The sequence below is a fragment of the Peromyscus californicus genome, unplaced genomic scaffold, assembly GCF_007827085.1.
Source record: "Peromyscus californicus insignis strain IS unplaced genomic scaffold, ASM782708v3 Scaffold_4__1_contigs__length_199733344, whole genome shotgun sequence".
Classification (NCBI taxonomy): Eukaryota; Metazoa; Chordata; class Mammalia; order Rodentia; family Cricetidae; genus Peromyscus; species Peromyscus californicus.
In genome coordinates, this window is record NW_026294562.1 from 36,715,049 (window position 1) to 36,859,227 (window position 144,179).

The 144,179-nt window shown below is 46.2% G+C and overlaps 2 protein-coding genes across 2 annotated transcripts in view; both read right to left on the reverse strand.

The window, feature by feature from the left end:
* The window catches only part of Dmrt3 (doublesex and mab-3 related transcription factor 3), a 12,464-nt gene extending 11,717 nt beyond the window's left edge, over window positions 1-747 (reverse strand). Inside the window, 1 exon segment of the mRNA XM_052760921.1 lies at window positions 279-747. Within this exon segment, the coding sequence (XP_052616881.1) occupies window positions 279-747 (469 nt within the window).
* A 7,066-nt stretch (window positions 748-7,813) lies between these two features.
* Dmrt1 (doublesex and mab-3 related transcription factor 1) lies at window positions 7,814-121,643 on the reverse strand. Its single transcript, XM_052714096.1, has 5 exons — window positions 121,293-121,643; window positions 116,965-117,148; window positions 79,145-79,428; window positions 55,800-55,944; window positions 7,814-8,365 (listed from the first exon to the last, which is right to left on the reverse strand). The coding sequence occupies exons 1-5, from the start codon at window positions 121,641-121,643 to the stop codon at window positions 8,202-8,204; spliced, it is 1,128 nt and encodes a 375-aa protein (XP_052570056.1). The 3' UTR covers window positions 7,814-8,201.
* Between the last annotated feature and the right edge of the window lie 22,536 nt (window positions 121,644-144,179).

The window sequence follows — 144,179 nt, forward strand, 5'->3', positions numbered from 1 at the left end:
CGGTCCTCCCAGACATGGTTTACATCGTTTGCAGAGCACAGAAGGCACCAGGAGCCAGGGACGCACAGCTAGGCTATTTGGCCGGCCTCTCTGGCGGGCTTCTGGGTTCCACCTGCATCGGGTTCAGACTCTCAAGACTCAGAGTGTCTGGTGGGGAGGTAGGCCCAACCGGGTCAACCTCCCTCACACTTGCCCCTCGGCCTTCCACGCGGATCCCCGAGGACACTCGAAGTTTCCTCGCTGGAGGAGGCCGACCCCCGCCCGGCAGACGCTCTCACCTGGCTTGGCGAGCTGCGCCGGCAGCGTCCCGGGCTGGGGCTCCGCGGTCCAGCGCAGCGCGGCGGTTGCAGCCAACTCGGCGGCCGGACGAGGCGGCGCGGGCGGCTGGGACTGCTGGGAGGCTGGCGACGACTGCGAGGCGGCGGCGGCGGTGGCGGCGGCGTCCCCCGGCGGAGGGGGCCCCGGCAGAGCCCGCAGCGAGTCCGGGATCAGGCTCTCCAGGCTCTCGTTGGCCTGCTGCCGGCGCAGCGCCACCTGAGCCGCCATGACCCGCTGCCGCTCGATGATCAGGATGCATTTCTCGCAGGTGCAGTCCTTGAAGCGACAGTAGCGCTTGTGGCCCTTGAGCCAGGACAGCACCCCGTGGTTCCGGCAGCGCGCGCACTTGGGCGTGCGCTGCAGGGGCGCCCGCGGCGGTTGCGACACCGGGCCGCCCATGTACAGGTAGGGGGAGCCGTAGCCGTTCATGCCCAGGGGCTCCCCCCGGCCGGCGGCGGGAGCAGGGCGGCAGGAGCTGGACCGCGGAGCTGGGAGGCCTGCTCCCAGAGGTCTCGGATGGTCTGCAGCGGCCGGAGGTACCGCAGCAAGTCTCGCTGGCTCCGGAGATGCTCGCAGCCTGAACCGCTTGGCTCGTGGCCTGCCTGTCCCCCCACGCGGGCCGAGTCTCCGTCGGCTGCTCTGGAGGACGCAAGCTCCACCCCGCTGGTCCTCCCACGCCGCCGAGACTCTCGGGCCGCTGCAAGGAGCCGTTGAGAGCTCTGATTAAGGTCTGAGCCAACTCCTCGGCTGTTGCCTTCCTCTCTGGTTGGACCCAGCACCTCCTCCGCTGCCCTCCCCCCTGCCAGTCCCTCCTCCCTCCCTCCCACCGCCACCCCCACCCCCAGGGTCCCTGCTTCCTTGCACTCCTCTCGCACACTTTTCTCCTCCCTGGCACCCCTCGGGTTCCTGCACCTCACCTTCTTCACCACCTGCAGCCAGCCGGGCCTCTCTGGCGGGGGCGCTCACAGCCCCCCTCTTCCAAGCTCTCCACTACCCCTTCCCGAGGCGGGAGGGACTGTGCCGCTGCGGTACACCGGGCGCGCTGGGCGGATGGGGGGGGGGCGCGCGCGCGGGGGGCGATGGGGGGGATCCGGAGGGGGTGAGTGCTTGTAAGCGAGCGGGCAGGCCTCTCCCCTACCCTCTCAGGATGCTCCAGGCCTGGTCTAGAAGCAATGAGCCCTAGACCCACACTTGGCCTCAGCAATTCGGAGCTGCCAAGGGAATTAAGGGTGCGCGGCAGCTCGGCCCTGGGAGGACCAGGTTTCAAGTACAAGATCTTGGAGTCAGGAGTGAGAGGGCTGGTTGTGATACGGCAATTTGGGGACTCTTTTCTTCATTTCATTTTGCAATCCAGTTTCTTTTTCGTTGCTGCAGAAGAAAATGAGTATTTTTTTTTTTTAATCTGTCAGGCTTCAGTAAGACAACCCGTTTTGTTGGGTAATTTTAATTTTCTACCTACCTCCTTCTGTCTTTAAAATAAACAACCTCTGCCTTGAAAGACCTCTCTCTGCTTTGGAAGGCCGGGAAGTGCACACTTGGATGTTTTCCTTAAGCATGGTTTGAACTTTCAGAGAGCGGAGCTAGAAGACACATTAGTGGCCCCCAAGTTACCCAGTATGATCTACTTGTTCGCGCAACGGTCACTGAATCAGCAACCAAGCTCCGGAGTTGCCCAGTTCAAATCCTCACAGGCGTCGTGATTTACTTGCGGAGAAGGGATGAACCCTACTCATAAAAATCTTTGAGTGAGAGTGGGAAGAGGCTCGTGTATAAGATGACCGCAAAACCCTTTTTTTGTTTGTTTGTTTCTAGACTGCATAAACTGTGTTTATTATTCTTTGCTTGTTTACAGTCCTGGTTTGTCCAACGCCGGCTACCACTACACACGCACAGAGAAAACTGCCTTCTCCCATCCCACCAAGAAAACAACCAAACAAAAGTCAAGATACAACGTAGACTCGGGACCGGTTAACAGCTCCATTGGAAGGAGACGATGGAAGTCTTGGACGATCTGCTAGCTGCTCCGAGTCCTGCTTTAAGCTCCGCACTTTGCGGTGTGGCTGAAAGTTAACGTAAACGGGTCTGTTGCGGTCCCTGAGCCCTGGACTGCACAGAGGCCACAGTCGTTTTCTGGAAGTCGCTTTCCAGGGCTGACCCGACAACCGGCCAAGGAGGAGAGCGCCGCTGGCCGTTTGAGTTTACTATGAATTCTAGGGCTGCACCGCCCCGAGTTCAAGCAGCAAGCTCTCGGCCTGGGAGAGTGGTTTGGAAAGGGGAGAGAACTTGGAACGGGGTTATATATAGTGGCATACCTTTCTTCCCTCGACGCCTTTAGCCACCCGGGGTTTCAGACGCGTGGAGGAGTTGGTGGTTGTTGGGGGCTGACCTGGTGAGGCCCGGGGAGGAAGCCCTTGCACAGGAATGCTACCTCCCAGAGACTACCCCAAAAGCTGCACGGGACCCATACCCCTGTCTCTTGCCCTTTCCTAATCTGGCCCCTTGCCATCCTTCGCCAGGAAAAACAAGTTCCTAACGCTACAACCGGAAGGAATTTCGTAAACCGGGGGGACGGGAGACAGAGGTCACCCGTGGGTCGTAGGGCGTGAAACAGAAAAGTGGGTGGGTGCCTACGGGAGCCATTTCTCATGAACTGTGAAGGACAGGAACCTGGGAATTTGCACTGTTTCGCTCTGAATCTGTGTCTCTGAGAAACACAAGGACCACGGACTTTTCTCAAAGCCGAATTTCTCCTAAATGGTCAGCAAAAATGGATCCGGAAAATAAAGAGTAACGAGTTTCTCTCAGGAAGGAAAGCAGAGGCGCTCTGCACCAGGTTTTGGGGGGACATTTTCATTCTCAAGGCAGTCCCCTTTCCTTCCTGGGTCATCTAGCCACCCTATCCTGGTGCCACTCACACATTCTGGTATTATTTGGTACTGGGCCCTGTTTCACTCCAGTGAACATGGAGAGTTGAGATCTAAATACTCATTTGATATAGCGCGGTAATCCTTTTCTCATATTTGATGGGAATGTTTTCCATATCCCAGTATTTGACAACATCTCCCTATAGGGACAGGTTTGTATTTATGTTGGTAAAATGTCCCCTGCCTCAAAGTCTATTGTAACCCAACACCTGACAACCCCGAGTCCCATTTCTGTTTGCAGAAAGGGTTTATTCAAGCACATAATGGGATCCCAGCAGAAAGCCTTTCAGAACAAGGGGCTATGGTAAACTTCACCACATGAACTCCGTTTCCAGGGCTATTAAGCTTTTAATTGGAAAATAGCAGAGGAAATTTCAAGGTGACTATAACGTGTTAGCAGTTAGTTCAGAGAAGAAAGCCCATGCGGGAATGAATGTGGAAAGCATATGGTCCGAATCACGTTTAGGAGGAGCGGCCTGCTTCTACTAAGTCCCTGCAGCTTACGCGCTTATGGGAAAAATCATCAAAGAAATTGGAAAGGGAGGGGGAGGATTACAAGCGAAAGTAACCTCACTAGACTACACCCACTCCCGGTTCCTCTGGGTGGTGTGCTAGTGTTTTCAAACCACAATTAACTGGGTAAGATATGGCAGGTATTAATACTGAAGCGGGTGAAGAAAAAAAAAAAAAAACCACGATGGGCGCTTGCTCCTTCTGGCGCACACTCAGCGGCTTGATGCGGGAATATCAGAAGCTCCGAAGGCCAGTGTTCTTGTTGAGAAAGTGCTGGTGTCTGATTCCCAGTCTGGGGGTCCTGAAAGGTGTCGTCCACCCCCCACCCAGCAACATTTAATCAAAGGACAGTTGCATAGTGTGCTGGATGTAAGACACATGGAGACATCTGTTCTACTTTGTTGGTTGTGTTGCGAACAAGGTTACTTGGGTGTTGACAGGTGCGGGGTGGCGGGGCTTGTAAAAACTCCTCTGCCTACTCAGGAACCTAACCGGAGCTATCCTGCCCTCACCCAATCAGTGTCTCTGGGCATCTCTCTTTAGCCAGCTTCAAGTTAAAAGAAGGTGGGGGTGACTGGGGTTTGGGGGCGGTGGTAATGTCCTTGTTCGCCTCCAACTGGTTGGGGAGAGCCTCAAGCTCAGTTCTTACGATATCCCTGAAGCTCCTCTCCAGCGACCCCGCATCCAGTAGGCCTGAGGGATGCCTTGAGCAACCGGAGAACGGTTCTGGACTGTCACCTACCCATACAATCTCAGTGGGGAAGAAGGCGTGTCGAAGTAGGAGCGGGCTGCCTTCGGATTAAAAGACGCGCTCCGCGCCTGGAAAGAGGGCTGTGTGCAAGTGCTGCCCTGCCCTCGGGGGTTCTAGAACTCTCCCGGCCAGCAGCGGCTCGGGCCTGGGGGCACATTTCTCACACTCAGCCTGGACGACACTGCCTGGCTCCAACTTTTGGGGAGAGTGTGTCTCTCCTGCATCACCTCACCCAGAGGTTTCTAAGGGTCTTCAGATGGATGGCCACACCCTCGCTGACCGCCCCCCACCCAGACCGTCCTGGGCGGGGGACAAGCCCTCGAACGGTTTTGGAAGGGAGACAACCCCCTTTTGCTTAAGTGTGCGTCTAGGGGGCGAACCGGGTCTCCTGGGTAAAGTGATCGACAGCTCAAATACACAGCCTTTCTGTAGTTTTAAAAGCCAAAGATTGAAAAAACAAAACAAAACAAAAAAACCGGGCCAGGTAATTTGAGTAACGTTCAAGGGACAAAGTAAACGTTTCCCTTCCCTAGGTCGTTAGCTCGAAGCGCTAGGTGGACTTCTCCATGACTTTTTTTTCCCCCAGAAAACTCCCCCACCCGCTCCTGCTTTCTACCGGAGAACACAGAATCGAGTAAAGGCTGGGAGGTGCAGAGGGAAACTTCCCCCCGCAGGAAGAGCGGGTGCGAGCTCGACTCCGGGAGTTCGAAACTCAGAACCACCAGGACCTGGGGTAGCGGCGCTTCACACAGGACCTAGATCGCACCTCCTTCCCCCGCTGCAGCGCCGCCTGAAGGGGCGACTTCCGGTGAGAGTCCCCGCCCCCGCCCACCTTGGCCCCGCCCACCCCCTTCGCCCCGCCCCGATCCGTGGCGAGGCTCCACGGAGGCGCTGGTGGGTGGAAGTTTGTGCTTCTGTTCCGAGCGTGGGCGGGAAGGAACTTCACAGTGGCTGAGTGGAAGACTGGAGGCCGCTCGTCTTCGTCCACTCCCTTCTTGTCCTAAACTGAGCCCAGTGGGACTCCAAACGCCGCGTGGGAAAGTGCTGGCCGGGCACTGCCGAGTCAGCAAAGCAGAGGCGCTCGGCTTCCCGCGTGGGCAAGCATCTTCTAGCCGACCCGCACACTTGCAATGTGGGAGACCCCACGCTCTGCCGGCGAGCCTGGCCCACTGGGTCCACTCTACGTTCTGAGTGTGTGGACAGCAGGCAAGGGTCTGCTGCTGGGGTGCCCGTGGCCCGGGTTCCGCTGCGCAGTCTACACGCTCGTGGCCTCTGCGCGGTGGGTCGCGTTGAAACGACCGGTTAGGTGGTACCCTGCGACCTCCAGCCTCAGGGACAGCTCTCCCATAACCCTCAATACTAGTAGGAGCTTGTCTGGCACCTCTGTAGGAATGCCAGCCTGCCTCGGTTTCCCACGCGTGGTTTGCAGACTCATTAAGGCAACAACTCCCCGGGAGCTACCCCGCACTCCCATTTGCACGCACGTGTTCACACTCGCTTCCCACACATACTACGGAACCACAGGAGAAAGTGGCCTTGCTGTTAGAATCTGGGCGCCTCTAGATCCCGCTGCTTGTGGCCGGCTAGATTTATTCTGAACTGGTCCTGCCCTGTTTTGAACCGGCCTCCTCCTCCTCCTCCTTAGCAATCACGAATAAATGCAAAGGTCGTGTCAATGCCTCTTTACGAACAAGGCCCAGGTCTTTTCCTTACACAGATATTCCACAGACTTGCCAGCCTGTAGCCTGGCATGGCCTGCCGCCATCACCCCGCTGGTACCCCTGGGAGTAGCCCAGTCTGTGACTAGTCCCCACCGGTGTCCCGAGTCCTGGATGCCGCGCGCACTGAGTTTGGGGCGAGCAGGTGGACGTCGAGGCATTTTCCCGCGGGACCAGCGCTGACGACCTCGGGACGGACACACAGATACAGCTTATGGGGGGTCGGTGAGGGGTCAGACCCCCTGCCTAGTCTCTCTACAGAACCTTCAAAGGGCGCACCCAAGCCGCGAAGCCTGATAAGGGAGGGGACCCCAACCGTGGACACCGCCTCGGGCCAGCGACAGCCCACAGGCGAGGAACGGGAAAGCCACCAGGAACCGCTCCCCTTCCTCCCGCCGGCAGTCTCCGATGTCGTCGCCACAGTAGCTACAGCTGCAGAAGGGCACGGGCTGCAGTAGCAGCGGCCTGACAAGTGTGATAAAATGATCTTCCTTAACTAAACTCGTAAAGCACTGGGCAATAAAACTCAATCTTCTGTAAAATCCAATTAAGTCATTATCTGACTGATTGTATCTTTAATTGAAAACAGAAGTGACAGTAAATTTCTGTGATATATCAGGATCAATCGATACCGCTATACGATTCAGCCCCAAGAAGTGATTTATAATGTCAAACCTATATAGGTAACTCCACATTATTCTCTCTAAAACCACTGGTGGATGAAATTAAGAGTAAGTGCATTTAATAAAAAACAAGATGGTCAGGTTATTGATTACAACAGATGGGGGTGAAATCAAATAGATGTTTTCAAGGCACAGAGCGAAAAAAATACAAGTAATTTCTTTTTTTCCCTGTTTAATGCGGCTCCCCAAATATACACACAAGAAAATGCAGTCATCAATAACGTTTTTATTTCAGGTACAGCTGCAACCACACACCACAATTAATTTTTTAGACTAGTTTCATTTCAGGATGGCTTCTGTAACATGAGGAAGTATTCCAAAAGCAATTTTTTAACAAAATAATGAACTCAAATTTCAGTGGTAACTTTTAAAGATGTACTTGTTTTCAACTCAGATTACAACCTAAGGTTACAAAATCGTCTGGATTGCCTCCATTTTTTCCCCTGTAAAGAAAAGTAAAGAAAATGTATATGTTAAACTCATTCTAGGACCACCACCCAGGAAATGCCTCACCAGGTTACTTCACATTGTATTCTCTTAAGTTATCCTTTATTGGAAAAGTAGTACTCGGAGGCTTTGAACAGTTTTCTCTCACTGTATTTCAGTTATGTTTGGATTTGGAGTGTGTGATACAACTATTGCCAACAGCAACACAGCAACAGTGTCTCCATTTACTTTCTGCATAGTTCTAAAGTCATTTTGCCTGCTCTTTTCTCTGGTCAAGTACTTGGCTAAATTTATATTTTCTTGGTTTTATTAAAATCCTGCCGGGCGGTGGTGGCGCACGCCTTTAATCCCAGCACTCGGGAGGCAGAGCCAGGCGGATCTCTGTGAGTTCGAGGCCAGCCTGGTCTCCAAAGCGAGTACCAGGAAAGGCACAAAGCTACACAGAGAAACCCTGTCTCGAAAAACCAAAAAAAAAAATCCTGAAAACTTGATAACAATCTAAGGCACCTAAGATTTCATTTTAACTCCCAAAATAGCCTGTAATTTCGATTACTTGGTCGGAGGACAGTCAATTAGTTTCTCAGGAAGGGGGTTGGGGGGTGGGGGACAGGCGTGGGGAGGGAGAGAGACTCAACTACTGTTTAAACTTGGTGAGCCAGGCACTTTGATCTTTTGCAGTTGGTAGTCAGGAACCCTGCACTGTTACAAGTGTTTTAACCTAATTCTAAGGAATATGAACCAAAATTTGTGAACGGGAACAGTCAAATCAAACAACAAACCCTGCGGAGAACAGAACAAGCCCTCTGCTAACTACCCTGTGGACACCGGGAGTCGACCGACCAGCGGCTCACTCGTCCTCGTCCTCTTCCAGGACCTGGCTGACAGGGTAACTGCTAGCCTCAGAGGGTGCAGTTTCGCATTCCAGAACTCCCTTGGTGCTCTCGTTGCTCATCGGAGAGCTGCTGGAGAGGGAAACCAAGCCGGAATCTTGACTGCTGGGCGGTGAGAACACTGGGAAGTGAGGGAAGAGATAGTATGTTAAAAATGGCTAGTCTTTCTTCAGTATTCCAGTAAGTTCCAACAAAGAGGCACTCTGTCGTTTCTATTGCCCCTCAGGACCCCTCCTTCACTTCCTCAGAATAAAAGCCAGTCATGTCCACAGCACATCTGCTTAGCTGAGGGCAAAGTGAGGTAGGTAGCAGGATCCCAGACTTCAGGTTCATTGAGAAGCAACCACCAAAACACCACTCCACCCACTTTGGAAGATTTCCTCCCCTCACCTTTAGGTAAAAGATGCTAATGAAACTCCTCTCCTAGAGATCCACACCTGAGGAGTGATCCCTGAGCAGGACTCCACCCCCTTCACTTCCACCCAAGGAAAGGCAACATGAACTGGGCAGGTGAATTGGGCAGCCTGTCAACTTATTTCTCTTGGCTACCACTGGGCAACAAGAGTGGGGGAAGGGTGGTCAGCAGGCATAATTATAAAGAAGTAAAAGGCAGGAAGCCTAAGGGATTTTTTTAATAGAAAAGGATAAATTGAATTACATCACACTAAAACATGAAATTTAACAAACTATTCTATGAACATGCAAAGTCCACTGGGAAACTGACCTTTAAATATAAAGGATACAAAAATAATAATGGGCCCAACAACTTTTTTTTTTGCAACCTTAGAAGTCACAGTAGATACAAAATTTAAGCAAAAGGGTCTCTGACCTTCTTAACCTTAGCAGAATTTAGATCCACCCCCAGAACTCCCTTCATGCCTAGTGTGAATGTAATTAAGGGGAAGCTGCCTCGGTAATTTCTCTCCTCATTAACTTCCTGATTGGTTTCGGCCTCAGGATTCTGCCGGGCAGTAGTTTGTCACCAATTCCAAATGGCCAATCGTTAATACTAATGTTTGTGTAACTAACTGCCAGCATCTGCCACGGCTTCTTGTACGACAATAATGGTGAAAGGGTACATTAGTGCTCCTGTGTTAATTCAGCTTGTGTTCATCAATAGGGAAATCTATGATGTAATTAGCACAATGCACTGGGAGCTGAGTGCCGAAGTCATTTGTAGAGAACTAAATCATAGTGGAAGCTGAACTGGGTCCTGATGTGTTTGCCATCAATACTTATTATGTTTGGAATTTAATAAGGTATATTACCATGCTGAAGAGAGACCTTTTTACAAGAGAACACTATTTACACTTGTTATGGGTTTGGAAATGCATGGTGCCACTTGGGTGCCCCACAGAAATAACAGAAATGAGATCAAGAAATGGACTTTTAACCACTCTGGCCAACCACATTATACTCCAAAGCTCCAAATGTGACCGACACAGACACCTCACCATCCAACAGGGAAAGAGATCATCTGAAAACTTAGTTGTATAAATTTGAGAAGCAATTTAGGCAAATTTCTGACAATTCTTTTTTTTTTTTTTTTGTATTGAAGGTATTTGTTGAATTTTCCTTAAGAGGTGTGAGTTTGTAAACTTAAAAAATTATTAAATAATATTTTATAGGTGTCTAAAGAGCAGGTGTGCACATATATAAATACAGCAAAACAACACACACACACACACACACACACACACACACACACACACACACACACACACACACACACACACACGGGGCCCAAAGAGCTCTTACGTGATTGCAGAACACAATGGCTTCTTACTAAATTTGGGTTGTTCCTTGAATTTCAAATTCTTTGCAAGTCACATCCGTATGCCCCTCATCAAATATATACATATACAAAGAGATGCTGTCCAAACACTAGACTTTTGCTCAGAAATCATCTTAGCAGGCAGATCTAAAGAGCAGATCAGAGTCTACCTGTTCATCTGCATAGTCTCACACCAACACCAAACCAGGGAGTTTTCTGTCACCAAGCCACAGGGAAGGGAGTGAATGTTTATTGACTATGCTCCAGAGGTCATATACTGCAGTGAGGTGTTTCACCTAGAAGCCATTCACTAGGAGAATTACCCTCCCTGTTGTATACAGAGGACCCCAAGTCTCTGGCATGCTCTTGCTCCTACACCAGCTTATTTTTGATGATCACAACCTGGAAACCGGCTACTCGACCTTCTGGGTCCCTGTTTGAGATTAAGGGACCAAACTATCTGTCCTTCTCAGACTGATGCAGAGGCTTCTGGCAGTAGACAAGGGCCTCCCAGTGAACTGTCACTGGCACTCAGTGAGAAGCTGAAGGAGGTGCCCTTGTGCCCTCTCATTCAGCCAAGAACTAAGAAAGGGAAGAGTGAGAATTTTACACGAGAAGAATTTGGGACAGTCTCTTTTGCTCCCAGCTGCCCTTTATTTCCGTCAACTGGGACCATAAATATGCTACTACTGAGGCTCTAGTCACATGGAGCTGAGTTCCAGAGAGGAGGGAAAGAAAGAAACTCAGTTTGGAAAAGCACCTGTATTTTTTTAAGTGTTTCTCCAGTTTGAACTTAAAAGCACATTATTTCTACATTTGTTCAAGGATTAGTATTGTCTCTGAATAAGAGGATGTTGAAGTTAATGTCAGTCACAATCTGCTTAACTCATTTTGGATAGCACCTCATGAAAGTCCGGTGTGCCCATGAAGACTTAGGTGGTGTTAGTGACAATGTATAGTCTATTTTAACAGCATCCTTAAATATCGTCCTTTGGGGTACCCAGACATTTAAACAAACTGTATTTAACGTTCCTGGAGGCAAATGCAGCAATTGTGGTCGTAAATGATTTAGTATCAAACTCGACAGGATCCTTTTTAGCCTTTTAAGATGACTCTCCTGGGCCCTGCAGAGGGCTGGTTTCAACTCAAAAAGCTTGTCTGTGTCACTTGGTAAGCGTGCTGCTAACTCCTGGTGTCCTCGGCACTGAGGGGATACACCAGAGAAATTGGCTCCATCTTTCTGGACGGCCGTCTAGTGACATGTGATAAGAACCGTAAAACGGCTCATCCCCTCTGACCTGGTAATTCTACTCTGGGGACTAACCTAAAGAAAGAGTAATCGGCCCAGAGATACTCCCCTCTCATCATCTTCACGGATGATGTTCCGGCTTCGCTCTCGTGCGTGGGGGAGAGGGCAACTGCACAGGAAGGGGCAGGAAGCATTAGCAGCAAACGTCAATTAAAGGTTCTACTTCCCTGTGAGCACTGGGCCTTCCCAGAAACACAAGATGGGAATTAAAGCGCAGACTGCAGAGGGAAAAGGAAAGCCTGTCCTGCTCATCTGTCCTTCTGTCACAGTCAGGGGTCCTAAGCCCAGGAGGCTGGCCCTTGTGTGAACCAGCAGGTCTAGGACATGCTTCCTCTCAGGCCACCAATTAGGCTTACAGCATCTAAGGGCTAAAAACAAACCCATCTTACACATCCCAGCTCTCACCAACAGGGAGAAAACACTTAACGATGGTTTCAATGGTGCTATCTAAACAAAGTATTCTTTTTGAGACATAATACACACTGCAAAAAAGGTTAAGTAAGAAAAAAAAACTAAAAATAATAAAGCAAAACCCACTCAAAACCACTCTGTCTTTTGACATTGCAAAGACCCCTGACTTTTAACTTGAATGATCTGTTGGAATGAAGTTGATGGTCTGGAACGAATAATTCTCTTTCGGTGATGTGAGAAAACACACGATATTCATGCCTGAAGAAAAAAAAAAAACACATCTTTCTTCTGTAGGTTAAACACTATCAAAGCCTTACTTAGAAACCCTTGGAAAATAAAATGCAAATGGCATTCCCTGGGGCTACGGGCTCTTTACCTGGGTGCCCCTGCCAAGGGTACCAAAGTGCTGGCCTCTTGCTGGTCTGTAGGCTTAAAGGAATCTGATGAAAAGCTGTGAAAATGTCTTCAACAACAAATTCTTCTGCTTCACGATAGGCAGAGTGTTTGGAAATAAAATCGTGTCCAATCAATACCACTTAGCAGATATTTAATGTTTCACAATAGAACGTTCTTCCAGAGTGGGACTGCGGCCCTTCTCACTAACACTGAAAATAATTAGGATTATCTCAGCTGCCGGAGCTTGGCAGGATCAGTATGTACTTTCAAACAGCATTAATTCTTGGCACTCAGAACAAGGGATGAAAGGTAAAGACCTGAATGGAGGGCTTTCTTCCACCTGATCTATCGGGATTAGCTCATTCTTTTCCAGTTCATGCCTGCGCTCCAGTTAAGAGGAAGGCTGAGCTGTAACTGATGTAATTAGAAACCACAAGCTGAGAAAAAATAGCCCATTATTAATCTCCCCATTTACTAGAAATTTACTAAAAAAAAAAAAAAAAAAAAGTAATAATCTTTGAAACAATTAAGTGTGTTTTCCCCCTAAGTGGAATTAAAGGCTAGCGACAAGAGCTGGAAGGGATGTATTGGGTAACTCGTTCCTTAAAACTACATCTCACTTGTCAGGTCTCAAATCTGGGGCCAGCTCTACGTTCAGTGTGTTGACGTGCAGCTGCCCCACCGTGGTAAGAGGATGGGTCCAGAACTTGCCGCACTTCCTCCTCCTCAAGGGATTATTCCAACCCTTTCAAGCACTGGGGAATATGGGTTAAAAACGAGGAGAGCTGACACCAGGAAACTCATGTCTACGGAACAGTGACGTATTTCTTTCCTTGTACTCACGTTACTCAAACATTCGCACGCAATTCACAAAATGATAGAATGTTTTAATTCCCCAAAACCCACAGGCCTATCAAATGCCCTCTGCTACATGCCAGGAGAGCACTGTTCTGGGAGTCTGCCCATCTGTGCTCACAGCCCTCTTTGCTCTGCTGGGACTGGCCCCTTTGCTGCTCCATGTTTGTCCCTTTTAGTGTTAATTGTCAACTTGATAGAATCTAGAATCACCTGCAAGACAGGCCTGTGGGCACACCTGTGAGGGATTGTCTGGGTTGGGTTAGTCTCTGAGCATGCCTGTGGGGGATTATTTTGGTTGCATTCATTGCGGTGGGAAGGCCCGCCCACTGTGGGTGGCTGCTTTTCCCAGCTGGGATCGTGGACTGTGTAAGTGAAGGAAGGGAACTGCTTTCCTGGCTTTCTGCTTCTGGACTACAGATGCGGAAATGACGTGACCCAGCTGTCTTAAGCGCCTCCTGCTGTGACGGTCCCCCCAACAGGATGGACTGTAACCTGAACAACGGTGAGCCAGAATAAACCCCTTCTCTCTCTCCAAAATTATTTTCGTCAAGGTGTTTTATCACAGCCATCAGAGACAAAACTCACAGCTGCTCACCTGGATTTAACACACAAAGGGAAGAATCCTTTTTGTTTGTTTCAACATAGAACACAAAAAGGGAAAAGAAGCGCTGCAAGATGGCGAGAATGCTCAGCCAGTCAAAGCTTCTTGCCCATGTGTGGCCAGCCTGAACTCACACGGAAAGCAGGAGAGAACTAACCCCACAAAGCTGTCCTCTGAACTCCATATGTGCATCTTGGCACTGCCCCGCCCCCAACATACATCGCATACACACAATTATGGTATTATTTAAAAAGGGGAAATGGTGACAGGTTGTCTGAGGTTCACCTGGGACCCAGGAAGGACCACAGCATGGCATCACTTGCTTGTGGCTCACCATGGTCCGCTTCAGTCTCAAAGCCTGTGAGTAAACTGCAGCTCTGCCCTCAGGACGGCTCACCATCTTCCACTGTCTGCCCCCACACCACCTTGGCACTGGGCACTGAACCATAAGCTCTGCCATCAGATGGAGACACCACAGTAGCACCTTCTGACTCAGTTTCCTCAATCGTAAAAGGAAGGCAAGATAGATAAGGCTCAATATCCAAAAGTCTGCCTGTGCAGATCCAACCAACCTGATCGACAATGACAGAGTCAAAAACATTCCTTTGTACTGGAGAACAAAATAAAACAAAAATTGCACAGGTTTTTTGTTGTTGTTTTTTTTTTTTGTTTTACATTTTTTTCTTTTTTTTTTCTTTTTTTTTTTTTTTTTTGGTTTTTCGAGACAGGGTTTCTCCGTGTAGCTTTGCGCCTTTTCCTGGAACTCACTTGGTAGCCCAGGCTGGCCTCGAACTCACAGAGATCCGCCTGGCTCTGCCTCCCGAGTGCTGGGATTAAAGGCGTGCGCCACCACCGCCCGCCTTTTTTTGTTTTAATAACATCTGTTTAAACAGTATTTACAGATTAGAAATTGTATAGGTTTTGTTTGTTCTTTGAGATGGGTTTCTCTGTGTAGCCCTGGCTGTCCTAGAACTCACTCTGTAGACTAGGCTAGCCTCAAACTCTGAGATCCTCTTGCCTCTGCCTCCTGAGTGCTGGGGTTAAATGTGTTCGCCAGCACTCCCAAGCTCATGGTAAATATTAAAAGTAACCAAAATATTTAAAGTATATGGAACATTTGTCTACATTATAGACAATAATTTTGTTTTTGTTTTTTTTTTTTAAGAGAGTTTCACTGTGTAGCTCCGGCTGTCCTGGAACTCATTCTGTAGACCAGGCTGGCCTCGAACTCAGAGATCTGCTTGTCTCTGGTCAGAGCTACCTGCTGGGACTAAAGGCATGTACCACTACCTGCCCCACCCGCCCCATTGATTTTATTCATTTTTAAAACTGTGTGAGACAGCTTCACATAGCTCGTGCCGACCTTGCTCCGATGACCCTGAGCTCACCTGGGATTCCAGGAGTGCATCGTCACACCTGGCTCAGGACACCATTTTATGGAAGAGACCTCTGAACGTCTGATTTCATAACCCACAAGCAGACCCCGAGAACACAGAGATTTCTGTAGCCATTCATCTGATAGTGCGGCACCGAGAAGCAAGGAGGCAGATCTCCTGTCAACTTTGAGGTCCTAAAGGTGCATCATTACTTCTCTCCTGAGGCACAAGACTGCTTGGAGTCCATGTCTGAGGCAGAACCAAGAAATTAATAATTCCTATTCAGCAGTGGTTTGGAAAGACAACTAAGTCTCACCGACACCATAGCTCAAATATCCCCCAAACGTCTCAGGTAAGTCTTCAACATAACAGAAAGACCGGGAGTTACCGTGAATTCCAAACTGAAACCAGAGCCTACTATTTGAGCTTTTTACAGCATTGTGTGTTGGACTTCAATGACATATAACAGTTTCTGAAGCTGGGCCAACCTGCAGGAAGACTTAATTGAAGCGGTGAGGGCAGAGAGCCACGACAGCACCTCATTGGCAGAACGAGAAAGGCGGTTTACGGGGGAAGAGACAAACCCTGGCGTGACCGAACTAAGACTATCTGAGTGAGCAGAGCAGTCTAACCATTGACACACACATATGTAAGAAGGACAGTTTGTGGCACAACACAACCACGAAACAGGGCCAAGTCACACACGGGCAAAAACAACCTCAAGTCTAACCCCAGATTGAGACTTTTAACTGCAAGTATTTTCTATTTATTTCTGTCTGTATTTGCTGTAGCATTGAGTCTCTATGCAAAGACTTTTCAGTGAGACTCAATGTGGACGGCAGGGCTCGTGAGTGGCACTCCTTGGGAACTCTGCGCTACAAACAAGGGCTCAAGTCCACATCAAGATGCCACGACAGCAGTGGTCATGTATGTGCCGTTTCATTTGAAAACAGTTAGACCTATGACTATCACAGCAACTATGGTCAACTGAACAAAAGAGAAGCAAGCTCCATGGGCCACTCGCCTAACATGGTGGTGATTGATGCCTTTAGCACTCGGGAGGCAGAAACCGGTGGTTCTCCGTGAGTTAGGCCAGCCTGGTTTTCATAGTGAATCCTCAGCCAGCCAGGGCTAGTGAGAGCCTGTCTGGGGCACCATGCCCTCAAGGCTCATCCATGTTAGAGCATGTGCCCCAACTTGCTTCCCACTTGCTTAGTGTGCAGAATGTTTTGTTTATGCAATCATCCAATGGCCATTTGGGTTGTGTCTACAGTTGGGCTGTTGTGAATAATGCTGTAAACAGGGGTTCACAAACAGCTCAAGGCTCTGATTTGCATTCTTTAGGGCAGAAGTGGAAATACTGGATCATACAATAATTTATTTAATTTAAAAAGCACTGTCGTACGGTTTTACACACAGTCTGTGCCATTTGACACATATTCCATATACAGAAATAGGTTTTATGGTACCACTTTACACCCATGTGCCTTTTACACCCACATGCCTCGTGTACTTCTCAGATTCACACCCATACTGCCCTGGCTTCTTCTGCCTCCCTCTTCCTGCTGGTCCCTCCATTTCCACACAGTATCACTTCTGACTCAGTGTCATCCTGACACCTGCATGTAGGTAAGGACTGGGTTTCAATCTTCTGATATCCCTCCTTTCCTCCACTTCTTCCCATCTCCCCAGCCCAGACTGGACCCCCTTCTTTTTTCATTTTCCTCCCAATTCAAGTGAAGAGTCACCTTCACTTCACAGTCCCTCCCCAAGGCATGTGAAACCAGAATACAGTTAGATTAACTAAAGACTCCTGGAACCCACTCATGACCTGCTGTTCATCGAAACTCCATCTCCTTCTTCTCCCCATGCAGGAGAAGGGCACCATGTCCTGTCCCCTGTCCTTAGGCCACAAGGTTATCATGTCTCCAGAAGTTCTTCCCTCTTCTCTCACCCAGCCCTGAGCACAGATCTCCTCCACACTGCTGGACTTGCCCCCTCTTGCCGCAGAAGGCTTTAATAGCATTTCCACGAAGGTGGTTTCATGTCTTAACTTCCCACAGAAAACTACATCTGTTCCTGATTCAACCCAAATGGGCTTCCTCCTAGCATACTCAGAGTAAGAGAACCTTCCATTTCCTCCAACATCCACCCAGGTCCTTGATGGTCTGTTACCAGCATGCTCAGGCTCTCGATTGGTGTTCTCTGCTCTCACCCTTCTCCCTCCCATACCCAAGTAGCTACTAAGTCCTGCTCTCCCAATAACTCCATTGGAATTCTGGCCCATGGTACCTGACACTTAAGCTAATGGCATCTGGTCACCCTCCCTGACCTCCCCAGATACAAACATGTTTTCTTCTCTCTCCAAGATAAAGGAGGTCTATTGGGGAAATAGGTTCTATGGCCATCAGACTACGTTTTATGTAGATTACTTTTATTACGGATGGACTGCTGAAAGCTATGAGCAATTTGAAAAATGAGCTCGATTCAACAGACACACCTCGAGCACTGTGTCCAATGATGGAGCAAACACACATCCTTCATATACACACACAAAATGACTGTGTAAAATGGCAGTGTATCAGCCCACAAAATAATTTCACACAAATGACAAGGACGTTTCTCTTTCCAAACGTTTAAATCCTGGAGAGTTAAGTCTCCACTCTTACTATCAGAATATCCTCTAAAACGGGGAGGAAAAATTTCACACAAATGACAAGGACGTTTCTCTTTCCAAACGTTTAAATCCTGGAGAGTTAAGTCTCCACTCTTACTATCAGAATATCCTCTAAAACGGGGAGGAAGTTCCACTTTAAAAAAAAGATCAACACTGCAAATATAAATTCCACTGCCTCTGTCTAATTAACAGGCTGGCACTTGGTCACGATATAATTAATTTCACCCTTAATGCTACTGTTGAAAACTATTTAAATGCTCAGGCATTGACTGCAACCCCCACACGCCTTCCCGGTCCCACATTCTGAGAAGAGCAGGTATTTTCACACTTGGCTCATCTTCTGTGAAGACTAATTAAATCTGTAATTTGAAAACAAGAGTGAAAGTTCAGCCCTCAGAAGGGCTATGGCTTGCCCCCAAAGCAAAAGGCAGAGAGTGAGCACTTCACAAACAGCCTCCTCAGCTCCTTCAAGACAGAGTCCTCTGTTCACTCTGGAAAGTACCAGCTCATCCCCAAAGAGACAGACTGACATAAAGAAATGCTGCAAGCTTCCAGAAACATCAAATGGCACCATCTGTTAGGTCTACACACTGGCTTTTGATGACACCATAGTTCACAGAAGATACAGCTGAGGCAGTTTTCCGGCCACATCTGAGATGCTGGACACAGAGTGTTCCATTAGGGAGCAGAATGCCCGGCCGTACAGTGTGGGCTGAGTTCCTCTGTTTTCTAACATGCCTCCAGAAGCTAAAACTCTCCCAAAGAATGTGCAAGCTGGTCACTTAATTCAGAGAGTATTTCCTGAGCCACTGCTCTGGGTACAAAAGAAATAGCTGTGACTAAAATGTCTCTGCTGTAGTAGAGTATTATTTTAAGGTGTGCTACTTTTGTATATGTTGCATTTGTTTAGCTCTGTGAAGCTGTGTTACTGTGTCTGTGTAAAAACGCCTGATGGTCTAATAAAGAACTGAATGGCCAACAGCAAGGCAGGAGAAAAGATAGATGGGGCTGGCAGGCAGAGAGAATATATAGAGGGAGAAATCTGGGAGGAGAGAAGGAAAGAGAGGGAGGGGTGAAAGAAGGAGCAGCTAGAGAAAGAGAAATAGCCAGAGAAGGAGGAGGACTCCAGGGGCCAGCCACCCAGCTACACAGCAAGCTGTGGAGTAAGAGTAAGATTTACAGAAGTAAGCGGGGGGGGGGGGGGGGGGGGGGGGGGGCGTGGGAGAGGGAAGCCCAGAGGCAAAAGTTAAAAAAAGTTTAAAGTTAAGGAAAGCTGGCTAGAAACAAGCAAAGGCCAGACATTCATAACTAAGAATAAGCCTCTGTGTGTGATTTATTCGGAAGCTGGGTGGTGGGCCTCCAAAAGAAAAAAGACCCGAAACAACGAACAACACTCCACTCCTAAGGAAATGTCTACGATCAAACACACTTGGGGTCAAAAGCCAGCCTGGTGACTTAGCAGTGACATGTCCCCAGACAATCACAGGGCAGCTCTGAGCAACTCCTCATCCCTAAGGAAAACAGGAGTTATGTGACACCGGTTTGCTCAAGTCATGAATCCCAGGAACAGAAGTCCTGGCCTCTTACTTGTTCTCTGAAGAATGAACAGCATCAGAAAGCCTTCCAGACACACGACCCCGGAAGCAGACTCAGGAACAAGACGAAGCTTGTTAGGATGGCCTGATTTTTGTATCTCCCTTACCTAGTCCCTTGTGTTCTGATCTCAGTTGTCCCCAGTCTCCTGGTCCTCTCCTGCTGTTCCCCCTTTGCCAAATTACAGGCCTGCCTCCTGTCAGTCCGCTCCAGAAACTGTTCTGAGTACTTGACATGGAGCTCTTTGCGAAAAGCATTCAGCTAAACTAACTCACCAAGGCATGAGCTCCATGCTGCTCAATTCCTTGTTGACAAGTTACAGAGGGAGTTTTTAGACACGCAGAGATGTCAGCTCTGTGGCAGGGTAAACTTCTAAAGTGTCCTCTGCATCTCTCACCACACAGAACACACTGCTATCAGAGGGCAAATCATTGCCTTTCAGTTTTCCTATGTAAGCCTTGGCTGGTCTGGAATTCATGACATGAACCTGGATGCCCTCAAAAATCACAGCAATCCTCCTGCCTCTGCCTCCCCAGGGCTGGGACTGCAAGTGTGCACCAGGACACCCAGCCATCAGATTGCCATACTCTAATGACACTTTCTAGCAGCGCAAGTTCATGGCCAGTGTTCAGTCTGTCTGCATGCTGGGACAGCATCAGCTTGCTCATGTGACTTGCCCCTGAGATCACGCCAGCTGACACATGACAACCAGATTCCCCTCACTCTACTTTCCAGATTAGTTAGACGCAGCCCTCATGGCCACACAGCAGTGGACCAGTACTTAAAAAGCAGACACTGAAATACTTTTATTTTTCTGCTTACAGGGAACTCTCCTGTTGCCCAGTCCTGTACTGAGGCTTTGGAGTTCTAATTAGGTACTTGTTAGAGAAATGACTACAGTGAGTATTCCATTATTTCCACTCTGAAATAGTACTAGTTCTAACACTGAGCCGGATAAAATTAAGAAGGAAAGAAACACAGGTATTAGTAGTATCTAACTAATGCTCTTGGAAGACAAGGGGAGAATTTTTTTAATGCTAAACCTATTTAAAATAATCATTTCTGAATGTGAAGAGGAAAGCGGATTGCAAAAGATTTGAGACAAAATAGACAGGTATCACTAAAACCAACAGATGTACCTAAATAAAATCACTTTTAAAACAAAAAAGTATCTAAGTAATGATTCTATGTAAATACAATTTATTTAAAAAGCACCTAGAACCTTTTATGCCAAAACAAGTAACCAAATAACAAAGGATGGGGGTTATTATTTTAGTAATAAAAGGCAACATTCCAAAAGATGGCAAGCAAAGGAACCTGCCGGCCCTGCAGGCGCCATGCTCCTGGAGGCAGCAAGCACCTCACTGGAATTGTAGGAGTGAACCACTTCTGTAATGAGCGCAGCTGGTGAGCACCGGGGACCTGAAACGGGAGCCTTGGGAAGGCTGGAGCCCAGCAAGGCAGGGGCAGCAAGTGCTGACTTAGGTGAGCTGGCCTGCAGAGGAGGTGCAGCCCACATTATTTATTAGCATAATTATCAAACATAATGGCTCCTATTGTGTTCAGGGCATTGTGTTTTAAGTGTCTCTCATCTTTACCAAAACCTTCCCTGGAGGTGCTCATTAACACCCCCCTGGCCCAAGGACACAGCAGCTGAGCATCAGCACTCGGATCTGGACAGCCTAGAAAAAGCCGGAGTACCCTGAAGCAGGGTTGCTGGCTTTACCCCCACCTTCCTACTCAGGACTCCAGTTCTCCTCAATTAGAATTCTTCTCCTTCAGTTCCAAAAGTCAGGGGCTGAGTACCTGTCCAGGCAGCCACAGGGGTGCTGAAAAGGTGGCTTTGAGAGGAGTCGCATGGTTCTCACCACCCCCTTTTTGAAACATGGTTTCTCTATGTAGTCTTAGCTGCCCTGGAACCTGCTCTGTAGACCAGGCTGGCCTCAAACTCACAGAGATCCACCTGCCTCTGCCCCCCCCCCCCCCCCAGTGCTGGGGTTAAAGGCGTGCGCCACCTCTGTCTGGCTGCATGTTTCCCTTCTAAAAGTGAAACCAGGAGACAGGTATGCAGGGCTCCCAATTCCCCCGCTCTCTAGAACTTACTTTCTAACAGACTTCAGTGCTATCTGATCCAGCAAATGCCATCCTGGGTATGGAGCCAAGGAAGGGAAATCAGGGTCCATGAAGAAATCTGCACAGTCGTGTTCACGTTCCCTGCCGCACAACTCACAAAGGCCATTATCACGAAGCAACTTAATGTCCGCTGACAGAGCAGTAGAGAAGGCATGCTACACACATCCACATACTATTCAGCCTTCAGAAAGGGACTCTTGCTATTAACGGTAACACCAGCGAACCTGCAGCTCATGCCAACCAAAATAAGCCAGGCACAGCAGGCCAAGTGTTGCCGATCCCAGACTCACAGAGTACCCAGGAAAAACCTCACTCACAGAAACAGAGACATGCAGATGGGTTCACAGGGTTCCAAGTTTCATTTACGCACGTGAGTAAGTCCTAGAGATCTGTCGTATGGCACCTACAGTTAACTTTCACGTAAAGGAGCAAGAAATACAGCAAATACAAATAATACGAAAGATGGCAAAGATGGGCTTGTGCCTAACTGTGGCAATTTTCTCCAAACACATCAAGTTGTTTGCTACACAGCTGATACTAACTGTGCATCCGTTGGCTGTTTCTTAAGAGACTTCGGGGATCCATCCTATGACAGGTGGTGTGAAGCAAGATGTGGACAAGGTACAGCCGGACTGATTCCAGTGTTTGAGAAAATGGACTAGAAGTTGTTGCCACCATTGCCTAATAAAGAAGCTGCTTTGGCCTACGGCAGGACAGCTTAGAGCCAGGCGGGAAATCCAAGCAGAGATACAGGGAGAAGAAAGGCGGTCGGGAAGACGCTGTGCGTCGCTGGGGGAGCATGGGTAAAGCCATGAAACACATGGCGATACAAAGAATAATAGAAACGGATTAATTTAAGATAAAAGAGCTAGTTAGCAATAAGCCTGAGCCAGAGACCAAATAGTGTGTAATTAAATATAAGCCTCCGTGTGTTTATTTGGGACCAGGCGACTGTGGAACACAGGAAAACTTCGGGCTACAAGAAGTTACAGCAAGCTCTGGATTTTCTTTTTATGACCACTTTCTCTTTTGAGCCATATCTGAAGCGCAGGGACTTCAAAGTCCTAAACGGTAGGGCACAGAGGAAGCCTGGTGCTATTGTCCTGGGAAGAAGGGACACCGCCGTAGGCTCTGGAGAAGCCCAGGACATCCATGGAAATGCCAACAATGGAGACAGCAAGCACCTGATGCCAGAGGCTTCAGTGGAACTCTAAGATGTGGGAATTTCAGGGCCACAGAGACAACAGTAAAGTGAGTTCAAGGAATGGTGTGTTTCCTGGCAGAAGGCTTCAGTGGAACTCTAAGATGTGGGAATTTCAGAGCCACAGAGACGACAGTAAAATGAGTTCAAAGAATGGTGTTTTTCCTGGCAGAAGGGGGGGGCAAAACAACCATCCATTCCCCCCCCCCCCCACCTTGTGTGTGTGTCTCCTGTCGTATAACTGCTTCCTTCCAGGTTGAAACATTGTGTCCTGCAGAAAGCTCTGTAAGCAGGAAGGCAGAGTACTCTAAATAGCTTCAGGAAGTCCCTGAAACTGACCAGATTCACTAGGCCCCTCCCTGACACAGTAAGCAATAAACGCTGGGAGTCCCTCTCGGACAGGCCAAGCTGCAAAGAAGACAGACCAGATCAGCTGCTTGGGAGAAGCAGAGACCTGTAAAGCCTGGTAGAGGTTCAGACCAGAGTTACTTGGAAAGGACACTCTCCAACCTGTTGATCTGCCTGCAAGCTGTGCAGTGTGTCCAGGTTCCCAGCTTTTGTGAGCTGTCACCCACGCTGGGGTGGGCCTGGGTGATGCAGCTAGCTGCCTCTGGGTCATTTCTGCTCCTGTAATAACCACTCACCCACATTCCTGTAAGTAACCCCAATAAAACTCACTGGCTCGCCAAGTTGAACTCTGGTGGTGTGTGTGACTTTGGTCTATCATGGGCTCCCTATCAGGGGTGAGTAGATATGTATGCATTTGTCACATAACAGCTCCCTTCAGCACACTCCTGCTGAGTGGAAGAAAGCACACAGGTAGATTGGAGAGTGCTGTGGGATGGTCTGTATGTCAAGTGTGTTGCTCTGATTGGTCAATGAATAAATCACTGATTGGCCAGTGGCCAGGCAGGAAGTATAGGCGGGACAAGGAGGAGAATAAAGCTGGGAAGTGGAAAGCTGAGTCAGAGAGACACTGCCAGCCGCCATGATGAGAAACAGCATGTGAAGATGCCGGTAAGCCACGAGCCACGTGACAAGGTATAGATTTATAGAAATAGATTAATTTAAGCTGTAAGAACAGTTAGCAAGAAGCCTGCCACGGCCATACAGTTTGTAAGCAATATAAGTCTCTGTGTTTACTTGGTCGGGTCTGAGCGGCTGTGGGACTGGCAGGTGAGAGAGATTTGTCCTGACTGTGGGCCAGGCAGGAAAACTCTAGCTACAGGAGAGAGTCAGTCAGAAGGTAGAAGCTGGGTGGGCCCTGGCAGGACGTTCCCACAGGTCTTGCACCACACCAAGTTCCCAAAGCACAGAGCGGCAGGATAGGCCCGGTTGCACAGAGGTAGGTAAGTAATTACCCAACTCCACCTCCTGTGACCTGCCATGAAGTCAGGGTGGAGACAATGAAAAATGAACCAATTCACCCCAGCAGGCTTCAGCACCCCCGGTCAGCAGTATCGGCTCCTGCTACATCTAACAGAAACGTTTACTGGCTGGCAGGTCCACCGTGGGGACGGATCTATCAATCAAGGAAGCTAACACAGGGTCCGACTCAGGCTTAAAAAAAACTTGAGTGAAAGGAAATGGTTAACAGCACAGTAAAAAACTCTTGGATTCAGACTGTCTCCAAGAACGATATTGACCCCCTGAGACACCTTCATGGGGACCTGAGTTTTCAGATCTGTAAAGAGGTGTTGAGTTCGATGACCTTGTCTTCTCCCTCTTCTAGAGTTTAGATCCCATCCTTGTGCTATGATTTCTCGGGTCTCCATTTCTGCTCGGCTCTAATGGTTTAAGCACCTGCTCCAAGTCAGAATTAATGGAGTACAAAACAAGAGTTGGGTAATTTAGCATCAAGTGATTACTTCCGGAGCAAGAAATGAAGACCTTTCCATTCCCAACAGACATTAACGTTTGCTGTCAATAACAGACGGAGCTCTTTCCAATCACTGGGAACGTGGCTGCTAAACGGGATGAGGCTCAATCCCTCCACCGTTGGGCTGGAGTTCTTAGAAGACTTACACCAGTGACCCAATGAGGGCCTCTGCTGTCACAACCGAGTGCCACTCATGTAACAGGTTGATTGAAATCCAATCAGTGGCGGCCTGGACCATGAATTTTCTAACATGATTGATTCTTTGGGACCTTGATGCTCCAGTCTGAGTCCAGTCCCTGCAAGAACATCAGTGGCTGCTCTTTTGTGAGTCTCAGTGGTTGTCCAGCGTAGCCTTAACAGACACAGCAAACACACACTCCCGTCAGCACAGAAAGGACCTGTCTTCCATCTTTCCTACAAAGGAGGTACCATGTATTTAGACACAGAGTAATTCTCTTTCGTGTGTACGAGTGTGTGAGCGCATGCATGTGAAGGCCAGGGGGCAACCTCTGGTGATATCCCTCAGGTACTGGCCACTTCAATTTTTTCCTAAAACGGGTTGTGTCTCTGGCCTGAAGCTTCCACACAGGCTAATAAGTTAGTCGGTCAGTGAGTCTCAAGGAACCACCAGTCTCTGCCTCTCCAGTGCTGGGAGTACAAGCACAGGCTACCAAGTTGGCTTTCCCCCTGGGGTTCTGGGGATTCAACTCTGGTCCTCCCTCCAGCTTGCACAGAAAACATTTCAGTGACGGAGCTATCTCCACAGTGCTCAGAGCTGGTGGTTTAAAGCAGAGATCGATTGGGATTCAGGACAAGGTGGCTGTCAGGTAGAGATGGACTACGCTGGAGGGGCTTGGCTTGTAACCTGTGACCCACTCTTACACTTTTCTTGCAGGGCGAGGCGGAAGCAGTGGTGGAGAAAATGGTCCAGTTATCCAACACCCCCGGCACTGCCCACCGCTGGGGGAGCCCCCTCACCACGCCTGACTGATGGTGATGAAAATCACCAGACTCTACATTTCACCAGGACAGAAATGTAGATGTTGGGAAACACACCCTTGCTAGGAGCGTGTTGCTGCTAGAAACACAAGTTGGTCTTGAGGCTGATGTAGCAGCATTCAATCCAGTCCGAAATGCAGGCTTGCTCTGGAATGCCCCCTTTTCAGAAAGCACCAGCACAAGAACGTGGACAAGAACAAGTTCAGCATCTGTTTGCAATATCAATCAAACAAACAAAGGAAGCCAGAGGGCAGACTCAAAATGAGGACATCAACCAACAATGATTCATCCAAACTGAACTATTTATTAGTAATTCATATTACCAGCTTAAAAGAAGAAGAAGAAAAAAAAAGACATCCTATTTGTGCTTACATGAAGGATCTCCAAGATTAACTTTGGACTGAAAAAAAAAAAGTGAAGAAACAATATGCTACCTACAACACCAGTTGTGTTAAAAATTCCAAACTTTTGCAGAAATACAAGCCTGTGTGCAGCTTCACAGCAGAGAGTCTGGAAGTCTGGGATGGGATAAGTCGAGAGCTCACCTTCAATAAAGTGAGGGAGCAGAGGCTGGAGAGATGGCTCAGCAGTTAAGAGCACTGGCTGTTCTTCCAGAGGACCCGAGTTCAATTCCCAGCAACCACATGGTGGCTCACAACCATCTGCAATGAGATCTGGCGCCCTCTTCTGGCGTGCAGGCATATACGCAGAGAGAACACTGCATACATACTAAGTAAGTAGATTTTTAAAAAAAGTGGGGAGAAAGAGAACACAATTTATTATTACACCAAGATTATAGCTGGCAAAAGTGGTGTGGTTTTCTTTTGAAAAACAAACTGCGGGGAACTAGAGAGTAATTTTTTTTTTAAAAAAGGAAAAACTGTACATTTAAGAAAAAATAGATTTATGCATTCAGAAATATGTTCCTAACAGCCAGCTTCCAAAAATTAATTTTAAAAATTTTAATTACATTTATTTATTTACCTGTGTATGCCTGCACCATGGTTTCTGCATAAAAGTCAGAGGACAACTTGAAGAGGAAGTTTATCCCACATGTGTTCCAGGGATCAGTTCGGCTGTCAGCCTGGTGGCAAGTGTCCTTACCCACGAAGCCATTACCAGCCCAAGAATTACTTCAGATTATTCTCTTTTAAATTCGATTTTTAAAACACTTTTTAAAAAAGATTTATTTTTTAATTAGACATTCATTTTATTTTATGTGTATTTTTCCTGCATGTATGTACGCATGCTCGTCACATGCTTGTTCCATGCCTGAGGAGGTCAATAGAGGGTATCAGATCCTCTGGAAATGGAGTTACAGAGGATTGTGAACTACCGTTCCGGTGCTGGAAACTTAACTCCAGTCCTCTGCAAGAACAAGTGCTCTTAACCGCTGAGCCATCTTTCCAGCCCCTAAAGGGTCCTTTTAAAATGAGTGAATTATGAAAGCTACGCAGGAAGCTTCACCTTGAGCTGAAATGGCTGGTGTGAACTATTACGCCAAGAAAAAGACCGCAGGCTAGCACTGAGTTATCCTGTTCAGATGAATCACCAGGAACCTTCAAGAGGTGGAAAATGCTACTTTGACAAAGTTCTAACTCAAAATTTGAAGTGAGTTTCTTTTAATACAGCCTCTCTTTATAGAACAGAGACCCAGACAATTAATTAGTAGTTGCCCTTTGGGGAACGATGTTTTAGGCGACAATTTCAATTCGCTAGGCCATCGTGTGAACCTAGTAAGTGGTCACAAACCTTCCAAAGCAAGCGAATGGCAACCAGAATCTGAACACATCACACACAATGTGCTCAGAACACCAAGGAAGAGGAAGGCTACTTCAGAACATGTTGCCTCATATCAAGCACCTGAGATTATTACAGAGCACAGAACAGAAGGAGAAACAAAGCAGAATTAAAAGGATTTCTAAAACCAAGAATCAGGATTTCTTCCATGTATACCAAAGAGGTGGGAACTTATGAAAGGGTAATTTGAGGTTAGAGGCAAGATTCGATCCTCAGAACATGCCACCTAAGAACCAAAATATCAGAAATACCATCTTTAAATACTCAATTCTTCAGAATAAACATCAGCCTCCTGTTAAAATGTAAATCATCAAGAAGACTAAGACACAAAATCAATGTTACTTCACTAGTTATTTATCAAATTGTTTTCCCTCAAAGGCAGAAGAGGAGTGGGGCTGCTGGAAGGCAGAGAGCGAGAGAGAGAGACAGAGAGAGAGACAGAGAGACAGAGAGAGCGCGCACACACACACACACACACACACCCCTGTATAATACATGCAAATGTGTACTGATCATGTGAGCACCCTGGACAGAAAACCACAGTAGGCTGACTTCACTAATCACCCGCTTTCTTTCCCAGCATCGGTCTTGACCGGAGCACTTTCAACTGTAATCTTTTAAAGAATTTGGCAGCTCAAACTCGGTCAGGGTCCTCTAGGGGGACCGTAGATTCTTGCAACCAATGAAAGGAACTAAAATGAGCCGAGCACTAAGAAAAGCCCTCTGCATGCATGATCTACTTAACCACAGTGACGAAATGAAGGCATAGTGTCAGCTTGAACCTGTAGTCAGGAAAACCAGGGCTCGGTGAGGGCAAGTAATCGCCAAGGCCATGAGGCCGCTGACAGCCAGGTCTGAGGAGACCCTAACTCAGTGCTCTCAATCAGGACGCAAGGCTACCTCCCACAAAGAACATGAAGTAAGCTGGTCACCACAAAACAGTGCTTATGTCTATGAGGCATCCACATTCCCCAAAGGGTCACCAATGCCTTTAAATTCATCCTTCCCCAAGTATAGAGATTTGGTCAAGCAAGGTAAAAGTAACTCCTTTCTCCTGGTGCCCACTCTGCCTTCCTTACCAGAATGGATCCTCTTAAAATATGGTACTTGGTCATCACATTGGGATCTGCTGGTGGACCTTTCCAAACAGACCTCCTCACCTCTAACTGATGGTCACAGTGGCAAAGGAAGTCCACTTGACAATGGACTGTATAGTGGCAAAGGAAGTCCACTTGACAATGGACTGTATCATTCACATCTCAGTCACTTTGGAGAAATAAAAACTCATGCCACACAAAATCCAGGAAGACGAGTCTCAGAAGACAAGTGTGCAACTGTCTGTGAGGTGTGAGTTCGGATACTCTCATAAACACACTTACTAGATGCCAAGCTTTATCCTTGTGACATCTCTGAGCAAGTGGGGACCTGCCTGGCCGTCACAGTATCCTGATCAATGGCAGGCCGCCGTGAGTGGCTTATTTCTTGCCCTGCAGCTTCTTTTCTTCGAGCACACAGAGACACCTCAAAAGTGAGGGGTTTACCACCTCAGCACTGAGAGACAGGAGCCCCTGGGTCAGTGAACAGTTCAGGGATGAGTCTGGGAGGGTTGTTGAGGACTCTGCAGAAGTCTCCACACACCCCCGCCCCCACGGCTGCCCTCACACCTTCAAGCCTTCAGCTTCAGGCCGGCATGCTTCCCTTCCCCGATCCTTGCTCTTGCTCCTGAGGCTCACCATCCTACACATCAAACACAGGACTAGCTTGCAGGTGCTTGGCTTTGGCTCTGTGTCTATGTGAAGCCCAGGCTAACACACAGCTATTCGGTATCCCCGCCTAAGAAACAAACACAGGAATGAATGAAGTTGCCCAATGGTGCTATGAAATATAAGACGATAGCTAATCGTTATTGCCGACTTGACAGATCACCCAGGAAAGAAATCTCCGGGTGCCTGTCTATGACGGGGTTTAGCTGAGGAGGGCGGGCTCATCGTGGAAACGGTACTATCACACAGCCTGGGGTTCGGATCCCACGCCCTGAAAAGGAGAAAGCAAACGCAGCATCGGCACTCGGCTGTTACTGACGACAGCCGCAGTATGACAAGCCACCTGGCTCTCCTGCTGGCACACCTCTGCCGCCATGAGGGACCGGCTGCTCAAACCGGGGGCCAAAACGAACCTCTCCCTCCTCGGGTCTTCTGCCACAGCAACGAGAAAGTAACCAATACATAGGACTATGAGCACAAGAAAGAAAATGTAAGGGAAGAAAACAAATTAACCTCGGAAATGTGCACTTCCATAACCTAGGGTGTATTGTTTCCAAAAAGGTATGAGACCAAAGGGCTTGAGGGGTGGCTCAGTGGTGAAGATGGCTGCTCTTCCAGAGGACTGGGGTTCTATTCTCGGCACCCAGATGGTGGCTCACAACCATCTGTACCTCCAACTCTAGGAGATCTGAGACCATCTTCTGGCCTCCACGACTGGCACTGCACACACATGGTACATAGACATAAATGCCGGCAAAACACCCAGCACATAAAATCAAAGTAAATTTTTTAAAAATTTAAGAACGTTATTGCAATGGCGCTGTTTTAAAAATAACTATGAAAGAAACAGTTCTCCTTCCCCAGCCCCCCCAAGACAGGGTTTTGCTGTGCAGCCCTGGCTATCCTGGAACTCAGGCTGTAGACCAGGCTGGCCTCAAATTCAGAGATCCGCCTGCCTCTGCCTCTCCAGTGCTGGGATGAAAGGCGTGCACCACCACTGCCAGGCCAGGTTTTTTCTCTTGAGAGGAAGGCAAACTACTAAAACTAAGTTATAAAGAAACTCATTTTAAAAAGATTATCACAGAGGAACTAGAAAAGTAAAGAAAAAGATTACTCTCTACTTCCAAAAAGGCCCAGCCTGGATGGCTTCGTAGGTCATTCTATTCCAACAAAAGATGCAATCAGTCCTGTGTCATGTGAAAAGGAAGGAGAATAGCTTCAATTTTATCCTATGAGTAAGCTGTTACTATATAAAGACGGAACGAGGATACCACAAATCAGAATGAAAAATCAAGTTCAAGGTCCCTTACGGATATAAGGTACCAAATAAAGAAACGCAAGCACACTGAACTCAGAGACGCATTAAAAGGACAGTGCTTCCAGATGAGGCACGATTTGTCACGGGATTCTAAAAGCGATTCCACATTAGGAAACCCATTAGTGTCACTGCATTGAGGAGAAAACAATACTGTCGTTTTGATAATACAGTACTGCTGTTTAACATCTTCCTCCAGAGTGAAACACTCAATCCTATGGGAACTTCCTTAAGCGGAAAGGTCGACAACTCAAAATAGTTCCAGGAGGTCACTGAAAGTGACCAGATTCACTAGTGTCCTCCCTCACACAGGAAACAATGAAAGCCGAGTCTCCCCGAAGTCGACTCACATACCAGTCACGTTGAACAGAAGACCAGACCCGCTGCCTGCAAGGGGCAGAGACCAGTCTAGTTACCCCAAGAGGCTCAGGCCCACTGAGTCATGGAAAGGACACTCTCCAGCCTGGTGTGCTGCCTACAGTCTGTGCTGCGTGCTCCAGGTTCCCAGCTCTGTGAGCTGTCGTGCATGCTGGGATGGACTTTGGTGACGTAGGTGTCTCCGAGTCATTTCTGTTTCTGTAGGGAACCCCTCACCCATATTCCTGTCAGTAACCCCCATAAAACTCACTGACTCACCAAACTGGACTTTGGTGGTAGCTCTACTCCGGTCTACTGTGGGTTCCCTAACTGGGGTGAGTGTGTGCGCTGCATCTCCCCAGGAAAAGTTCTGTCACACAACAATTACAATGTCCACATCTCCCCCAATTTCTCATGGTGGAAAAATGCAGATGAAATTTACTGTCTTCACTGTTTTTGAGGGCTGGGCATCCAAACCAATTTTACGATGCCACCACCTTCTTCCAGGTCCCGGACCCTCTCATCTTCCCATCCTGAAACCACAGTCACTGAGTGACTCTCCATTCTCCTCTCTCCTTGGTCTCTGGTGACCATTTTACATTTAGTGACTATGGTCTCTGACTAAGGACCCCATCTAACTGGAATGGAGCAGTGTTTGTCTTCTCGGATTAGCTTTTTCACTTAGCATAATGCCCTGGAGGTTCCTCCGTATTGTCCTATGTATGAGACTGTCCTTCCTTTAAGGTTGATTAATAGTTACTATTTGTATGTCACTCATTTTATTTATTCCCTTGTTTCTAGGCTGACACTTGGGCTGTTTCCCACTTCAGCTTAAAAAAATTACTCTTTATTTCATGTATGTGGGTGGCATGCCTGCGTGTTATGTCTACTCACTACATGCACGCAGTTACCAAGGAGGCCAGAAGAGGGCATCAGGGCGCCCCGCCCCCAGACTGAAGTTACACACAGTGAGTGGCTCTTTGGGTCCTCTGGAAGAACAGTGGGTGCTCTTAACTGCTAAGCCATCCTTTCAGCCACTTCAGCTTCTGGAAACAATGCTGTTATGGACATGGCGTTACAAGTATCCTTTTAAGTTGCTGCTTTTAATCCCCTTTAGGTCAGGTAAAGGTTGGCTGGTTTTTGTCAACTTGATACAAAGCTACACATATTTGGGAAGAGGGACTCTTTTTTTTTTTTTTTCAGTTTTTCGAGACAGGGTTTCTCTGTGTAGCTTTGCGCCTTTTCTGGGACTCACTTGGTAGCCCAGGCTGGCCTCAAACTCACAGAGATCCGCCTGGCTCTGCCTCCCGAGTGCTGGGATTAAAGGCGTGCGCCACCACCACCCGGCGGGAAGAGGGACTCTTAACTGAGAAAACGCCTCTATAAGACTGGCCTGTAGGCAAGTCTGTAGGACACTGTGGGGAGGGGTGTGTGTGTGTGTGTGTGTGTGTGTGTGTGTGTGTGTGTGTGTGTGATATGGGAGGGCCCAACTCACTGTGGGCAGTGTCACCCTGGGCAGATGGGTCCTGGAATGTGGAAGAAAGCAGACTGCTGTTTCTTTGGGAATGCTGGGTGGGGAGTTCATTTACAATTCCCCATTAGTGGTACTGAGTGTCTTTTCACTTGTTCACTGACATTTGCATGTCTACTCTGAGCAATACCCATTCAAATCCTTTGCCCATTTTTACACTTGTTTGTTTGGTTGTGGAGTTTTGGCAGTCAGCTCTCTGTGCACTCTGTACATTGCCTTTTACTGACACACAACTTGCAAATATGTCCCCACTGCAGGGCTGCCTCTGGACAGTAGTTAATATGCAGATTTAATTTTTTTTCACGAAATTAAATTTTATGTCAACATACCTTTGTGTTATATGCAAGAAGTCACTGTCAAATCCTATGTCATGAAACTTTTGCCTTACATTTTCTTCTAAGATTTCTATAATTGTGCTACACACTTGGTTTCTGACCCATCCAGAGTTGTATAGGGTTAGGTGAAAGCCTAACATTTTTTATGTATCTGTTGTTTTTTCTCGGAACCGCCTCCTCAACATTCTCCGCAGCTCTCCAACCCTCTTGCCAAAGTTGACCTGACTGTATATGCAAGGGCGGGAGTTTCTGTGTTCTCTGTTGTACTCCAGTTTGGTTCTATGTCTATTTTTAGGCCAGTACAATGTTCTTTCTTGTGGATATAACGGGGATTATAACACACATAGTAGAAGAAAAGAAACAAGAGGTGTAACAGCCCCATGAGAGAAACTGTAAAACCACCAAACCTAGCAGCATGTATTCATTGTATTTTTACATCACAATGAGCCGTAGAGACTTTTGTTTAAAATAACTGTAAGAGTCATGCATAAAACACAGAAATGGGAGGGACAGCGAATAACACAAAGTCCTCCTCATACAATCTCCATGAGCTTCCAACAAAGAAACCAAGTCAAGGGACTCAGACTAACTACTGTCAGCACATGGAGGGAAGCTTCTGCACCACAAAGCTGTAAGGCCGATCATGGAAACTTACCCCAACCTTTTCATGAGTTTTTGAGGTTTTTTGTGTTTTTGTTTTGTTGTTGTTGAGTTTTTTTGGGGGGGCCTTTTTCAAGACAGGGTTTCTCTGTAGAGTCCTAGCTGTTCTGGAACTCCCTTTGTTGCCTTGAACTCAGAGATCTGCCTGCCTCTGGCTCCTAACTGCTGAGATTACAGCTGGCACGACCACATCTGGCTTTAAAAAAATCTTAAATAAATCACACACACAGACACACACACACACACACACACAGACACACAGACACACACACAGACACACACACACACAGACACACACACACAGACACACACAGACACAGACACACACACACAGACACACACAGACACACACACAGACACACACACAGATAAACACACAGACACACACACAGACACACACACACAGAGACACACACACAGATAAACACAGACACACACACAGACACAGACACACACACACACACAGACACACACACACAGACACACACAGACAGACTTACATACAGACACACACACAGACACAGACACACACAGAGACACACACACACAGACAGACACACACACAGACACACACACACAGACACACATACTGACATACACAGAGACACACATACAGACACACAGACACACACACACAGACACACACATTAGCGCTAATGAATTCTGTAAGGTTGCAGGATACAAAATCAACACACAAAAATCAGCTGCATGTGTACCCACCAGCAATAAACTATCTGAAAAGGAAATTAAGAAAACAGTTATACTTATGATGGCATTAAAAAGAATAAAATATTTAGCAATAAGTTTAATTGTAATTGTGTGTTTACAGGGCTCACAGTGATGTTCACCGTAAAATTCATATAAAACAGTCGACGAAATCTTAAACGTCTGCAAAACCATCCAGTCCACAGCAGATAACAAAAATTAGACAGTTCCACAAAAAGATAGAAATGGAATTCCCATATTAACACAACAATTTTATTTCTGGATATATTTCCAAGAACTGAAAGCGGCGCCCTGACCAGGCATCTGCATACTAACGTGCACAGTAGCTACGTTACTCCACAAGAGCCCAAATGCAGGCAAAGAGCACGTGCTGGCGAGAACTGAGCCTTAAAAGGGTGATAGATCCATGAAGTGGGCTGTGATACAGCATGAAAGTGAGTCAAACTCTGATGCATTCTATGTCATGGATGAGCCCTGAAAGCATGCTGGATAAAGCAGACCAAGAGGCCAAGGTGCAGATTCTATCAGACTCCACCCATATGAGGTTTCTAGACGCTGGTAAACCCACCAGGAGAGAAAGTGGAATAAAGAGGATGGGGAGGGAGTGCAGTCACAGAGATCTTGCCTCGCATGCATGAGGCCCTGGGTTCAGTCTGCAGCGCTGGAAAAAAAAAATGCAGAACAGACTGTCCAGGGACTGAAAGAAGTGGAAAATGGGGAGTTGGTACTTTAAAGGTAGTTTCCTGTTTTTGGTTGTTACCAGAGAAACTTGCCTTTTGGGTCCTTCCTCTCATTAACAAAAGAATTTTAAAATGTATCCAACAGGATGATGAAAAACATCCTGCCAAAACATAGTGTGACGATTCCTCAACGCTTTGTATTCAACATCGCCAAACTGCACATGCTTAAACATGGCAAGTGTCCCGTGTACTCAGCACATCTGAAAAAGCATCATTAAAAAAAAAAAAGCTTATTGGGGGCTGGGGATACGGCTCAGTGGTAGAGTGCTTGTCTGATATGCATAAGGCCTTGGGTTCAAACCACAGACAGACAGACAGACAGACACACACACACACACACACAATTAGTGTTGTACTGGAAGAGGCACTAATACATCAGAGCAAGCCTTAGAAAAATATCAGCAGAGGACAACTGTCCAGCTCACAGAAAGAGAGAGGCACAAAAGCAAAGAAAGCCACGAGCGAGCTCTTCTAGAATGTTAAATGTCAAACGGCTATTTCATACCAGGGCCACCACATCCAACTCTGTCTTGCCATCAAGAATAAGATGCCTGGTTAGTCAAATATGCAAAATGAATGCAGTTATTTCCAGAAATCTCTAAATACACATCAGGCAGCACCCACCCTTCCCAAAACTGTGATACAGCCAAACAATCCGAACAGAAACACTTCCAAAACGTGGTTTCTCTGCCCCAGTTCTAGCGGCACTCAGAAGTATGACATTCTATCGTTAGAGCTCAGTTCATTGGCCGACACACAATTAAGTAGTACTTGGCAGACAGAAGTTCTATCGTTAGAGCCCAGTTCATCGGCCGACACACAATTAAGTAGTACTTTGCAGACAGGCTTGCACCTAGATGTAGTATGATTATGACTGTATCTCTAGCCTTGAAAAGTACTTTGGGATAACTTCAGCGGGGAACAACTTTTCCAGCTCAGAGTCAATTGCACAGACTTCCCTCTCTAGCTTAACATCAGCAATGTACTATTAACAGGATTTAAAAAAAAAAAACATTTGCCTCCATTCCCTGGAGACAAGCTTTTGGTTTGGTAAACAAAACAAGTAGCTTATACTCCAAAGCTCACTTGAATGGCTATAACAGTCCTGATTTACTCCAATAGGTCTGGAGAGGGTGTAATTTATTAGGGACCAGTTAATGCTGTAGCAACTGCTCTTCCAAACCGGACACTGATTCATGAAAATGAGCACTCAGGACTCTCGGCAGCAGAAACCCTCACAGCCTCAGGCAAGTGCTGATAGAAATGTCGTACAAGGCGCAGTGACAGTGGTATGCGGAAGGCGCAATTAGAGCAGTATTTAACCTAATCTATTGCTCATCAGAAAATGCTTAGTGTGGAATCAGACACGGGGCTGACAAGAAGCACAGGCAGCTTAACTGTCCCCTCCGGCGATCACTCTCTCAGCCCTGAGTGTGGCAAATTAAAACAACTGCGCATTGACTTTTTGCTTCTGTAAACATTAAAGGGTGATTGACGACGACACCAGCCTGCAACCAGACTGCCTTTAACACGGCCCCTCTTGGCTTATCTGCTCTATTTCCTCAGCAGCATTCCTGAGGGACAGCCAGGAGAGCAGGCTCTGCCATTGGAGCTCACCTAGAGGGGCGGCACCCTACCTTCCACACAAGTGGCTTCAGAGCACTCTTTAAAATGGAGTTTTAAACAAATTACTATCTGTAACTTTCAAACAGAAAAATATACTTCCAACTAGAAAACTTGGAAACCAGTATTTTACTGGTCTGCCATACATTCCAAGGGGAAAGATTCACCTGTTTCCTTTACCTCAAAACGCTAAGGAGTGGGAAAAAAAGACAGCTTGGGTAGCTGGCAAGGACCAGCAGACAAAAGAACAGACTAGCAAGAAGATACCCAGCAAGGATGGTTCTCTGAAGGCCACAGGAGGAGGATCAGGCATGCACCTTGCTCTAAAGCAGGCTACTTTCATCTTCTGGTGCAGAGAAGGAGGACAGTCCTGTCCACAGTGATGCTGGGAACGCTGGGTATCTACCCAGTAAAGAATGGAGGTGGCCGGTTACCTGGATACCAAAAGCCAATATTAACTCAGAGTGGGTCAAATACCTGCGGTAAACCGAAGGACTAAAACTAGAAAACTCCCGGGGGAAGAACAGGGAGAGTTTCATGCCGCTGGACTGTGCAACTCTCAGTGGCGACATCAAAATCACGGGCAGCAGACGAAAGGCGACCAAACTGGACCTTATCAAAGTGTAAAAACCTTTTTTTTTTTTCACACCAAGACACAAACAACAGAGTGCAGCAGCAACCCACAGAACAGGAGAACACACGTCAATCACGTATCAGATAGTGACAAATGCCACTTTAGCAACCTTGGCTTTAATGGCGGCAATCCTTGCCAAGTCCCCAAGGCTAATGTGTTGCCTCAAGGCTACAAAGGCAAGTTTTCTACTGTGGGCAAGCACTCACTCTTGGACTGAGATCAACCACATTTTACGTTCGTCACTCCCCTCCACCTTTAAAAAAAAAAGAAAAAAGAAAAAGAAGTGTGCATCGCAGCTGAGGACGAAGGATCAGTCAGTGTTTGTCAGCACCCACTCAACGCATCTGTCAGTAACACCCGCTCAGCCTGACGGGCTATTTGAATAAGGACTGCTGTTCCCAGAAAAGCTGTAGACTTTTTAGATGGTATTTGTTCAATGTATGGTACTTGTGTTCACGCCTTTGTCTCTGCTTTAAACTCCGAGTTATTCTGTCAATATAAAAGTCCCAAAGTGCTATTTAAGGGGACACTCTACAATGATAGACAAATTCTACCTCTCCTCAGTATCGTCGTCTCAAGCCAAGTGCGGCGACTGAGCAGTTGAAAGGCGGCTGGCATGACGGAGAAACTGGATCTGTAATTAAAAGTTCAGTGCCCTGTGTGGCTGGGCAGCTACTGTCCTAAATGTAACAGGCCAAGAAGGACAAGTGGAGGCAGGGGCGTTTCAGTGCTGGAGTCTGAGGTCGAAGGAGTCACACTACGGACAGAAGTCAGGAGCACTCAGCTCACTGCACTCCGCTCTCTGCAGAATGGGGACAGGTTCCTTCTCTTGTCTGAAGCCCACTCCAGAGATAACTAACCCACTCCCACGATGAGAGCCCTGATCCATTAAGAAGTGGCCTAGTCATGTCTTAATTCCGTTATCGTGGAATGAAGTGCCAAGCTGAGTTTTCTAGGCGAGTTCCAACCGTGGCATCTCCCCACACTAGCTGTCACATGGTCTCTCTTCAGCAGTCTGCTCACAGGGGTCACTAACTGTTACTCTCCCTATCTGGAGTGTTACACAAAGATATTTGTATCCAGTTTCTGACACAGAACTGCTCAAATCCTTGGAATATCCTGAGAGAAAATTGTGGCAGGAGTCTTTTTCATTCTGATGAGGTGACTCTTAGTGGGCTCCCACCTTCAGGGGAGCGACTACTCACTACCAGAAAGAGCAAGCCCCCATTACAAGCTTGGAACTCAGAGGCTTGGAGATGAAGTTTTGTTCCCAATCCCCACCCCACTGCCAGAACTCCTCTCCGATGCAGCACTCCTGGGTAGAATCCTTTCTAGAAAAATAAGAGGAGACAGAGTAGCTTCCAAGTTGTGTGAGTTCTATAGAAAACTGCTGAGCCTAACATGAGGGTATAGGAAGCCCCAAATTCGTAGTCAACCAGAGGGAAATGTTGACTCACAGCTGGAGTCTGAAATGAAGCATGTTTGGGGGACTGAGTCCTTAGCCTATGGAGTCTGGGTGACTAGATAGTCAATCTGTGCCTGCATTTTATTGGATTGTAGTACATCCTACTCACGTCAGAAGAAAAGAAAGTATCTCTTGTAACTGTGAGATCGTTGTTAGGATTAGACAAAATGAGCTGCATCACGTGCTTCAGAGTGGAAGAGATTATCTCCCATGATTGTCTCTGAAGCCGACATCAGCTAATTCACGAACGAACGCCAGTCCTAAGTTCATTGGGACGCTTCTGTGCCGACTCCTAACTCCAAGAAGCAATTTCCCACTTTCTCATTCGCATGCTGGTGTAGAGGCCCGACTTCCCACCGTCCTTGCCAGGAAAACTGGCACACACTCACTCGCACCTGCAGCCACACACAGGAAGCTGTTAGAGCCGAGGACCAGAACTTCTTTCCTGAATTCAGGTATTTGAAAAAGAATCCAAATTATAGGGAGGGAAACTCAGAAACAAGGAAACAACCTGGAAAACATAATGTCCCCAGGACTGAGCGTGACTGTTAAAGACCTGGGTCCTGAGAAACTCCCTTGGTCCTGGGGACCTGGCCACAGGCAAGGGGCTGACACGGGTCAGTGTGAGAGACAGCAACACCTGGGGGGGGGGCAGTAAGAGCAGGGCACAGACTCTACCCATGAACACACTAAATCTTAGTGTCTATTTCCCGAGAACCTTGTCAGAAGGAGGAGACATACAACTCTCTAACGGTGCTGTGAACTGACTGTGTTCTTCCCTCCGTGGCTGCTGAAGCCCTAGACCCCAATGGAACTGGGCAGAGAAAGGACTTCAGGGACGCAGGCAGTGTTAAATGAAGTCATAGTATGATGGAACTCCCTGTAAGAAGTCAAACTGTACCTCAGTCTGTCTGTCTGCCCCCCCCTTCCCTCCCTCTCTCCCTCCCTCCCCTCCCTCCCCCCTCCCCTCTCTACACACACACACACACACACACACACACACACACACACACACACACACACACACACACACAGACTGTCCCAGAAACCAACCCCAACATCAAGTTATTTTGGACTTCTGGCCTCCAAAGAGGAAAAAAGTTCTGGGCCAAAAGCCATCCATCTGTGGTGTTTAGTTATGGCATCCTGAGCTGAAGACAGAAACAATATAACCTAGATCACCTACACAGTCTGTACACACCACATTCCTGTTTCATGTAGCTGACTCCGGTCACTGCACATACTCAGATGTTCGGCAGAAGGGGCTTCTCCAAGCTTCCTGGAGATAAAGCACACCAGGGAAAGCTTTCTGTGACGGGAAAGGCTCCTGCTGCAATTGTACTGCAGGGTCCTGCCATAGGTTTCGATCTCAGACTTCATCAAACCCCTTCACAGATTAGTGTGTTACCTGCCCATATAAAGGGATGAAGCTTCAATAAATGCTACATTATAGATGAACTCTAAAAACATGCTTAAGCAAGCAGATCCATAAGACCAAATATTATTAGATTCCATACATACAAAATGCCCGGGCTAGGGATTTAGCTTAGAAATAGTGCATTTGCTCAACATGCCAAATATCCCTAAGTTTCTTCCCCAGAAATTCAGAAAAAAGAAAAAAGTCCACAATGGGCAAATGATTACGGACGGGGTGGGAGGGAGACAGAAATGGAGCGTGGCTGCTAATGGCTGTAGGGACTCTCTGGAATGGTGGGAATGTTCTGGAACTAGACAGTGGCGATGGTTGCACAACTTCGCCAATATATTAAAAACCACTGAATTGAACAGCTTAAGAGGGTGAACTTTATGGAATGTGAAATATATCTCAGTAAAGCTCTTACAAACAAACTAATAAATCAAGCCCCAGCCCCCTCTGTAGCCACATAAGTAACAGAAAGGAAGCATGCCTGGGCAAGGCTGCACATTGGCACACTGCAGTGTGGCAGTACCCTGGCTTTTCTGTCTAAAGAAAACCCACCCTGGGGCTCATGGAGACCACAGTCAAGCCCGGAGTCAGAGCAGGACCACAGAGCACAGGCTGTGCTCAGTCCCACATCCTACCAAGGCAATGCTGTCGGGCACACGTGAAGAGACATGTCCTTAGACTCGATTAGCATTCAGAGAACACTGTGGCCCTCTTCCAGGGTACATGCTAGGCATAAAGATATGCAGTCGGTGCTCACTGAATTTATTTTTCTTTTCTTTTTTTCTTTTTGTTTTGTTTTGTTTTTCAAGACAGGGTTTCTCTGAGTAGCCCTGGATATCCTGGAACTCACTCTGTAGACCAGGCTGGCCTCAAACAGAGATCTGCTGCCTCTGCCTCCTGAGTGTTGAGATTAAAGGTGAACGTCACCACCACCCAACCTGAATTTTCTTTTTTCTTTCTTTTTTTTAAATGAGCATTGGTGTTTTGCCTGCATGTATGTCTGTGTGAGGGTGTCAAATCCCCTGGACCTGGAGTTACAGACAGTTGTGAGCTGCCATGTGGGTGCTGGGAATTGAACCCGGGTCCTCTGGAAGAGCAGTCAGTGTTCTTAACCACTGAGCCATCTCTTTAAGTCCCTGAATTTACTTTTCGAATCACTGAGGTAAGGCAGTGTCTTCCGAGGATTGCAGAGAGAAAATGAGGAACTGGCTCGACTTCAAGAGCCACCTTTATGACCCACAAATGCAGAAGCACAGGCTTCCATTTTAATTCCCAGTGAGAACGGGCAAGGTTTCAGTTATTGCTGCACTTACTACGTGTCTAACCTACAAAAGATGAAGGAAGAAACGTGATTCCCTTGGCCCTCCTGTGCCTTTGAATTACCTAAGCAGCAGCAGCAGAAACTACAGTTAAATGTTCAAGGCTGAACTACCATCTGGAAATATATAGAAAGCCCCTCCCCCCCCAATGACTTCAGCCCAATAAGGAAATTGGCCCAAGAGGCACCAGCGCCACCTCCTGGCCTAACCTTACAGGGACAAAACTAATTTGAAACTCAAAGGTCATCTTAATTTGCCTCTCCCCGCCCCCCGCCCCAGGGTGGTTCAGACAAGAGTGATCACAGAAGGCACCAGCGGCCAGCGGCCGGAGGGGGCAAATAAAAGCACAAGGCAGCAGGTTAGCTTAACTTTTACAGACCACAAATGACTTTTAGTCCAATAAAATATTTAGAAAATGATTACCATCAACACTTCTTATTGTTTGAAAACTAAAACTAACTGGGTGTTCATTTTCTCTCAAAGTAGATGGGAACCATTCCACCTGCTGGCCCGATCACCTCGGCAAGAGGTGATGCTGGAGAATTTAAGGCCACTCTCCCCTCCACTGGACACTGAGGGCTTGCTCCTCTGTGTCCCCAGAAGCCATATGCCGCAGTTTCTCCTTGAGGCCTCTTCCAGAAAGATGGACAGTTAGTCAGTCTTGGCGAAGACTTTACAAATAAGAGAAATCAACCTCAAAAGGCAGTGGGTGTAGCCCGGAGAGCTTTGCTTAGCTCTTCATTTAAAGAGTTGTGGGGTCGACCTAGACTCCCGGCAGGCTTAAGTGGGTGCAGACCACAAATCGTTCTCACAGCCTCCTGTGCAAAACAGAGAATTTGAAAATATATGTGTTAAGTAGATGATCAGGGGACTTCAGGGGAAGCTGTTATCTCTGAATATTATTTTTATGGAGCCCATTTTTAATATTGGCGCTTTTAGGGTGAATGTAAATAAACCTGATCATTCAATAAATTCAGTCTATCTTTTATTTCGCAGATTTAAGCTAAAACGGCATAAATCTCTTATTTGGAAGCAGCATCTCTCAAGATAGCAGAGGCAGCACCAGGATTTTGATACCCACTTAAAAAAATAATAAATAAGGGAGTGACTTCAGAGACTTCCCCAGGAGTATGTAAGAGGAGTGCAGTGCTCAACTACAGTGGAATGTAGGATCTTCTACCAAAGTGGACATTACAGAGGACAGTAATAGACCCAAGAGAAAAGGGTCCCTGTTTGTGTATGAGAAGATGGGAAACACGATCACTTTACACACAGATCAAACTGACTTTCTCAATGAATTGACCCTAGCTCCCCGGCAAAGTTTCCATCTATGCCAAGTTCAATGAACAACAGCTTGGAAAGTACATAAAATCTGGTCACCATTCTTTACACCTGAAACCCGTTTGGAAGCTGACCTCGGCACATAGTGTATATCCCGTGTATATGTGCAGGATGGGAAGTATATGCCTATATATAAATACAAATACATATAAAGCTAACTTTCAGTGTTCAGAAAACAAAAGCTATCCCCATATAACAGCCAAATTCTAACATAACTCACTCTGGACACCTCATCTGGTGTGCACTGCACTCATTCCCAGTGTAAACCCCACAGCGCCGGGCAATGATATACTGTAATGTCACATCGCAATCTGGATTTACTATAAAGGGCCGCTGACGGGCTTCAGAGCAGTAAACATTGCAGCGAGGTGTATTTCACACTGAGCTGGTTTTTATGAAGAACACTTCACCGCCCAGGCACGGCACCCGGGTGATGAATGGTGAAAGATGCATGACAAGCTTCATCATTGTTTGTAAATCTTAACTGTTCCTGCTCACTAACCCTGCAGGCAATTTTCAAAGACAGCAGCCAACAGAAGGACAGCGCAGCTCTCCTGAAGGTTATTCAAGTTGTACTTGGCCTGGGGCCGTGCCTCCCAAGAGCTGGGCAGGGAAAAGAAACTCCAAAGTTACTCCTCACTATGCCAGAGGCCCGGCAGACTCAAGTCGGAGTCAAATGAAGTCTTCGCAGTCATGATCTGGCAGCTCTAACTTCAGTGGCTACAGCCACAAGCAAGGCCCGCCGTGCCGAGGCTGGAGCTTCCCGGCTTTAAACACAATAGTCACTGGATGAGCTGAGGGTACAGGCAAAGTTGGTGTGTGCCCGGCCCTAGATGGAAAGCTTCCAAGAGGAACTTGAAGACACAGAAAGCTATTCCATTCGAGCCACCAAAGGCCACTAAGAGAGTCAAAAAATGGTATCTTTCTAAAAGATGATCTGGGAGGGCCAGTGAGATGGCTCATTGGTTGAAAGCACTTGATGAGTTCCGTTTTGGGGACCCTCATGATGTAAGTCCCATAAGTTATCCTCCAACCCCTCCCCCGACACAGTGAATGCACATGCGCACACACATACGTGCGCGCGCGCGCACACACACACACACACACACACACACACACACACGAAGTACACATGCAAAAATAAATACATATAATAAAAACTTTTAACTATCTGGGAAAAACTGGACTACTCTTGCTCATGTTAACAAGTAGTATATCATATAGAATCATAAACTGACTTAGCTTAGGATCAAAAGAAAAAGTGACTGTGTAAGAAGCAGCTGGTGGTGTTTCTATTTCTAACTACTTATAGTTTCTAAGATAATAACTAGCTACCTAACCTTCCAATACCTGCCCCTCATCAAATATGAACTGTGCTCAACTCTCGCCTGTTAAATAAGAAGGAAATTCAAATATAACCGTAAAACTAAGTGGCTTTCCCGTATTTGTCAAGAAACCATCTCAGTTGACCCGCTGGCGGGTTTCAGGCTGTTCCTAAGCTTTGTGCTGTGAGGGAAGAGAAAAGCATCTCTGGGTGGGGGGCTTCTGAAGGAGGCCTGTGCTACAGGACCGTATTCTGACATTTCACAACAGCAACAGAAACACTGTTGTAGCCACGTCGAAGTAAGTAGCCTCCCATCACAGTCGTTGTCTCTTTGAACATATTTCAGACACAGACGTATCAGACCATTTGGCCAGGGAGGCTTCAGAAAGACTATGCCCTCCCTATGCCTCAGCTCCCACACCTGGCATGTGGAAACCAGGGCCCCTCTTTCTCCCTGGCTCTCAGCCGCTGTCTCCACGCCTCAGCGTTCTCATCTGTCACACGGCGGTGATAATACTACTGTAAGTTATACCAGTAAGGTGCACAGGGCGCTGTCTTAAAGACACTGTGGAAGCGACGTGTGTTTGTAAGAGTAACACAAGGACCAGAAGTGAAGGAAAGGAAAACAAAGGAGAGAGACCAGCCAGGCAAAGCGGTTCCAAGGTGGGAGTGGACCCTAGTGAACCTTACTGCAAGCACCACGGACAAGGCTTGGAGGAAGCATCCTGCCAGCCCCCCTCTGTAAGTGGGAATACGGGTAAAGCCTCATCTGAGCCTCTTGCAAGGCTACATTCTTCATCAAAAGCCAGACTCATGCAAAGAATTAAGTCTGTGAAACTGAGAGCTTCCCCCAGGGCAAGATTCTCTGCAATACAGTCCAGGATGCATACAGCCTAGGGGCTGCACTCCATACCCACATGGAGATAACATTTCACCAAGCACTGGTGAGACCAGAGTGGAAATAATCGGAGAGTGGTCCTCTTATTCATTCAGCAGAACACGAAGCATCCTGGGGAGGGCCCCCTCTGCCCGTGTGCATACATGAGAACACACCCTGGTCATTCCTCCTCAGTGCCGAGATGACTGATCCCATGCCTTACATGGCCGAGTCTGACCTCCCCAAGGCAGGTCCCTGAGAAGCACCTCCATTATTAGATGACAGCCTGGTGACTGACTTTGTTAAACATTGGCATTTTACACTTACATAGCTATGCTGGGGCCACCAGCTCTCAATCTTGTCCAGACTGCCTCTGCAGGGCCTGTGTTTCATAGAGAAAGAAAAAGACCCAAATAAAAACAGCTCTGCTTGTCATCCAGAGCACATCAACTAGTCTATACTGTTCTTTATGTTCTTTAGGAGTTGCTGGTCCAACAGTCTCTCTCCCTCTCTGTTGCCTTTCCATCCATTGAGAAACACCAACATACTTCATTCCCAAATTCAAAATGGCTACCATTCGTAAATGCTTAAAAACGTGGATATTCTATATTCCTCATTCAGCAGACCACGATGTCTAACTAATTTTGAAATTCTCAATACACAATACACATACACTCAGGTCCATTAGAACCCCTGTTGGGCTAAAACTAAGCCCTTCTTTATGAAAGCAATACTTTTAATTTACACAGTCCACTGCTCAACACCTGCTGATACAGAGAGGTGAAGAGGCAGGGTGATGGCCTTTGAGCCAACAGGAAATGTGACAAGGGAACATCAGTGTGGACAGCAGTGTTCCATGATTTTGCACAGCTCTTTATGGATCCACATATGAAAACAGGTAAACTGTTGTTACTGCGTTCAGCTTCCCAGTTGAGTGAACCGGAGCTCTAAGATACCATCTGAGCACAGCACTTTTGGGCCAGAGCTGGGGACCCTAAGGGCTGTTCCCACTGCAGGGCTCTGGTCTCTTCCAGGTACCAGCTTCTGTCACATGAGCCACTGAATGCTCCACTCACCTCTCTCTTCAAAGCGAGAGCTGACAATAAAAGATCACATACAAAAAACTAAGGTTATCAGTCCAGCACTCTTTTCTTTGAAATGTGGCAAACAAGCTATTTCCTATGGCACCAAGTTTAAAATAAGGGTAACATCCTCTAAACACTACATGAGACACGGTCACCTTCTCTTAAGGGAGGGGGGTAACAAGAGCCAATGTTCTCTCCTATAGACTGGGTCACACAGCTCGGGGCAGAGCACACAGGACAAAAGCAGCCCTTGGAGTCTTGGGCTCACTTTCCACAGGACTAAGCCAGACCGACACATTTCTAGAACATTCTTCTCCACAACAAGGCCTGCCAGCAACACCAGCACCATCCTTGAAGGGAGGAACTGGGTGTGATGACATCTGCTACCTTTTATTGTGTTTGCACTTCTCCACACTGGACCCCATCAGAACCCCACAACAGCCACGTGACCTCACAGTGCCCACCCTCACCCTCCAAAGCAAGAAATGAAACCAGCCTTTGAGAAAGGCCTGCTGTGGCTAAGGCCATGCAGCTGCTGATTCATAGGCCCATTTTTACTAACCAGACCGTCCTATCCCTCCACATAGCCACTTACCACAGAAGGTTGCTCACCTCACATTGAAGGGACCCATGACAAAGAGATCTCAGGGTGCTTCCAAATGGCAGCATGGCCTCCGCGCTCCCACCTGCGGAGTCTGGAGGTGATGCCAGGAGACCTTTCCCACAAAGCACAATTCCACCACACAACACTGAACGTGTCTCAGGTGACTGCACAACCACTCTGCCTACTGCCTGGCAGTGCGGAGGAGCGGCATCCACTGTCAGTGGCTGCTCAGGAGTCCGAGGCAACCACTTCTCCCGTCTGCGCTCAGATCATCACAGAAGCTGACCAAATCTTTTAAGTGTGTCTGTCTTCCCCAGGTGATCCAATGTGGTGATATATTGTGTACCCTAATAAACTTGCCTGAGGATCAGAGGACAGAGCCAGCCACTAAATTAGATATAGAGGTCAGTCAATGGTGGCACACACCTTTAATCCTATGACTCGGGAGGCAGATATCTGTCTGGATCTCTGTGAGTTCAAGGCCACACTGGGCTACATGAGATTGATCCAGTATAGGAGAGAAACAGAGCCAGGCAGTGGTGGCACACACCTTTAATCCAGCACTTGAGATCTCATGCCTTTGCTTGGGAAGCACACCCGCCTTTAATCCCAGGAAGTAATATGGCAGGGCAGAGAAAGGTATATAAGGCATGAGGAAACAGGAACTCTCTCTCTTTACACTGAGGATTTTGTAGAGGTAAGAACTAGGGGCTGGCTGTTCTGCTTCTTTGATCTTTCAGCTTTCACCCTGATATCTGGCTTTGAGTTTTTTTATTAAAAGACCATCAAAGAGTCAAACAACAATCCAAACCTCACTGCAGGTGTTAACTGCCTGCTAAGAACTTTTGCTAAAGAGAACAACATGTAGAAAAGGTGCCTCTTTACAGATGCTACCTGTATGCGACGGGGCACAGTGAAGAAAATGTCAACATGAACGCTCCATGATGTGGTTAAGGTTTTTATTGTAGATTTGAGAGCAGGGAGACAAAGAGGCAGACTGGACGTGGCCAGGGTTAGGGAAGTAGGAAAGGACAGGGGAGATAGTGAGATAGCAAGAAACAGAACAGAGCATAACAAGAGAGTCAGCAGGAGTAAGGAGAGAGAGAATGAGTATGAGAGTAATGAGAACAACTGGGTTCTAAGAGGAAGGGTAGCTGGAGCGGGGACGTCCACGAGCTGGAGGGAGCTTAGGGCAGGGGAGCTGGAAAGAAGGGCTGGGGTGCTAGCCCAGACTCTGAAATGTATAATGTGCACTTGTGATACTAACGGAGCCTGGAGGCCAGCACGGGCTTTGCTATGCTGACAGAAGTCACTGGCAGCCGTATGCCCCTTCTGCCCGGTGAGGGAAATGGCTCCTATTGGCAGACAACCGGCTTCACAAGTTCCTGAGGAATGCTGACTTTTATCTAACTGCCAGAAATCCCCCTATGGTTCGTGTGGAGTCCATTTCTCAATACACATACAGACTGCCTGAGACCTAACACTACCCACCTACAGCCACATGTGCATTTAGTGAAACAGAGGCATTGCTGTGGTACCCCCATGTCACCCCTTCCGGAGTGAGCCTCATTTCCTGGATGTGCCCACAGCCACTTCCCAAACACCCTCCATGTGTTGCTATGAACTGGCCACACATTCTCCCACACCAGTCTTCTACTTGGGCAAATCAGTGATTTCCAAACTATATGGAGGGAAGGACCTACGCTTTATTTACTTTGAGTTTCTAATCTACTTTGATTAGATACTTTTATAGTACAATAAAGATGAATTATGAGAGCCATAATTGAGAAAATTGGAAAACAAGTTAGTGTTGGTTAGGATATGGGGAAGTGGGAGCCTCTCAGAGACTGATGGGAATGTAAGACAGGGCAGCTGCTGGGAGAAGAGGTTAATGTGCCTCAAAAAATTAAATATAAAACTCCCTCAGACCTAGCAATTCCACTCCGGAGGGTTTGGCTAGACATACACGAAAAGGCCCCGTCTCCAGGGCAGCACTATTGGGAGGTGGCGGAACCCGGAGTTGGCCACAGGACCGTCATCCTAAGGAGGCAAGATGACGGCATGTTCAAAGCCTGGCTGGACTACTGAGTGAGTTCGAGGCCAGCCTGGGCTGCCTGTCAAAGCCCTGAAGCAAAAGGGATAAAAGAGGGATAGGGTTACATCTCAGTGGTACAGTGCTTGCCTGGCACGTGCCTGACCTTAAAGTCAATCCCCAGTGGGAGGTGCTGGGTCACGGGAACATACCCCTGAAAGAAGGCGCGGGACCCTAACCTCTTCCTGTTCCTTTTTTCCACCTGGCTGGCAAGGTCAGTGGTTTTATTCCACTGTGTCCCTTTGCCATGTGGCTCCCCCACCAGAAACCCAAAGCAATGGGCCCACTCAGTAACAGGTGGGGACCTCCAAAGCTGTGAGTCGAAACTAACCTTTACTCTTTGAAAGCTACTAAAGCCAGTCTTTTTATTATAGTGGCAAAAGGTGACTAATACATACTTCTAGGGAGAAGTTCAGAGGATCTAAGAACAGGTAATCAAATGGGCATGTATGTGTGTCCTGCCGGCATGATCAAGTCACAGCAGTCAGAGAACGGCAATAATCCAAATGTCCATCAAAGGATGAATGAACAAAACATGATACATTCAAACTACAGACTATCATTCAGCCATAAAAATGAATGGAGTGCTAATTCACACTAAAGTGTGGATGAACCATGAAAACTTGAGGTTAAGAGAAGGAGGACAGACAAAGGGCCGTGTGTCACCTATTCCATTTGCATGAGACATCAAGAATAGGGGAATCTGGAGGCAGAAAGCAGGTTAGTGCTTTCCAGGGGCTTAGGAAGGGAAGAGTGGACCTAACGGCTTCATGGATATAAGTTTCCTCTTCAGTGCATACACATGACTTGGAACCACACAGAAGGGACAGTTGCCCTAACTGTGACATACACAACACCCCAGGTACAGTTTCAGATGTTTCATGATTATCTTATGTGAGATACAACTGAACTACTACAACAATGAAAGACAAAGCTACAAGCCCCTGGAGACGAATCTTAAATAGTCTTAATAATAATAATAATAATAAAACCTCAGTGCCAGCTATCAGGGTAAATTCTGGAAGATCAGAGAAACAGAACAAGACACAGCTAACCTCACCTCGCCAACTCCTCATCAGATTCTGTTTCCTCAAACCGGGAGCCTCTGAGTCCGCATCCGAATGGATCTCAGCTGAACTGCTACTCAAAGCCTAAAAGCTTAAAAAGCCTCTAGTTCCTGGTCCTCACGCCTTAAATACCTTTCTGCTTCCTGCCATCACTTCCTGGGATTAAAGGTGTGTGTCACCATATCTGGCTGTTTCCAGTGTGGCTTTGAACTCAGAGATCCAGATGGATCTCTGCTCTGGAATGCTAGGATTAAGGGTGTGTGCTACCACTGCCTAACCTCTATGTCTAATATAGTGGCTGTTCTGTTCTGTGACCCCCAGATAAGTTTATTGGGGTGCACAATATATCAACCACAAGCCCCATGTCTGACATCAAGCTCACTGGACATCTAGTTGCCCTGTCAAGTAGCTACAGTCTCCCCTTATTCTTGACTCCTTTATGTATCACTCTTCTTCAACCAGTAGGAAAAATATCTGCAGACCCACCCGAGCTGCCACTCTGGAGCGCACTGGCCTGGCTCCCTGGGTCCCACTGTGATGGTTAATCTTAGCTGGATCTGGAACTAACTAACAGACACACCTTTAGGTAGGTCTGTAAGAGTATTTCCCAGAAGGACAGACTTCTGGAGAGGAAAGTCTCCCCAGAGATAAGGAAGTCGGAGAGAAAAGCTGTTGCATTTTGCCTGCCAGGCTTCACCTCTTGTTAGTGTGTGCATCTATCCTACAGTGGTCACTGCCGCTGCTGCCACCACCCTTTGCTAACACAGAAACCCATTTCCTTTGGACTTCCAGCGTGGACTGAACACCAATGGCTGGCTCTCCAGAATTCCTCCAGTGTATAGCACCAGACTAGAACTGCTGAGTCACGCAGCCTCATAGACCAAAGAGCAACTAGTTCCCAGGCTCTCCAAGCATGAAGACGGCCCAAGCTCCCCACCAGAGCAGCAAGGTCATCCATCATTTTTAGCTGGGACCAGGCAGTGGGCAAGCCCGGCTTTCCTGTCCTATGGTCAACCCTGCTTGGCTTGGTTCACTGAAGTACTTCCTTCACTCGACTTCTGAAACACCGGTGACCCACCGGCAGTTTTCATCCACCTCACTGGCTGCTTATCTCCTTCACTCATCCCATCGACCAATGCTCAACACACTGAGGTCCCCAGGCTCGGGGCCTCAGTCCTCTCTGCCCCCTCTGCATTCCTGGACATTCACTTCTCAGGCGATTCTCGTCAGACTGGCTTACCCAGCGTCTGTCTACTGAACCCTCAACTTTTTATTTCTAGTAGGGGTGGTTCCCCTCCACTCAGACTTCACACATCCAAGTTCTACTCAGAGCCCACGTGCATGTGTCACGGACTTCTCAAACCTGGTGGAAAAGTCATCTCGCAGAGGCTGAGAATGTACCTCAGTGGTACAGCACTTGCCTAGGAGGTGGGACCCTGGGTTTAATGCCCAGCTCCTCACACTCAGAGACAAATAGTCAAGCTTGGGCGGTGCACAGAGAACCTCAGCTCCCACCGACACACATCCCAGCCATCACTTCTGGATGGGACAGGGTCTGCTCAGACCTCCTCCACAGAGAACCACCACCGAAGCAAGCTGCCAGGGGAAACCTTTGACACTTTTTTTTTCCCCCCACAACAGAGTTCTCCTGCTGCCATCCACTGAAGGTCCAGAGGACAGCATTCAGCTCACACCCATTTCTCTAGAGACCAAGGTTAGCTGGGCAAGATGGTACACACCTGTAATTAGAGGCAGGAGGCTCACAAATTTGAAGCTGCCTTGATTTACACAGTGAGTTTAAGTCCAGCCTGACCAACTGTCTCACAGTAAAACTTTTTTAAAGGCCTGGGGCTGTAGCTCAGTGGTACAGCATTTCCCTAGCATCCATGGGTTCGATAAGTTACGTTTATCCATTAAAGAAATTGAAAAATATATTAATGGACAAATACATACTCAAATAAAAATATTAAAAAACACCAAGTCCACTTACAAGACCATTTTTCAAATCACTTAGAAGACCATATCTGAAACATGTGGAAACCTGTGGAAACACGCTGGCCTGTTGAAAGGAACTCAACTCAACCATGACTATGGCTAGGCAGAACTGTGACCAGGGCCAGTTTCTCAGTGACTACAATGATGTCCCCAGCCCCACGCACCACATCCTGCCACTGTCTCAGACCCTCAGACCCACTATCCAAAGGGGCCTAGCCTACTCCAAAGCACCAAAGTGGGGGGCCCCACATGCCAAAAAGATGACCTGTGGACATCCTGGCTCCCCAATGATTTTCCCGACCTTCATCGGCTTTGTAAAGCTTCATACATGGCACTCCAGGCAGCCAGACATCAGTAAACCACGTTCCTTTCTCCCGTTAGCTGGGTTTCGGGTTTTCCACTAATTCGTTTTTCTTTTTCCATAATTCCAAGTTAACAATCCTGAGATTTATCTATGGTTCTTCAGGGCCATCTCCCTCTTGCCCACAGCTTGAGCTCCTGACTAATTATCAGTGGATGAGAAGGTCCCAGGAAGTGAGGCCAGAGGCCTCAGGAAAAGTAAGCAATTCTTGATGTCTCATGCTATGGTCACAATGCGGCAAACACTGCTTTCGTGGACCGTTACCTCTTTCCTTCTGAGTTTTACGGCCGCCTCTGCCGTAACTTCAGACAAATCTAGTGTTCCTCTTCACATTCGCTCCTCTCTGCTCCAGTAAAAGGCCTCTTACATTTTTCTGTCTTACTGCCCTGCTCTCAATTGACACCTTTATCTCAAGAAGGCCAGTGCTTCTAAAGCTAGTCCCTTATTGCTGGAGTAAGAAGCACAGGCGGTTTCCTCCTGTAAGGGGAACTTTCTAATTATCTACATGACAACAAGTCTCTTTAACCACTTCATCTCCAAACTGGACACAGCAGAGTTGGGATCCTGACTGTTCAGGCTTTCGTTCCCTGATGGGGCATGCTCACTTAAAAACAGACAGACTTCTTCATTCCTTCCTTCCTTCCCTCCCTCCCTCCCTCACTCACTCACTCACTCACTCACTCACTCACTCACTCAACAAAGAGCAAAGAGAGGCTGTCCGAGCAGACTGAAAAGGAACGTGGCTTGTGTGCTTTCTCTTGAGGAGCGCGCTGGCCCAAAGGCGGCACCACGGAGAATATGGATGTTACGAAACAGGGAGGGCACAATCTGCTCTAAACACAGCGATCGAGTATCAATAAAAATGAAAGCACAGCCATCACTGTGCACTTCCGTTTCTTCATGTCCGACAACCTAGTTTCCATGACCTAAACGTCCTATATCCACGGAAGCTATTATTGGATTTTAGGGGAGTAAATAAAGCAGCATTTGCTCGGCTTTTTTGTTTTGCTTTTGCTTCTGTGGACAGGGGTTCTTGCCCAGCTTTTAAAGATTTAATACCAAACGTGAAGATGAGGTCATAGTTCTGATTCTCATTTTCTTTAGCTTTAGCAAAGAAACCCTTGGCCTGGAAGATAGCTCAGGAGGTACAGGCACCCTATCCTACTCTAGGCTGCTGAGTTGAGCTCAATCCCTAGAATCCATGACAAGGTTAAAGGAGAGAAGCAGCTCTGCAGCTCTACGAAGTCCTCTGACCTTCACACCCACATCGTGGCCTTCCCCTCCCCGTGCAACAAACATAATAGAATTTTAAAAGTCTTCCTCCATAGTCACACTATTTAGGAAAGGAACATCTCCTTCCATTTAGTACAAGGGACTCCATAGTCACACTATTTAGGAAAGGAACGTCTCCTTCCATTTATTACAAGGTAATCACGAAAATGTCTGGGCCAGTCCCTTCCGTGTCACTCAGGACTGCCCTGATTGCCCCTTCCGGGCTCCACTGTTTTCGTCTAGCTTTCCTAAACTAAAAGAGGATGCTTAAGTATAATTCACTTATAAATGGGCTCTGGAAATGCAGCCAGGGAAGACCTACCCATCAACTCGGCATAACTGTTGGGGAGAAGGTTAAAACTGAAGTTGAGGAATTGTGTATTTCAAAGTGCTTTGGTTCATTAAACACTTTGGTTTGGTTTTTTTTGTTTGTTTGTTTGTTTGTTTGTTTTATTTCAGCCGTATCAGAATTATTTGCATTGCTACTACAGAAGCCCAGATCTACTGTATTAAAAAATGTTTTACTGTGCTACTTTTCCCCCAAAAGATGAATGTACTTTGATTTTTAAAGCAAGACTCTTTGTGAAACAACTATTTATTGTACAGAACTTCACTTCATTAAGAAAAAAAAAAACATGTGGACTTGAAACACATTTAAAGCATCCCTGGGCACTGGGGTATCTTCTCAAAGCCCTTGCTCAGCATCAGCAACGATCCCTGGGGTTTCAGCCTTGCATGTCACGCTGTTCCTCAACAACATAACATCTGGAGACTGGAGAGATGGCTTATCCGTTAAGAGCACTGCCTGCTCTTCCAGAGGACCCAGGATTGACTTCCAGAATCTACATGTTAGCTCAAAACCACGCACAACTCCAGTTCCAGGGGATCTAATACCCTCTTCCTGCCTTTGGGCATCAGGCACACATGTGGTACACATACATGCATGCACGCAAAACACACACATGAATTCTTCTTAATTAAAAAAGATAAAAAGAAAATAACATTTGAGGACAGAAGTCTACTGTTACCACAAGTATTCAGAAAGGGGGAAAATTGTGTTAAGAATAAACCAACTCAAAAGAGGTTTTTGATATCTGGTATGGGAATTTTTGTTAGGTGGTCTTTGGCTCTTGGAGGAGTGCATCAGCTCACATGAGGTAAGTTCATGAAAGCTATGTATGTCTTTATACACAGAATGACATGCAGTTTTTGTTTTAGGAAACAGTTTATAGTATGAGTCCGTGTGGCTTTTCCAGTCATCCATGCTGCTATTTTACCTCCCTCCCCCCCCCCCCCACTTCTGTAAGGATCCCTCCATTTCCCCTGTACAAATACACAAATGCACACAGTACACCTGATGACGAAGTAGCCATGAAACTGAAGCAGAGTAGGGAGGGGTATGTGAAGGAGGGATTGGAGGGGGGAAGGGGAAGGGAGAACTGTTGTAACTAAAATACAATCTGAAAAGTAAACAAACAAAAAGATACTTAAAAGAAAATGAAGCTATAAAAAAAGAACAAAGTAAAACCAATTTGTAGCTGAATTCTTTAAGAATGTTCATCTGGAGAAAAGTAATCACCAATCTCATCTGGCTGTAGACCCTGGGAGTTTCATTAATGACCTGCCTGGTAAGGTAGTTCCAGTTAGTCCAATAGCAGTACAAGTGTTAAGGGAGAAACCAATCCCTTTCCGCTTGGCTTTAGGGCCCATACCACAAAAATAGGACCCACACTTAACACTGTCAACAAGACCAAGAACTTACGGCTAGACAGCTCATGGGCCCTAGAGAAAGCCTACTATTACTCTACAATGGACATAGTATTAAAACAACTCCTAACGACTTACCGCTACACTGTCAATCAACACATCTCTCCACCCTCAGCAGAGAAGCTTCTTCTTGCAGTAGACGTTAATTACTACAGAGGCCCACAACTGGTCACCATGCAGAGATTAGGAGATTTTAGAGTGTTCAACCCTAAATGGGACATCTATATCACATCCTTTCTCCTCAAGGATCAGGGGTCTAAGTGGAAGAGTTTAAGAGCCAGAAGTGGAGGGTGACTTGAGGAAACACTGCTTTCCAGATGTAAGAGGGCAATTCCACGTATGAACACACAGCAACTGTGATGCACAAGACCTGTGCAAGCTCCAGCCAGCAAAATCCCGCATGGAGGAAGTGTGCATGCGCGCAGGGGATACACACACACACACACACACACACACACACACACACACACACACACGGACACGGACACACGGACACACGGACACACACGGACACACAGCCCCACCCCAGCTAAGAAGTTATTGGTATTTGATTGCTGCTTGGAGAAGGAAAGTCAGATGTCTTTAGAGATGTGCTGCCTGGTTTATCAACCAGATGTGCCCTGGTTTATCCAGGGCAGGTCATAACACAAACTGGACTCTGTGGGGGAGGGGAGGAGGGCGGGAGAGAGAGAAGGAGAAGAAGTTGGATGGATACGAAGGTGGGAGATCTGGGAGGGGCTGTATGATAGTCTCACAGAATTAATAATAATCTAAAAATCTCCCAAAGCTCCCATGAGCCACAGCCACAGAAAACTACTTCTCTCCTGCTAGGCATCATCTCAATTCCAGATACCCACCACAGAACCTACCGCTTGCTTTGGCTTCTGAGTAGGAGGGGCCGTCCTCAAAGGTGAAGATCTGGGACATGCTCTGGCCCAGGTAGGAGGGAGGCCCGTAGTATGAGTGCATCCTGTACTGGGAGCTCACCGGGTGGCGGCTCTCTGAGGTCTTCATCTGCTTAAGAAAAATTAAAGAACATCTTTGTTATGGTTTGAATGTGAAATGCCCCCCCCCTCCCCACAGGATCTCACGCCCAAAGCCTGGTCCCCATCGCACGGTGCTAACTTGAGAAATTCTGGGAACATTAGGAGACGGGACCTAACTGGAGGAAGTAGGTTGGGGAGGGCAGACTCTAGAGGACAGTTTGTCTTGGACCCTCCAGTGTCTGTCTGTTCATTCTGTGTCCCACACGATGCGCTGCTTTGCTCTGTCACACACTCCATACCTCAATTTCAGCATGTCAGAGAAGCTCTGCACCTCATATATCAAGGGAGGGTCTTTCACTTAAACCTGGAGTTCACCAGTTCAGCTACTCCAACTGGCCAGCTTGCTCCAGGGATCTCATCTCCACCTCTTGATGACTGCATGTGGGTGCGCAGGCCTGCCCCATATGGATACAGATGCTGGGCATCTGAACTCTGAACCTCTCACCAGCATGGTAAGTACTCTACCCACTGAACTGTATCTTCAGCCCTTCTAAGACTGGGAGGGGGTGTGATGGATTCTGTTAAGTGCTTCAGCAGAACTCCAGCCCCCTTCAAACTAAAGCTGCAGGCTTCCCAAGAGCCGGTTACACAGTCTGAGAAAGGAGCATGGGCGTTAACAGTCCGGGGCTGACTTTAAGCACAGATGTCCATGTGAACAATGGGCTCCTTGCTCTGGGTGCTGAGACAGTCACATTCCCTCGGGTTTGACAGCATCGACAAGTCAGTTCTTCAAGGAAAAACGCAGTCGAATATTATTTTAAAGTGTGTTACTTTTGCTTATGTGGCATTTGTTTAATTCTGTTATGCTGTTATGATAGTTATAGTTGGAAGTTTTTCTTAGTTATGATAGAAAGTAAATTCTGTATGAAACTTTGGAGTCACTAAAATGGATGGGTAGTAGAGTGCTTTCTCTCAATTTGCTAAATGTAAATGGACTGAATATTGTAAATTAATTCTTACTTGATAACTAACTACTATGTTTAAATTAAAACCCTTTTCGGTTTTTTTAGACAAAAGCAGGGAAATGTAGAATATTATTTTAAAGCATGTTACTTTTGTTTATGTTGCATTTGTTTAACTCTGTGAAGCTATGTTACTGTGCCTGTCTAAAATGACCGATGGTCTAATAAAGAACTGAATGGCCAATAGCAAGGTAGGAGAAAAGCTGGTGTGGCTGGCAGGCAGAGAGAATATGTATATAGAAGGAGAAATCTGGGAGGAGAGAGCTAGCGGACAGAGAAGGAGGAGGACTCCAGGGGCCAGCCACCCAGCTACACAGCAAGCCACGGAGGAAGAGTAAGATTTACAGAGTAAGAGAACAGGAAAAGCCCAGAGGCAAAAGGTAGACGGGATAATTTAAGTTAAGAAAAGCTGGCAAGAAACTAAGCCAAGCTAAGACCGGGCATTCATAAGTAAAAATAAGCCTCCTTGTGTGATTTATTTGGGGGATGAGTGGTAGGTCCCCCTCAAAAGAGTAAAAAAGCAACAACAGAAAATAGCTTTCAGTATCTCCTGTGTACAAAGTTAATGGGACTTGAGCCCACAAGCTCTGCAAAATGCTGCATTTTTTTCTTTTGCTGTGGAAGTACATACAAATACTGAAATAGTTACTATTCACCATGACTTCAGAGCAACAGTCAGCCAGCATTTTACTATAAATGGCTCAACAGTAACTAATTGAGGGTTTGCCATGGTGTCTCTAGGCAACAGCAAATGAATGGACTCTGCCCCAATAAAACTTTATTTACGAATAGTGTGGACAAGTTCTCCATCTTGACTCTCACTGGAATAAAGGAAGGAACTGATGTCTTGGCTCCACTCCTTAGAAATCTAATTCAACTGGTCTGGGATGTGGCCTGGACCCTGGGTCTTTCCAAAGCTCCTTAGGTAACTCTAACATGTCATCCAAACTGTGGCTTAATATACTCTAAAAATTACCAACATGTATCCATACACCAGAGAAGAACAAGATCCCATGTATTAAAAACAGTTCAAAAGGTCAAGTCCGACAAGCAGATTGGCCAACAACTGCCATCCCAGCATGCACACTGCCCAGAAAGCTATGCAGTCAAATGGCACTCTTTCAAACAGAAAATAAGCACTGTTTCAAAACATACATACTCTTATTGTCCCCCATTTAATTCTTCATCTTTCCAGAAAGCATAAAAAACTGTGATTACTTAGAACTTGGAATTGAGTTATTTGTATTCAGTTTCCCAACGCCTCTCTGATACCACAACACAAGACTTCCAGCAGCAGAAGAAAAAAAGGATACAAAAGGCCAAACTCCATTTGAGGTTATTAAAATGTGAGTTTACTGAGGTCATCAGTCACTTCAGCTACATCCAACTCAAAGAATAATGCTTAAGGGCTGGAGAGGTGGCGCAGCCCTTAGAGGCTAGACTCAGAAAGAAAACTGAGACCACTATAATAATCATCTACTCACAGCACAGGAGGAAGGTGTCTCTAAGAAAACAGAACCCACTTAAACACAAAGTTAAAACTGAGTTGATGTCCACCCTAAAAGGCCTGGGAGTAACTCCAGGTCACCTCCTGCTCCCTTCTAATTTTAAATAGACGAGATGGACAGATGACAGACAACACAATCCTGCTACTCTGACCTTAGACAAGATGGGTGGATAATGAAGCCTTTGATATTTGTTTGATCTTAAAACCAGTACTTTTCATTTGGGGACAACCTTGTCCCTACGGGGAGATTTGATATCTGGAAACATGTTCAACTGTCACACCCGGAAGCAAAGACGGTTGCTACTGGCATCTAGAGATAAAGACCAGCGACACTGCTATACTCCCACGGGGCCCACGGCAGTCCCCCTGACAATCAAGTATTCACCCCAACACCACAACTGTGCCAAGGTTGGGGGACCTGTTTCAAACTAATCTAATATCCTGAAGGCCCTTTCCTCACTTCTGGGTGAAAGACAGTGGTAAGTGGAGGGACTACTCAGTTATGTTAATGGCTGCTTTTCTTCTCTCTTTCTCTCTCTCTCTCTCTCTCTCTCTCTCTCTCTCTCTCTCTCTCTCCCTCCCTCCCTCCCTCTCTCCCTCCCTCCCTCCCTCCCGTTATGCAATACTAATTTGTTTCTTTGAGATTTTATTTTTGTTCCTTTATATTAAAACAAATACACAAACCAAGCAAAACCTAAAACATTCAAGATTCTAGTGAATTATGTCTGTTATTATTATTAGCATGTGGTGGCTGGCATGCAAGCGACATGTTTTATAATCTTATTACCCACCCCAGTCTCTAAACTGGAGTGTGACCCACAGACGGGAGCCGAGCAGGCAGCAAACACACGTACTGTTAGTATTAACTCCAGAGGAAACCTTGAAGCTTGGGGTTTTGTTGTACTGAACTGCTGAGAAAATGCATGGTGATAAATCTGACCCACAGGCCTTAAACCACCGTCTCATTTCCTCTTTAAAAATTCTCAAATCCTATCTGCCGTCTGTCTAGTACAGTTTCAGATAGAAGTGTCCGATCTTAAGAGAAAGCTGAACTCTCCTCCCAGATGAAGGATGTAAAAGGAGTACTCTGGCTGGCAGTAAGCCAGCTCACAGGGAAGCTGTGGCTTAAAGAGAACAGTGTTCCCAAGAGTCCTCCACAGATCAACACAACTAACTGCAGGGATTACCAGACCCTGAGACAAACTTGGATTAAAATCTTTCAAGCCCCTCAAACCCCGTCTGAGGTGAACCTTTAGTTTTCTGATCAGAAACGCTTCTATGGTAAAGGCAGAACTCTTCACAGACTGGAACCCCAGGTCTCCAGGGCAGAGGGTAAAGGCTGAGATCAACATCTGCCATCCTTAGCTGGGCGGTGGTGACACAGGCCTTAATCCCAGCCCTCGGGAGGCAAAGGCAGGCGGATCTCTGAGAGTTCGAGGCCAACCTGAGCTACAGAGTGAGTTCTAGGAAAGGCTCCAAAGCTATACAGAGAAAACTCTGTCTCGAAAAACAAAACAAAACATCTGCCATCCTTAAAACCATTTCTTTGGTTTGCAATGCCTATTCCCAGGTTCACCTAGCCATGCACCTGAGCCAGGGCAGACCTCATCTGTGCAGAGAGCTTCGTCAGAGAGCCCCTTTTGCCCACTGAGACACATACCTATTCATTTTCCACACTGCATGCTGCCCTTTGCAAACACTTATTCTTAATGTATAAGCTAAGTGCCTGCTATTATGCACGTGTCTCAGAGATACCAGAACAACAAAAGATCAAATGCCAAGTCCTGTGATGCTGGCACTGTCCCCTCGACTGTGATCCAAGGCTCCTACTGCCTGTCTCCACCCAGCCCTCAAGATCCTCTAAGTTTGTGCCTTCCTCTCTATGTTCTCACTACCTTCTCTAATGTGGCCACATAGTGAATGACCCAGAAGAGAAAAGGAGAGGGAGAGGAAGGGACAGAAAGAGAGGGGCACAGAGGAGGGGGGAGGAGAGGAGAGGCCTTTGGCAGGACCCAGATGCCTGTGAGGGAGCCCAGGGACTCTTCAGAACATTGTGGGGAGGGTGTCCACCATGAGGGCTGCACCCAAGACACTGAAGAACACAAGAACTGTTTGTCTTTGTCTAAACACAGAAAGGATGCTCTTCCTCTCCTAAGAGCGTGGGGATGGGGGGGGGGGGGGAATCAGCAGAAAGAAGATAATTTAAGAACCAATCTATCTAAGCTGTCTTAGACTGTAAAGCCCAAGCTTACCAAAGCAATAGCAACAGAAGGAAGCATGCAAAAACAAGAAAACTCGTGTAGATGGGCCTTTCCTAGTAGAAATGAAGAACAGAGTTTGAGTTTATCTCACTAAATTCAAGAAAAGGAAAAACAGCCATAGGATGCAGCCTGGCAAAGTGAGCAGGTCATGTGGAAACACAGAACCAAAACTGACCCTCCCCTTGGGTCTCCAGATCCTGGAGCACATGGACAGTTACTCATAAGCCCCAAACAGCTGATGGGAATACCCTCCCTGCCATGGGACTTCAGGATCGTATCTGGACTTAAACGGTCTACGATGCTTGACTTCACCATAAAAGCAATTAATCTTTGGATATTGCTAATTTACAAAAGAAACCCAAATGCACATTTTCAGCCGTGATGCTCAGTGTTCTAGTGAGAACACCTCCACATCTGTCTCCATCGGTGGCACTGACTTTTCTTAGACTGTGTTTTCCAAAATACAGAACTGCTACTCATCACAGGCCCTGAAATAATGCAGTCACCATCCGCACACAACTTGGAGGGATCAAACAGGAGAATCCCTTGAGCCCAGAAGTTCAAGATCAACAAGACCAGAGAAAAACATAATGCCCAATTCACGTGAACAGTGTACGCACCGTGGGTCGAACTGCTCTGTGAGTGTCTGTGTACATAAATACACATGAAGCACACTTCTTACTGTAAGACTCAGTCTAAGCACTCAAGACACAGGGAACAATTACCTTCAAAAACAGGTACCTAGTTAGAAAAAGCCAAGTCCAATCTAAAATGTCCCCTTTCCCTGGGAACTGAGAGGTTTTGGTACATTCCAGGGGGTTCATGAAAGAAGGCTGGGTGTCTGGAATAATCTCTAGCTAGGACTACCTTAGAGTCTTTATTATCTTTGCAAATTCTACAAAGATTCTTCTGGGCTCGAGACAGAACCTTGTTTGTATGATTCACACTCTGAAATTCAGACACTAGGGCTGGGAAGGTGGCTCAGGTGAAGTCACAGGCTGTACAAACGTTAGGACATGAGTTTAGCTCCCATAAAAAAAAAAAAAATCAACCAAGGGTGGTTACCAGTGTACCTGCAACCCCAGTGCTGGCAGGGGGATGGGAAGAGTGGAGACAGGGGGATGGATGGGACTTGCTGGACACAAGTCTGCCTCCAGACTGAGTGAGAGACCTTCGTCTCAAGTGAATAAAGCCAAATGTGATGGGACCTGACAACGTCCTCTTGTCTACATGCTTGTGCACATGAACACATGCACCAACACACATGGGCACAAACCACACACACGCGCGCGCGCGCGCGCGCGCACACACACACACACACACACACACACACACACACTCACACAGAGATAATTAAAAATAAAATGATATTCCAACCCTAACTTTTTAACCAAACTCACACAGCCAGACATAAATGCCAGTATCAATTATACATATTAAAAAAAAAACCAATAAAATAGCTGGAAGAGAAGATGGGACAAGTTTTACCCTAAAACACCTGGCTAATAATTATCCAGACATAGGGTTTCCCAGGCTGCTAACACATCGAATGTCTGATGGCATTACATAGCAGCTCTCTGGACTGGCAGAGGGCTGGGCGGGGGGCGGGTGTACTCTTGATGTTACCCTGAGAAAATACCAGTTACTGACTACAGGAATAACGCAACTTCAGAGTAAGAAAGTGAGTATTTCCTGAAAGATCCAAGAGCCCTGTCCTGTTACCTCACTGAGTCCTAAGAATTTAATCATCATCAACATATGGAGACAGTGCCAACAAGGAGCTTGGTTCTACTCAGGGCACCAAGGAAAGGAGGCAGGAAAGAAAGGGAACTGCCCGGAGCTCCTGATTTCTTCCACTGACCCAAGACACCTTCCCCATTTCAACGGAGACACTTGCTTATTTAAAGGGCCACTTGCTGCCACCGCCTTTCAACAGCCCAGCTCTTATCATCACTCTGCATCGAGTCAAGAAACTTCATTTTGGATCGTTTGAAAATGAGAAGCAAAGACGCCAGCAACCGCACGTTCAGGAACTTTGATTTTAGAGCACAATGCATCAGAGTCATCCATATGTGTTCCCACCATGATGGACAAACTTAATTAACCTTTGCTACTCTGTTCCAACCTACTGTTTTAGACAAAGCTAGTGACCCAGAAACAATATGTTACCGTCAGAATCTCCATGGCAGATACCAAGAGATACAGCCCTATCAGCAGTATCGGGAAATAAGCCACTTGGATTATCTGCTTTAAGAAATATGGATTATATTCATGTCACACATGAGCTGCCGGAAACATTAGGATACTTTTAGCATAAATCAGCAGTATGAAGGCTGTCTTATGAGGACAGAACATGACAGACTGCCTGCAGGGCAAGGTGAGGCTGTCAAAGCCACCCTCCAAGTGGACGCAAAGGCACATGTTCACACACTGTCCTCAAACTGTTTAAAGATTCCAGCACAGATTGGTGACTCCTAGCAGGCACCCCCCAAATCATGAATGGCATGAAGAGGCCCATCCCCCTCCAAGACCATCATGGGAACAGGTCACATCAAATGACTCAAGAATAAGTGAAAATAGGTTTCCCTAAAGATAGTGTGTGTGTTCTCTCTCTCTCTCTCTCTCTCTCTCTCTCTCTCTCTCTCTCTCTCTCTCTCTCTCCCCCTTCCTTTCCACTCCTCTCTGTGAGTGTGTGTGTGTGTGTGTGTGCGTGCGCGCGTGCGTGCGTGCATCAACATGTTTTGAGAAATAAACCTAAGAAACAGCATATTTAGTGTCACTACAATTTTCAGGCTTGAGTCAAAGACTAAGCAATGTGCTGTGCCTTACACAGAAGACAGAGGCACTCTGGGAAAGAAGAGCCCTCCACAGCAGGCAAAGCCTGTTCCCATTCCAGCTACCCACGAACCAGTGGTGAGATAATGCTGAGTGGGTTGGTTTCCCTGAGCCTCAATTTCTTCACTTAAATGGCGCTAACAAGACCTGACAAGGGTGTGTTGAGGGCTCAGACAATATGGCACATGAAGTGGTGGCCACTCACTGGGGACCACATTCAAGGACCCTGTGCTGACTCAGACAAAATATGCCTTCCTATCACATACTTTTAAAAATATTTGAGCATTTAAATATTTTGCTGGATATTTAAAAATATCTCTATTATGAGATGTTGCTACATTTCAATTTTTTAAAAAATAAAAAAAATTCAACATTCTACATTGTTAATACACACGCATGCAGGCACACACCCATGCCTGCATGAACTCACTAAAGTTCCAGGGCTTCTCATTTTCTAGTTTTACATAAATACAAGACACATGAATGGACTATCTGCCTTCTTTCTCAAAGTATTGGTTGGTAAAAAATAGAAATGCCAAAAAGAATATTTATGCTATGAAATATGATGGGAAATGGTATAAAAAAACGAGATAAAGAGGTAAACTGTTTCTTCTTCTCTCTTTCCTTTAAACCCCACCCAGGAAGCTGTACACCACAGGTGACCCTCAGAGGGCCCGTGGGGACACCAAAAAGGTATGGAGAAGTGTCCTAGGAGCAGGTAGAAGTGGTATATTTTCTGTAGAGAATGCTAAAAGATGGAGATGAACTACATGTCTATCTACTTCTCACTGTCACCATGTGCTGAGAATTCTCAACAACAGAGGTGATAAAATCCCCCTCCCCCCATCTCACAGCATATCCTGTCCAGACCCGTCTTCCTACAGTGCAGCATCTCTCTCTCTCTCCTGAGGAAACTGAGCTCTGGCCTCAATACCTGAAAATTATGCTGCCCTCTGGTTCTTCCTCAACCACTTCCACTATGCTGTACAGTCGGGCACTTGAGAGTGACAATGAATGAATAAAGTTTCTTGTTCACGTCTTACAACACATTAAAGAGGCTTTAGAATTGTGTCCTTTTTTTCCTTGTATTTCTAATACTGCATTGAAACAAACAAATAAAACAGGACCGACCTGTCTCGGCTATGCATTCCTTTGACTTTAGTCTTTATTCAAATAATGAGGAACACTTAAGCATCATAGAAATGCGGATCTCAAGGAATGTAATACCCAGTCAAGTACCTAAATGTTCTGAAAAGCTTTTAATTTTATATCAAATTCATATCTATTAGCAAGAGGGAAAAAAGAGCTAGCCAAAAAGGCAAATGTAAATAGATGAGATTTTGGCCACTAGCCCAAAGAAATCAAAGCTGAAAGCTTTCGAATCCTGTGACCCAATGATCTAATTTTTCAAGCACCTCACACAATTTCCTGAAGACGACAGTGTTTGTGACCCTGATGCTGTGTCACACAGCACCAGTGACGGGACAACCTGGCAATGGAGTGCTAACAGACTTCTTCCAGTCTCCAGCTCAACTGCCAGAACTTCCAGTGTTCCAGCACATCACAAGGTGTGCGACTCAGTGTAGCTCAAACAGAACCACCTCAGAACGCCGACCTCTCTGCAGCACAGCCCGGCACAGACAGGCCTCTCCCAAAGCCTTGGGCACATCTGTCACACTCTGCACACTGCTCCACCCAGGCTGAGAAAACAATTCCTTAGGGTCCCCAGGGCCTTATTCCATCCCTCGCTCTCTTGAGTCAGGGTCACCGGCTCCCTACTGCCCCCAGGTTCCCAGAGGCCAGTTCTATTTTCTCCTGGGATCTACTCTGTTTACTAGAGTACTCTGTAAAAATGGACAGTCCTCAGACCCTCCCCTCTGAGCTCAGCATAGTTCTCCCTTAACCAAAGGACAGTAACATCTTTACCCACCCTCATCATCTAAGCTGAATATGTACTAAAAACACACATCAGAAAAGGAGATATTTAAAGTATTTAATGTTTACGACAAAAATGACTGCCTACTAGGAAGGTAAAAAAATAAGCAACTATAAGATTGCTAGAATTAATGAATACATAAGATATAAAATAAATACACATGATAGTAATGGAACATGAATTAAAGTAAATCCTCCAGGCATCAACAGAGTTATGCTTCTTTACTTAATCTTTAAGAAACCAAATTATGGTGGTTAGCTCTAACACTCCTAAAGCAGATACTACACCTGTTTGCCTGAGGAAAGAGATTGTCATAAAAAAATTTAAAAGTACACAATCCTTACAAATTCCCTTGATGGTGTGTGAATGCTGCCGGTTTCTCTCTGACAAGAAAGCCAGTGTCCACCTACCATCAGACAGTAGATATGCTGGTTTGAATGAGATGTCGTCGTCCCGTCCCGTCCCCCGTCCCCCCCCCCCGCCCCCCGTCCCCCCCCTGCCCTGTAAGTCTTGGGCATTTGGATACTTGGCCTCCAGTTGGTGGCTGTTTGGGGAGGATTAGGAGGTGTGGCTTGGCTGTAGGAAGTATGTCACCAGGGGGCAGGCTTTAAGGCTCCAAAAGACCAATGCCGCTCAGCTCTTTGCCTCCTGCTTGTGCTCAGAGACATGAGTTCTCATCCGTTCCTGCCACCATGTCTCAGCTCTACCATCATGGACTATAACCTTCTAGGAACGTAAGCCAATTAAAGGCTTTCCTTTCTAAGTTGCCTTGGACACAGTGTCTTACCACAGCAACAGAAAAGTAGCCAATACAGTGGCAAATGACCACTGAATTCTAGAAAAAGAAATGAGTTCTACAAGCTCGTGGGAACTCATGAGCTTTAGACCAACAGCTGTGGAGCCTGCATGAGACTGGACTAGGCCCTCTGCGTAAGTGAGACAACTGTGTAGCTTGGTCTGTTTAAGGGGCCCCTGGTATATGAGCTGACTCTTTGGAGCCCACTACCTATGGTAGGATACCTTGCACAGCCTTGATGCAGGGGTAGGGGACTGGCCCTTCCTCAACCAGGCTTTGCTGAATCCTCATGGGAAGCCTTACCTTTTTGTAGATTGGAGGATGAAAATTGGGGAAGGGAGTGGGAGGAGGGATGAGAGGGGGATCTGTGGTTGGTATATAAAATGAATAAAAAATGTCTTAATAAAGAAAAAAAAAGAAATGGGTTCTAAAAAAAGGAAGTGGGACAAGGCGAACCTGCTAGTGATAATGTGGGCCACAGGATGGGCAGGCAGCTCATAAACAGCAATACTGTAAGAAGTATGCTTGGCTGAGATGAAAAGACATGGTCAGGCTCCTCACAAAAGTCGGACCAACCTTCTCAGGCCAGAAAAAGGGCTTTACATTCTCCTGTCTCCTCTCTGCTATTATCATTTTTAAATTTAAGAGGATCTGAGAGTCAGGTATACTTGCCCACAACTGTAATCCCAGCACTTAGAAGTCTAAGACGGGAGGGTAGACATCCAAATTCAAGGTCAGCCTGGGCTCTATAGGGACAGTCTGTCTTTGAAAACATAAACACAAGCCAGGTTTAACGGTACACTCCTTTAATCCCAGCACCCAGAGGCAGAGGCAGACATATCTCTGTGAATTCAAGGCCAGGCTGGTCTACATAGATAGTTCTAGGACAGCCAGAACCACAAAGAGAGAGAGAGAGAGAGAGAGAGAGAGAGAGAGAGAGATCCTGTCCATCTCTCACCCTCCATCCATATATATTATAAATGTTATATAAATTTATTAGAAATAATAAAAACAGACGACACACACAAAAAAATGATTTAAGGATTATTAATTTTAACTTTTCCTGGGAACTGGGGTGGATCTAAGATTTGGCTTCACACAGCCACACTTCCTGTGGGACCGACACTGCAGCGTGGTAAAGAAGGCAAGGGTGAGGCTACCTCCACATAGCCTGTGCTTCCACCATACTTTAACATGGCTGTCCCAGAACTAAACTACACTAGAAAAGAGAAGTTCCTGTGAAGCCAAGGGCCTGCTCAGGCTGTTGGTTTAAGGATGAAGAGCATCAGTAGGCAGGCAAGCCATCAAAGGCAGCTTTTTAAAATGCCAGGCCTGGTCCTCTGGCCCTCACAGGCTGAGAGGGCTGGAGTGCCATCCCAGGAACACCTACAGTAGGTGTCTTTTTCTGTGCCAATTGTCATATACCAGAATCTGTTTCCCTTCCTGCCTGTATCTCAATTCAAGCCGAGGACTATATAGGTGATTCCCAACATCCCTTCATGTTTTTTCCATATACAGACACGATGTGGAATGATCAAATCAGGGTCTTCATATCCGCCCAACACTGTCTCTTCTAGCTATTTTAAAATATATGAACTATTGTTAACTGCAATTACCCTATTATGCTTTTTCTATCCATTTCACTTGGCAGTCAATTCTAGAGTGTAGCAGCCCCTGGTGCATGTTTATTTAATACATAAATGAATTCCAGTGAGATGCATAGCTGTCAGTGGACAATCATTATCATGGGATGACTCAGACAGACCAAAGTAACTGCCAGAGGAATGCAACCCCTAAGGCTGTCACCTGACCACGCCCTGACTGAGGCGGGAATGTGAACCCAGACGTCTGGTGGCACAGGCTTGGAAAGAGGCAACAAAAGAGCGCCAGCTGTGAGCCCGAAGGAGATCCCAGGCTCGGCTCTGAGTCCTCCCATATTTATTTCTGCTCACTTGATATGCACCTCTCCCTTGTCAGCCAGGTACAACATGTTTATTTAAGAGATAATGTTGCCGTGGAGGAGTGCATAAGGCAATAAACAGCTTTTGCAGGCAATTAAATGCAGACGGGAAATGGAGCTGCTGGTCAGCGGAAGCAGCCATTCATCGTGAGTTTGTTCCAGCGTCACAAATGTTATTCCTGTTTCCCAACAGGACAGGAATCTGTGATTGGGCCACAAATCTCTGCAGGCTGGAGACAGGCCGGAAGCCATTAAAGCCATTCTCAGCCTGCAGGGTGGTGTTCACAGGAGCACACGCTCTGGGATTCCCGGATGCTGCCCCCAGAGGCCCTGTGAGGAAGCAAGCTTGCAAGAATGCTCACTGGCACCAGCGGGGTCGCGGGGTCTCGGTCTCTCTGTCTCTGTCTCTGCCCCCACTCCCCCTCCCCCTCCCCTCTCTCTCATAGACTGGGTACTTAGTAGGTGCTGAATCAGTCTGTGGCTTGCTTGACTTTACAGGCTAGGCATGCAGGAGGCCTAACTCCGCACAAAGAGTCAAGGGATTTTTCTGATGTCTATCTTTAAAATAAAATTATGATCTCTGTTACAATACCTATTTTCTAGAAACCAGAAGAGGTCTTTGGTTGAAAAACATGCACACTACTCCCCAACACACAATGGCACTCAAAGTGGTAAGGAAAGGGGACGGAGTATAAAAGGAGGAAGTTGAGTCTCAGCAGCAGCGGGGTCCAGAAGAGCAACATAAGGAGTATGGCTCCCATACCAGCTCTTGGACAGAGCCTGAGTCACTGAGCCTGGCAGCAGGCAGCAGAGAACAGCACAAGCCCTCCCACGCTGCTGAAAGCGCTTCAGAAAGGGAATGAGCCACAAGAGAACCCCAACCGGGCAGCTTCTGAAGAAGCAAGGCAATGAATGAATGCTCCAAGAGCAGGCTCAGCACACCTTCCAGAAACAAAGACGGTGAAGCTGGACATGGAGGCACACAGCTGTGAGCTGAGCACACGGGAGACCAAGGCCAGAGGATCACAAATTTAAGGACCACTTGGGCTTATAGAGTAAATCGCAGGCCTGCCCAAGTGAAAACCTGTCTTAAAAAAAAAAAAAAAAAAAATCCAGTTGATAACCACTCTCCCATCCTCCCAGACTCCTGCTGTAACACCTCTGCAAGCTTTGAGTGCCTTCTTTCTTTCTTTTGTATGTGTGTATGTGGAGATATACATGAATGTGTACACATGTAGAGGCCAGAGGTCAATGTTGGGGGTCCTCCTCTATCACTACCTTATTTTTTGAGACAGGGTTTCTCACTGAACCTGGAGCTCACCCAATTTGGCTAGACTGGCCGGTGAGCAAGCCCCAGGAACCCGCCTACTCACCCCCACAATCCCGCAAAAGGGTTACAAAGGAAGTACCACCATTTCTGGGTTTTACTGTTTTAACATGGGTTTTGGGATCCAAACCTCAGGTCCTTATGCTTGCACGGCAAGGTCTTTACCCACTGAACCCTCTCTGCCAGCTATAAAGACGACTCTGGTGCACACCTTTGATCCCAGCACTCCAGAGGCAGAAACAGGTAGATGTTTGTGAGCTCAAGGCCAGCCTACTCAACAACAAGTTCCAGGCTGACCAAGGCTATACAGGTCCTGTCTCAGAAAAATGAAAACAAACCATAAAATCCCTTCTGGTTACAGTGTAAGCCACCCTACCTCTGTCACTTCAACACCAGCCAAATGGTTAACCTGTACCTACTGTTTAACCAATGCTTTTTTATGACATTTTTAAAAACACACTGGTGCCATTATTGTTTGTCTATGCTTTGCAATTTTTATTGCCCCAAGGGAATCAAATTCTTCCTCAAAAATATAACGGTCATTCCTTTCATACTTTGATCCATATATCACAGTGTTCTGCTTTTTAACAGTAACTATTTTATTAAGAAGTATGCCTGAAGTAGCTAGCTAAGTAGATATGAACACGTGGCAAAGAATTCAATAGATTTTAAAACAGTGTGGCAAATGGAAATAGTGAGAACTGAAATAAAAGCATCAGTTATTATCTGCAGTTTCCCTGGTTACATGGAAACCCTCAAGCATGCCAGCCATCTCACCCCAGCTCCCACACTGCCTCACGCATCCACGTGACAGCCAAATGAAAGCATCGTAGGTTAAGAGAGCAGAGATTTGAAGCACAGGGTCTCTGCTCCAAGTGACATGGATAAACCCAAAGTTATAACTGGACATGGGCCTTCCAGGCTGTGGTGGTTTGAAAGAAAATGGCCCAAGGGAGTGGCACTACTAGGAGGTGCAGTCTTGTGGTAGGGAGTGTGTCACTGTGGGGTGGGCTTTGAGGTCTCCTTTGTTCAAGCTTCCCTCAGTGTGACAGTCCACTTCCTGTTGCCTCTGAGCCAAGATATAGTACTCTCAGCTCCAGCACCACATCTGCCTGCACACCTCCATGTTCCCCTTCACAATCATAACAGACTAGAACCTCTGAAACTGTAAGCAAGCTACCCCAATTAAACATTTTCTTTGTAAGAGTTGTTGTGGTCACGGTGTCTCTCCATAGCAATAGTACACCCTAACTGAGACACAGGGTTACAACTCCAGTTCTTTAATGCGCACTCTGTTTCCTCCAGTCAGCGGCCTGTTCATGGAGTCATGCATCTCTGCAGCTCTCTGCAGCAGAATGAGATGGAGCGAGACCTCCAGGACCCACCTCAGGTCTGCTCATCACCATGCTGATCTGCAGCTGGTGTTTTACACACTGGTAGCTTACAGCTATGCTGGCTCTGTTTGAATGTAAGAATTTGTTTCCAATGGAATTTGGGAGAGCATGACTAAAACCTTTTTTAAAAGTCAAGTGTGTTTACAGTTGGTTACATCAGACTGAAGAGGGATCTGCCATATCAGTGTCCCGGTGTCTCTTAGCATCACCCTTTGTTACACACACACTGAGAATGCCCCTCCTTGTGCTTTATTTTCCATCTCATTCATAGAAAAGTGTTACACAGATTCCAAAAGTAACTTCAAATTAGTAAGATGTAGCTTATTCTAAACAGTGATCCATGGGACTAGGTCTTTCAGGAACTCATGTGGGGGGGGCTGCCCCCACTTTTTCCCCCAGGGTAGTCTTGAGCAGGGAGAAGTGAGAAATATTTAGATAGAAATATAGAGGAGAGAGACAGTCAGAGACACAGGATAGCCTCAGGAGGGCCTGGGTCAAAACCATTCTGTCTCTATGAAAGGGCATTTGAAAGGAATGCCAAGGGGTAGAGCGAAAGACCTCCCCCCAGCACAGCCAAGTGCGGACCATCCCAAACACCTGGTAACCATGCACATAGTCAAGCCATCCCCTAATGCAGCCCTGCTGGGTAAAGCAAGCTCAGATCTCACTAGGAAATCTTTGTGGGCTCCCACAGGTCCCTCCTCTTAATTTTTTAAAGAGCCCCTCAGGACCTATCAGATAGACTGAGGTCTGTCTTAGGTTATTCTCCCTGATTATTCCTTCCATTGCCCATCATGGAGATATGCTTTCCACCAAGCATACTACTCTATATTAGGCTGGAAGACATCAAGAAGAAATGTGCCTGTCTTTGACTCTCAGCCTCTGGCAGGAGGGGGTACTGAGCTTAACTCAGCTCTGGCCCAGGTTCCTATTGAGCTTACAACCATCCACAGTCATCTCCATAGCTGCCATACTTCTACAGGAGTAGAAGATGATAAAGATGGCATATCTTTTTTTGGAATGGGTCTTAAGATGTCTATAACAGCCTGAGCTGTACAAAGCCCTTTCTTAAAATCAATAAATTCTTGATGCAAACTGCATCAGATAAATTACATCAAACTTAAAGATTCCCTTAGCTCTACTAAACTCTGGTTCATTAGCATCAACATAATTCTAGTATAAACATTACATATTTACAACTAGCATGACTATACTACACATTTACAATTAGCGTGGCCATTTACTATATGTATTTACACTTCTTACAAACTTACATTCAAAAGCAAACTCTCTAAAGGACTACTATTGTCACTGTACAGAACTAATTTACACCAGCAAGCATCTAGAAGAGATTTCTTAACTAATATCTAGAAGAGATTTCTTAGCTAAACTATTAAGACAAGAAGTACACAAATCATTTCTAAAGTTCAGAGTTTACAGTCAGCTTTGATATCATTCTGAACGTTCTCCTGACAGTTGGAAACAAGAGCCTAATTCATCAATGACTGTCGCTCAACCCTGGGATTTAGTGAGTGCTGTCACTATGGAGTTGTAACACTTGTTGCTAGGGGGCTGTAACACTCTCAGGACAATGCCACTCCCCATAGTCACCTTTCCCACCGAGCTCTCTCAGCCATTCCTGAACCGGCAGAGATGTGCTCAGAGGCAGATGGCCTCTAACTAGGGGCTGTCCCTTCACCAAACTCACTGCATCTACCCTGTGCCACACCTCAGACAAAGGCTGTTGACTTCACTCAGTTACAGGAGAAGCTTCGCCTCGGGGCAAGGGTGAAACTACCATACTGAACTGCCATAAAGCTCTTAGGAAAAACCTTCTGCACAGCTGTTATGCACTATCTCATGCCTGCATTAATCTGCTACTAGTCAGACAAAAACAGTGTGGCTCCAAGCTTAACTGAGGGTAAAATAATGGCTTTTAGAATTGACTGAGGGTAAAATGGGGTAAAATTCCCTCTTCTTAATGTTTTAAAGTTGCTTTTTAGTTTACCATGAGTATTTTTTTTTAATGATGTCAATGTTTCTCTCTTGAATCTTAAGCCCAACTCAATCTCACAAGCTTTCTTTCACATCTGAAGCCATCTCCCAGTGTAAGGACTGTTTCCTAAAGGGTTTTAAAATGGCTTGTTAATAAATGGTATTAGCATTTTTATCATCTCCTGAGAGGCAAGCTGTTTGTCTGTTCTTAGTTTTTTTTTTTGTTTTTTTTTTTTTGTTTTTTTTTTTTTTTTTTTTCGAGACAGGGTTTCTCTGTGTAGCTTTGCGCCTGTCCTGGAACTCACTTGTTAGCCCAGGCTGGCCTCGAACTCACGGAGATCCGCCTGGCTCTGCCTCCCGAGTGCTGGGATTAAAGGCGTGCGCCACCACCGCCCGGCTTGTTCTTAGTTTTTTGGGAAGTATAGCTAAGCTTTCTAGCAGCATTTTGGAAAGAAACTTCACTTTCAGCTGAAAAAAATTTTTTTCAGGCAGTACTGTCATTTTGATCTGAAAAACTACATTTCCCATAATGCATTTCTCTATTATCAGCCAGCTGTTACAAACGACCTATCGCATTTCCCAGATTTCCTTTCAAGTACACCACTTCCATTTTATAGCTAAAGTCAAGTTTCTGCTTTCAGCATGGGAGGCTTTCGAGTCAGGCTTTCACTTTTTCACCATGGGAGATGGGGAGATTTCTATTCTTCCTGAGCTTGTACTGATATGTGTATTTCTTTCCTGGCACTGTTCCTGAAGCAAGTAACACCTATCTGCATGCACTTCAGACAGACAGGCATTTTGTTACCAGAAGCAAAACCCCTCAGGGCTTGCTTGCTCCTCTGCCTGATAAGTGAAAGAAAACGAAATTGCTTTAAATAAAGCTTTTTCAAAAAAGCCCTTTCAGAGAGCCTTCCCCCCCCCCATAGATCTTTGTCTTGTCCCCGCTTGTTCCTGCCCCCCCAGGTGCAGAGCCTCTTATGTCTTGGGCCGCAGCTCTGTTCCTCTGCTAACTGCCTCTGGAGGTAGGGGCTTCTGTCCCTGTTTCTGCCTCAGCACTTCTCATGCTGCAGCTGCTGCTTGGAACTTAGACCCTGATTTTTTGCACTAGCAGCTTTCCCCAGGCCCTGCACCTTTTGGGGTGGAATCTGTCCCTTCTCCGTTTTCTGCCTGTACCCTCTCACCAGGCCCTTGCCTTAGGGAACTCTGGTCCCTGTTTTTCTAATACTGGCTTGGAGAGACAGGGCTTAGCAGAGAGGCTTTACCATTTTCCAAGAGGTTTGTTGTTTCTAGAGCCATTACAGGTGATTCGCCCATACTGATATCTCCAGGTGAATCTAATTTCTGCCCTTACAGAAAGAGAAATCTCTGAGAAGCAAAGACCTGAAAGGCTTTTTAGTTTTTAGAGAGAGATTAAGTTTTTCCCAAAAAAGCTTTCATTTTTTGAGAGAGAAAGACCACCAACTTTTCTCAAAACTTCTGTTCTCGAAACTTTGGCCTCAATGGCCAAGAAGAAACTAATTCTGTTGGTACAGTGTTTCCATACAGTGATAGTGTCAGCAGAGTGAAAAGTTTTATTTCACCTGAATCCACCTCAGGGAAAATTCTTTCCCCTGCCACTTGGGACCAAAAGCTTCCCACAGGAATCTTTTTCTTCCCGTTAAGCTCTTCTTTGATAGATTTTTCCTCTGATTTTTCCCAGTCTGTGTTCCTAGTCCCATAGTTAGAAGATTAAGGACATAGTTTCTCTGTCTTGTTGCTTATCTTATTCTAAGTTTCCTTAACACTATATTCCTACATTCTACTTTACTCTATACAGTATATTACAACACTCTCCTTTCCTTAATTTTCATAGGTAGAAGTTAACAGAAAGAGAAAGAAACCTAGAGAGAGAGACATCTACGCTGGAGCCTTACTTTTCAACTTTGGCATTTCACTGCCTAACCTTTACACCCGAGAATAAAATACAGTCGCCTTCATCTTTCAATTCCCATTTGGTATGCCTTACACCCGGGATGCCCCTAACCCCTTTCTTCAAGTCCCTGGGTCCCTATTCAGTGGTCCCATCTGTGGGAGACCAGTTCCCACACTTATCCCATGGACTCTTGAGGAGCGAGAGATAAAAGATTTAGATAGAAATATAGAGGAGAGAGACAGTTAGAAACACAGGACAGCCTCAGGAGGGCCTGGGTCAAAACCCACCAGCCCCTTCTGTCTCTTCTAAAGGGCTTTTAGAAGAATGCCAAAGGGTGGAGCAGAAGACCTCCCCCCAGCACAGCCAAGTACAGACCATCCCCAACACCTGGTGACCATGCACATGGTCAAGCCATCCCCTAAGCAGCCCTGCTATGTAAAGCAAGCTCAGATCTCACTAGGAAACCTTTTGTGGGTTCCCGCATTCGGGAGAGTGATACCCTCAGCCACCTCAATCAAATAACCACACATCAGCTCTCTTCAAGACACTTGGGCTTGTCTCTAACCTGCATGGGTGAAGAAAAACAAGGGGAGTTCCAAGAAGATCTTCAACAGAAGACACAGGGCTTAGGCAACAACTCTATAAGCCCTAAGCAACCAAGGGCCTGAGCATTTATAGGGGATCCACCCCACAGCTAAAGTTGACCTGCAGAGACAGTGTACTCAAAGGTATGGCCAGGGTCCCTGTTCACAGATGACTCCCACAAGGCACACTCTGCAGACCTGAGTTTGCTGCAGACCCATTGACGGTCAGACACTGCTGACACACACTTCAAAGCCAGACAGACACAAGTTCGAACCCTGGCTCTTTCCCTTGGTAGCTGTGGGGACCTTGGGAAAGTCATTCCTCTCTCTATCTTGATGCTCTCACTATTAGAAAGGACAATGTCATTCCTTCCCTGGAAAGTAGGTAGGACTAACTGTTGTAAAATATTAGTTTAAGATATGTTGCATTTGTTTATGCTGTGGAGTATTTGTTTAATGATGCAAAGATGTGTTGCATTCTTTTATGCTGCATTTGTTTAACTCTGTAAAGCTATGTTACTCTTCCTGTCTAAAACACCTGATTGGTTCAATAAAGAGATGAATGTCCAATAGCTAGGCAGGAGAGGGATAGGCGGGGATGCCAGGCGGAGAGAATAAGTAGGAGGAGAAATCTAGGCTTGAGAGAGAAGAGCTAGGAGCAAGAAAAGGAGAGGATGACACCAGGGGCCAGCCACCCAGCCACACAACCAGCCATGGAGTAAGAAGGAAAAAAAAGATATATAGAATAAAGAAAGGTAAAAAGCCCAGAGGCAAAATGTAGAAGAGACATGGTTAATTTAAATCAGAAAAGCTAGTTAGAAATAAGCTAAGCTAAGGCCGGGCATTCATAAGTAAGAATAAGTCTGTGTGTATTTATTTGGAAGTTGGGTGGTGGGCCCCCAAAGGATTAAAAAAGAAAAACCCAACTATAACTAACTGCTCAATAAATGACAATTTTTGTTGCTTGTGTTATTGAGAACATCTACCACAGCAGGACAGAAGGACCTACTGCTCCAAAGTAGCTTGGTATAGGAGAATATATCCTATACCATTAAGAACATCTGGGAGAAAGCAGATTTAAATAAGGGCCTCTGAGGAAACAAAATCACATATGAGATGATACTTCTGTGTATCTCCTGGGGCTAGCACAATGATGCCTATTTCTGGTCTAGTGGTTTGTGGAAAGGTGCTAAACACCAAATCTCTCTCTCACAGGACTGAGGAACCTGGTTTCCCCTCCCACTCTGGCTGGCTTGTTTATGTGTTGAAGTGAAGCTTCTCATAGCATGTCCCTTCCCCCTTTTGCATGAGGAGAAGGGTGGTGTTACCCTGGGCACAACAGGAGGTACCCTCCAGGTCCCAGCAAGATGCTCCTGGTGAGTGGCCACATCTCCAGGTTGAACTAAGACCTCACACATGCCTTTGCTGGTCCTTGGCGGGAGAACGAGGCCAACATCATTGTGTCAAGGACTGACAGCTAGCTCAACGGTTCCGACAAAAGGGAAGATGTGATTATGTACTGATGGAGATGGCTGTCTTTCCTTCAGCCTTTATCAACTAACATATCAGGTTCCCACAACTACCCTACTGCCAAAGGCTAGAAACAGCCAGAAAACCCAGACCAGCCAGTAGCAACTGACATCTCAGGGCTTCTGGGAACTAGAGGGTCTGCTTTGTTTAAATCTTGTTTGTTTGTGTGTTTTTCAAGAAATGGTTTCTCTGTGTAGCCCTAGCTGTCCTGGAACTTGCTCTGTAAACCAGGCTAGCCTTGAACAGGGAGATCCACCTGCCTCTGTCCCCCGAGTGCTGGGGTTAAAGGTTTGTTTAAATCTTTAAGATGCTTCCTTCTCTCCACAGGAAGAGAGCTGTCAACAGAAACCAACTGAAAAGCTTCCCCAAACCATAAAATCTACTGGGCTTGAAAGGTCTGAAGAGGTCCAACTGGAAGTCCACCGGACTCCCATTATTCTCACACCACCTCTCAATTTGAATACTCACACGTTTTTAAGTTTCCCTCCAAAATGTAAAATGCAGAGCTGAGGAAAGGACACAATGAGTAAAGTGTCTGCCGTACAGCAGAAGGACCAGATCTCCCAGACCTACGGAAATGCCTCGGAACCCACGTAAATGTCAGGCAGGCGTGGCAGCCTCCCCATAATCCCACCACAGAAGAGCAGAGGCAGGAAACCCCAAGAGCAAGATGGCTGCTAAGACTAGTCAAATACACACATTCAAGAGAGAGACCTTTCCTCACTGGATAAGGTGGAGAGCGATTGAGAGAGATACCCATACATTTTATAAAAATGTAAAGTGTATGAGAAACTTGAGAGAAATCTGTAGCTCAGAGGACTAGTCAGATCCCTGAGCATAGCAAGAGTCTCCAAAGTGTGACGACTTGAATATTAATAATTCCCTCATTTCAAAAAAAAAGGTGAATGAAACAGGCTTGATGAGAGGAAAATGTCAGGACAACGTTTTAGAATTGGGCTGAAGAAAGTTAAAGACTATTCAAACAGAAATTTACAATGCTGCTCTCCAGAGGCTTGGGGTTAGGGAAGTGGAAAGACATACATCAAAGTTTCTACTTTCAATTTTAAGTTCTGGAAGTTTAATGTACAATGTGGTGGTTATAATCAATAATGCTGCGTAGCTGAAAAATGCAGACTAAATCTTAGGTGAATGCAAGCATGCACACAGGTGGTGCCTTCATTAGCCTGACTGTGATAAGCAATGCAGTGTCCACATATATCAGAACACCACACTGTATCATATGAATGTATCCAATTTTTCAATTATGCCTCAATAAAGCTAAGAAAATACGGAAGGAGAAAAGGGCATCCAAGATTTGCACCAACTCCTGGATATATGTCACACTGAACTGGAATCAAATCCGTGCTGAAAAAGCCTCCACATGTTCACACAAACATGGTGAGCACAGTTCTTGTGGGATCACAGCATCTTCTGCGGCCCGGTGGTGTGGGTCTAGCCTCTGAGCTACCCACTCCTAGGACGTGAGTGTACACTGTAGTCTAGCCTCGGAGTGCTTCTGACACAATGAATGACCCGATACAAATGAGTCCACCCCCGAAACAGAACCATTCCAGACAAAGCTCTTTCCCTAATGAGGTAAAACACTGTTTGGCTCCAAATATTGAAAGCTGCTGACTGCACACTATTTTAATAATACATGTGCGTGTACTTTGAAAGACGGATATCCATTTGTAAAAAACACCCACCTATGTTACTGGGCCATTGTAACACAACTTAATTCCCTTTCAACCCTTTCTGCCATGCAAACATACATCCTGATACTCTCTCCCAATGTAAAAATTTGTGGGGGGATGTCTGCCACCCAGGAAGCTACAACCTAATATATTCTAAGCTGCCCCAAGTCAGGGAAAGCTGAAGGAGGTGGGACTACAGATGTATCTAACTCTGGCCAGCTGAGTAGTTCTGCGACAATGTGAGAAAAGCTAAAACTAGAAAGCAACCCAAATACATGCATAAACGCTTCCAAGTCTCTGCAGTCAAACTCTGGAGTTAAATGGCATTATTAACAGATGGAAAGAAAAACCAACGTGCTTTTCATACTGTGACTACATGTGTGCCGAACTAGGCATGTGCATGGTTCATGTGCGCATGCACGTACATTTTTACATGCATGTGTGTTTCGCATATCCCACTAACTCTGAGTCATACCTGCCACTGGTTTCCAGTCTGCGCAGGCACATAAGGTGCTGGGAGACTCCGAAGGCTGTTCTTCACAGGGGATCCCCCAAGGGGATTTCCCACATCCCCAGAGGAGGACTCAGCAGACAGAGCCATCGAGTACTGCGGGTAGTTGTACAGGTTGTTGTAGTAAGGAAACAGAGATGGCTGGTAAAAGCTGCTGTAGTAGGCGGGGTCAGACACCAGGTCAGGTGCGTTCTCAGCATGCCCTCTGCTGGTGACAGCAGGAGTATCCTGGATGACCATGCGTCCCTCTAAAAAGGAAAAGAGAAAAGAAGACATGTAAGATTTAGTGTGGGGAGTCCACAAATCTTGCCCTCTAAACCTTGGCCACGCCTGAAAGATCACCCTCCCAGGTGAGCAAAGAGCCTGGAAATGCAAGGGAGAAATCATCCGCTGCTTCAGCCACAAGGGCAGGGTTCCAAGGCTGCTTCCTGCTAGCAGCACAGCTGAAAGGCCCTTGCCAAGTTATTTTTTATTGGGAATACCAAATGACTTTAGAGGTAGATTCAATTCCATAAAGCCTGAGAGTACAGCCTCAACATGCCCCCCTCAAATGTCCAGAAACTGGAGATCAAATCCAGTTAACCTGTCTACGAATTCTTACCACATGATAAAGGAATGTCACCCCAGGAACAAAGGGAGGGACTGAGTTTGAGCACACATTGTTTCCTTTATGTCCTTCCAGGGCGAATACTGTATTCTTTAGTATGGACCAGAGTATGGACCAGGAATAGACCAACTTGTTCTGCAAAAGTACAGTTAGCACTACTTGAACTTCTGTGAACCAGCCAATCGAGGCCGTGCTGCAATAAAGGCTTTTTTCACACAATTGAGAAGAGAGTCGGTTTAGCCCCCAAAGAGTAATTAACCCATCCCATTCCTCAGGATCTGCCAAGAATCTGGGGATTCAGGTAACAAACTCTCTGCTGATTCTTCAGCTGAAATGGAGGAGGGGCTCCACTGTAACCGGTCTAAATAAGAGACTGAACTAATGTCTCTGGCCTCTATCCAATGGACATTCATTCAATGTTCTAAGAGATGAGCCAGCCCCTGAAACGGCAGGAGCATCCCCTGTACTATCTACAGGGAGCCTGCAGTACAGGGCAAAGGCTGTGGTGGGATTTCCAATCATCCAGTAAAACAGCAATGCCCACAGACTACTATGGAAATTCAGAGGAAGGGAAAATTAGCTTGCAGTTTAGAGAAGAATTAGACCTTTGCAGGAAAAAAAAAATCTGCACCACACTCTGGAAAAGGAAGGAGAGAGCTAAGGATAGGGCTGAGTGGTGAATCTAGGCCCTGGGTTCAATCCCTAGTGGTGGGGGGGGGGGGTTGCCTTTATCTAGTTCTCAAGATGGGATGTAATAGAAACCAGTGAAGATTTGTGAGCTGGAAGGATGGTGGACAGAGTTGTGCTATGGGAGTTCCACCTGATGGAAAGTCTTGGGAAAAGTGAAGGAGAGATGAGAAAGACCAACTATGGAGAGACACAAGATCAGACAGAGTACATCAGCTACAAATGGAAGGGTACCCTGGTGCGGGAACATGTAGGACATGAAAAGAAAAAGAGATGGCGGAGGATGGGACATCAGGACTGAAGATGGGGGAGGGGGATGAAGAGCGGGAGTCTGTGTGTGGTAGAGGGAGGGAGGGGCATGTTCTGTTTAATGTAGACAGCGGGGCTCAGTGAAAATAAGGAGCTTGAGACTTCCTGGGAGCCACGGAGACTGGAAGCTGAGGTCCGGAAATCACTACCCGGCAATGGCGACATCTGGGGAATGGGATGGAGCTAAGGCATGAACTGAGGAAAGCCGAAGCAACATCACAGAAGCCAAAGGTGCCACAGACGGCAGAGGCTCCAGCTGCAGTGTCAATCCCTGCTCAGAAACCACCCAAGTCCAGAGCTGGTCAAGAGGAAGACGGGTCTCTGAGATTTCCCACTGTGCTGTGAAGGGAGCAACAGCATCTGGCCTGCTAAACAGCACCCACCCGGCAGCTCATAACTGCCTGCAACTCCAATTCCAGGGAGCCCAATGCCCTCTTCTACTTCTACAGGCACCAGGCACACAAATGGTGCACATTGATCCTTTCACATATACACATCAAAAAAATAATAATAAAATAAAATAAAACAATTCATTGGCATAATTGGTCATTTTTGATATCTAATCCTTTTGTATTCAGTGTTGGGTCCTTTAATCTGCTTACAAAAGAGACATAAACATCTCAAAAATGACAAATCATGCAGACATTAAAAAGAAAGGGATGAATGAAGTCATGGATTATCCAGCCCTGAGTACTGGTGGGTCATCTAAGTAGGCCAAGCTAAGTATCCCAATAAACAGTGGAAACCCTCAAACTAAGATTTCCACCTCAAACCAGGCACAGTGGTACATACCTCTGATCCCAGCACTTGGAAGGCATAGACAGTGGATCTCTCTGAGTTTGAGGCCAGCCAGGTCTAGTTGGTGAGACCCTGCCTCAGAAAAACGTTAAAAATAATTCCAACTCAAAATAGCTAGAAAACAAATCAAAATGTCTATGTGTGTACACATACATACGTATAGACATAAAACTTTCATGAAGTTGTTCTTCACATACAAACAAGAAATACACTTCATTCTGAATCAAAGGAGAAAAACAATAAGAACTAAGTACACCAACGCTCGCATTCCCTTGGTCTGGGTGTGAGTTCCTCCAGCCAGCCTCCAGGCCTCATGAGTATCATGTGTGGTGGTTTGAATGAAAATGGCCCCTATAGGCTCATAGGGAGTGGCACTATTGGGGGTGTGGCCTTGTTGGAGCAGGTGTGGACTTATTGGAGGAAGTGTGTCATTGGGGGCAGGCTTTGAAGTTTCAGATGCTCAAGCCAGGTCCAGTGTCACTTTCTCTTCCTGTGGCCTGCCAATCCAGATGTAGAACTCTAAACTACCTCTCCAGTACCAAGTCTGCCTGCCTGCATGCTGCCATGCTTCCCACCATGACAATAATGTATTAAACCTTTAAACATAAGCCAGCCCCAATTAAATGTTTTCCTTTATAAGAGCTGCCATGAACATGGTGTCTCTTCACAGCAATAGAATCCCTAAGACATCATGTCAGGGTCCTTTAAGTTCCACAGCCAATACCACTGATACAAAGACCAGAGGTATGGACTGCAAAAGATGCATCTTAATGATTGTGTTGAAAAAAACTGAAGCTAGACGCCACTCTGTGTCTTTCTGGAATGAAAACTTGCCAATATCGTTTAATGCTATTAATAAGGGACAGTCCATGGCATCAAGCCCAAGTAAAGGCGGTGCTTTTCTTAACCAGTGACCCCCTATAGGATTGATCATCAACTCAGTGGTTTTTCTGCCATGATGCAAACTGTAATATAAAGTCAGATCTCTCTCCCCACTGCTGGAGACTGAGCCTAGGGCCTTACACTTTAACCAGACACTCACGTTTGTTTTTTTGAGTGAGGGTCTCCTTACGTAGCCCAGCCTGGCTTCAAATCTACGATCCTTGTACCTCAGTCTAAGTGTTACGATTACAGGAACACACCACCACACCCAGCAAATCTGATGTTTTAAGTGTAATGACTACTGGCATACAGTCCTAATCTGCACAGAATACCAGCAGGACCAGATTCAGCTGGAAGGGTAGCAGAAGGCAGAGAAGTGGGTACCATCGCATACACCCTGAGCTCCTTGTCTCCACATATCCATGTGCAGGCCAGCCACTGTAATGCTCACACATGGCTTGGTACAGGCACCTTTTGAACATCTCATTCTCCGACAAGCCTTCACAGTCCTGTTACTTTTTTTTTTTGTACTAACATATGCAATGTGAAATATGATTCACTCCTTCATGAAAGATCAATACCCATACATGACAAACACCCTTATTGATCTTGAAGTGTTATATGCTGGTCTCTGGGCCTGCAGCATATTAATAGTAGTTAACCAGTAATTCATTTTAGGTGGGTGAAGGCTTTCTCCTCTCTTCTCTAGTGTCACGATTCCCAGCACTGTTGCACTTTAAACCCTCTATTCAAGCTTGGAATTATACCCAATTCTTATGCGAAGGAGGAAAAGGACCACCAACGAAACCAAAATTTACCACTGCCAACTGTTCTACTTGATTCACAATGAAGTGTCTTCACAATGAAAAGAAGTGATTTTTTTTTAAATGTGTAATTCTATACTTTGCAGATATCTGTGCTACTTAGCTTCAAAATTCTATGTGTTGCCAGTCAGGAAAAACCTTCACCAGTAAATATGAAACATAAGATTACGCTTCACCAACTAATATGAACTCAGAACTAGGAGGTCCCTGTTTGCTTAACACTGTCCTTTGAATATGACATTCTGTGGATCTAGAGGGTAAAATGGAGGTGTTCCTCACTGGAACAAGAAGACAGACTAGCTGGCTGCTTTTTTTAAAAAATCATTTTCTGTAGGACATTCCCATGTCCATATTAATCAGCTCCTGGAACGTCCCACACTGAGGAACAACTCAGTAATCTAAGCCATGAAAGTGCTGAACCAACTGGCTGTTGTGTACCAGTTTCCTCAGAGACTGAAACACCCTACAGGGAAGCTCCTTAAGCAGGAAGGTAAACAGCTCAACAGCTTCAGGAAGTCCCTGAGATTTAGCAGATTCACTGGACTCCTGCCTGACAGTAAGCAATAAAAGCTGATGCTGAGCTGAAAAGAAGACTCTCAGACAATCTGAGCTGCCTGGGAGAGGCTCCGACCAACTGAGGCACCTGGAAAGGACACTACAACCTGTTGAGCTGCCTGCAGGCTGTGCAGTGTGCTCCAGGCTCCCAGCTTCATAAGCTGTCCTAAGTGCTGGGATGGGCCTTGATGATGCAGCTATCTTGAAGTCATTTCTGCTCCCATAAGTAACCCCTCACCCATATTCCTGTAAGTAACTCCGACAAATCTCATTATTTCGCTAAACTGGACTTTGGTGGTATCTCTACTTTGGTCTGTCATGGGTTCCCTATGTGAAGTGAGTAGATGTGTGTGTGTTGTGTCTCTCCTGAAAAAGTTACCACACAACAGAATTGGTGCAAGAACAGGGACATAACAGAACCAAGATGAGTTGGGGAGAGTGAATGCATGGCCCTGGCTCTGAGTTGCAAGGAAGGCATGCAACAGAGGCTGAGAAGCCTGAGGGAGACCATCTGTGGAGGAAATTCCAAGAAAGCTGTCCTTTCCTGTGTGGTCTGTGTTAGCGTGCCTTTGTGCTATGACTGTGGTTGCATGGCTCTTGCTATGGGTAGTGAGACATGCAGCTGAGGCTGAGCCAACAGAATTAGGAGTGTCTGTGGGAGGAATCCCAGCATGGCAGTCTAAGTCTCTGTAGTACATGGTGGCATGCCTGCTTGATGAGGGGGGTCCACTATGTGAATATGGACATGCCCTGAAAAGAGTTCAAAGGTTTGGAGGAAATTTTTGCAGTCCTGGAGATTAATGCACAGCAAGCAGCAGAGATTGCCTGGCCTCTGTGTGTGTGGTTAGAAACTCCTGTGAGGCCAAGATGGCAGCCAAGCGATTGCAACAAGAAAGGGAGATGATGCGGCAGCATCCTCCACGTTAGCCTCTGGTTTGGCAAGTAAGTTAAAAGAGCAGATGGGGTGGGGGGGGGGGGGTAAAAGGAGTAGGAAACACTCCTCAAGTCTGACCTTTAGTAGAGCAGAGTGAAAAGCTGTGATCGGACATGCAGATGGGGACCTTAACAAAGGTCCCTTACAAGGAACTTGTGAAATCAGGAAATACTCAGCAACTGAACTGCTGGAATTAGGGAAGACTTTTAACAAGCAATGAAAGAGGCTGTGGGACATGGGAGCAGATGGGATTAGTCTGACTGCTACAGACGCAGAAAAACTGAGTAATGTAGCTCCCCACCCCTCCTGAAGGCAAAGGCTGCACAACCTGAGACAGTATGAGGGAACTCAGTGTGGAGGGCCATCCCACCCCCACTTTTCCCCAGGGTACTCTCGAGCAGGAGCAGCAGGAAATATTAGATAGAAATATAACTGGAGGCTGGGCAGTGGTGGCACACACCTTTAATCTCAGCACTCAGGAGGCAGAGACAGGTGGATCTCTGTGAGTTTGAGGCCAGTCTGTTCTACAGAGCGAGATCCAAGACAGGCACCAAAACTACACGGAGAAACCTTGTCTCAAAAATACAAAAAACTCCCAGCACTCGGGAGGCAGAGCCAGGCGGATCTCTGTGAGTTCGAGGCCAGCCTGGGCTACCAAGTGAGTTCCAGGAAAAGGCGCAAAGCTACACAGAGAAACCCTGTCTCGAAAAACCAAAAAAAAAAAAAAAAAAAAAAATTCCAAAAAACAGCGGGGCGGTGGTGGCGCACGCCTTTAATCCCAGCATTCGGGAGGCAGAGCCAGGCGGATCTCTGTGAGTTCGAGGCCAGCCTGGTCTACAGAGCGAGATCCAGGAAAGGCGCAAAGCTACACAGAGAAACCCTGTCTCGAAAAACCAAAAAAAAAAAAAAAAAAAAAATACAAAAAACAAAAAAAAAAAAGAAAAGAACCGGGCAGTGGTGGCACACGCCTTTAATCCCAGCACTTGGGAGGCAGAGGCAGGCGGATCTCTGTGAGTTCGAGGCCAGCCTGGTCTACAGAGCGAGATCCAGGAAAGGCGCAAAGCTACACAGAGAAACCCTGTCTCGAAAAACCAAAAAAAAAAAAAAAAAAAAATACAAAAAAAAAAAAAAAAAAAGAAAGAAAAGAAAAGAACCGGGCAGTGGTGGCACACGCCTTTAATCCCAGCACTTGGGAGGCAGAGGCAGGCGGATCTCTGTGAGTTCGAGGCCAGCCTGGTCTACAAAGCGAGTTCCAGGAAAGGCACAAAGCTACACAGAGAAACCCTGTCTCGGGGAAAAAAAAAAAAAAAAAGAAAAGAAATATAGCTGGAGAGAGAGACAGAAAACACAGGATAGCCTCGGGAGGGCCTAGATCCTTATCCATCAGGCCCTGACTGTATCTACTAAAGGGTTTTTAAAGGAATGCCAAGGGGTGGCGCAAAAGACCTCCCCCGCCAGGCACAGCCAAGTACAGATCCTTCCAACCACCTGGCAACCCTGCCCATGGTCAAATCATCCCCTTATGCAGCTCTGCTGTGTCAGGCAAACTCAGATCTCACAAGGAAACTTCTGTGGGCTCCCACAATTCAGTCCCTGATGGACTGGCTTACTAAAGCCATTGGGAACACTTGGGGGGTCTCCATCTGAAGTCCCCATAAATGTCTGAGAATGGAAAACAATTGATGAGGGGCAGGTGCTATTGAGGAAACCAGGAACACGAAAAGCTATGTTTGGCCGGGCGGCGCGCACCTTTAATCCCAGCACTTGAGAGGCAAAGGCAGGCAGATCTCTGTGAGTTTGAGGCCAGTCTGGTCTACAGAGTAAGTTCCAGGACAGCCAGGGCTCTGCTATGCAGAGAAACCCTGTCTCAAAAAACCGGGGGTGGGGTGGGGGAATAAAGAGAAAGAAAAGAAAAGGAAAAAAGAAAAGCTATGTTTGAATCTCAGAGTTCACTGCACCAGACAGAACTGTGTACACAGAGAGATTAAGAAAAGGTTGACCCAGCTGGTCTTCCAGGCTGGTATGGAGCCTTGGCAGCTTCTTCAGTGGCACAAGATCTTTATAAAGTAGTAACAGTTTTGTCAGAGTTCAGTGACTTAGACCACGAGCATGTAAAGAATGTCACTAAAGTAAAAGAACTAGAGATTTTAAAAAAAATAGTAAAGCAGAAAAGATAAAGGGGTCTGCTGCAGAGTATTTGTTTATGCAAAGATCTGTTGCATTTGCTCAACTATGTGAAGATGTGTTGTATTTGTTTATGTTGTGGAATATCTGTCTAACTATGTAAAGATGTGTTGCATTTTTTTAACTATGTAAAGACATGTGGCTGTTTTTACATTGCCTGACTAAGGCCACTGACTGGTCTAATAAAAAGCTGAATGGCCAATACAGAGGGAGGAGGGACAGGCGGGACTTCCTGATAGGGAGAGTTACTAGGAAGAGGTTTTAGGCTTGGGGAAGAAAGAAAAGGAGACACCAGGGAGATGCCAGGGGCCAGACAGATAGACATGGAGGAAGCAGGAAAGTGGGACATTCAGAATGAAAGAAAGGTAAAAAGCCCCGAGGCAAAATGTAGATGAATAGAAACAGGTTAAATTAAGTTTAAAAAAAAAAAAAAAAGCTAGTGGGACAAGCCTAAGCTAATGCTGAGAATTCATAATTAATAATAAGTCTCTATGTCTTTATTTGGGAGCTGGTTGGTGGCCCAAAGGAAACTCCTACTACAGGTCTATCTGGATTACTCGGAGACAAATGTGGCAGGATTCATGTCAAGCCAGAGTTCCCAAGGAAGGAACTGAGAGAAAGGCAAACTGTGTGCTAGGGGACTGTGGCTTTAAAGCCTGAGGAGCAGTCCAGAAGACATCTGTGCTAGGACAATACAGGTGAAGATGATCAAGCCTGCCTAGGGATGGGTAATTATCCCCCCAGATTAAGGAAGTACATTTCCCTAAAGCAAAAGGTTATGCTAGACGTGCAGATGGTTTTCCCAGCCAGGAACTCCCCCAACAGCCAGGTATGGTGGATGGAGAAACAACAGCCACAGCCACAGCCACAGCCAACCCGGGGCTACTCTGACTCAGAGAGCCATCAGGGGAGGGTAAGTCATGTTCACCTTCGACCCTAGGTAAGTCAGTGTGGGAGCCCACAGAGGTTTCCTAGTGAGATCTGAGCTTGCTCTACCTAGCAGGGCTGCACAAAGGGATGGATTAACCACTGCCTGGTTACCAGGTGTTTGGAAGGGTCTGCACTTGGCTGTGCTAGGGGGAGAGCTTTTGCACTTTTTAAAAGGCCCTTTAGAAGAGACTAGTGGATTAGGATCCAGGCTGTCTCGAGGCTATCCTGTGTTTCTATCTGTCTCTCTCTCCCCTCTATATTTCTATCTAAATCTCTTATCCCTCACTCCTCAAGAGTACCCTGAGGAAAAAGGTAGGGGCAGGCCCCCTACATCTGAGCAGATTAAATCAGGCCCACTGAGGTCACCAGGTGTGGAGAAATGTAAGGAAGCTCCATGGAAGAGCTGCAAAATTATGGAAACGTAATGGCTCACAGAGAATGACCGAGGATTATAAGGAGCTAATTAAGTTAATGCCTCCTATCCATGTTTTACACCCAACTTTGATCTGTGGAGGAAGCAACTTATGCAAATGATTGGAACCTTTCCAGGCAATATTAGACCTTGCTTGTGTTCCAACTTTAGTGTCCTCTTAGTTGTCAAACTCCAGGGTCACCTGACACTTGCTCAGAACAGATGACGATGGACTTTGATGGCGCTTCTCCAAGGTTCTCTGTGTAACTCCACCATCAGTTATGGAATGGTGGTTCAGGATGTCGCCTTGCCCTGCCCATCACCTGGGGAAGGTTTTGTTAGATAGACGACATAATGCTGATCCCCAAAGGGGATCTGAAGTGAAGCAGAAGACCCCTCCATAAAAGTATGGAGAGCAAAATCTGGATTTTACTTCATATGGCTTCACGTAGCTTTTGTTCAACTCAAGATTCCACGGGGCAGGGAGGGGAGCAATGGGAAGGACGGAGGAGGGCACAGACCAAGGCAGAGTTGTGGTGCATAGGTACACATGTAATCACAGAGCTCAGGAAACCGAGGCAGGAGGATGATCAGTTTGAGGCATCTTGGCTACACAGTGAGTTCTAGACCAACATGAGCCACATGCTGAAACCCTGTCTCTTATAATGACCATTTGTCAAGTATGGGTCAAGAACAGTCCCAATTATCTGAAAAGGCTCTCTTTAGGCAATTCATCTCTGTGATGCTGTTTTCTTCACTATTTCAGTCAAAGCAACAGCACCCAGTAACAGCTGTGCAAACATGGTCGCACCCTCTTAACCAGATAGGAGGTGTGAGGACATGTATAGAGATGCTCTCATTCTTAATTTCTGAAGATATTTTTCATTAAAATACTTTTCTTGCCGGGCGGTGGTGGTGCACGCCTTTAATCCCAGCACTCGGGAGGCAGAGCCAGGCAGATCTCTGTGAGTTCGAGGCCAGCCTGGGCTACAGAGTGAGTTCCAGGAAAAGGCGCAAAGCTACACAGAGAAACCCTGTCTCGAAAAACCAAAAAAAAAATAAAATAAAATAAAATAAAATACTTTTCTTATGCTAGCAATTAATGGGCTCACTGTGCTGTGTGGCTGTTGGGTTTTGTTTTATTTGTTGTCAACTTGATACAAGCTAGAGTCATCTGGAAAAGGGGAAACGCAGTTGAGGGACTATCTCCATAGACTGGTCTACAACAGGCAAGTCTGTGGAAGCATTTTCTTGATTAGTGATTGATGTGGGAGTGCTCAGCCCACTAAGGAAAGTGCCACCCCTGGTCTGGCTGTTTTGAGTAGTGTAAGAAAGCAGGCTGAGCAAGTCATGGGGAGCAAGCCAATAAGCAGCACCCCTCCATGGCCTTTGTGTTGTTCCTTCCTCCCGGTTCCTGCTTGAGCTCCTGCTGACACTCCCCACTGATGGACTGTTATGGGAACCTGTAAGCTAAATAAACTCTTTCCTCACCAGGCTCTTTTAGTCACTATGCTGGACACAGCTAAAGTCATCAGAGAGGAGGGAACCTCAATTAAGAAAATGCCTCCGCCGGGCGGTGGTGGCGGTGGTGGCGCACGCCTTTAATCCCAGCACTCGGGAGGCAGAGCCAGGCGGATCTCTGTGAGTTCAAGGCCAGCCAGGGCTACCAAGCGAGTCCCAGGAAAGGCGTAAAGCTACACAGAGAAACCCTGTCTCGAAAAAACAAAAAAAAAAAAAAAAGAAAATGCCTCCAAGCCAGGCAGTGGTGGCACATGCCTTTAGTCCCAGCACTCGGGAGGCAGAGCCAGCAGGATCTCTGTGAGTTCGAGGCCAGCCTGGTCTACAGAGCGAGATCCAGGACAGGCACCAAGACTACACAGAGAAACCCTGTCTCGAAAAACCAAAAAAAAAAAAAAAAAAAAAAGAAAGAAAGAAAAAGAAAATAATGCCTCCAAGATCAGGCTGTAGACAAGCCCGTAGGGCATTTTCTTAATTAGTGATTGGTGTTGGAAGACCCAGACCGTTGTGGGTAAGGACACCCCTGGACTGATGGTCCTGGTTCTTCAAGAAAGCAGGCTGAGCAAGTATGATAAGCAAGCCAGTAAGCAGCACCCCTGCATGGCCTCTGCATCAGCTCCTGCCTCCAGGATCCTGTCCTGCTGGAGCTCCTGTCCTGACTTCCTTCATTGCTGAATAGTGCTGTGGAAGTATAAGCCGAATAAACCCTTTCCTCCCCGATTTGCTTTGGTCATGGTGTTTCATCACAGTGATAGTGACCCTGACTAAGAGTGTTTTGTTGCAGTGATGGGAAGCTAACTCAGACACTTACTCTAACTTTCAAAGATACTTTCAGATTTCTCAACTTCAGTCTTTGTATGGTATCAACAGATATGACCCATATAAGCAAAGGTTCTTGAGACCCTCAACTTGACTGTTTCACATCTCAGAACCTATTCCTAAACACAGGTATAATTGTCTAAAAAGTCCTTACATGTCTAATATGTAGGCTCCAGCCCATGGCAAGTGTTCTGAAAACGCTATTACTGTTATCTTAACCACAGCACAGTCATAACATACTCAGCATGCAGCCGGAAAGTCATGGGACAACTCCCACCAAAGTCCTTGTCCACAGTGCTCCTCGTTAGGGCACCACAGGGGGCTGGCTTGCACCTGCAGGGCTTCCCAAAGGCAACCTAACTTGGAAGGGAGCACAGACCTCTTCTCCTGGCCTTCTCAGAGGTCAAACAGTAGCCTTGAGTGCAGTCAGTGTGATATCACTCCCTAAAGCCATAATCAGGAAGTTCGGGAACAATCTGCTTCTCCCACAAGGCAGTCCTGACAGGGCTATTTTAAATGTCAAACATAAATCTGGTGCCAGGAGAGCAACAACCACTCACTGTGCACTCTTGGGAACAGGGACGACTGCTACTGAGTGACAGATTCCACGAGGTGGGGCACAGCTCACCATTCCTTCCCTTCCCAAATACCCTGTGCCCCCTGCCCCACCCCTTCCTCTCTGCTTCTGACTTAATGCTGCTGCTACAGCGCTCTCCCCAAGACAGAATTTTATTTATATGGGCGTGGGGGTGGGGGCTGCAGTTTCAGGGCCGAACTTTCAGCTTGCTATAAAGTTAATGTGCTATTCAATGTTCGTTCCAGCCAAGAAGGTGGGGCTGTGTATTTTCTGCCACCCTGCAAGGCCATTATCAGTAATTGCCCATTACAGCACGTAATTATTTCTCCTAGCATAGTCTGTGACCTCCAGGCTTTGCACGCTGCTATAGCAAACCATTTCATCTTACCAAATTTGTGAAGGAAGCGTTTGACCTTTAGGGCTGTAACGCTGCACTCTAAGGCCACGTTAGAGGGCAGGTGGGTATCACAAGCACACTGAACCACAACCTAGACTGTTTCAAACATCACCCCAATGTACTTTCCTCACCTCCACAGTTTTACCTCCCCTCAAATAAAAAGAAAATAAAACACAATCAACTCTCCATTACGGGGGAGTTGATAGCCCAAACAGGAAATTATCTCAAGCCCTTTCTACTCCCTTTCCTTTGATTTTGTGTTTAATTATGTCTTAGTCACTGTTCTACGGCTGTGAAGAGACACCACGACCAAGGCAACTCGTAAAAGAAAGCGTTTAGCCGAGGGCTCGCTTACAGTTTCCGTCCATTATCATCATGGCAGGGAGCATGGCAGCACACATGTTGCTGGAGCAACAGCCCAGAGCTACATCCTGGTCCACAGGCCAAGAAAGACAGAAGCACTGGACCAGGTGAGGGCTTCTGAAAACCTCAAGGCCCACCCACCCCCAGTGACACACTTCCTCCAACAAGGCCACACCTGCCGATCCGTCTAATCTTTTCAGAGTTCCACAAACTGTATCATGCTTTTTTAAATACCACACCGAGAGAAGGTGGAATTGAGAAGATCACAGAGAGAGAAACTTCAAATCTGAGAGTGAGCAGACATGCTCCCCCATTTATATGGCGTAGGAGGAAGAATTATGGTCAAATTGTGATGAAAATGAGATTTGGGGATTTAAATGTAAACTGACATCCAATGCCACATCCCTCAATATTAGCCAGGAAAGAACAGAGGGTAGGATTGCAAGCTGAACCCGTGGAAGCCAAATACTTGGCCGTTCCTTGGTATTTCTCCTCTACTGGCACCTCCTCTGGAAGCCCCAAAGCTCCCTGTACATTGAAGATACACCTCTTTGCTACCAATGTTCAGAAACAGCCCCAAGGAGTGAAAACTGCTACGGATGAGACAATCGGGATTCTGTATGGTTCCCCTAAAGTGTTCCTTCTTCCCATCCTTTGGAATAAAGCTCCCCTCAAATGAGAGTTGTTTCTGCAAACAGCCTTCCTTTTTACCAAATGACATCAAATACAACACAAAGAATCAAACTTAGCGGCGTTTACAGACTGAGCTGCAAGGAAGGCCCTACAAGCAATTTCATCCATCTTGAAGTACAAGTGGCAGATCTAGACACCCACAGGTAACGGGCAGTGAGACCACAGCTGAGGAGCCTCAGTAGGAGACCCGGCATTTGTCCTCTATGCCACACAGGAAAAGAAGAGAGTTGTGGTGAGTATGGTGTGTGGACTCTGCCGATGGCTGACAGGGACTCTGTCGTTGTGGCCCTTATGGTCTGGAAGAGACCAAATGACTGAATGACTATTAGAACTCATATTGGAGGTATGGTTCACGGAGGCCAAGAGTTCTCGAGATGCTGTGACAAGGCTGTTACAGTGATGGTCATGGTCATCTTTTCACTGAGAAATGATGAGTAAGGCCGGGGTCAAGGGTCATCATCTGGCCTCGGGGTGCGATGCACTGTCCCAAAGACTTCAGTTGGGGATCTTCCGGTCCATCCTTAAAGCAACCCCCTCTAGTGCTGGCCTCTTTAGCTATGCTACAAGAGCACCTTTGTCAGCCAGCTGCAGCCCACATAGCTGCTGAGTGCTCCTCCCAAACAGTGTGTAAGTCCCCCTGAACACTGTGACCTGGTACCAGGGTCTCAGCATCTTTACAGCTGCCTGCTCCATCGTAAAATTATCTACCACTGAGGTTCAGCGGGCACTTGTGAAAATGCCATCCTAGGGGCTGGGACACCAACTTCCATAGAGAGAGGTGACATAGCTTAGCCAATCAGATGTGGCACCTTCTTTCCATGCATTTAAAATGATAATGCATCTTAAAAATAAACAATAACAAAGGTTGGGGATGTAGGCTAGCATGCCTGGAACCAGAGTTATATCCTCAGCGTTGGGGTGGAGGGAGGAGAGAAACCAACAGAAAAGCAAACAGTAATCTAGCTGTGATGACACATATTTAGAGTCTCAGCACCCAGAGCTGAGGCAGGAGATTGAGAGATTGAGGCTAGCCTCGGAATGTGTGTGTGTGTGTGTGTGTGTGTGTGTGTGTGTGTGTGTGTGTGCGTGCTTATGCACCAGGTTCCTTTACTCACTGAGCCATCTTGCCGGCTCTCAGCCTCTCATTTTGCTCTAAGACAGGGTACGGCAGTTTCCTAGGCTGGTCTTGAATTCCTAGATTCACACGACCGTCCTGCTTCAGCCCCCTAGGTATCTATGACAACCAAGGATGTGTCACCACACTCAGATAAAAATGTTCTTTCCTTTTCTTCTGATGGAGCCCACAGCTTCATCCTTCTCAGGAAAGAGCTCTTCCACTGAGCTACATACTTCTAGCTAGCTGGCCCTGGCCTTTCCTTAATGGAAAAGTCTACCAAATTTTAACAGAAGTAAGTTAGAAATTTAATGAGATTATCACGAGTTATACCGGACCTGTCTAATAAACTATTATGTCACCTAAGAAACATGATAAAGCTATGTCACTGGCCACTCAATCACCTGCTTCATATGGAAACTTCTTTCCCATCTAGTGATCTGAAATAAAGGTTGTGTATCTCTGGATCACCAGGAACCTAGCATGCCTGGGGACATTCCATGTCACAAAAGTATCGGGAGCTACTTGGTGGCCACAGCCTGTGTTGAAAGAGGACATTAAGTTCCACGCCACCAGGCACAGTCAGGAAGGGGCACCTATCTGGTGGCAGGGCACCTATCTGTGGCATAGTCTTGGAAGCCCGTGGGCAGCACTTTGGTATCATCAGCCAACCCCTAACTGTCCTGGGAGACTGCAGCTTCAGTCCCCAGTGGATAAGAAACAACACTGGCTTCTTCAGAGCAGAAGAAATCTTACTGGGAGACAGGAGAACACAGAGTTTCTTTCCTTAGCGAACAATGAGGCAAGGGTCATGACTTGGACAAACAGCCCATATTGCCTATGAAGAAAGGTTTTTAATTACGGTGTTGGGTGTTAGTAAGGATTGCAAAATAAAAACATAGCTGGATTATACCTTTAATCTCAGCACTCAAAACGGAGGCAGGAGGTTCTCCAGTGAGTTTGAGGGGAACTTGGTCAACACAGCAAGTTCCAGGCCAGCCAGGGGTACCAAGGGAGACTGTCTCAAAGAAATAAATAATTCAAAGGTTGTTAAAATTCCCAGGAAAGGGCCAGGCGGTGGTGGCGCACACCTTTAGTCCCAGCACTCGGGAGGCAGAGCCAGGTGGATCTCTGTGAGTTCGAGGCCAGCCTGGTCTAGAGAGTGAGTTCTAGGACAGGCACCAAAACTACATAGAGAAAGCCTGTCTCGAAAAAAAAACAAAACAAAACAAAAAAATCCCAGGAAAAAAAGAAAAGGGAGTTAAAACAGAGACAGCTCAAAAAGTTCCTTTTATGTGTTCAGATGTACCAGAAAGTTTTCATCCAAGAATGAACACAGCCAAACTTGGAAAGAGGGATTCTGCTCTGCTCCACACAGACTCCTTAGAGGTGTGGTGTTACAGAGACCATTTATGAAGTCGCCATGTTAACAGGAACATGTGATTTGATATGTTCAGAAATGTTTGGAAACTGGATAAGACACACACACTGCATTCAGTTTGTAAGTGATTTAAGAGGACAGAGAGGGTTCCAGACGAAGCTCACTGATACAGTGGTTGCCTAGAATGTGTGAGGCCCTGGGTTTGGGTCTACCACTTGAGCACACACACGCGCACTCGTGTGGCACATGTACATGAATGTGCGCACACACCCCATAAAAAGACATCAAAATGTGCTGCAAAAAAACGAGCTGAAGGAGAAACAAAACATGAGTTACTCATGTCTGAATATCAAAATGGATCCATCTTTAATGTCTCAACTAGAAATAGGGTCCATGATTTTGGGGAACTCAAATAATCCTGGCATCCCTATTCATTAATCAAAATTTACAGAATCTGAACAAGAAAAACTTAGTCTCAATAAATAAATGGGGTTTTGGGGGGGGACTTTTTGTTTGTTTGTTTGGTTGGTTGGTTGGTTGTTTGTTTGAGACAGGATTTCTCCGTGTAGTTTTGGTGCCTGTCCTGGATCTCGCTGTATAGACCAGGCTGGCCTCAAATTCACAGAGATCTGCCTGGCTCTGCCTCCCGAGTGCTGGGATTAAAGGCGTGCACCACCACCGCTTGGCTCTCAATAAATGTTTAAATAATTAAAACAGAACCATATATATACACACACACACACATACATATATATCTCTGAGTGTATTTCATGTAGTTCAGGCTGATATGTGTGTGTGTGTGTGTGTGTGTGTGTGTGTGTGTGTGTGTGTAATATGTATCCACATCAAGAGGACTTTTAATAATCTTTAAATTTTTTGGACAATTTTCATGTAGGTCAGGCTGGGCTTGAACTAGCAACTGTATAGCCAAGAATGATCCTGAACTTGTAATTCTTCTGCCTCTACCTCTCAGGTGCTGGGATTACAGCTGTACCAACATCTGGCTACAAAGTCTTTTAAAACTGGGAGAACTTGACTTACTTTACCAATCCATTCATTGGACAAGATCAGAAGTCACAGAGAGGCAGTATCTGAGAGGATGCCACTCCAATATCACAGTGTCACCTGCAGGGCTGTGCTCTGAACTGGTTTCTTTATTTAATCTACACACACACACACACACACACACACACACACACACACACACACACACACATTAAATAGCACAGAGCCTGGGACCATTCTTCCCACAGACAGTCTGCCCATACCTGAGGGCTTGTGGGAGTGTAATCAAAAGCTCAACAACTAAAAGACAAACACCTCAACTTAAAAAGGGAAAGGGATTCCAAGAGCCATTTTTAAGAATCTAGTATTCCATCATTCATTCATTCATTCATTCAATTGTGCAAATGCACCCCACAGAGCACAGTGAGAGTCAGAGGAGAACTTTTAGAAGCTGATGCTGTCCTTCCTCTATGCGGGTCCCGAGGACTGAACTCAGGTCCCCAGGCTTGAAGCAAAGCTCCCTTACCCACTGAGCTGTGCCCCCAGCCCTGAATAACCACTTCTCCAAAGACACATGCCTGAACAAGAGGCACACAGAAAGATGATCAACACCACCGGCCATCAGCAAAGCACAAATCAAGGCCTCTGGGAGATACCGTCGCCCGTGCAAGAGAGCGGCGTGAGCCAGGGGACAGGTACAAATGCTGGGGTTTTGCTGTTGTTTGTCTGGAGACAGCCTCACTGTGTAATCCAGACTGGCCTCAGATCCATGCACCATCACGGTGTCAAAGGTAAGAAACAGGAGCCCTCTACTTGCATTGCTGTGGAGATGTAAAGTAAGAAACACCTTGTGAGCCAATAATTCTACTCCTGGTTGTATATGCAAAAAGAATGAAATGGTCAAGCCAAACTTTGCACATGAATGCTCTCTACTGACTGGTGGGTTCATATAATAGAATACTAAACAATAAGGAAAAAAAAATAGTAAATAAAAAACAGAAAGTATGGATACTTAGTACACCTGGGTAAAGCCTTGAAACCATGGTGCTGAGGAAAAAGAAGCCATGTGCACGCACACACCACACACACTGGCTGCATGAGATGTCCAGAGTAGGCAAACCCACAGCGAATGAATGAAATACTCTAGTGGTGGCCAGAAGCTGGATGGAGGAGGAAACGTACAGTGACTGAGTATGGATTTGGAGAGCAGAAAGCCCTGTGAAATGTTTTAGAATTAAAGGATACACAACCCTGCCAATATATTTTCAGGGGTGAACTGTATATGGCACGTAAGTTACACCTCCGTAAAACTGTTATTTTTTTTATAAGTACCCTAAATAATATGATGAGAAATCGAGTTAAATTGAGGGTTTGGTTTTTTGGGTTTTTTTAGAAATAGTGGTTGACTTAAAGTGGTAGTTTGTGGCATTTCTTCACAAATTCCTTGAAGAGTCAGATGAAAAGACAATGCAAATCTTCCTAAATAAATAGGGATTTAAAGAGCTCAAAAAGTGTCGGGCCTTAGTGGCACATGCCTTTAATCCTAGCACCCAGAAGCAGAGGTAGGCTTATCTCAGCGAGTTCAAGGCCAGCCTGGTCTATGAGCTACACAGAGAAACCCTGTCTCGAAAAACTTTAAGTTCAGAGGGTAACTGAAGCCCACAGGGCACTCCAGTTTAAAAAAGAGGCTATGACATACCCCAGTCCAAAACATGCCCGTCCACCACAAGACCCCTGGTTAGAACCTGCCAGTGAGAAGGGCTTAGAGTCAAGAGAAAACATGAGAAATTCGGGGTCCTAGAGCCTTGGGACTCCCCTGGACAGGGAAATCCAGCACACCTGACTACAGGAGAAGAGGCCTCAGTGCTGTACCCGAAAGGCCCTCTGAGCTGAAGAGAGGGCTTACTGGGAAAATATGGACGCCATCTCAAGGCAGTCACAAAAAAGTCATCCTCAGAGGAGGTAACACAACTGTTCTTCCTTGCATGTGAGTAACCAGAGTTTGCTCCAGAGAGAACCACTAGTCTGGACAAGCTCTGGCAACACATATGACCGCACACCAGCAGGCGTTCACAGGTCCAGCGGAGTGCCGAGACAGGGATGCCCACCAACTCCACAGCCCGGGCACAACTCTGCCTGTTACCGACACCCTGCATACCTGCGTGAGCGGCTGAAAGAAAGGGAATGGGCAGACGAGGAGAAAAGATGATTACCATTGCCACAGAAAATACGGCACCGTAAAAATCATACGAGAAAACAGTAAGAAACAGATTATTAAATTCTCAGGAGCTGAGCAAGAAGAACTAGGGAGGAGAAACAACGTCACTGCAGATTAAATATGGCGAGCTTTAAGCCAATTATAAAAGATCAAAGACAGCAAGAAAGGGGAGGAGGAGCCTTACAAGTAACCGAGATAGGAGGCCTTGGGAGAAATACGGCCAGGGAAGAATCATTACAGTTTATAGCTAAAGTAATGTAGGGGTGACTTGAGCATGGAATTCACTAGAAACCGCTACCACAGGCAACTCACGGGGACAGAAACACAAAGCTCTTTATGTTTAAGAAGGCATACAATCCCAAAGGGAGGCAGATACCAGACTGGCCCAGAGGCAACTGTCGATGAAAAATGCCACCATCTTCAGCCACATGTTAGATTTCCATGGCACCACGGCAGTGGTCTTCACCGAATGCCACCACAGTTAAAGGTAAGGAAAAGGGTACTGTGGCATTGGTACAATCATATCCTTGAAACATAATGGCACTGTGTCCCTAATACAAATCTAATGCTTGAGCCGAGTATGGTGGCACATGCCTGTGGTCTCAGCTACCTGGGAAGATTGAGGCCCTAAACCTGAGGCCAGCCTGGGCGATGCAGTAAGACTCCATCTCTTAAAAGCAAAACAAACAATCAGACACTGCCTTCCATCTTTTCATACACGTACATAACGTATTTGAGTCACAGTTGCCCCGCCTACTCCTGATGATCCGCTCCTTCCTTCCCAGTTGGCACCGCCCCGCCCCCTGCATGGTAATGCCTTCTTCGCTTCAGATGAGCCAGTGAGTTTCACTAGGGAAGAGCTCTTTGAATATCGACAACCTCCTCCAAAGTGCCAACTGTACTCAGGACATCCAATCTTTACCAAAAGGAGCCATGCCTAAAGCTGCCAACAGAAGCATGGCCGACTTTGGGTCTCTCCTTTGTAACACTCTGAAATGTAAAAACCTACGTTTCAAGGTTTCTGTCCATGGCTATGCTCAATAGGCCCCAGAAGCTGAGCGTGTGAGGAGCCAGCTCGAACCCAGAAAGGTGCCTGGCACACAGGGATGTAGCAGTAACAGACAGGAGTCTGCTTTAGCACCCAGGCCATTGGATTCTAACTTTCTAAATCCTTGCAATGATGATGAAAAGCCCAGATACCCAACTCTTGCCTTTAGCTAGGGACTGAACTTGTGCTAAGTATGGACCCTACTACTGAACTATATATAGCCCCAGCTCCAGATTCCACTTTTTTTTTTTTTTTTTTGGTTTTTCGAGACAGGGTTTCTCTGTGTAGCTTTGCGCCTTTCCTGGAACTCGCTTTGGAGACCAGGCTGGCCTCGAACTCACAGAGATCCGCCTGGCTCTGCCTCCCAAGTGCTGGGATTAAAGGCGTGCGCCACCACCGCCCGGCTCAGATTCCACTTTTATCTGAGTAGCTTATTCTGCCTATTGGGGGGGTGGTACGGAGGCACCCTAATTGAAAGCAGCAGGACCAAAAAGGCAGAATACCACAAAAGGTACCCATCCCATTGGCATGAGAGATCCAGGATGAGGCCTGATGTGGAAAATGTTCTTAACAAGACTGTACAGAACACTCTATAGGGATGGCCAATTGCCTATGGGATTTCTGAATTTACAGAAAAAGAAAACTAATATATTCATAACCTACCACTTACTGAGAAAATATCTCTGAAGCATGAAAAGAGAGGGCTGGAGATATGACTCAGTGGTTAAGTAAGAGCAGTGGCTGCTCTTTTGGAGGACCTGGGTTTGAGTCCCAACCCACATGGCTGCTCATAATTGTTATAACTCCAGTTCTGGGAAGTCAATGTCCTCTTCTGGCCTCTGCAGGCATCAGGCACATGTGTGGTACACAGACATACATGCAAGAAAACACTCATACACATAAGATAAAATAGTAATAAAAACAGTAACAAAAACTGTTAAAAAGACTAAATAACAGAGTTCCGAACACCAATCATTTTACTTATCCCTACACTTAGATATAAAGTGCTACCTGGTCGATCCCAACTACTTACTGCAGACACACTGACCAGGGTCATGGAGTCTAGCAGGGTAGCATTCCGGACAGCGCCATGACCCCCAACCCTGCCGCAACTCAATACACGTGATACCCAGAAAGTTATTGAATCTTGGAAGCGGAAAAAATAGTTCCCATTTTACAGAGTTGTTGTAAAGGTTAAATGAAAATAATAAATAACAAAGTGGCTAAGACCATCCCTGCCACAAGGGAGACACTCAGTGAAAAAGAAAGCTGGTCACGTTAGAATTACTACTAACACCTCTGGAAACTGAACAATGGAGTTGGAAATTAAATGAAGAACACATCTAAGAAGGAAAGAATGAAGGCAACAGAATTAGGAAAGTGTGATTCACACCGTGTGCGTCCTCGGTTCGAGACCATCACTTCTTCCTGCCATCCTGGCTCCTGGCAACAAACACTAGTATGGGAATGACATTTCTTTGCTTAATCACACTTCTTCAGCTTTGTTTTCTTGTGTGTGTTTTTTTTCCTCCGGGCCCTATTCAATTTCCCACTGCTTCTCGATGCAAGCTTTTGTTCCCTGTCAAAATCCCCTCCACTGCTGTAAATAATCTCTCTCCCTCTTTTATATTACCTTTCAAATATTTATAGACTGTTATTCTCCTTCCCTCTGAGTCGTACATCATTTTTGTTGCCCTTCTCCTGGATTCGCCCTAGTTTATCTACATCTTTTAGAGAAAAACAAAGCCAGGTGCTTCATGATGAAGACAGCGTACCCAAAGCTAACAGCCCCAACCAATACGACCTCTTATCCAATCACACACACACACACACGCACACACACGCACGCACACGCACACACGCACTTTGATGTGCCTCTGAACTCCTTTTCTCCAATAACTCATAACTTCATCTCTAAGATAACTCAGGAGAGAGTGATAAGGGAACGATGGGCGATGGGCGCTTCAAGCGAGCAGCTCCCGGGGTAGGATGCCGGGGGAAGGTCCACTCCTGCTAATGAGAAATCAGACGTGCTGTCCACTAGTTCTGCCTGTTAACTCCAGCCCACCTCCTGCCTTTGGTAGCGCTGCATTCGCTGAAAAGCATCCGTGAGACCCTCTTCTGCTTTGTTTGGCCTTAATGGAAAGAAAAACTAACACTGTTTATTTGCAAATAAACCCCAGTTTTGCAAGTGATAAAAAGAAAACTCCTAAAACGATACAAAATTAGCTCACAGCCAGGCTGCCAAGGAAACAGCCCCTTTCTCAGGGAAAACACTGCGACATACCCCATTCGGTTTCTCCACATTTCTTCTTGACAGTGACTCTGTCCCCCGCCCGCAGCACATCTGGAGGAGGCCCTGCTTCTAATGTGTGCCTTCCAATCTCAGCTGTGAGGCCAGCAAGGGCATGAAGTACTCCCCCCCCCCATATGCTAAAGCTAACCCCCAAACCTCAGAATCCTGAGCCGTGTGGCTGGTCAACAGAAAGGATACAAGATGGCTAACACCACACATTATCAGTGAAGTTGACAAGAAACAAAGGCACGGGCACAGAAAGGGAGAAGCGGACTTCCATTTTAATGTGAGGACCTAATACTTTTAAGTATAGTTGGATGTGATGGAGTGTGGAGAGACTTGGAAGGTGTATATTCCTTACCTAGGAATATAATGGTTACCGCTCAGGCAGCTTCATGTTTTACATTTGGTTTTTGACTTACTTGTTTTTATTTTCTCTGTACAATTCTTTTTGCCTGCACTGCCCGTGGATGCTAGAAGATGGCATTCGATTCCTTGGAACTAGAGTTACAGATGGTTGTGAGCCACCATGTGGGTGCTGGAGGTTGAACCTGGGTCCTCTGGAAGAGTAGCCAGTGCCCTTAACCACTAAGCCATCTCTCCAGCCCTGTCATGCAGCCTAACTTTGACAAAAACCAGCTTATGGCTACATGGTAGACCACAATCATGCTCATTCAGCTGCCCACAGCAAGAACTCATCTGAAGCGTGTGTTCTAGGTCTTGCTCTAAACTTCATCACAGTCTGCAAACTTGTCTTCTCACAGCTATATCATATTTGGTGAAAATGGCACATCCTAGGTATCTTGTGGAAAATATAGGTGTGCTAACAAACCCAGGAGGCATAGTTATTGTTTTCACTTTGCAAGTGAAGAAATGAATATACAAACCAATGAAGTGGCCTTTCCCAATCAGAGGGATAAGAAGGCCTTTAGAATCATATCTTAGATCCTTCCAATGATGATAGATCTTCCTCTCCAGATAAAAATTTATCAAAATAGCAGCAAAATTCTTTTCCTGAGTATCTTCAGTATTCAAGACCTTCGATCAAGTGTTTACTACCCTATGCTGTTCTCAGAGAGGGGCCAGGTCCTGCATCTGGCATTGTTTGCCACACTAATGACCACATTCCTTCCATATGAATGAAAAACCGACTTCAAAACAGCTGAATGACTGCCTAGTAAGAGTAAGGTTAGTCTCTACAATCAGAACAGCTGACTAGGTGATAGTTACCACCCCTTTTCAGGATCTGCAATTGAGGAGCCAACCAACTTCAACTGAAACAGGTAATTTAAAAAATTACCCAAATCTCCAAAATTATTATGCTGAATCCACATGAAGTCGTCAATGTTCTGGACTTCCTCTACTTTGCAGATACTAGCTCTCTCCTACGCTCAGTTCCTTGCTTCATACGTCCTTCACCAGCTCTGTGGTACTGCCCGAGTGTTGCCTCTGGACTGACTATACATAGTCAGGGCTATTTCCTTGTCATTATTCCCTAATCAATATCAAAAAAATAACTCTTTCTTGGAGTACTTGGAATGAACCCAGACCTTGTACACAAGCAAGCATTCAAGCGACACCCCAGGCCATGATTACAACTATTTATACAGCATTTACATGGTATCGGTTATTGTGAGCCCTCTAGAAAAGACTCCAAAGTACTGAGAGTACTGTGGTTAATCTAAACCATCACTGGAGGAGCTCTAGAATCGCCTGGGAGATGATGGGCCTCTGGGCATACATACGAAGGATTATGTTGATTAGGTTAATTGAAATGGGAATTTTATATGGGGTGGGGGATGTGAAACCAATCCTGTAGGCCACTTAGACACAGCTGTGCATCTACTCACTCCTCAGAGTGGATGTGCCATAGTTTACTACATACCAAACAGTAGCATTGAAACTTTGAACATCAGATATTTACATTACAATTCCTAACAGTGGCAAAATTACAGTCATGAAGTAGCAATGAAATGATTTTATGATTGGGGGTCACCACGGCATGAGAAGCTGTATTCAAGGGTCTCAGCATTAGGAAGGGTGAGAACCACTGGTCTAGACCAGGGCTGTGAAATGACTCAGTCACTGACTGACACCTTTAACTTAACTTTTAATCTGCTGTGGCTAAAACTAAACTAGCAGCTGAAGCTGGATTTAAAAACCCAACACAAGAAAACAAAGAGCATACTGCTGTAGCCTGTCTTGGCCATTTTCACTGGCCTGGCTAAAATGGCCCAATGGTGGAGGGCTGGAGAGATGGCTCAGCGGTTAAGAGCACTGGCTGTTCTTGCAGAGGATCCGGTTCAATTCCCAGAATCCACATGGCGGCTCACAATCATCTATAACTCCGGTTCCAGAGAATCCAACACCCTCTTTTGGACTCAGCAGTCTCTACGTGCACATGGTACACACATGAAATAAATCTTTAAAAATGAAAAAGGAAGCTGCATCTTCTGGTCCTTTGCTTGCCCTTCAGAATGCTCAGTTCTATGGCGCCTCTTGTCTCGGTTCTCTACGGGGCCAATCTTAACGTGCTTTCATTGTTTAGGACACCAAGTAGTGGGGGATATTGTAACTCTTACCACATAGGGTCAATTTTTATAACCTGTAGGAAACTTCAGTTTGCTAAGAGGAGAGATACAAATGAGAAATGCGCAAAGGACAGGCATGGATGGTTCACTGAAAAAAAAAAAAATTCGAATGATACTTAAAACATATTGTTGGCTGAGGGGGTGTTCCAAGCCTCTGCTGCTCCAGCCTCTCCTGTAGCTTCTATCTTGAAAGCTGTCACCTTCAGGCCACATAAATCAAGTGTGTCATCTTTTGTTCGGCATATCTGGGACAGCCAGGAAAGCACTCTACTCTTAAGGGTTCGTGTGATCAGATCCCAGAAAACCCAGGATCCTCTCTCCCCGCAGGTCTTTGCTTAATCGTGTCTACCAAATCCCTGTCGGCATTCAAAAGTTAACATCGTCCCTACATTGAGATTAGGGAGTGCACTTTTTCCTTTTAAAAAAGTTAATTATGTGTATGTGGGGGGAGAGGATATGTGTATGTGATGAGACACCTCACACAGGTGCTGCGAGCTGAACTCCGATCCTCGCAAGAACAGAACATGCTCTTCATCACAGACCCATCTCTCTAGGATACACTTTCCCCTTTTTTAGAAATAAAGAGGGTTTCTCTATGTAACTCAGGCTGGTCTCCAGTTTGTGATCTTTCTGCCTCAGTCAATGCCAGGATCAGGGGAAAGTTCCACTACCTCTAGCCTCTAAGGTCCCTTCATTCTTCCAACCAAGCTGAAATATAACTGTTCACCATTCAGTCTGGCAGAGGACCCCGGGCAGAGATTAATTCTGGAGCCACTGTGGTAGCCACTGTCTGGAGGGAGTGCCACCCTCCCATCACAGCCACCCAAATGACAGGTAACCTTACCTCCCAAACAACCTCCAGTCCCATGCTTCCTGCTTCTACCGCCACCACCTGTCCACGCAGCTCCCACTGAGCCTTCCCATAAACCTGTGCTCCCTCCCATTTGGCTCCTGTAGGCACACTCAGCAGCAGAAATCTTAGATGAAAGTAAATCAGGCCACACGCTCGCTGCTTCAACACTCCAGTGACTGCCCATGGCGGTCTAATAAAATCCCACCCTCCCACCCCCGCTGGCCTACACAGCCCAGGGTGATGCAGGTCCACTAATGTCACCCTGTTCAAGCCACTGCAGACACTGGCCGCCTGCCTGCTGTAAGCAATTTCCCCTTGCTTTCTCCTCCATCTTAAGAGCTTCCCCAAAGACCCTGGCTGGAACAACTCATTATCACTGAGGACTAGCTCCAACTCATCTTTCTCAGAGGCGTTTCTGCCTGGACCACACTATCTGAACAGCTAGGACACCATCCACCCCACCCCTCCCATACCCTTCTCTTCACAACACCCCTTCCTGAAAATATCTCAAGGATGTAACTTATTTACCGACTATTCCACCCCTGGAAAAAATAAGATCAATGAGAGATCCATGTTTCTTGCAAAGCTATATACATATCACACACTTAGAACACAGCCTGCTCAATGAATAGTCATTAAATAAGTAAAATGGGCCGGGCGGTGGTGGCGCACGCCTTTAATCCCAGCACTCGGGAGGCAGAGCCAGGCGGATCTCTGTGAGTTCGAGGCCAGCCTGGGCTACCAAGTGAGTTCCAGGAGAGGCGCAAAGCTACACAGAGAAACCCTGTCTCGAAAAACCAAAAAAAAAAAAAAAAAAAAAAGTAAAATGGAGAAACCTGAAGAAGGCAGAGAAGAGGAGAAATCTGCTCAGATGGCAGACTCGGCAGGTAAGAATTCACTTTAGCAAACACTTATTGGTGCTTCGTGAATACAGTCCACCCCACTGATTTGATGCATAGCCTGTGTGTTTCAGACATCCCCCCCCCCCCACACACACACACCTTGAGCTCAAAGTTAAGGGAAAGTACAGAAAGAGGGAATAACTGTGGAAATCAATACTGAAAGCCATGTGTTAGTGCACAATGAACTGGCCTGACATGTGGCTGGATGAAGCAATAGCTAAGAATTCTTACTGCCAATACACACCAGAAAACCTGCTATAACACTGAATCAATATGTTCTTCTGACAACAAGCCAGCTATTTACAATCTACTCTAAAAGTCACTTACCGCCGGGCGGTGGTGGCGCACGCCTTCAATCCCAGCACTCGGGAGGCAGAGCCAGGTGGATCTCTGTGAGTTCGAGGCCAGCCTGGGCTACCAAGTGAGTTCCAGGAGAGGCGCAAAGCTACACAGAGAAACCCTGTCTCGAAAAACCAAAAAAAAATAAATAAATAAATAAATAAATAAATAAATAAATAAATAAATAAAAGTCACTTACCCATTTTGTTCTGGAAAGCATATTCGGTGCCTGTAAACTAAGACCAGATTAGCTATTCTGAAGTCAGTCCTCAGGCCTGAGAGACTAGAGCAAACTTGGTTTGCAATGTCATTTGTTCAGCAACAGCGATCGATATTAATGTGAATTTTCACGAGGGAGTCAAAAACAGCCTGTGAATTTCACTTTTTTTTTTTTTTTTTGTCAAGTGAAGAGCAGCTACCTCAGACCCAGGCAGAACTGCAGCACCACCCTTGCATCAGTCTGTGAGAGCCACAAAAGGGTGTCAGCCTAACAAAGAGCTAATTAGATTCACGGAGGGCCACAGACTCCAAATCTTCTTCCCTTCCTTCGTGGGTGACTGCCTGCATGCCTAGGCCGAGTCCAGCTCATCTGACCAAGGTATGACATTTACCACTGCCTGAGTTCACCTTCCCCCACAGCGCACACACCTGCTCTCTGAGAGATCCCCGAGTCTCCGCTCCCCCAGAGGAATACATAAACAGAACATACCCAGGAAAAAGAGAGAAAGCAGCAGGGCAGCGACACTGGGGACCGAGAAGGAAGAAAATGGATGCTGGAAGGGATTCAGAGTGTCTTAACACACGGACAGTTTACAGGTGATTTCAGTCTGTGATGCTGGGAAGGAAGGGGAGCTGGTCCACGAGGCTTCCCACACTCAACTTAGCAAACAGGGGGAGCAGAAGGCTACTGTCTAATGAGAACAGTTCTGGTGTGAGAAGTCCTGGAGATGGATGGTGGTGAGAGCTGAATACGCCAAATAAAGAGTTAATCAGGGACTGGAGAGATGGCTCAGTGGGTAAAGTACTTGTTACACAAGTATGAAGACCTGAGTTCGGATCCCCAGAAGGCACGTAAAGCTGGGCACAGCAGCAACATATGTAATCCCAGTGTTCCCACAGTATGACAGCGGAGGAAGGCCGAGGAGTCCCCAGAAGCTCACAGGGCCAGCTAGCCTGGCGTAATCAGGGACAAACAAGAGGCCCTGCCTCAAACAAGATGGAAGGCACCACCAACACCCGAAGTTGTCCTCTGGCACACACCAGGGTATGCACACCGTGACACATGGGACATACGCACACAAAAATCGCAATTAATTATAGTAGCACAGCTTAAATTGCAGTGTAGTTTGTGATAAGAGACTTTTTTAAGTTAGTTAATAAAAGCAGAACAAAAAGGCATTCGCAAGACCTAAAGAGAAGCATGAAGTTGAGAGGGCAAGCAGGAGCCTTCAGCTAGTGATAACGGGATACATGGTCCAAGGACTCCAGGGCAACTGAGGCAGGCGAGGGAAACTGGTGGTAGAGGAGGAGCCTCTGGCCTTCCACAGGTTTCCTGTCCAACACCGGTAAGACTCCACCAGCTGAGCAGAGCTGGTGCCACCGTCCAGAAAAAGCTCTCCAACACCGGCAGGAGACTCCGGGTCCCTGTAATCAAACCTTTTCCAGAGATAACATGAAGGACAGCTATCCATTTCACCAACTCTCAGGTCCTCAGAGAGACACAAGCTGGGTTGAGCACCTCCCATGCCTGCCAGGAGAAAGGCACCTTATCTTTGTTATTATTATTATTATTATTATTATTATTATTATTATTATTACTATTGTCATTATGTCATAGGACTAGAAATCAACACAAGGCTTATACATGCACATGTTAAGTAAATGCTCCCCTACTGAGCTACAGCCTCAGTCCCTTTTTGGGAAAAAAAAAATTAAAAACAGGACCTTGCTAAACCACCAACGCTGGCCTAGAACTCCTTCACCATCATCCCTCGCCAGCTCCTCACTCTACCAAACAACTTCAAAACTGTAGGCCTAGGCCACCAGACCTAGTTTATCTCTTTAAAGACTGAAGTTTGAAGCTTTGCATTCTTTATCCGCTGCTGGTGGGAACGTTATAGTGCACCTCTACAGAAAAGCCTAGCAAGTCTTCAAAACGTCAGGCATGGAGTCACCCTGAGACTCAGCAACCTACTCCTTAGTGGACAACCAAGAGAATGAGACACACCTTTAAACAGAACCTGTGCACTCAAATACTCATAGCAGCACTGCTCTTAATTGCTAAAATGTGTAAGCAGTCCAGATGTCCATCAACTGATACACAGAAAAACAAAATGTAGGTAAAACCCATACAGTGGGATATCAAATAGAAGTTAAAGGAATAAGAATAAATCCATGCCACAACATGGATAAGCCTTGTAAGTAACAGGCAAACGTATGGGAAAAGAAACACACAGTCACACATCTTATTTCATGACAATATATGAAATGTCCAAAATAAGCTAATCTGTGGAGACAAAAGTAAGTTAGTGGATACCCAGAAACTGGGGTAGGGAATGGATGGGGAGCACCCACTAATTAGATAGTTTGATTATTTCACTACCCTGTTAATTTATTTAAAATACGTAATTTATGCTTTAAATGAGTGAATTATATAGCACATGATTTTTTTTCTTAATCTATTAAGAAATTAATTCGAGGAGCTAGAAAGATAGCCCAGCTGATGTGACATTTAGCTTAACTGTCACCTTGACAAAACCTAGAATCACCTGGGAAGAGAGTTTCTTTTTTTTAAAATTTTATTTTATAATTTAATTTAATTTTACATATCAGCCACGGATTCCCTTGTTCTCTCCCCCCCCCCCCGGCCCCCCACCTTCCCCCCAGCCCATCCCCCCATTCCCATCTCCTCCAGGGCAAAGACTCCCCTGGGGATTGAGTTCAACTTGGTAGATTCAGTCCAGGCAGATCCAGTCCCCTCCTCCCAGGCTGAGCCAAGTGTCCCTGTATAAGCCCCAGGTTCCAAACAGCCAGCTCATGCACTGAGGACGGGTCCCGGTCCCACTGCCTGGAGCTCCAGGAGTCCAATTGGCAAGAAAGAGGAGGGTTTGTACGAGCGAGACTTGTTGAGACCAAGGTTGGTCATCAGGCTTGGCAGCAAGTGCCTTTACCTGCTAAGTATCTCACCAGCCCTAAAATGTCAACCACTTAACAAATTTTTACATTCTATGGAAGTCAGTGTTTTTACCCTGATGTCTGTAGGTGAGTCCATGGTCACTCATGTTTCAAAACACAACTTAATCACCACTTACTGATTCATTCTAGAAAGGTTTGCTGACTATTGACCATAAAGCCAGATACCATACCGTGCACAGCAGGATAAAATTAGTGGATGCAATCCTTGCCCATGGGCTTTTTTTTTTTTCCAGAGACAGGTATGCACCAGCTAAAATTCTTATGTGTTTTATATATTGCCATAAAATTTACTTGTGACCTTCAATTCTGTATTTACATGTTTCATGACTTTAAAGGCAGAGTGATAGGCTACCATCTCTGGAGGTTATAGTTAGAACTGTACTAAAATACTACCCAGAGAATTCCCATGAAGGCAATACTGCTGTAGGATGTCAAATGTGTTGCTCTGATTGGTCAATAAATAAAAACACTGATTGGCCAGTAGCCAGGCAGGAAGTATAGACGGGACTAACAGAGAGGAGAATTGAAAGAACAGGAAGGCGGAAGGAGACACTGCCAGCCGCCATGACAAGCAGCATGTGAAGATGCTGGTAAACCACGAGCCACGTGGCAAGGTATAGATTTATAGAAATGGATTAATTTAAGATGTTAAGAACTAGATAGCTAGAAACCTGAGCCATTAGGCTAAACAGTTTAAACAATATAAGCGTCTGTGTGTTTATTTTATAAGTGGGCTGTCGGACTGCCGGGGCTCGGTGGGACCCGGAGAGAAAACTCTCCAGTTACACAATACAGTTGTCAGATGTGACATGGAAGCAGACTGGCCCTAAACAAAAGCAACTGAGCCTGTTTATGGTAACAGGACACCACCATCTAGTGTTTTCTTTCAATTCAGCATCCATTTAATGAACTTTGTTTTGGTGGAAAATTTGGAAATCTCTTTGACTATGAAAGTAAAATTTGAGATGTTTTTTTCTTGAAGGCTTTTAACTACTTAATATCATTTCCGATTCCATTTTCTACTGAGAGTGGTCCTACATCCGTATAACATCTATCTTATTCAAATCTCCAATCTTTAAAGATGAGCTCCCTATCCAGTTTGTTTGAGTTGCTGTTACAGCCATCTGAATGGAATGCTTGCCTCCTTACCAAGTTGAAAAACTGCAGATAAAAAAATTGAAATGTTATTTTCAATTTCTGTAAGGTTAACAATGAAAAATACATTGTATAAAATAATGTAATGATGGATACACATCTGTTGAAATCCATAGAATGTAAGGTACCATGAGTGGGTCTGAACATGTATCATGGATCCTGGGTGATGGGGATGTCACCTCACGGTACAGGTTCATTAACAAGCCACTACTTCAACAGGAGATTCAGCTATCATGGGGAAGCCTATGTTTGTGAAGGGCCAAAGGATATATGAAAATCTCTATGCCATCCTCTCCATCTTGGGGCAAACAAAAAACTACCCTTTAAGAAAAAGTCTATTTTTCTAAAGAAAGAAAAAATGTAAATAATCCCTTGTCTTTACTCGCTAAATCACGAGCCCTTTCTGGAAAATGTGTACTGGTCACTCCATATTCACACGGCTATGGTTTAGGTCTGCTGTGTGCTCTCCAAGCCAGTGGCTGAAGAGAAGTGCAGAAGGGTCCTTTCTACACAGGCCCAGGTGGCCCAACTGGGAAAGGGGAGTAAATCCAGGCCACTGAGCTCCATACAAGCAGGAGTTGCCTGAGAGAGCCCCAGACAGTAGGGTGGAGCTTGATCTGGGGGAGGGTGAGTATGTGTGTGGATGGAAGTCCAGGCTGCTCCAGAAGGGAGAGCCCAGGAGAGATAACATTCAGGTCCTCACAAAGGCCATGCATGCAGAACCCAGCGCTCTACAATGCAGCCCTTTATCTGACAGCTGTGCAGTAAAGAAAGGAGCCAAGCTGTGCAGGGTTCAGGGAATGTCGTGGGTAAAACAGTTCCACAGACACAGGAGGAGCCGAGCTATGCAGGGTTCAGGAGTGCTGTGGGTAAAACAGTGTCCACAGACACAGGAGCAGAGCTGTGCAGGGCTCAGGAGTGCTGTGGGTAAAACAGTGTCCACAGACACAGGAAGTTAAAGGGAAAAGAAGCACTGGCTGAAAACTTAGGAAAATTTTCAATTGACGCTAAAATTCAAAAGATGAAATCATAGGGGGAAAATGCTGGATTACTATTTTTAAGTCACTGTCCTTTAAAGCACCCCCCACCAAAATGTTCTTTCCCTGGGTGCATCAAAACCCGGGAAGGAGCTGTTTGCCAATCAGTGGTGTACCTGCTGGCCTAAGAACCAATAATGAACAGGGAATTTATTCAAAAGGCTATTTTTATGCTAATCCCCGCCCGAAATAGCAAGAATCTTAGCGCCATTCCTTGAGGGCCATGTTGTCCAACCTGTGGTTGGTCTTAGCCAGTCCTTGACTAACTGCGGAGATCATCTCCTGAGGTACATCCTGTCCTGTGTATAGGCCTCAGCTCCTCAGAGAAGCTCAGCCTGGCACACCAGTTCCTTTGAAGTGTCCTTAAAACTCAGCTGACAGCCTCGACAATAATTCTCCAGCTCTCTTACTCACATTTGGCATTTTAAGGAGCCAAAAGAAGATAACTGAGATTCAAGGACAAAAAAAAAAAAAAAAAGCCCACTTTATTTCACCAAGGGAGAGGCCATGCAGATGCAAGAGTTTAGTTCCAGGCCCCTAGGGAGCCGGGCTGGCAGATTTTACTGCGCCAGCACCATGCCTACCACTTGTGTTGGTTACTAAAATCACTTCCAACTCTGCCCTCCCATATCTGTATAACGAAACACTAAGCCATTAAGAATTCCAAGCTGTGGTCTGTAGGAGGGGCCCCTGGCAGTGAGACCAGGATCCATCCCTGGTGCATGAGCTCGTTTTTTTGGAGCCCATTACCTATGGTTGGATGCCTTGCTCAGCCTTGATGCAGGGGGAAGGGCTTAGTCCTGCCTCAACTGAATGTACCAGGCTCTGCTGACTCCCCATGGGAGGCCTTACCCTTTCAGAAGAGAGGACGGGGTGGGGGGTGAGGGGGTGGTCTGGAGAAGGGAAAGCTGGGGGGGGGGGGTTGGGAGGAGGATGAGAATGGGATCTGTGGTTGGTATGTAAAATGAATAAAAAATTTTCTTAAAAAAATAATAATTCCAAACTGGGCTGGAGATATGGCTCAGTGATTAAGAGCACCTATGCTCTTGCAGAGGGAGGGCCAGAGTTCAGTCCCCACACCAGGAAGCTCACAATTGCCTGTGACTCCACTTCCAGTGTGTGTGTGTGGGGGGGGAATGGATGCTTCTGGCCTCCTTGGGTTTCTGTACTCATATGCACCCCCATCCATATATATACATATGTGTATGTGTGTGTGTATATACACACATATATATACACATATGTATGTGTATGTATATATACATATATATAATTAAAAATAAAATAAGTCTTGAAGAATTCCAAGCTGTAGTAAGTAAAAAGGCTATGTGCAAGCATTATACTCATGTATATAATAAGGGTCAATCTTTTACTTGCAGCAAGTTTTACTGGAATGATGCATGGGAACTTCAGGCTGGACTCAAAGAACAATGATCTTTCACTGAAGACATTTTTTTCAGTGTGTGTGTGTGTGTGTGTGTGTGTGTGTGTGTGTGTGTGTGTATATGTAAGCCAGAGGCTGGGGGTGTGTGTGTGTGTGTGTGTGTGTGTGTGTGTTTATGTGTGTAAGCCAGAGGCTGGTGTGTGTATATTTGTGTGTATAAGCCAGAGGCTGGTATGTGTGTGTATATGTTTGTGTAAGCCAGAGACTAGCGTGTGTGTGTGTGTGTGTGTGTGTGTGTGTGTGTGTGTGTGTGTTTGACTGCAAGTGCATGCATGCTACAACTCGTGTGGAATCAGAGGACAATATTAAAGAATCAATTCTCTCCTTCCACTGTGGGTTCAGGGACTCGGGTCAGGCTCGCGTGGCAAAGCCATTTGAACCATTAAGCCATCTCACCAGACCACTATCTACCACTTGCCTGCCTGAGTTAAAAGCCATTTCAAATGAATCTCTACAATATAAGCTACGTGTTTGCTGGTAACAAGCTACCTAAGAGGGTGGCTTTCCACGTGCTGCCTAAAAGCTTCGAGACTGTCTGTCTGCTTACTCTCTCTCCTCCCTCTTGACGCAGTAGTTTAATAATTCTGCTCCCATCTCCATCTCCCTGATACTCGTATCCTGACTTGGTCTAGGAGTCATCAATTGCGACGCAGAAGTCTCAGGCAGTTTTGTGAAGGAGACCATTGAAGCTCCCCTCTGCAGAGCTGAACTGGCTGGTGGGGAGTCTGTCCTCCCTGGGAAGGCAAAGTGGGCCTCCAGGCCACGCCTGGCCCCGACTTGGTGCCCAGTGAATGAGCACAACACACACGGGCCCAAACGTTCCTCTTCCCTTTGCTTGATGCTCTAAGATGCCAACAGGACCCTGAGGTTTGTCAGCTCCTGAGACAAAACGGGAATCGGGTTGGGGTCCTCCTTGGCCCTGACTCCTTTCTTCTGCTCCTTCCTGTAACTCCCACCACCACGTGAACAAACCCTGCCAGACCTTCTCTGGTCCTATGAAGAGTCAAGTTCAGACACTATTCTAAGGATGTACTGTGTGCATCAAAGCCAACGAAAAACAGTGCTGTTTTGGTTTGTGCCGTATTTTGTTTGTTTGTTTGGGGTTTTTTTGTTTGTTTGTTTTTGTGTTTCGAGACAGGGTTTCTCCATGTAGTCTTGGTTCCTGTCCTGGATCTCGCTCTGTATACCAGGCTGGCCTCGAACTCACAGAGATCCGCCTGGCTCTGCCTCCTGAGTGCTGCGATTAAAGGCGTGCACCACCACCGCCCAGCTGATATGTATATTTTAAGTATCAGTGCCAAAACTGTCAGAAAACAACACTCTTCCTATAGAAATCAGATGTCAGACTGTCTTTTCCTAGGCTACTGACATGCAGTGATCCCACAACTCTCAACAGAAGCACAGCCTCACCCTGCAGCTCCCAGTCAGCACACACCCTAAACTGTAGCTTCAGTAGCTGGGGGATAAACACATTACTGTACCTCCCATGCCCTTTATTCCTAGGGATGTACTCCCATCACCATACATTCGGGGCATTGGTACCTTCTCCTTTGTTAATTCAACCATCTGCAGTGACAGAGACACATACCTGCTTCCTGGAGGCGTGCTTACCTTATCCTTTACAGCCAGGGCTCATGGGAAGACACCCCCCACACACCAGGAACCCTCTCATTTTTTGAGAGAGGAAAAGAAGAAGCCCAGAGAACCTGAGCAACTACCGGCACGGGGCTGAGTCATGCTATCGCGATGGTTAAGCCCAGCAAACGGTGACTCATGAAAGCCTGATTACGGTGGCACACGGTGCAAGGTTGGGTTTCCCTCAAGATATGCTGTGACTTGTAGTTATGCACAGTAGCTCCCCCTTTCCCAGAGTTTCTTTGGCTGGGGTTTCACTTACCTGAGATCAAGAATGGCCCCGAAGTATTAAATGGAAAGTTGCAGAAATAAATAAACCCTAAATTTTAAATGATTTTATTATAAATATGCTGTTACAATCACCCCAGTTATTAGCTGTTACTAATATCTTGCTATACCTAATTTACAAACTAAACTTTGTCACAAATACATAGATACAGGAAAGCACAGTCTATGTTTATGTGTGAGCATAGTATGTGCCTGTGTGTCTCCGTATGAGCGTGTGTAAATGCGTGTATGTGCATACCTGTGTGATTGTGTTTATGTGTCTGTATGTGTGTAGGTGTATCTGCATCTAACAGTGTGTTTGAATGTGTGAATAGTATATGTGCAGTGCATCTGTATGTGTGTACGAATGTGTGTATGGGTGTGTGAGCCTCTTTTTGTATGTATGGTATATGAGTGTGTATGTGTTTTTGTTTATAGGTATATGTATTTGTGTCTGTATATGTGTGCATGTGCATATGTATGTATGTCTATACATGTGTGCCTACAGAGGTGCTTGTATGCATATGTCTGTATGTGTATTTGTATGTGCTTATGTACCTTGTCTGTATGTATGTCTGTATACTGTGTGTATCTCTGTGCCTGTGTGTGTGGTGATTCAGTACTGTCTTCAGCTTCAAGCCTTCACCTGGGTTTTGAAATCTATGCCCCATAGATGGGAGCACTTCTTATTGCCAAAAAGTCCTGAACTCAAAAGAACACTGGCAGGTTTCTTAAGTACCCCTGTATTCCAAACCAACACCATCAACTTTTTATGATCTGTTTTCTATTTAATGTGTGTGTGTGTGTGTGTGTGTGTGTGTGTGTGTGTGTGTGTGTAAATGCCACATGCGTAGGGGCCATGGACACCAGAAAGGGGTATTGGATCTTCTGGAGCTGGAGTTACAGGTAGAGGTGAGCTGGCTGGGAACTGAACCTGAGTCCTTTGGAAGAGCAGCAAGTGCTCTTAACTCTCAAACCCCACTACCAACTATTTGAAGGACAGAAACACATTATTCGTTGTGGTAGTCCTAGGCCATATGTGGCTACTGAGAACTTGAACTGTGGCCAGAGCATTGGAGAAACCCAATTTTCTCATTGTCTATCAGTAGAATACTCTTAAAGCACACATGGCTGGAGGCTTCCACGGTAGACAGTGAGTGCTCACCTACTTGGTTCTTTGGGGTTGAGGGAGAACACTGGATTCTGAAGGCACAGGGACTGATTTAGACTTCCTAGTCCAATCAATTTAGCAGTCAATTCGCTCCTACCTCAGCTGTCAAGCATGTTACAAAGAATTACTATCCCTACCTCATAGTGACTCTGGGAAGGCAGGGAGACGGATTTGCATACGCACAGCCCCTGGAAGCACTCAGCACACAGGGAGAACACAAGCCGACCTACATGCCTCCCATGTTCCCTCTCATTATTCAAATGTGAAACCTAGAATTTGCCTTCTCAGACCCTTTCCCCTAAGGGAGGTAGTCCCTCGTTAGAGGAGAAGTCCAGCCCCAGGAAACAAGGACCCCAAGTTCCCACCCAGGAGGACCCCATAATGGACAGGGATGATCATGAACCACCTCATTTCTCCCCGGTGTTCTATGGTTACAACTCTTGACACTGATGAACAGCAAGTCAAAGCTGTTTATACTTTGCTTCTAGAAGCCACGGCATCCTGGGAAGCAGCCAAAGGCGGGGCGGGGGGGGGGGGGAGGCAGAAAATGTCAGGTGGAGCTCAGGAGGGTCCTGAGACTGTTTACATGGCTACCACCCTCCTTCTTTATATGAGTCCCATGGGAACCCAAGGCCCCAGATTACCTGAGGCAGCAGAGGTGGGGCTGCTGGCCGGTGGAGGCTGGGCCGAGCTGCTGGACTCAGCCATCAGGCACGGGTTGCTGGCATTATTCTCTCTCTTGACCAGCAGCTCAGCTGCACTGGGCAGCGGGATGGGGTGGCTGATGCCCAGTTCCTCTTCCTGGGCCTGCTGTCTTCTCAGGGCCACCTGGAAGCACAGGGCAGCGAGTCACCGTCCAGCAAAGCATACACTCAGCTGCAAAGTTTTGCTAAACTACTGTGGTTCTCCACATCTGTGAGGAAGGTCTAAGCGACTCTCATTTCTGACTTCTCCAGTCACCTGACTCCCTAGGTGTGCTGGCTAGTTTTACGTCAACTGGACACAAGCTAGAGTCACTGGAAAGGAGGGAGCCCCAACTGAGAAAAATGCCTCAGTAAGGCTGGGCTACAGGGAAGCCTGCGGGGGTATTTCCTTAATCAGTGATTGATGTGGGAGGGCCCAGTCCATTGTGAATGGGGCCACTCCTGGGCAGGGGGTCCTGGGTTCTTAAGAAAGCAGGCTGAGCAAGCCGGGGGAAGCAAGCCAGTAAACAGAATCCCTCCATGGCCTCTGAATCAGCTTCTGCCTCCAGCTTCCTGCCCTGCTTGAGTTCCTGTCCTGGCTGCCTGCAATGGTGAACTACAATGTGAAAATGTAAGCCAAACAAACCCTTTCCTCCCCAACTTGCTTTTTGGTTATAGTGTTTCACTGCAGCAACAGAAACCCTAAGACACTAGGTAACTAAAGTATGCCAAACTGGGAACACCGTAGAGTGGACTCAACACCCCAAAAAACCTCTGATGGGTTAGAAAGGAGAATGAAACCTTTCACTCCTTCACTCAACACACAGGTAAAAGGTCAGTGTACTGGGAAAAATCGGACAGTGAGCTCAGCTTAGACCCAAGTTCCTCACCACGTCTGAGAAAATGGAGGGACGCAAACAAGCAGGCAACATCAAGACAAAATGTGCTAGACACCATGAGACGTACTGAGACGTCGTACACAGCAAGCCTATGGGAAAAGAATTCCAATCAAAATATCTTTAAAATGTTGTTAAGTGTTGTGCCATATGCCAGGAATCCCAGCATTCAGAAGGTTGAAGCAGGAGGATCAAGAGTTTGAGGCAAGCCTAGGCTACACAGCAAGATCCTACCTTGAAAAGAAAAATATCTTTAAAATGTAAGCATCCACATAGGACAAGAAGAATCCTAGCAGCCGGGCTGTGGTGGCACACACCTTTAATCCCAGCACTCGGGAGGCAGAGGCAGGCGGATCTCTGTGAGTTCGAGGCCAACCTGGTCTACAGAGTGAGTTCCAGGAAAGGGGCCAAAGCTACACAGAGAAACGCTGTCTGAAAAACCAAACCAAACCAAACAAACAAAAAACAAAACAAAACAAAAAAAGGAAGAAGGAGGAGGAGGAGGATCCTACCAGAGCTGTGAGGAATGGGGTGAGCAGGGTTTGAAAATGCCAAGGGAAGGGCAGAACAATCTGGAAGAAGAGTGGGCAGGAAAGTCAGGGACTGCTCAGATACCCCAGAAGAGCCCTGTTTCCCAAGGCAGGCTGGAGCTAAGGAGAGAGAAGGGGGCTGGAATGTGGAGCTTGAAGTCAAGTCCCTGGAGTAGGTAAAGGCCTGAGGTGATTCAGGCAGGAAGGGGATCGAGAACTGGAGACAGAATGCAGCAGGCTTTTACTAAACCCTGTGTGGTCCTTATTCAATTTGTCTTTTAAATAACAATTTGGGTCGCAAAAAGGCTGAAAGAAAATCAAGTGTTTTGTTTACTACATGTAACAAAAACAAAAGACTTTCTCTGGAAACTGACCATTGATGATATAACAAGAGAAGGTAAACTATGGATACCCCAGAGGCCTAAAGTCAAGAGCAAAGGTGAAATCAAAATGGTAACTCAAAAGCAGGATTCCACAGGCTGGGAATGTAGCTCAGTGGTACTCACTTCAGGTGTGAAGCCCCAGGCTCAGTGGACATTAGTTTGGAAAAAACAAAACCCCTAACTGGACCAGAAGAGACATGGCTAGGCGGGTAAATGCTCTTACAGTAAATCTGTGGTTCCAAGTTCAATCCCACAACCCACATTAGAAGTGGGAAGAAGGACCCAACCTCACAAAATTGTCCTCTGCCCTCCACACCTGTACACTGTGCTCCCAAATTTTACAATCCACAACTATAATAAACACATTTTAAAAACTACTGTCCAAACTTAACTGATCAATGTAGGAAGCTTTTGCTCATAATCACAGAAAGCTCTGACTTTGAATGTGAGACCTTAAATAAGCACTTGTAGCTTGTCTTGGGGTTTGTTGTGAGGTTTTGTTTTGTTTTGTTTTTTACATTGACCAAGAGGCTTAGAAACAGAGCAGCAATGACTTGGACAAGAAGCTGCTGCCCCTGCAGACCTCTGAAGTGTATCAAGACACTCCTACACAAACCCCATGATGCCCTAGCATACCCCAAATGCACAGCTTAGCTATGCCATGAACCATACCTTTTCAAACACCTTCTCTGTTAGGAAATGCTTATTCAACTGATTAAAGATGCAACTGTTTTCAACTTAACATTTAATATCTGTTTCAAATTATTTACAAGTGAGCAAAACCCAACTGTTATCTAGATTTTTAAGAATGTCTTGTATAGTACCATACCACTGGTGCAGAAAGTCCTAATACCCCATTCTGTATGAAATTTTGAATTGTTTTTTGTTTGTTTTTAACTCGGCTTTTAACAATCTCAAAATTAGCCCCCTAATCAAGGTGATTCAATATTAATATCTCCACTAGAATAAATATTTTATTCCTTTGAGGAAACTCCTTCCAACTATAGTCTTCACACCAAACACACAATCATTTTTACCTACAAGTATAATTTAGTAGTTCTTATGTTTCATAATCTCATTGTGATGCTTTTCAATGTAATATGGAGCATATTCTTTTCACTCATTACAGACTAAGCTAAAATGTCTTTTAAGAAACAAAAAAAAAACTATTTTTCTTTAACTTCACAATATGTGAAGCCAAAGTATATATAATTTAAGACATTCTAAAAATATGACGCCCATCGGGGTGTATAATCTTTAAGGTTTGTGTAGCTCTGTTCAACCTTCTCATCCACATCACTTTCAAAAGATGTTCTTAACCAAAAGTAGTTCGTCTTTAGCAAACATTTCCTTGGTATCTTTTCATTTTAAATAACCTGCTTGAAGATGAAACAACATTTAAGGGGAAAGAATGTATATTATTGCTTTCTAAAAATCCTTTAGGATACCGACATTTATTTCCGTCAAGATGCTAAATTACTAGCCTGCTGTTCAAGCTATTTAAAAAAAAAAAAAAACACGAATGATCTACAGGGCTTCAAGCTGGCATCTTCCCGCTGCACCTGTAAATTTTTTTCTTTAACTTTTAAGCATGACTAAAACACTTTCAAAGTAATCTGAACTGGGATAACTTGGGTCGGGACTACAAGTTTGTAAATGCTCGCATTTTCAGACCGCTCAAAATGGCTGAGGCGCTTGCCCGGGTCCGCGGGGCGAACCCGGAAAGTGCGCCAACCGCGGCGCGAACACGCTGCGCTCCCGCCCACCCCCAAGGACTTTTCCAGAAAGCCCCAGGAGCAGCACATTCCCGCGCCACCAGGGTGAAAACTGGTTCCCGCGCCACCCTTCCGCCTGCCGGGCCGCTTAAGCGGGATGCCAAGCCAGGGACCCCTGGAGAGCGAATCCCGCTACTCTCTGTGTAACGTGGGGTTCGGGGCTATGGGGAGTCCCCCCAGAGGGGCGAACCCCTCAACATACAACTTGGAACTGGAGTTCAAAGCCGGCAGCCCTCCCCAGTGGAGCAAACCCCACCAGTTTGCAAGCAACGTCTGGATCTCGGGAAGTCCGCACGGACGCCCCAACATCCCTGGTCTAATGAGTCTGGGAACCTCGCCACTCTGCTCACTGAGCGCCCTTAGAGACCCCGGGGCCCAAGTGCGTGGCGAACCCCGAAATTCAGCTGGAAGACGGGGTCAGGAGGGAGGGAACGCCGAGCGGAGTTCCACTCGGCTCCCGAGGGCGAGGGTGCGCGTGTGCGGCCCAAATCCGGCATCCCCGCCGGGAGCCCCGGGAATCCGCGGGGTTCAAGTAGAGAGAAGCCCCGTTTTTCCTGGGCCAGTAGGGTCCCCGACTCTCCACCGCCCCCCACCCCCCGGCGTCTGGAAGCCGCGGCCGGCCTCTAGCGCGCGTCCGTCGGTGGCCCCCCCGCGACTTCGCTCGCAGACGGCTGCGCCCCTCGTTCCCCGGGAGCCCGCACTCACCTGCGCCGCCATCACGCGTTGTCGCTCGGCAATCAGGCTACACTTCTTGCACTGGCAGTCCCGCCACATGCAGAAGCGCTTGTGGCCCTTGAGCGGCGACGCGTAGCCGTGGTTCCTGCAGCGAGCGCACTTGGGCAGCCTCGGGGACTTCTTGCTTCCAGAGCCCAGGCCCGACGGCCCGGAGCCCGAGGCGCCTCCGCTGCCCCCCGCGCCGGAGCCCCCGGCCGCTCCCGCCATCGCCCCGGCCGCTTTACCGTAGCCGCCGGCTTTGCCCTGCGGCGGGGCCCCCGGAGCGTGCGGGACCTCCGCCGTCGGTGTAGAGGGCTTGCTGAATGAATCGTCGTTAGGCATGGAGCTGCTGCGTCTCCTGCTCGCGGATTCACCCAACAAGGCCGCTTAGCTCCCTAGAAGGAGTCCAGGAGGCGGGTGCACCGCAGATGGACGTGCAGTCCAAATGAAGAGCTCGAGAAGTGGGTGGGGGGTTGTACCTTTTTTTTTTTTCTTTTGGCGCGCTTCGCGCAGGACTTTTAGATACTTTTCAGAACCCTCCGAGGATTGCGTGGGCGGGAGACGGCGCTGCTCGGCGTAGCCACGCCCACTGTCCCCCGACTCCATCCACTGCGCTCCTTCTGTGTGCAAACTTGCACCAGCTGCACCCAACAGCGATGCTGCAAAATTGCTACAAATCACAGGCGTCAGAGCACCAGCACGAGCTCCCTCTGAGCTCCTTGCTCCCAGGAATGGAGCTTGAGCAGCGCTCATTCCCGGGAGGAGGTGCAGACAACCCTGTGTGGTCGACTTCGCTCACCGCTAGCCCCCAGGGAGGCCCATTGGATAAGAGGGGCTGGCAGTCGTTTTCTTCCCCCCCCCCATCCCACTCCCACCCTCCCGTAAGATTGAGACACGAGCCTGGAAAGTCTAAGAAAAGCCGGTTCTATGTTTATGTCAAATAAAGACCCTCAGTGCATGAGTCTCAAGCACCCCAAAAGTTAAAGGCTGGGGCTTCCTGCCTCCCACCTTCCTCCTACACCCCTGTTAATTTGTTCGCAGGATTTCTACTACCTGGCTCCAGACAGATAAATGTCACACCAGCTCTTTTAGCTCTAGCCTTCATTGCTTCTGGTAAGATAGCTTCTGCCTTTGAAGCAGCTTCCTTTAGAACTTCACAGGCATATGGATCTCCGGCATTTAAAAACTGAAGTTGGCCAGGCACGGCGGGCTCAGGCCTGTCACCTCCGCACCTGGAAGGCTGAAGCAGAAAAATCACCAGGAGCTCAAGGCCAGTCACATAATGAGTTCCTGGCCATTTAGAGTTATAGAGACCCTGTCTTAAAATAAATAGATAGATACATAAATAGGGGGGTGGAACACAAGTAGAGTGACCCGAATTTGTAATTCCCACACCCTGGCAGAAACTAAAGGATCCCTAAGTTTGAGATCAGCCTGGGCTAAGTAAAGAGATCCTGCATCCAAAATTTAAAAACAAAAACAAAAACAAAAAAAACTGAATCTGGGAAATGGATTGTGCAAATGGAGACATTCTCAAAACTCATACCACGCTAACATCTGCTAGTTTGGGGGTTGTTGTTGTTGTTGTTGTGTGTGTTTGTGTGTGGTTTTTCGAGACAGGGTTCTCTGTGTACCCCTGGCTGTCCTGGAACTTGTACTTTAGACCAAGCTGGCCTCAGAGATCCACTTGCTTCTGTCTCCTGAGTGCTGAACAATTCAAGGCATGCACCACCACCTCCCTGCTTAAGAGCTGCTATTTTATTGTATGGAAATGTGCCCCCAAAAAACAAACGAAACTCCCCAGCTCCATCGTTTTGGAGCTTTTCTAGGTTCCCCTGTCTGCTCTCCACTAGGGCCTTCTGTCTTCTGTCTGCAAATGCACAGCAAACCCACCCTGGAGGTGTGCTCATCGGTTCTCCACAGCCCTGTATCTCTCCAAGCCAGCACACCACGTTAAATCTGAATCTCTAGCCTAGCAGGATGGCTAATATCTGTTAACTCCTCAACTGGGGAGGGGGAGGGGCTGAGATGGGAGAAGTGAGTTACAGTTCAGCCTGAGCTACATGCAAAATGAAATCCAGTACAGCCCCCTTCCCCCACCTCCCAAAAATCTCTGAGTCTCTGCAGGAGCCTCCATCTGAGCTATTTCTGTAGTCTTACAGTGCCCTGTTCCGCCCCAGGGCCTTGCAGCGGCTGGGTACTGTTTTCCATGTGAAAAAAAAAAAAACAGAGGCTGAAGACCTTGGTTTTCTTTGCGTTTCTTAGCCTCCGACAGCCTCCAGCTTGGAGCTCTCCCTGACCCTGTACCGTGTCTCACTTCTAGGCTTGAGATTGCGCTTGTCCTATCAGGAGGCCGTCATTACATCCCTCCACTCCTCTTGCGTCTCACCGGGGTCAACACTTGCCTTCCACGTTAGGGCTGTTTTCCCAAAGGAGCACAGCCAGCCCACTTGGCTTCTCATTGAAAAAAGTTCCCCAGCCTTCTTAGCAGTTTGGCATGGTCAGGGCACCCACCTCCGAAATCCCCCTAATGTGCCTCTCTCGTTCCAATTCCCAAGCCTTTGCCTTCTGTGTGGATTTTTTCCATTAGCGTTCACTGTCTGAAAAAAATATCTTCGAAAGAAGCTCCTAGCTTTACGAAGGACTGTATAGGAGATGCCTGGGAAACTCAATTTCAGAAAGAAGGGGTCCTGATGCAACCATTCACTCATCTGAGAACCTCTTAAGTGGTGACCATTATTATCATTCAGGGATAACCCCATCCTGTAAAAGTCTCTCGCTGAAATATCCACGGCAGCCAGGCCTGCCGGCACAGGCCTCTAATTCCAGCTACTCTGAAGGCTGAAGCAGGAAGATTTCAAATTCGAGGTTGGCCTCAGCCACAGAATGAATTCAAAACGCATCTAGGCAATTTAGTGAGATTCTGTCTTATTAAAAAGTAAAAAGACAGCTGGGAGCTGGATGTGGTGGCAGACACCTTGAGTCTTCCTTTAATTTGGAGTCAGAGGCAGACACACCTCTGAGAGTTCAAGGCCATAGGGTCTGCACAGCAATTTCCAGCTTATCTGGAGCTATAGAATGAGACCGTGGGGGATGGAACTAGGGATGTAATTCAGTAGTGGAGTGCTTGTCTTTCAACCCTAGGCTCAATCCTCAATACCACAAAATTAACTAACTAATTAATTAACTAAAAGTGCATGCCAACTGTTATTAGCCACTCTTTATTCATTTTAATAAACCGCAGCTGAATGGTCACCAAGGCCCTGTCCAGCTTTAGACATTGAAATAGACATGAGCAGAAGCATCTTCCATGAAAACCCGGACTGTGAGGGCTCTGTGATGGAGTGACTTAACTCTGCATGACTCAGAACAGGAACACATCCTGGGCCTTGACACCTAGAAGGTTGTGAGGAAACTAATGACTAAGAGCCACAGACAGGAGAGGCTCTAACTATACCTCAGTAGGAGGATGCTTTCCTAATATGGGCTCAACTCCCAGTGCAGAAAAGAAAATAGGCCTCAAGAATCAACAGTCCTACTTGATCTATTTATTTGTGCATTAAAAAAACTGTTCGTCAGACAAGTGCACTACCATTGCACTGCCTCCTCAGCCCTTTCTCATATTTAAAAAAAATTTTAAAACAGTCTCAGTACAATGCCCAGGCTGACCTTGAACTCTCTCTGCAGCCCAAGAAAGCCTTGAATTTTTGATGCTCCTGCCTCAGCCTTCCCAAAGCAGAGATTATAGGCCTGTACAGTAATCCCACAGGTCAAGCTCTTACTAATATTTTGAAAATCCTGGCCTTCTTGTCTCCTTTCTTTCCCAGAATACCAAAGCCCAAAAGAGATGTCACAGATCTGTACATAATGATGCAGAGATATGTCCATAACACACTAGCAAGAGGGGCAGTTTTGAAATGTGTCTTTAAAAGTAGCTAAAACTGAACTGGGATAAAACTTCTTAGCTATGACATTTTAAAAACAGAATACAATAATTGATAATTGGGCTTCATCAAAATTTAATATTGTTGTGCTTCAAACACTACCATTTAAAAGGTAAAAAGATAATAAATAAAAAGGTAAAACAGACTGAAAGAAAATATTTAGAAATTATGTCTGGTAAAGAACTTGCATCCGAAATATGTAAAGAACTATTGATTCAATAATTTAAAATAGAAGTGGGGCTCAGTGGCAGAATTTCTGCTTAGCATGCTGGAAACCCTGAGTTTGATTCCCAGTAAAACACACACACACACACACACACACACACACACACACACACACACACACACAGCCAATAGGCACATGGAAAGCTGTTTGGTACCATTGAATGTAGATCAAATGTACATCAAAGCTTCAGTGAGCTATTCCCTCGTTCCTACTAGGATATTTGTGATTTTAAAACACAGACACAGGCTGGAGAATGGCTCAGTGATTAAGAGCACTGGCTGCTCTGGCAGAGGATCTGGATTTGGTTCCCAGCACTCACATGTTGGCTCACAACCATCTGTAATTTCAGTTTCAGGGGACCTAATGCCCTCTTCTGACTTACATGGGCACCAGGCACACAGGCAGTACATATACATATACATATACATATACATATACATATACATATACACACATATATATGTGTATATATATATACACACACACACAAAACACTCATATCCATAAATTTTTTAAAATTGAAAATAAAAACACAGACAAAAACAGGTATAGTGACATATACTTATAAATCCAAGTGTTCAGAGTAGCCTGGGTAAATAGTGAGACCCAGTCTCAAAAATGTGTTTTTTCAATGACAGCTACAAAAAAACTAAACCACAGTCAACAGCAGATATGGAGACTAGGGCTCTCATAGATGGCTAACAAGAATTTAAAATAGTATAGCCACTTTGAAATTTTTACTATCTGACCCAGGAAAAATAAAAATACGAAAACGCAGAGCAGTATTATTCACTTGAAACAATTCAAAAGATCTGTAGACAGAATTTGCTGTATTTATATGAAATATTAATTTACTCAGCAATCAAAAAGAATGACACACTGATAAATGTTCCAGCATGGGTGAGCCTTAAGACTGTTACTCTAACTGAGGCGGCAACAACAGAGCTTGCATGGGTCAGCATTAGGTCCTCTGCAAATACGTTATGGTTGTTAGCTTGGTGTCTTTGTGGGACTCCTAACAGTGGGAGAGAAGTGTCTCTGACTCTTTTGCCCGCTCACGGGACCCTTTTCCTCCTGCTGGGTTGCCTCACCCAGCCCTGATATGAGAGTGTGTGCCTAGTCTTATTGTAATTGTTATGCTGTGTTCAGTTGATATCCCTGGAGCTCCCAGCATGCATTGTATGAGAAAATAATAAAAAACAAAACAAAACAAATACACTCTGGGACTGGGGAGATGGCTGAATGGATAAGGTTCTTGTAGCACAAGTATGAGGATGGAAGTTCAGGTCCCCAAAACCCATGTAAATGCCAAGCAAGTATGATGGCTTACCTATAATATCATGACGGCTTACCTGTAATATCATGACAGCTTACCTGTAATATCATGAAGACTTACCTGTAAGATCATGACGGCTTACCTGTAAGATCATGACAGCTTACCTGTAATATCATGAAGGCTTACCTGTAATATCATGATGACTTACCTGTAATATTATGAAGGCTTACCTGTAAGATCATGACAGCTTACCTGTAATATCATGAAGGCTTACCTGTAATATCATGACGACTTACCTGTAATATCATGAAGGCTTACCTGTAATATCATGATGGCTTACCTGTAATATCATAATGGCTTACCTGTAATATCATGATGGCTTACCTGTAATATCATGACGGCTTACCTGTAATATCATATAATATCAACTCCTGAGGGATGGGATTGCCAGAGACAAGATGGCTAGACAAACTGAACAAGTGAGCTAGGTTGAATGGAGAGATTCAATGTGCGCGCGCGCGCGCGCGCGCGCGCGCGCGTGTATGTGTGTGTGTGTGTGTGTTGGAAGAGGGATGGAGGAAGATCCCCAATGCCAACCTTGGGCCTCCACATGTGTGAACACACTTATCTATACACATGCACAAAAAAAAACCCAACACATTATTATGAGTAAAAGAGACCAGATTTTATAAACCACTTATTTATATGAAATGTCCAGAGGAATAAATCAATACAGAAAGAACAGAAACTAGCATAACTAAGGATTGTGGGTAGGAACTGAGAGTGAGTGTAAAAAGGTATAAAGTACTTTTACGAAGTGATAGAATGCTCTAAAGTGATAGAGTTTCAGAACTCTGCAATTTTACTAAAATCAGAATACCATTAAAACAGGTGAATTTTCTGGTATGTATATACTATACTCTACCTCAAGGCGGCAGTTTGAAATTTTGAATTAAAAGAAAATACTCATGGTATACACGATGGTTTAATTTTCAGAAATATAAATTAATATGTCAACAGGGTGAAATAGCTTACTGAATTCTCTGTAAGTAACAGGATCCTGAATGTGTCTCATACTTTACTATCTGTGGATGGTTTGTTGTGGAGTTATTCCAATCACAGAGCACACAGAGCCTCCTGCATATTGGGTACATGATAACCACTAAGCTGGACCCAAAGTCCTTCTGATATTTTTCTTATTCCTTTTTAGAATTTTATTTGTTTTTATGTTTGGATGCTTTGCTTGTATGTATGTCTGAGCGTGATGAGCCTGCCGTATCCAAGGAGGCCAGAAGAGGGCACTGGATCCCCTGGGACTGAAGTTGCCGATGGTTGTGAGCCACCATTTTGGTGCTGGGCAATGGCAGCCTGTGCTCCTAACTGCTGAGCCGTCTCTTCAGCCCCTCATCCTTATAATTTTTTTAAACGGGAGGAATTTACTTCTACTATAAGGAAAATGTGCATCGCTGTATTGGCAAGGCAGTATATAGCTAAAACTGGTTGATTTGTGACGCAATCACCTGTCTGTGAAAGGGAGGGGGGTAACAATGCCAACCTCAGATGCCTGCAAGGAAGACTAAGGTAGCTGATATTCGTGACATATTTAGAAAAAAATATCTGATATATGTCAATACTTCTGTTGTTATTTCCACAATGGAAAGAAAAAAGAAGGAACGCAGAATGTGTATACTTACTTGCCTTCTACATGTGGGAACAAACTATGAAGGGGTGCTATATTTGAAGGCACTGATAGTAAATTTACCTCCTTTCCATTTTGTCCAAGATGAACCGGTTTTCTTTCAGGTCATAATGTAACAACAGGTCAAGGGAAAATTCTCCGGGGTTGGCTCTGACATATATATCAACTGAGATACTATATAAGTAAAAATACTCCGTCAGCTCACCATGTCAAGTGTGCCACTGAGTCCAGTGACCTGAGCACAGATGTGTGTGAGCCATGCCCCGTGACTGGGGTGAGCAACAGAACTCAAGGCAGAAGTAGGCCAGGGAGGGCTAAGCATTTAACGAGGATTTGGTATGAGATGGAAGAGCTATCCTGTAGTGTCCCGGGATCTGAGGAGGCATAAAGAGAAAACAGGACATTCTAGGTCACAGGAACAATGGATGGAAGTGTGGGTGTTGGGAGCCAGCCCGAGGGTTGGGGGAGAGGGCACAGACATGCCCGTCTGGAACAGAGGAGTGCTGAAGCCCAGCAAGAGATAAGCCTGGGCCGATAGCACCTAGCCTGCCAGTGGCCCTGTTGGCGTCCATCCTCTGGGCGAATGGAGGGTGATGGAGGCTTTTGTCCTTGAGTCGTTGGGGAGACGAGAGCGGGTTCTGCTAATCACTGTGCGATTTGAACAAACCACTCAGTGTGTTTGAGCTTTCTGGCCTTAGGTGGGGACAATAATATCACAGGAATTAGAGATATTTGTAAAAGGCCGAGAAAGATGCCTGCCGCTAGAAAAGGTTTGGTCGCTGTGGTTAACCGGTGCTGGCTGTGGTCAGATCGGGCGAGCAGAAGGAATTTGAAAGTGGATTACACTGGCAGGGACCCTGAGTATTCAGGAAGATGGCTGTGCCTGGGTGGCAGAGTCAAGTCAGAGTGACCAGCCGCTTTCTCTGCAGTTCCTGCAGGTATCCACCCAGATGGAGGACGGGCAGTCGGAGCAGTCAGGAGAGTAGGAATACAGGCTCTACAGTCACACATCTACAGTGGTAGATGCTCAACCTTGCCGCTTTCTAGCCACGTGTCTCCAGGACAGTCACTCGCCCTATTTTCCCTCTTCTGGAGACTGGAAACAACTGGAGAATTACCGTGAAGATGCAGCTGCGGATGCGTGAGAGAATGGGCACTAAGGGCACGATCTACCAGAATCTGAGCAGGGCCGTAAAGGGGTGGTGTTTTTATATTCCTTAAGGGGGTTTTGAAGCTGAGAATGGTGAGTGAGGAGGAAGGCTGGCGGATCTGAGCCATTTATCAGTCCTTCCCAAGCAGCAAGCAGGTTTTACCAAGATCAAAGGTAGGAGCCTCACTAAAGGCCTGGAAGTAAATGACAAAGTCTCTGGGCAGCGAACCCTGCCAGGAAACCCACTATCCTCACACGACTCGAGCATCCAGGCCAGTCTCAGGCCCTTCAGAAGACAGTGAGTTCAAAAAGGGGCACACATGTAGTGATATATTGTGTACCCTAATAAAATTTCCCTGAAGATCAGAGAACAGAACAAGCCACTAGATTAAACATAGGTGCCAGGCAGTGGTGGTACACACCTTTAATCCTAGCACTAAGGAGGCAGAGATCCATCTGGATCTCTGTGAGTTCAAAGCCACCCTGGACTACATGAGAATGATCCAGACTAGGATAGAAACAAAGCCAGACAGTGGTGGCACACACCTTTAATCCCAGCATGAAAGGTATATAAATCATGAAGAGACAGGAACTAAAGTCCTTTTCGGGCTGAAGAGTCCTAGAGGTAAGATGTGCCAGTGGCTTGTTCCTTTGTCTCTCTGATCTTCAGGCAAATTTTATTAGGGTACACCATATATCACCAAAGACACATCCATCATATGCATCACACTGACTGGCCAGCGAGGTGAGGGTTCCAGGAGGAGGCAGCAAAGCCACCCAAGGAGGGAAGCCCTCGGCACTGATCAGCAGAGGCCATCATTATTTCATAAGGATGGTTCATAAGCAGTGCCTGGGAGCAAGCACCCAAATGTTGAGTCTGTTATTCTCCATTTAAGAGTACAGTGGTGGCGCATGCCTTTAATCCCGGCACTCCAGAGACAGAGGCAGGTGGATCTCTGTGAGTTTGAGACCAGCCTGGTCTACAACGTGAGTTCCAGGCCAGCGGAGCTGCATAACATAGCAAAACAAACGAACAAGAAAGAGTACAGTGGTCTTGCTGAGCATGATGGCACACACCTTTAATCCCAGTAGTCAAGAGGCAAAGGCAGCCAGGCCTTTTTGTGAGTTCGAAGGCAACCTGGTCTACACAGTGAACTCTAGGGCAGCCAGGGCCACACAAAGAGAGCCTGTCTCAAAACACCAAAAAATAAAAAAATAAAAAAGGGAATAGAGCAGTCTTGGGTTTCTTTTTCCAATACAAATTAAGAGGTAAATGTTTAAATAGGTATCAGAAAAGGGTGTCATCTTGTAAAAAAATCAAGTTAAATAAAGCAATCCACAGAAAATGTACTCATAGTCCAGACTAGACAAATTAAGGACTGGATTGCATTTTAAAGATGATTATAGGAGAGGGAGAAGGCACTTGCTGCCGAGCCTGCCTGAGTTTGATCCCCGAGACCCATAAGGTGGAAGGAGAAAACCAACCTGTGAAAGGTGTCCCTGACCTACACACATGTGCCGAGGCAGGCATGCACATACAGATAAATGTAGTATGTTGTTTGTTTTTAATTTTGAAAGATAATTGTCCTGGTTGACTTTAACTGTCAACTTGACACAACTTAGAGTCATCAGAGATCCTCGGTTGAGAAACTGCCTGGATCAGATTGTCCTGTGACATGTTGGTCGGGGATTATCTTGGTTTTTAACTGGTATAGGAAGGCCCAGTACATTGAAGGTGCCATTTCCAGGCAGGTAATTCTGAACTGTACAAAAGAGTTAGTTGAGTATTAGCTGGCCGGCATCTAGCTAGCAAGCAGCACCCTCTATGGTCCCTGCTTTACTTTGCTGGCTGTGAAATGAGTTCCTCGGTTGGAGGTAATGCTGTGTGAAACAGCCTAGCTTTGAGTTCCAGCCTTGACTTCCCTCAGTGATGGACTGAGACTTGGAGTTGTAAGCTAAAATAAACCTTTCCTACCCTAAATTGCTTTTGGTCAAACTGTTCTTGGTTTTCGTTTTTTCAAGCCATGATTTCTCTGTGAAGCAGTCCTGGCTGTCCTGGAACTCTGTCTGTAGACCAGGCTAGCCTCAATTTGCAGAGATCCACCCGGCTCTGCCTCCCTAGTGCTGGGATTAAGGGCGTGCGCCACCACCGCCCAGCTTGGCCAAATTGTTTTATGATAGCAACAAAATGGAAAGTAGAGCACTAATTACAGGTGACTTTTTAATGTTAGGGGCTATTTTGAAACAGCTGATTCCCATTAACCCAAGGAAAGAGAAAGAACTGGGTATTCTATGTTTTATTGATCGACATACTGATTCCCGTTAGCCTAAGGAAAGAGGAAGAACTGGGTAGTCTATGTTTTAATGATCGACGTGCTGATTCCCGTTAGCCTAAGGAAAAAGAAAGGACTGGCTACCGTGCTTTCTCATAGCATCAGCTGTTCAAACCTCAAGAGAAAGTCTTATTTTTAAAACATACTGATTTTGATTTTTAAGCTGGCCCTGGTGGCTCAATCACAGCTACAAAAAAACAAAACAAACAAACAACAACAACAAAAAACCTGAGGCAGGTGAACTGCAATGTCCAGGTCAACATAAGTTCAAGGCCAGCCTAAGTAATTCAGTGAGACCTTGTCTTAAATGAGAAGTAAGCCGGGTGGTGGTGCACACCTTTAATTTCAACACTCAGGAGGCAGAGGCAGGCGGATCTCTGTGAGTTCGAGGCCAGCCTGGTCTACAGAGCGAGAGCCAGGACAGGAACCAAAACTACACGGGGAAATCCTGTCTTGAAAAACCAAAAAAAAAAAAAAAAAAAAAAAAAAAAGTAAAAGAGAGCAGAGGGTATAGCTCCGTGGGAGAGTTACCCGGCATGCACAAGGAAGGCCTAAAACTAATGTAGTCCTTAAACCATCGTAAAACACCTTCGTTCACAAAAGTGACTTCAATGGAGAAATAGTGACGATACACATTTACGGGTTAGTACTGTGGACAGCAGATGTCCAAATGCCGTGTTGGATTTTGACTTGCGACTGCTTTATCTTAGCTGACTATTTCAAAATTTCAATTTGAAAAATCCGCCCCAAGTCATGAAGTATGTAAGCACTTTCTTAGACAACAGATGCTCACATAAGTTGAGAGTCTCGACAATTTCCCTGCGTCTTCTGCTGTAAGAGACTGAAAAGAACAGCGGGAACCGTAAAAACAAATCCCGAAGTGACATATCATTTCAGAGTTTCCAAATGAGGGGCTGAGGAGAGGGCTCAGCAGTAAAGACCCCCGACTGTTCTTCCAGGGCTCCTGAGTTCAATTCCCAGCACCCACACGGCGACTCACAACCATCTATAGCGGGGTCCCATGCCCTTATTCTGGTGTGCAGACGGACATGCAGATGAAGCACCCACATACATCAGATAAGTAAGTCTTAACAAACAAACAAAAAAGACTTTCAAGAAAAACCGGAGGTAAGATGCAGGTCAGCTGAAGTGCTTAGGTAGGTACTCCTGGGTTCAATGGCAACTAACTTGCTGATTTCTCAGTCTGCTGACTGAATGAAAAAGAAATAAAAGGAAAGGCCATGACTGCTCCTAGTATGGTGGAGGAGAAAGTTTATTGTAGATGAAAGGGAGAGCGTAGGTAGAGTCACGGACAGGGACATCTGGGAGAGTCCAAAGCGGACATGACCAGGCCGAGCTGGGCCATGTGGGGTGGGGAGGGCAGGGAGAGAGGGGACCAGGTGCAGCAGCCAGGAGGCCGAGGGTACAAAAGGGGTGGTTACCCAAAAATGTCTGGATTATATAGGGAAGAGCCTGTATGGGAAGGGCAGCCCAGCCTCTGGGCTGGAGAGTTCAGGGGAGATGTATGCCAGCCATACCCTGTAACTAGTAGGGACTGAGGGATGCTGGGAGAACCTGGTGGATAGGTCCGCTTTGCTATGTTAAATAGGCACCTCAGCGGTTTGAAAGTTAACACTAAGGACGGGGAAACAAGACAGGTGAGCAGAGCTTCTTCTGCCAGGATAGATAACAGGGTAAGCATGCCTGTGTTTTTTACCATAGTCCACTGTCATGGGGTAGAGAATTGGGAACAATAAAATGAGTATTTTCACATAGATATCCAATATTATATATTTTACCAAGCTTTTTCTTTTCCCCCAAAGAAAGCCTTGTCAGGTGTCTGCTTTACCAAGTCATGAGAAACACCTGCACTGAATTTTAGAGATGTGTTTTGAAAACAGAAATTTCTCCTATGTGAGAAAGAATAATGAGTTAAGAGCCAAATAGGAATGATGTAATGGCGGAAATAGTGTCTGCTGCTGCCAAGGAGGAGATCAATGGGTGTGATCGTTTTGACATATTACTCAGAAGCCACCTGCAACGACAAAATAATAATAAAAAATCAGTCTGTTCATCTAGCCAGATATAATGACTCATGCCTTCAATCCCAGCATTTCGGAGGTAGAGGCAGGAGGATCAGAGTTCCAAGTTATCCTCTAGTCTACAACATATCAAGGCTGAGGCTAACCTGGGCTACATGAGACCCTATCTCAAAAGAAAAAAATTGTATTTGCCTACATAGTTTTAAACTAAAAATAACAACAACAAGAAACTGCTTGGGTTGACAATGTGACTACTGTTAACTGCTGGGACTCAAGAAGTCAAAATATCAAAACCAAACACACCAATATGAAAGATGTTCTGGGCACTAGGAAAGCAAGACAAAAAAAAAAAAAAAAAAGTGAAGTCCATGGCTGTGGAAACATTCAGGAGCAGTTCAGTTTGAGAGGAGCCAGGAGCTAGTGCAGGATTCAGGGCCAGCGGCTGGAGGATTTCATGGGCTGGAGACCTCCTGAAGAGTCAGGCCTTCAGGAGAGCAGTAACTTGGATTAACAAAGAAAACTGGATTATTCGAAAAACTTGAGCAGGGTGATGTAAACCCAGCACTTGGGAGGCAGAGGCAGGTGGATCTCTGTGAGTTCATGGGCAGCTTGGTCTACAAAGTGAGTTTCAAACCGGGAAAGGCTACATAGTGAGACTCTGTCTACAAAAAAAAACAACAAAATGAAACAAAAAGAAACCCTAACTACTACTCTCCTTGGGAAAGCCCCTGGAAATGCCGGATTCCCAGGACCACTTGGGAGTAAAAGTCTTCTGCCCCTGCTGTACAGCAGCTGACCCTCTGGCCTATGGCCTGAGAGCTAAGGATGGGTTTCACATAGTTACGTGGTTAAGAGAAAAATCCAGGACAGACTGGGGACATATGAAAATGATATGAAATTCAAGTTTCCGGGTCCACAAATCTGTTGGAACACAGACTCCACTCTTTAGGAACCATCGGTAACTATTTTGCAGACAAAAGCAGTTTTGGGTAGTTGTACCAGATACCACAGGGACCACAAGTCTTAAATAGTTAATGATTTTACCTAAAAAGTGTGTGACACCTGCTGTAGAATCCCTTCCACACACACTTTCTTGAGACTCGAAGTCTGGAATATTGAAATAAACATATAATGAAAGGTGATAACTCGTTTAGAACTAAGTATCAAGTGTTTGCCAGCAGGCAGAATTGCTCTAAAGTGGCACCCCTGCCTGCCATTCAGACAGCCTCCCAGGATCCCCCTGGGTTTAAGCACCAGATTACCAAGGGAGATGGGCTTGCTGGAAATGTTCTAGAAAAAGTGTTAGGGACAAGGGCATTCTGAGGAGGAAGCTGCTAACGATGCCTGGAAGGGATATGCAGTCCAGCCTTACAGGCAGACCTGGAAGGCAAGAAGTCCTGTTTCAGCCTTTCAGGAGGGTAAACCACGGCACAGACACAGGTGTGTGTATGTAGTCCAGAAATGAAAACAGCATGCATGTGGCTGAACCTGAGGGGCAGAGCCGAGCCAGCACGGAGCCTGGAGACTGACTGAAGATAAAAGCACTGATTAACACAACTCACAGTTTTCTGTGTGTCTGACACAGAGCTTTCCATGTTGATTCATTTTATTATTGTAATAGCCCTTGACCTAGGTAGGTCCTGTCATTCACTACTCCCACTTTGTCAATGAGGAATCTGAGGCACTCCAAAGTTCTATGACTTCCCAGCCTGAAAGGAGCAATGGTCGCTAGATCCAGGCTCACGTTCCTAACCGTATCCAAGAAAGATGTCATTTCTTGTCTATTGTCCCTCATGGGCAGCAGCAGCTAGGAGGTAGTGGCACAGGCCTGTAATCCCATCATTCTGGAGGCTGAAGCAAGAGGATCATGAATTTAAGGTATACATTACTTTACATATACATAGGGATAGATATATATATATAAATAAAATAAGGGCTACCTTACATATACATAGGGATACATATATAATAAGGGATACCTTACATATATATAGGGATACATATGTAATAAGGGATACCTTACATATATATAGGGATACATATGTAATAAGGGATACCTTATATATTCATAGGGATACATATGTAATAAGGGATACCTTACATATACATAGGGATACATATGTAATAAGGGATACCTTACATATACATAAGGATACATATGTAATAAGGGATACCTTATATATACATAGGGATACATATGTAATAAGGGATACCTTATATATACATAGGGATACATATGTAATAAGGGATACATAGCAAGGCCTTGTCTCAAAAAAACAAACAAATAAGCAAAATGGCAGCAACGGAAAACAAGGGATAGAAATGGAGAAGTGAGCTATGTCTCAGGTCCTGGGACTGTCTGACAACTGATGGAAGAGTGGTGAGGACATCATCAGGGCGCTTGACACTGAGGACTTTTGAAGCCACGCCACACAAAACTGTGGGGCAGGCAATTAAGTGTGGTGCAGACTATAAATTCCATGAAAATTAGAGAGGGGAGAAGAGGACCATTCTGGCTCACAGGGGAGCTATGCTGCTGTCAGGGTGCTGACCTTCAAGCCAGTCTTTGGGTGGTGGGAACAGGAACTATAAAGTCTACAAAAATCTTATAAACCTCCTCTGCTTGGTTTATTCCTAACTATACCTCCAACATCAAGATCAGAACCTCATATGCCCAAGGGGCTTATTAGTATTTGTTGAATGTATGAGTGAGTTTTAAATATATATGCATGTTTTGGGGGCTAGAGAGAAGGCTTAACAGTTAAGAGCACTTGTTGCTCTTCTCGAGGACCTGGGTTCCATTCCCAGCAGCCACATGGTGGTTCACAGCCACCCACAACTCTATTTCAGTGTGTGGTGGTTTAAATAAGAATGACCCCCATAGACTCACATATTTGAATGCTTAGTCACCAGGGAGTGGCACTATTTGAGAAGGATTAGAAGGTGTGGCCTTGTTGGAGTAGGTGTGGTCTTGTTGGAGGAAGTGTGTCACTGGAGGTGGGCTTTGAGGTTTCAAAAGCCCATGCCAGGCTCAGTCCCCACCCCCTCTGCTGACTATGATCAGAATGTAGAACTCTCAGCTACTTCTCCAGCACCGTGTCTGCCTGTGCGCCTTCATGCTCTTCACCATGATGCTAATGGACTAAACCTCTGAAACTGCAAGACAAGCCCCCAGTTAAATGCTTTCTTTTATAGGAGTTACCTTAGTTGTGGTGTATCTTCACAGCAGTAGAACAGTGACTAAGACACAGGGGATACAATGCCCTCCTCTGACCTCTGCAAGCACCAAGAAGTTACGGATGCACACAAAACACACATAAAATAAAGTGATCAAATCATATATATATATATATATATATATATATATATATATATATATATATATATATATATATATATGCAGGAAATACATTTACACAGTTCAAAGGTAATATGATTCAAAATGCTCTAGTGAAATTCTTGTCACTGTCCTTGGTCAGCAAGCTCCTCTCTTTAGACTCAAGTGGGTTTCACATTCTTTGAGTCTTTTTTTTTCTTTTAGAGTTATTTTGAGCATGAATAAGCAAATACACATAATGATGTCAACTCTTAACTCTTCCCCCACAAACACATTTTAACATGAGTTATAGCATAGTGTGTGTGTAGTTTTCACTTGCATACGGGGAGATTTTCCCCTAACAGTTTCTAGGGATCTTCGTCTATCTAATGCTTGCTCTGGTTTGCATTTGGGGGCACCCTGCAGAGGCGCCTGCACTGAACACTTGGTCCCCTGTAGAAGCAGTGTTCTGAAGTGGGGCTCTGGGGGAGCGATTGTATTGTGAGAGTTCCCATCTCCTAAGCAGATGCATCCATTGACGGGTTCATAGCTGTATGCACTTGTGGGAGGTGGTAGGAACGGTGGAAGGTGGGACCTGATTGGAGGAAGTTGGTCACTTCACGGGCACACCCCGAAGGGGGTGTCTGATTTCTCCTCTCTTGCTCACCTGCCTCTACATCCAGCCCCATAAAGTTCTGCCTTGACCCAGGCAAAAAGCGATGGAGCCGGTTGACCTTGGACTGACGCCTCAGAAACAATGAGATAAAACATTGCTTTTTTTAAAAATTGTTTCTCTCAGGCATTTTGTCACAGCGACCCAAGGCTGGCATCACACAGCTGTATCCACTGCACGAAGTGTCTGTCACCTTCTTCACTTTCCAGCCTTGGTCCTGTGTTCTTCATTTGCTGCCGGAAATGGATTATAATGTGTGCTATATGGGAGTCGATGGAGGAGGATCTGGACTAGGAAAGCAAAAGGCCGTAAAAGCATGGCGATCCTACCTTTTAGAAGTCCTCACCAGGAACGCACTGAAACAACCTTTGCCAGAGGTGACCCAGTCTAGTGAGAGATACCGTGCTTTGGGGCTGACAAACTTGCATTCTGTCCCTTATAACCCGCTGTTGTGAGTGGCTGTCCTCTGACCCAGGCAACCTCCACCTTGGGGAATTCAGCTGGGCCCTCTTGCAAAAGGATCATCCCAGCTGGACTTGTTGACTGTTTACACCCTCTCTTGGAGGGCTAGGGAGGGTCACAGACTTGAGTACCCAGCCACTCCCTACCAGCCATTGTGTGTTCGGCCTTAATTGCATCTGGCCTCCTGGAGGGACAAGAGTATAAATAAAGGCTTGGCAGGACTGCAGGAGGGGTGCTCCGTCTAAGCTCCTATTGGCAAGCTCTTATTCTTTCTGGGAGAGGATTTTCAGGTACAGACTCCTGTGAGTGGAGCGCCCACACCCCTGTAAGTAACCCCTCACCTATGCTCTGTGAGGAAGCCCAATAAACCGTGGTTCCCCAGAGGGAATTTTGGAAGACCTTAGGAGATGTTTACGTCTTTCCATGAGATGGAATTTTAGCAATATCTGCATCCCTTTGGAGAGCTGCAGACTCCTTGGGCATTTCACATCTTAACTAGTGAAGGAGTGGTCCTGGCCTATGGAGATTAAGTTAATGAGCTAAGGAACACGCATAGACTGCAGAAATATGCAGAACAGGAGAGGGAACAGTTCTTGTTCTACACTGTGGTGGTGTTTGTTATGCTGTGACCCTCAGAATTCTTTCTCGTTTGTCCTCTGTGGGGGGCGATGTGGCTTAAGTTACTGCTGATGGGAATGGGATTCTCTCATTGGTGATGAAATGGTTTAAAACAAGGCCAGCCTCACAAACAGAGTTCTAGTCCCAGGACCGACATCATGGAAGGAGAGAACCAACTCCCAAAAGTTGTCCTCTGACCTCCATACATATGCTTGTGACATGTCCCCACACACGTACATACATGTACATGCAATGTGTTTTTTAAAGATTATTATTTTTTTTTTTTTCGTTTTTCGAGACAGGGTTTCTCTGTGTAGCTTTGCGCCTTTCCTGGGACTTGCTTGGTAGCCCAGGCTGGCCTCAAACTCACAGAGATCCACCTGGCTCTGCCTCCCAAGTGCTGGGATTAAAGGCGTGCGTCACCACCGCCCGGCCAAAGATTATTTTTCTTACCCGTATGAGTGTTTGCCTGCATGTATGTATGTGTACCACATACGAGTCTGATGCCCCCAAAGGCCAGAAGAGGGTGTCTAATCTCTTGGAGCTGAAGTTACAGATGGTTGTGAGTTGCCCTGTGAGCGCTAGGGTTTAACCCAGATCCTCTGCAACGGCAGCAAGCACCCTTAACTGCTGAACCATCTCTCCAGCCTCCAGTACTTTTTAAAGTTAAAAAAAAAAAAGAAAATATGCCTGGGCAGTAGTGACGCATACCTTTAGTCTTAGCACTCAGGAGGTAGAGGCAGGTGGATCTCTGTGAGTTTGAGGCCAGCCTGGTCTACAGAGTGAGTTCCAGGACAGCCAAAGTTACACAGAGAAACCCTGCCTCAAAAAAAAAAAAAAAAAAAAAAAAAGAAAGAAAGAAAAAGAAAGAAAGAAAAAAGAAAGAAAGAAAGAAAGAAAAGAAAAAAAGGAAAAGATTTTAAATGGATGTAGTGGCATAACACCCAAGATACTGAAATTGAACTGTAGACTTTGAATGTGTGACGTTGATGTGAATTAAACCTCGGGAAATGCTCTGGTGGGAAGGTGAGGAGGTGGAGGGGAGGAGGAGGAGAAGGAAGAAGAAGGACTAGAATAACCCAGAGCAGCAGAGGCGAGACTGTGCAGAGAGAGCGGGCCTGGTATAGCTCTGGTCATCCAAGGGCTTCATCGTAGCCCTCAGCGGGCTGTGACCTCGGAAAAGCTCCCTCACCTCTGTGTGCTTGCTTCGCCTCCTTAGAGTAAAAAGAAAGAAATGAAGTGAGAACGGGGATGTACCTCCTGATGACTTAAGCTTCCAGCTTGCCTCCTGCCTAGGCTGGAGGAGGGAGGAGCAGAGGGAAGCCAAAGATAGGCAGAGAGCAGATATTTGCTAGGCTCCCCCTCCCGTTTGCCCTGCTCTGCATCCTGCCCTCTCCTTGACCTTCTAGGTCTTTGTTCATTCCATCAACCTGGAAGTCCATGCATGCAGGACAGTGAGCACGGGAGGCTTGGATAAGGTCAAGGTCACGAGGAGGCCCAGACATGAGCCCCACTGTCGAGTGTTAGTCCATGTCGAGTCACTGGTGGATCTTGGGAAGGCGGCAGCTTGAAAAAATGAGGGGAGGCTCTCAGCAAACTCTGCAGGCATCGAGGGTTTTTTCCTATCATTTTCTATTGCCTACTTATAAAGAGAACATTCCCTCATTAGGGTTCCGTAGCCTCTGTTAACACGTGGTAGTAAGGTGCATTCATCTGCACACATTTTAAGTTTTCATTGTGGGAAAGCATACTTTCTTTTTTCCTTTTGTCTTTGCCCTTTTAAGTGAACCAGACAGTGACCTTAATCTAGTGACATGGTTGTGCAACTGTCGCGCCATCCATGTCTACCCCGAAGTGAGACAGAACACGTGAGAAGTGCGGGATCCCGAACGTTCCTCTCCTTGGCCTCTTACATTGCATGTACTGTCAACGGTTTCCTGCATCTCCATGCCCTTCTCACCAATTGTAGTTTAGCTCTTTGCTTTTGTTAACTGCCAGCCCTTGCTTGGGGAGGTGGGTAAAACAAAGAACAGAGCATGGTTGTTGCTGTTTTGTTTTTTGCAGGAGGCTAAGGTGTTTTTGCGGTTTGCATGGTCAGTATCTCAATGTTTCATCCCCGCAGACTTAAATCCCCATGTACTTGGGCAGGAAGGCAGAGTGCAGGGACGGGAACACAATGCTTTCCAGAAGATTTGCTGTCTTCCAGGTCCATGGATTTCCCTTGTCCTACATCCCAGGGCTATGTCACAGATTGAAACATCGTCACTGGAGGGTGCGCAGAATTCTCAGGGCAGATGGGACTGTGGTGACAGCCGAGGCTTCCACTCAACAGAACACAGCGACCCATGCTACTTACTCCAGCCCGAGATTGGTTGAGCAAGACATCCACACCTGGGCCCTGTCAGTGACTTCAAGAGGGTTGCTTGCTTTGTAGCTGGATTCAAAATGATGTTGGTCCATTTTCTCGTTCTGTAGAAGATAAGAACTAGGAAACTGAAAAATGTTCAGTATTTGCTTGATTTATTATTATTTTCAATATTTAAGTCTGAGGTGAAGAGAAACCACAGGGTCAGAACATAGCTTCTCAAACAAGAAAGGGGTCAGTGAAAGGCTAGGAAAGGAGATCTTGCCACGTACTTGAAGTGACAAAATCCAGGAGAGTCACTTAGTCCCAGAGACAGGGAACAATTACACGATTGTGTCCAGAAATGCAAAAGAAAGCAAAACGAAATAAAAACGCCAAAGTTTTCCATACCAAGTGTTCTGTCCTCCCTCCCTCCCTCCCTCCCTCCTCCCTCCTTCCTCCCTCCCTCCCTCCCTCCCTCTCTCCTCCCTCCCTCTCCTTCCCTTCCAACTCTAACTTCTGCCAGTGAGCACTCTGTGTTTTTAACCCTCATGTGAAGTCCTGGGGCAGCCCATGTGTTTCTGTGGGGTTTTTTTCACCATGGTCTCCCTCGAGCACACAGGAAATAGTCAAGAACAGAGACACAAGGAAGAACTGGGTACACAGGCCCAGATTCTAACAGGAGGACAGCCAAGGCGGATGGGAAGGCAGGGGTCTCTAAGGAGACAGCCACTTTGTTCAGAGGGAAATCTGTTAGTTCTGAGGATTTACAGTGTAGGCTCCTAGGAGAAGAAAGAAAGAAAGAAATTCCAGGGGAAATTTAATCAAATGTGGTGGGGACGGTGTTGGGAGACACAGTTTCTCTCGCTCTGTAGCCCAGGCTAGCCTGTAACTCACTATATAGCACAGACTGGCTGACACTTGGGGCAGTCATTCTGAGGCAGCTTCCCGAGTGCTGAGATTATAAAGACTGGCTGACACTTGGGGCAGTCATTCTGAGGCAGCTTCCCGAGTGCTGAGATTATAAGCACGGAAGAAAACAACAAAACAAAACTGTTTTCTAAAGTCAGAGAAACAGGCAGTTGGAACAGGACAGAATGGCCCTGAGAGTGTGGGAGGAACAAGGCAAAACAGAGCTGGGGAAAATTGACGGAAAAGCAAGGAGGGTGCTGGGATTTTAAATTCTTTTAAATACATTTAAATTTTAAATTTCAAATGCATACAAGTGCGGAAATCATTTGCCAGATCAAACCATGGACACATAGACAGAAGAGTTTCAGAGTTAATGCTGTGGACTTCTGACAGCAGAATAAAATGCATATGATGTTATTTCTTAAAAATTCTGAATTTATGATTTATTGGGTTTTTTGGTTTGTTTGTTTTATGTGAATTATCTACACTCAACTTGGAAGCATGTTTTATGGCTGTTTAAATGGTTGTGATAGCTGGAAGGGTTAAGGTTTTATTTACACACGCATGTAATTTTTGCTTTTCAGCTCATTTTATTTTCAAATAGTCCACATCTTTGCCTTTTGCCTACTTGATCTGTTGATTTCTGAGAGATATGTGTAGTATTCCCAAGAACAGAGGTTTGTTAATTTCATTTCTTATGGTAATGGGGTTCCCCCAAAATATTCTGAAAGCTTGCTATTGGAGAGAGGACTGATAGATATTACATTTTTATAGATGGATTGTGCCTTTTATGAAGTGGAGTGTGTCTCCTTGACATTTTTTAAAGTAGTTCTTATTTTTTTAAGATTTATTTCTTTATTATGTAGACAGTGTTCTGCCTGCATGTATGCCTGCACACCAGAAGATGGCACCAGATCTCATTACAGATGGTTGCTGGGAATTGAACTCAGGACCTCTGGAAGAGCAACCAGTGCTCTTAACCTATGAGCCCATCTCTCCAGCCCCTCCTTGATATTTTTTAATTAAAATATTTTTAGAATTTAACATTTTTTTATTCTATGTGTATGGATATTTGCCTGTATGCACATATGCACAGTGCTGGAGGAGCCCAGAAGAGGGCGTCAGATCCCCTGGGATCAGAGTTAGGGCTGTGAGCCTCTAGATGGGTGCTGGGGATTGAACCAGGGTCCTCTGAAACAGTAACAAGTGCTCTTAACCACTGAGCCGTCTCTCCAGACCCTCCCTGACATACTTTTGTTTTGTTTGTTTCTCCAGACAGGGTTTCTCTGTGTGGCCCTAGGTGTCCTGGATCTCGCTCTGTAGACCAGGCTGGCCTCGAACTCAGAGATCCACTGCCTCTGCCTCCTGAGTGCTGGAATTAAAGGCATGCGCCACCACTGACTGGCTCCTCCCTGACATTTTAAATAATTTTTCCTTGCATGTTATTTTGTGTGGATCAATATTTTTCACACTTGATCTTGTTTTCCTTTCTTCTGCATCCAATTTTTTCATTGATATTTTTGGTTGTGAGCCTAGCCTTCAATGGCTGAGCCATCTCTCTAGCTCTCATTACTATTTTTTAAAAGATGTATTTATTTTTATTTTATGGTGTGAGTGTTTGCCTGCATGTATGCATGTGTGCCATGTGTGTGCATGTGTGCATGTGTATGCATGTGTGCCATGTGTGTGCATGTGTGCCATGTATGTGCATGCGTGCCGTGTGTGTGCATGTGTGCCATGTGTGTGCCTGGTGCCTGGAAAGACCAGAAGGCGGCTTCAGATCCCTTAGACCTTAAGTTACAGGCAACTGTGAGGCACCATGTTTGTGGTGTATTGGGAACTGGACCCAGGTCCTCTTCAATAGCACCCTGTACTCTGAACCA

Bases quoted from the DNA above. Each gene is read 5' to 3' on its own strand.
- Dmrt1 (XM_052714096.1), bottom strand. From the start codon at position 121,643: ATGCCTAACGACGATTCATTCAGCAAGCCCTCTACACCGACGGCGGAG. The intron at 79,429-116,964 runs GTAATCTGGGGC...TTTCCTTTTTAG, and splicing joins CCCCACCTCTGCTGCCTCAG to AGGGACGCATGGTCATCCAG. The intron at 8,366-55,799 runs GTAGGTTCTGTG...CTCACTTCCCAG, and splicing joins CTCAGAAGCCAAAGCAAGCG to TGTTCTCACCGCCCAGCAGT.